General features: G+C 43.9%; 1 non-coding gene across 1 annotated transcript; it reads right to left on the reverse strand.

Annotated features, from left to right (window-relative positions):
• Positions 1-22,208: 22,208 nt before the first annotated feature.
• Positions 22,209-22,283, reverse strand: Trnas-uga. The gene has a single exon. It is a non-coding gene; the product is annotated as a tRNA-Ser (tRNA).
• Positions 22,284-144,179: the final 121,896 nt, after the last annotated feature.

A 144,179-nucleotide genomic window follows, 5' to 3' on the forward strand; every position in this document is an offset into this window, starting at 1 on the left:
CAAAACCAATTTCCCAATTGAATTAGTTTTAGGTAAGCAGCCGAGGGGCTAGAATAAAAAAATAATTATGAATTCTTTATTAGTGCTTTTACAGTAATAAATCGGAACGCACAGAAGGTGAAACATAGGTGTCCAAAGACGTAAAGGTAAAAATACACGGAAATTCATTGTGTTTTGCAGAAGACGAGGTTAAACCCAGTTTCAGAACATTGCAAAATATTGTGCTTGAAGAAAGTTGGGTATGGTGCATTTCGGGAAAAGAATCAGCCTGGGTCAGATTGCTCAACGAAGCTGCATTGTCTTGTTCCCTGTGGCGCTGGCAGCGTAGGCCTGCGAGGGCTTTAGACAGCGGTGACTCAACGCACCTCTGCTCCGCGAGCTGCCAATGTGCGGGGGCAAACTGGTTTCTCCGTGACACGTCCACCTGCCTGACTCAAGCTGCGACGGCCTCCAGCACTCGCGAAACACTTTCTAACAGCTCCGGCAAACCCACGAGTCTCTCTACCAACTGCTAATTCTCTCCGCCAATTTTAGCCTGTTTGCAACTCGATATTTGCTGATCAAGCATACACCACACGATCTCACACACAATTATCATGATCACCGTCATTAGCAGCTATCTGACAACTAGATATGGGCCTCCTCCAGACTTATCCATCAACCACATCACTCAGCTATATTTACGTTACTCACTCTTGTTTTCTGATACAAATTTCCCTCCTTCCGTTTGGTCGTAATCCTTGGTTCACCTGTTATCTATTTGTCTGGCTATATTTTTCACCCACATCCATTTCATTTTCCACTTCACTCTGATTCCTGACACATTCCTAGTCTCCCGCCAAGTAATTTCCAACATGCATCTTTCTGTAGATCCTCTGCAACACTAATATTTTCGCATTAAAAATCCATGCCTCCCAGTCGTTAAGACAAACTTGTTAACATAGGAGCTATTTAAAAATAGTGTCACATAGTCCTACAGGAGATGTAACTGTTCCAATGAACCAATCTGCCTTCTTATTCCCATCTGTCTGACGTATACAAGTAGACAGATGCCTCCATCATTGCTGCCTCCCTGTTTACCTTTCCTCTGTTGCTTCACAACCTGGGTTGTGAGTAACTGAATTCAGTTCCCCTTTTTTCCCCTCTCCCCTCCCTGACGAAGGAACAAAGTTCCGAAAGCTAGGATACGTAAATTTTTTGTTCTGTTTTGTGTATCTATCGGCTGTACTGGGCTGAGGTAATGACGTGGGGTTTTATTAGAACCAAAAAAATACAAAAGTTCAAAAAATGTCCGACAGAGAGCTCTCCATCTGATCAGAATAGCAATAATTAGCATAACAAAGTAAGACAAAGCAAAGATCATGTTCTTTACAGGAAATGCTCAATATGTCCGTCATCATTCCTCAACAATAGCGGTAGTCGAGGAATAATGTTGTGAACAGCACTATAAAGCATGTCCGGAGTTATGGTGAGGCATTGGCGTCGGATGTTGTCTTTCAGCATCCCTAGAGAAGTCGGTCGATCACGATACACTTGCGACTTCAGGTAACCCCAAAGCCAATAATCGCACGGACTGAGGTCTGGGGGCCTGGGAGGCCAAGCATGACGGAAGTGGCGGCTAAGCACACAATCATCACCAAACGACGCGCGGAAGAGATCTTTCACGCGTCTAGCAATATGGGATGGTTCTAATAAAAACCCATGTCATTCCAAGCATGTGTGTTAATTTTTACCTCTCTATCTACATTATTCCATGGGTTATTAAGTTTTCAAATTTATACTGACTTTTTGATCACCCGGTACACGACCTGCACGTATAGCGTAAAGTGGAGCGTGCTGGCTTGAGAGACAGAGAGGCGCACCAGACCGAGATCGAATCCGTGGGCTGATACACCGATTTTTAGGGTAATGTCCTACACTCGTTCAAGCAAGTGCTGGGATGGTCTCCAAATTTCACTTCATACACATACACAAACAAATTCCGATAACACAGAACTCAGTTTACGCCGTTCACAGACAGACCGCGGACGCGATTTTCTTTCTTTGTGTCTCTTGACGATTGTGACGTCAGGAAGGGCATCCGGCCACAAAGTTGAACAGAAAAACGATATTTCCCCAATACTCAAAAAGGGGACCTTGTAACAAACAGAATGAACGTAGCGAAAAGAAGGAAAAAGAAGATAATGTGCTTGCTACAAATGGTATAGCTATGCAGGTAAACAACGTCTTCCATCTCATTTCTTCATTCACCTAATAATAATGCACTGCTGCACAGATTTTACAAAGACAAATGAATATGGTTTTCTCGGAGGCCTGCGAACGTTTGACAATTCTGTAAAAGTTGAAATGAAATCACGAATTCAAAAAGCTAACATACTCGTGTGTTACTGTGGTCTCAAGACAATTTTCGTAAGTAAACTGCTTTTTAGGTAATCGAAACGGCAAACACACAAATTATTTGTCGAACCTACATTTCTGAAACATCAACTTTCGTTAAAAAAAAATGTAGCGAACAAATTAAGCTTATTTGGACCCAATATCATGAACTAAGTAAGTATTTGGACTCTAAATAGCCAGTATACAATAGTGATTGGAGAAAAGTACATAATTATTGACAATTTACAACCAGCAGAAAACCAGATGTACTAGCCACAATTAAAGCTGATGACAATGGATACGACATGGCACCAGAACACCACCAAACTGAACCAAATAAAGTAAGGGAAACTTGTTTGTCAGCACAGAGTAAAGTGATTGAACACTGCTAATTCTGCAGTAGAGAGAAATCTTAGCAACAGTACTAAAATGATGCGGAACTCAGTTAAGTGGCCTGAGATAGATGGCGAGCTTTGTTTTTTTTCAGTTCCTCTGTGATGACTTGAAGACTACATTATCCACTCTCAAGCCATAGCATTCGTTCCTGTTGTTTGACAATGGGATGTGTAGTCCGAAACTGGTCACCGCAAATAAAAAGTTTTGAATGCAACTGTGACAGAAACCGAAAAAAAATAAAAGTTATTAATCCAAGTTGCTGGTCATCGCTCCTACATTATGCTGGATAGATTGTGATTTATTCCTGGAAGCGATACTGCATTGACGGCAGAGCATCTGTTGTATGATGCGTGTATCATGGAGCACGGTGGAACAGTGAGTTTTATTTGTCAGCACTCGATTTGATCTTCAGAACGTGACATTCACCAGGCAGGCAGTGTTTCCGCTGGCTGAAGTCAGCAGGGAGAGCCGCATTGTCTGTATGCTAATGTGTGTCCACGTTCAGAGCAGTCCCAGGCGGTCTCGTAAGCGCAAGCACGATTACAACTTGTTCTGTGCCGGGGTACGAGCGGAAATCCGGCATCCAACCAATCTGTGGGAACCAGCATCCACAAAATTCAAGGGCAGCTCACTTCTCCATTAAGCCGCTAATACTTGATTTTTCTTGCTTAAGACGATTCTCACGAAACGCTCTCTCGGACCACTTTTTACTCATCACATTGGAGTCACTGTTATTTTTATCTTTTTCACGGCGTGATACTCGTACGAGTGCTAGAATAATATTCTGTAGCCACTGCTAAAAATGTAAGTCAGTATACGACACTGCAATCATTAATTTGTGAAGCATTAAATAACGTAAACTGTTTCATCTCGATGATGCAAACGTTCAGTGTTCATGTATCAATCTGGTATAGGAAAACCTGGTCCGGAAACGTATCTCTCGAAAATTGCAAGCGTAAATTTTTAAATAAATTGAAAAACCACCGTAAGATGTTTTGTGACATTATTTGTTTAAAAGTATGAAATGAAGTAGTCAGAGAAACATTTGACGCGCCGTTGAATGACGTACGAAATCATGTACAGCAAATGAGGCACATCAAATGTTTCTATAACCTGTTTTATTTCTTACTTTTAGACAAAGCATTTCACAAAACACTTCACTGTTCTGTTTTTCAATTTTTTTCAGGTACTGTAATGAAATGTAATACATTTAAATACGGGTCGGTTTTGTGTTACTCTTATTAAGAGTGTATAGATAGATAGAAAGAAAGCAAAGAACTTTCAGTTTATGCTGTGATTTGATATTTATTTTATTTTTTTCAACATGAAAGAACAGATTCCACAAGTTCTACACCATTGTAACATTGTATGCGCAAACTAGCTATGCTTTTAAGACATGAATGTTTTGACACTTCATTTACTTTCTTACCAGCATCTGTTCGTGAAATATTTCATTTTTCCCTAAAATCTCTACGTTTTGCTTAATTACCCTGGTTACTTTCAAGCAGTTAAAACTTTTTTTGCAAAACTAGACATCGTGCCGATCAAGTTGATACCCCATATATCCATTTCCGAATCTTCATTTGACTTACAAAATTAGGACAAACATCCATTGTGTAATTTTCCCTGGAATCAGTAATTCAGTTGTTATTAATTACCCTGGTTATTTTTAAGAGATTAAATATTTCTTTTCTTTGCAAAAACAGACATATCACTCCGCGCAAATATTCGATTTAAAAAAATAAATTTATGGCTGGGATGCTAACGAAGAATCCGAGTAGAGGAATCTTCGAAATAATCTATCTGGATAACTTTCACCGATGCTAATGAAACCTGACATTCATCTTCAGAACTTTTGTTCAAAATGGCTTCTTCCTAACTTCATGGAAAGATGAGACTGTGTCAAAAGTTCTGTCGTATCCAGTCATATAACCAAGTATTCTTCGAACAATGACACAGGCAGTTGGAATTCTTGTCAGGTGATACTCTTCAAATTCGAGACGTGCGTTGTACACAAGACATTCTCACGCGACCACACAAGAAGAAAAAAATGGTTCAAATGGCTCTGAGCACTATGGGACTCAACTGCTGAGGTCATTAGTCCCCTAGAACTTAGAACTAGTGGAACCTAACTAACCTAAGGACATCACAAACATCCATGCCCGAGGCAGGATTCGAACCTGTGACCGTAGCGGTCCTGCGGTTCCAGACTGCAGCGCCTCTAACCGCACGGCCACTTCGGCCGGCACACAAGAAGAAATCAAGTGAAGTTGCATCAGGTGAACTAGCTTCCCGTGTAACACAACCTTTTCCTCCCCGCCTGCCAGGGCATGTCTGGCACCGGCGTTCACGAGCAGAATATACAAAGCGAACGTGAGCACGACAAATGTATCAATTTTCGATTGGCAATCTTGCTGTGAAATTAACAGCCAAGAGGAGGTTACGGAATGTACCTTTCGATCTCATTCAAACTTACACGATTTCAAATCAGTGCGTAGACATCAACTTCTTAAAGCGGTACGATGCAGTTCTCAGAAAACCGGAAAAGTTACCTACAAAACATTTCTGACTAGCTAACGTAAAATGATTTTTCTGTTAAAAATTATGATTTAGTATATATTTGTTAAGAAATATATTATTGAAATAAAAATAAAAATAAAGAGAAAATAATTTATACTAGAGAGATTTGAACCATTGACATTACGATAAGGAGACTATAGTTTTGCACTACGAATTTAGCCATCGACAATTACGTTGATTAATTGGAAATGTTTCCTTCTCAGTGCTCAGTGTGGATTAAAAGTGTAAATGAGGAATTTGGATATGTACAATTAGTCCGTTGACGATGATAAAAATTCCATTTTGGAATAATTTCTTTTTTCTGGACAACTTTCACAAATGCTACATTTACAATAGCTGTACATAGTGGTGTCCCCCAGCTTCCATACAGGCTTAACATCTTCGCGTGAAGGCCCGTCGTATTTCTTTGGTCAACCTTGGTAGTGTTAAAATAAAACCGCAGACAGTGACATTTCTTGACGGGTGTCTTGTATACGAGACTATTCACAAGAATCTCATACGAGGAAGTAAGTGGGGTTCAAAAATGGTTCAAATGGCTCTGAGCACTATGGGACTTAACTTCTGAGGTCATCAGTCCCCTAGAACTTAGAACTACTTAAACCTAACTAACCTAAGGGCATCACACACATCCATGCCCGAGGCAGGATTCGAACCTGCGACCGTAGCGTTTAGTAAGTGGGGTCCAATCAAGTGAACGACATTAATTTATCCATATTAAAGGTAGTCGAGATCTTTGCCTGTGGACTGAATTTCTTAAAGAGTTCAACAAGTAGACAAATTTTTTGTATTACTTTATTTACGCCAAGATATGTTTCGGAATTTCGCTCAAGTCTAACTTGCGTGATACGTTTACACCTTGTCAGTATAAAGTTTTTCGACTGCATTTTCAATGCTAGAGTTGCTTATTCTGCAATTTTATGTCTCGTTTTTCCGCCTTTGTATATATATGTATAGCACAGACACTTTTACATTGCGTGATTCAGTGATTCCGCGCAGCCCGTTATAAGCGTTATGCTGATGAAGATCTAAACATACAGGGTGACAATTATTGGCCTATATGAAATCAAATCGTCAAAACTTCTGAAAGATTTGCGTTACAACGTTCAAACTGTAGCTTTGGCCGCGGGGCACGATGCGAATTAGTATGCGCATGCGCATCAGCTTAGCAACGAAGCCCGCTTTCATTTGGATCGGTTCGTAGATAAGCAAAATTGGCGCATTTGGGGGACCGAGAATCCGCATTTCGTGATCGAGAAGTATCTTCATCCTCCACGAGTGACTGTGTTGTGCAGTGCCCAGTCAAGGAATAATCGGTGTGATATTCCTTGATGGCACGATCACTACCGAACGGTACGTGAAGGCTTTGGAATATGTTTTCATCCCCATTATTCAGAAATGGTTTTCGGGCTATTGCTGTACACCTTGTCTTTAATACAGCCACGCAAAAAGGTGTTGCATGTGCTCAGATACAGAGAATATGGCGACCAATCGAGGCTTATGCCTGTGGCCTCTGTGTGCCCCAGAGCCAGAATGCGGTACCCAGAGTGCTCCTCCAGGAAATCAAACACTCTTGTGCTTCGACGAGGCGGAGCTTCGTCTTGCATGAATCACATCTTGTCGACTACACACACAGTAAATCAAGTTATTACACCATATCAATAATGAACCTTAGATTCCCATATTCCGCTGGTTTCGTACATCCTTTCGCTCGCCGGCCGCTGTGACCGAGCGGTTCTAGGCGCTTCAGTCCGGAACCGCGCTGCTGCTACGGTCAGAGGTTCGAATCCTGCCTCGGGCATGGATGTGTGTGATGTCCTTAGGTTAGTTAGGTTTAAGTAGACCTAAGTTCTAGGGGACTGATGACCTCAGATGTTAAGTCCCATAGTGCCTAGAGCCATTTGAACAATTTTGTCGTTTTCGGATGAATGTTGCCTGTCTCATACTGACGTATTTGCAGTTCTTCACCATCTCTGAAACGTTTGTATCGTCATCACAGAAATATTCTATAAACCGGAAATGGCTGCACAGTTCACGACGGAGAGTACTTCAATGGTGATATCGTCTTCCCTCTTCCATTCAGGATCGCAACGAAGCAAACTCGACCTTCTGCAACATTTGTATTCCTTATCTTTACGATCTACACATAAAATATCCTGCGTGACCTTAAATTTACCCTGCAGTTCCTCACGTGTGAAGCGTCTGCTTGCTCGCGGCGGCTTATCACATATCGGATCTGTCAGTATCTTCGTAACTTTCTCGTATTGATTAAACAGACAGGTAGGAATGCGAGGAGCACAATTGTGAGTTCCGGGCAGTGAGCAAAAAACAAACGTAAGTAGAACTCCGTGTGTTGTCCTCTCACTGTAGGTGAGGAGGAGGAGATTAATGTTTAACTTCCCGTCGATATTGAGGTCATTAGAGACGGATCGCAAGCTCAGATTAGGGAAGAATGGTAAAGGAAAGCGCCCGTGCTCTTTCAAGGGAACCATCGCGGCATTTTCCCTAAACGATTGAGGTAAATCACGGAGAGGGTAAATCACGATGGCTGGACCCGGGTTTGAACCGTCGCCCTCCCGAGTGAGAGTTCAGTGTGTTAACCACTGAGCTACCTCGCTCAGTCTCGCTGTAGGCGTGATAACGTACGAACACTGCTTTACTCAACATTTTTCTCTCATAATTTATGCTGCTCGTCTATCCAAAACTTGACATACGTAACAAATGGCAGCATATTTCCCAAATATAATGTCAGAAAAATTAAAGAACAAGGTAAAACTTAATCAAATGACAACTGGCGTACAGCAGTATCCGGAAACGTAATTACATAAGTTCGGAAATGTAACTTATACATTAAAAAAATAGTCACAAAAAATGTCGGCCAAAACTACAGTTCAAAAGTTAAATGTAACCGATTGCCCCCACAATTTCTTAGTATTAACATGACATTCTTTGAGGTGGTTCAGGAGCTGAATAATTGTCAGTGGCCTACATCTCTCAGAAAGAACTCCACAAATGTGAAGTCCTTGGGATTGCTGACACGCAGAAATTCTTCTTCCCATATAAGCTCTGGGGGATTAACTCATGGAGACTGCGGAGACTTTCAGGATGCTTGCAGAAGACTATTGAGTAAGCTCATAGAATCAGACTCTTCGAGTGTTTGGGTTCGTCACTTGTGCAACTGAAAACTGCTGCGCGTTTTTCTACACGTGATGTGTTTCTCTTTTTAGTCACGAAGCAATACCCATGAACTGAAATTACATTACGCTCACGAACATCTATCATGTCCATTAAAAGTAAAGCAGCAACTAATCTAGCCTTAAAAAATATAAAAAGGAAGTAAACTTAACCTACCAAATGAACAGTACAACATATAAGACTTTTAGAATGGAGACAGCTCGTAAAACCATTTAATTAAGAAAACACGCTGCATCTGTACTCACGATTTATCAATATTTCCTGTATTTACTCCTTTAGTTTCCTTGTTCGTCTGCTATAATAAACGATCACTAGTTGCCCACTGCATATTATGTTGGTATTCGGACGTAACTCTTATATACACTGCTGTACTAAGCGACTGGCGATACACTCTGTTCTTTTTTGAGATTCCTGTGTGTGTGTGTGTGTGTGTGTGTGTGTGTGTGTGTGTGTGTGCCTGTGTTTTCATTTCACCACGTTTGCAAGCAATTTTACCAATGACCCAGTACTAAAATTTATCTGCTAATTTAATTTATTTTTGTTATGTTTTAAATGAGATAGTGTTACTGTGGTGTTAACAAGCTTCTGTTGCTTTTGCTGTTCCATCTGATAGTAGTCACATCCATTTCCATGTTCGCGGGTGTACTAGTTTGCTCTGTAACTTGTTTAGCAAATGCAGAATGAGATGTTCCCTACTTTTATATCCAAATTTAAAATCTGAGACAGCCGAAATTGTGCACCGATTTTAAAACGTACCTCCTCGCGAAAGAACAATCAGGACAAAATAAGGGATTATTTTGCGTAATAAGTACATTTGTCTCTTAGTACGTGGATCTGCGTAGGAAAGGAAAAGAAGAGTTGTCACGGATAATAGAAAGTACCTCTGGTGGGCCGTTGAAGTCGACACTAAGTTATATACATATTAACGCTGACTGTAGGAGACATTTTCAGATGCCAATTCTTTTAAAAAGGAAGTTGATTCTTAGTTTTATATAGTCGTATAGAGTGGAGCTGTTGATGAAACTACCGCCGATATGTATACTGGACGTGATGAAAGCTCAAAAAGTAGTAAGAATCCTTTGTAAGTAGGCTATTTAGGTTTTCTTATTTGTAACGCCACGTAGCGCTCTGTATGAAAATCACTGGCTGTGCTATGTGCAGTCTGTGGCTAGTTTGCATTGTTGTCTGCCATTGTAGTGTAGGGCAGTTGGATGTTAACAGCGCGTAGCGTCGCGCAGTTCGAGGTGAGCCGCCAGCAGTGGTGGATGGGGGGAGAGAAATGGCGGAGTTTTGAAATTTGTAAGACTGGATGTCATGAACTGCTATATATATTATGACTTTTGAACACTATTAAGGTAAATACATTGTTTGTTCTCTATCAAAATATTTCATTTGCTAACTATGCCTATCAGTAGTTAGTGCCTTCAGTAGTTTGAATCTTTTATTTAGCTGGCAGTAGTGGCGCTCGCTGTATTGCAGTAGTTCGAGTAACGAAGATTTTTGGTGAGGTAAGTGATTTGTGAAAGGTATAGGTTAATGTTAGTCAGGGCCATTCTTTTGTTGGGATTTTTGAAAGTCAGATTGCGTTGCGCTAAAAATATTGTGTGTCAGTTTAGTGTTGATCAGAATAGGTAGAGAGCGAAATGTCTGAGTGCGTTCAGTTCTGCTCAGCTGTTTGAAAATCAAATAATGTAAGAGGTTTATCAGCACAGTAATTAATTAATTTTTCTAAGGGGACGTTTCACCTTCACACAGTAAAAGTAAAACTTTGTTCTACTATAATTTCAAAAAAAAGCTACTCATATATATACCGCAAATTGTAGAAAAAATATAATATAAAATAAAAAATCGGCACTCGATATTGCCTTTTTGATATCGATATATCGGGGGAAAAATCCGATATGTGATGTAACTGAACGACAGACCTATCGGACACCTTTTATTGAGCCACTTACATACAGTTACCATTGTTAACAACGTTATCGCCAAGAGTGAACGTGCATCGTTTTCCTTCCAATTCTTCCTCTAAGGGGGGTAGGCAGGCTGCTAGCTTGTTGATGTACAGAATGTTTAATAATAAATCAGTACTTAAATAATAAAACTGGCAGTATATTTATAATGTGCAGCTGATATTTTTATACGCATGTCCGTCGATATTTTTTCCGTCGATATATCAATATTTCGAAGCTTATTAGGTATATATCTAAGGCCGATAATGATATTTTCTTAAGTATCGATATATCGGATTCTGGAAATTTTTAAAAATCTCAACAGTACAGAGAACTTAGAAAGCATCCTCAGGAAATACGATTTCCTTATTAGTTGATGATCACAGTCTTCGACTTTTCACGTATCATTGCTCTACGTCTACATCTACTTGATTACTCTGCTATTCACAATAAAGTGCACCACCTTCAAGCTGTCTCTCTACCGTTCCACTCTCGAACGGCGCGCAGGAAAAACGAGGGCTTAAATTTTTCTGAGCGAGCCTTGATTTCTCTTATTTTATCGTGATGATAATTTCTCCCTATGTAGGCGGGTTCCAACAGAATATTTTCGCAATCGGAGGATGAAACTAGTGATTGAAATTTCAACGAAAAACGCCTTTGTTTGAATGATTGCCACTCCAATTCACGTATCATATCTGTTGCACCATCTCCCCTTCTTGGCGATAATACATAACGAACTGCCCTTCTTTGTACTTTTTCGATGTCATCCGTCAGCCCCATGTGATGCGGATCCCGCACCGCACAGCAATACTCCAGAACATGGCGGACAAGCGTGCTGTAAGCAGTCTCTTTACTAGACCTGTTGCACCTTCTAAAGTGTTCTGCCAATGAGTCACAGTATTTGCTTGGCTCTTCCAACATAATTATCTATGTGATCGTTCCAATTTAGGGTATTTGTGATTGTAATGCTTAAGTATTTAGTTGAATTTACAGTATTCAGATTTGTGTGACGTATCACGTAATCGAAATTTAGCGGATTTCTTTTAGTACTCATGTGAATAGCTCCACAATTTTCTTTATTCAGGGTCAATTGCCACTTTTCGCACCTTACACGTATCTTATCTAAATCATTTTGCAATTCGTTTTGGTCATCTGATGACTTTACAAGACGGTAAATGACAGCATCATCTGCAAACAATCTAAGACGGCTACTGAGATTGTCTCCTATATCGTTAATAAAATCAGGAACAATAGAGGGCCTATAATACCTCCTTGAGGAACGACGGATATTATTTCTGTTTTACTCGATGACTTTCCGTCTACTACTACGAACTGTGACCTTCCTGACAGGAAATCACGAATCCAGTCGCACAACTGAGGCGATATTCCATAGGCACGCAGTTTGGTTAATTGATGCTTGTGAGAAACGGTGTCGAAAGCCTTCTGGAAATCTAAAAATATGGAATCAATTTGACATCTTCTGTCGATAGCACTCATTACTTCATGAGTATAAAGAGCTAGTTGTGTTCCGCAAGAACAATATTTTCTGAATCCGTACTGATTACGTGTCAATAAATCGTTTTCTTCGAGGTACTTCATAATGTTCGAATACAGTATATGTTCCAAAACCCTACTGCACATCGACGTTAGTGATGTTCCTGATTAGTGAAATAGGCTTATAATTCAACGGATTACTCCTACTTCCCTTTTCGGGTATTGGTGTGACTTGAGCAATTTTCCAGTCTTTAAGTACGGGTCTTTCTGCGAGCGAGCGGTTGTATATAACTGCTAAATATGGAGCTATTGTATGAGCACACTCTGAGAGGAACCTGACTGGTATACAATCTGGACCGGAAGCCTTGCTTCTATTAAGTGATTTAAGTTGCTTTGCGACACCGAGAATATCTATTTCTATGTTTCTCATCTTGGCATTTGTTCTTGATTGGAATTCGGGAATATTTACTTCGTCTTCTCTGGTGAAGGAGTTTCGAAAAATCGTGGTTAATCACTCTGCTTTAGTTGTTATCGCGCAGTGAAGGTATTGGTAGCGTCTTGCCACTGGGTTGCTTTATGTATAACTAGAATCTCTTTGAGTTTTCTGCCAGATTTCGAGACAGAGTTTCGTTGTGGAAATTATTGAAAGCATCTCGCATTGAAGTACGCGCTATATTTCGAACTTCTGCGAAACTTTGCCAGTCTTGGGGATTTTGCGTTCTTTTAAATTTGGCATGCTTTTTTCGCTGCTTCTGCAACAGCGATCTGACCCATTTTGTGTACCATGGGGGATCAGTACCATCACTTATTAATTTATGTGGTATATATCTCTCAACTGCTGTCGATACTATCTCTTTGAAATAATTCCACAACTTTTCTTCGCTTCCATGATCAGATCGGAAGGAGTGCAGACTGTCTCTTAAAAAGGCGTTAAGAGCATTTGTATTAGCTTTTTTAAATAGATATACTTTGCGTTTCTTTTTGATGGTTGTAGGAGTTACGGTATTCAGCCTAGCAGCTACTGCCTTGTGGTCGCTAATCCCTGTATTCGTCACGATACCCACTATTTGTCCAGGATTATTCGTTACTAAGAGGTCAAGTATGCTTTCGCAACCATTTACTCTTCGAGTGGGCTGATGAACTAATTGTTCAAAATAATTTTCTTATAAAGCATTCAGTACCATTTCCGATGACGTTTTATGCATTCCACCGGCTTTAAACGTATAATTTTTCCAACATATCCAGTGCAGATTAAAGTCACCACCGACTATAATTGTATGAGTGGGTGTATGAGTGGGATACCTGTAAGAAATGTGACTTCTCATTTCTTTGAACTGTTCAGGAACTATACCTTCTGAGTCGGGGGCTCGGTAAAACAACCCAATTAATAGTTTAGTCCGATTGTTAAGTGTAATCTGTACCCATACTATTTCACAGGAACTATCTACTTCAATTTCATTACAAGGCAAACTACTTCTGACAGCAATAAATACTCCACCACCAACTGCATTTCATCTACCTATAACTATTTGAGCTTCAGTGTTTCCTATTAGGGCTTGGAGCTCTGGTTCCTTCCCAACACAACTACGACAATTTACAACTACAATACCGATCGTTTCTACAACTATCTTCGGCGGGTCAGGGATTTTCTCTGCCTCGTGATGGCTGGGTGTTGTGTGCTGTCAGGTTAGTTAGGTTTAAGTAGTTCTAAGTTCTAGGGGACTGATGACCATAGCTGTTAAGTCCCATAGTGCTCAGAGCCATTACAACTACCTTACTGTGTTTTTCCAGCTCCCTTTTAGACGGACGCCCTTTCTGTGGTTCCCCGAGGCCCTCTAACCTAAAAAACCCACCAATCCCTTCCACACAGCCCTCGCTACCCATTGTCTGCTCTACATTAAAGTGAATATTGTTAACAAACGTAGCCTCTACAGTAACGGTTGTAGCTTCAAGAGCCTTCAGCGTGGTAGGAATCAGCGTTAACATTCTTGGGAATATGTGCCCTTCCATCGTATACGTCACCCATCCCTCTTGTACCAAGAATACTCTCCGCTGTATTCCAGATATGGAGTTCGCGGAGAGCGTCAGTGCGTGGGTGCTTGCATGCATTTGTGTAAGTATGTGTGTGTGTGTGTGTGTGTGTGTGTGTGTGTGTGTGTGTGTGTGTGTGTGTTTGTGCGCCTGCTCATTACTCTCTCGACCACAAAAAGAGTACTTGGCGAGGAGTCTCATCACCTTTCCCATCTGCTGAGTTACAGTTATGACGAAACGTTCAGTTATTTCCGGTCTTGTCATACGCTTCCCGCTTAAGGGGTTACTCACTCCACCTACAGAAAGAGGCGTTTAGCGTACTGCCATTCTGCACAACATTCCAAGTCGTGACGCACAGCTGTCTTACCGAACAATATTCCATTCTATAGAGGAAAAACATGTGAAAGTTTCAAAACCTTTTACCGTGAGCTCACCGACTATTTTGGTCTCAACAACGGTTACAAACAGCGAATTAGTGCAGTGGTTAAAACGGTGGCTTCGCGTTCGGAAGAATGGCGGTTCAAATCCCCATCTAGCCATTTAGATTTATGTTTCCTGGGATAGTTCCTTTGAATAAAGACACGTCTGATATTTGTCACATCCTTCTCGAAACCGACCACACCACACCCTCCTTTCATGACGACTTCATCGATGACTGGACGTTAAACCCTGCATGTTGCCTGTTCAGTTTATCTTTGCAATATTTTTCCACTTCGTACTATGTTCCGCATCGATTAGTCAAGCCAAGCTCTTCTACCTATCTCTTTTCATCTTCATTGGTGTGTTTGGCCTATTTGTTCTAGGGTCGATGCGAACTGGTTCGAAGTGCTAGAATGCTGGAGATATTGCGTGAGATTTTCATAATTACTTGCCGTAGTGAATAACAGGCAATGTGTTCGCTACTTCATTCGCCTGTACTAAATATTTGCAGAGTTGTTTTTAATTCATTCCGCGTACCGAACTTTCAGTGATATATAACGCGAAACGGTATCCTTGGACGCGATGGACTGCTCACTTTATGTGTAACGGAAGATGATCACAGGGTCCAGTAATATCTTTGCAGTCCGTTATGTACATCTACATCTACACTCCGCAAGCCACCCAACGGTGTGTGGCGGAGGGCACTTAACGTTCCACTGTCATTACCTCCCTTTCCTGTTCAAGTCGCGTATGGTTCGCGGGAAGAACGACTGCCGTAAAGCCTCCGTGCGCGCTCGAATCACTCTAATTTTACATTCGTAATCTCCACGGGAGGTATAAGTAGGGGGAAGCAATATATTCGATACCTCATCCAGAAACGCACCCTCTCGAAACCTGGACAGCAAGCTACACCGCGATGCAGAGCGCCTTTCTTGCAGAGTCTGCCACTTGAGTTTGATAAACACCTCCGTAACGCTATCACGCTTACCAAATAACCCTGTGACGAAACGCGCCGCTCTTCTTTGGATCTTCTCTATCTCCTCCGTCAACCCGATCTGGTACGGATCCCACACTGATGAGCAATACTCAAGTGTTTTGTAAGCCACCTCCTTTGTTGATGGACTACATTTTCTAAGGACTCTCCCAATGAATCTCAACCTGACACCCGCCTTACCAACAATTAATTTTATATTATCATTCCACTTCAAGTCGTTCCGCATGCATACTCCCAGATATTTTACAGAAGTAACTGCTACCAGTGTTTGTTCCGCTATATATAATCATACAATAAAGGATCCTTCTTTCTATGTATCCGCAATACATTACATTTGTCTATGTTAAGGGTCAGTTGCCACTCCCTGCACCAAGTGCCTATCCGCTGCAGATCTTCCTGCATTTCGCTACAATTTTCTAATGCTGCAACTCCTCTGTATACTACAGCATCATCCGCGAAAAGCCGCATGGAACTTCCGACACTATCTACTAGGTCATTTATATATATTGTGAAAAGCAATGGTCCCATAACACTCTCCTGTGGCACGCCAGAGGTTACTTTAACGTCTGTAGACGTCTCTCCATTGAGAACAACATGCTGTGTTCTGTTTGCTAAAAACTCTTCAATCCAGCCACACAGCTGGTCTGATATTCCGTACGCTCTTACTTTGTTTATTAGGCGACAGTGCGGAACTGTATCGAACGCCTTCCGGAAGTCAAGGAAAATGGCATCTACCTGGGAGCCTGTATCTAATATTTTCTGAGTCTCATGAACAAATAAAGCGAGTTGGGTCTCACACGATTGCTGTTTCCGGAATCCATGTTGATTCCTACAGAGTAGATTTTGGGTTTTCAGAAACGACATGATACTCGAGCAAAAAACATGTTCTAAAATTCTACAACAGATCGACGTCAGAGATATAGGTCTATAGTTTTGCGCATCTGCTCGACGACCCTTCTTGAAGACTGGGACTACCTGTGCTCTTTTCCAATCATTTGGAACCTTCCGTTCCTCTAGAGACTTGCGGTACACGGCGGTTAGAAGAGGGGAAGTTCTTTCGCGTACTCTATGTAGAATCGAATTGGTATCCCTTCAGGTCCAGTGGACTTTCCTCTGTTGAGTGATTTCAGTTGCTTTTCTATTCCTTGGACACTTATTTCAATGTCAGCCATTTTTTCGTTCCTGCGGTGACTTAGAGAAGGAACTGCAGTGTGGTCTTTCTCTGTGAAACAGCTTTGGAAAAAGGTGTTTCGTATTTCAGCTTTACGCGTGTCATCCTTTGTTTCAATGCCATTATCATCCCAGAGTGTTTGGATATGCTGTTTCGATCCACTTACTGATTTAATGTAAGACCAGAACTTCCTAGGATTTTCTGTCAAGTCGGTACATAGAATTTTACTTTCGAATTCACTGAATGCTTCACGCATAGCCCTCCTTACATTAACTTTGACATCGTTTAGCTTCTATTTGTCTGAGAGGTTTTGGCTGCGTTTGAACTTGCAGTGAAGCTCTCTTTGCTTTCGCAGTAGTTTCCTAATTTTGTTGTTGAACCACGGTGGGTTTTTCCCGTCCCTCACAGTTTTACTCGGCACGTACCTGTCTAAAACGCATTTCACGATTGCCTTGAACTTTTTCCATAAACACTCAACATTGTCAGTGTCGGAACAGAAATTTTCATTTTGATCTGTTAGGTAGTCTGAAATCTGCCTCCTATTACTCTTACTAAACAGATAATCCTTCCTCCCTTTTTTTTATAATCCTATTTACTTTCATATTCAGGGATGCTGCAACGGCCTTATGATCACTGATTCCCTGTTCTGCGCTTACAGAGTCGAAAAGTTCGGGTCTGTTTGTTATCAGTAGGTCCAAGACGTTATCTCCATGAGTCGGTGCTCTGTTTAATTGCTGGAGGTAATTTTCGGACAGTGCACTCAGTATAATGTCACTCGATGCTCTGTCCCTACCACCAGTCCTAAACACCTAAGTGTATATCTGGTAAATTGAAATCTCCACCTAAGACTATAACATGCTGATAAAATTTTTGTGAAATGTATTCCAGATTTTCTCTCAGTTTTCTGCCACTAATGCTGCTGAGTCGGGAAGTCGGTAAAAGGAGACAATTGTTAACCTAGCTCGGTTGTTGAGTGTAACCTCCATGTCTTGAGGACATGTAATTTCGAGAATACTACTACATATTACTTACACTGAGAACACATGTTGTCTGACTGATCTGTATGCATTGTTTTGAGATCACAAACTGAAACTTCCTCGCAGATTAAAATTGTGTGTCGGACTAGTCATTGGGGCTCAGCTCGAAGCGGAACTCATCACTCAAGACAATTCCACTTTATTCAATGAGGTTCCAGGCGGAAGACTTGTCTGGAGATGCCCCAGACTAGGGTGGAATACAACCTAACTGTAGCCCGCCACATGCCCCGACAGCCGGGAGTGATGGTCTAGGATGCCGCTGCTTTTCGTACTAGGACCACTTTGGCTGTCATACGCAGCACCCTTACTGCCTAGCAGTGCGTCGACGATATTTGACGCCCCGTTTTTTGCCCTTCACGGCAAGGTGTCCGAGGCTTACAGTTCAGCAAGATAATGGCCCCCCACACATGGTGAGAGTTTCTACTACCTGTCTTCGTGCGCGCCAAACCCTACCTTGGCCAACAAGATCTCCGGATTCCTTCCCAATTGAGAACTTCTGAAGCATTATGGGCGGGGCCCTCCAACCAGCTCGGGTATTTCACGGTCTATCACACCAATTAGACAGAATTTGGTACGAAATCCGTCAGCGGCAAATCCAGCATCTCACTCAGTCAATACCAAGCCGAATAAGACCTTGCATGGGCCATCCCATTATTGATTTGCTCAGTTTGTGGAGCTAATTTTTCTTGAATAAATCATCCAATTTTTCAGAAATTGTAGTCATTTCTTTGTCTGCACATGTACATCGCATCTACCGATTCCGTCCCATTCGGATAATTCCTAGTTTTTTTGTCTCGGAATGTATTTTTCATACGAGTTCGCCTTAAATAATTGTATAGAATATGCAGACATCATGTCTAGACAGATGACCTATATTTTCTCTGATAAATGTATTGTATGTAATAGGTACCTACTTTATGCGATACTCTAGAATATTTGGTGATCAATAAACATAGTTTTTAATTTTATTTTGTTTGACATTGCTTTTCGATGTTTCACTCCTCTTCTTCCACAAAGTTAATGTGTGTTCTTCTCTATCCCCTCCTCCCATCGTCTTCGACCTCAGATACAGAATACGCTCTTCCATTCACACACGTTTCAGTGCACAGCCCTGTTTAAAACATATTACAGTGAAGAGCCAAGGAAACTGGTACACCTGTGTGTTGCGCCCCCGTGAGCACGCAGAAGTGCCGCAACACGACGTTGCATGGACTCGACTAATGTCTGAAGTAGTGCTGGAGAGAATTGACACCATGAATCTTGCAGGACTGTCCATAAATTCGTAAGAGTACGATAAGGTGGAGAGCTCCTCTGAACAGCACGCTGCAAGGCATCGTAGATATGCTCAATAATGTTCATGTCTGGGGAGTTTGGTGGCCAGCGGAAGTGTTTAAACTCAGAAGAGTGTTCCTGGAGCCACTCTGAAGCAATTCTGGTCGTGTGGGGATCCGGACAAGGATTTCCATACGCAGTTTACTTTTCTCCTGGAACCCTCTAAAAGCCGGCCGCGGTGGCCGATCGGTTCTAGGCTCTTCAGTCCGGAACCACGCTTCTGTTACGGTCGGAGGTTCGAATCCTGCCTCGGGCATGGATGTGTGTGATGTCCTTAGGTTAGTTAGGTTTAAGTAGTTCTAAGTCTAGGGGACTGATGACCTCAGATGTTAAGTCCCATAGAGTTCAGATCCATTTGAACCATTTAGAACATTCTAAAATCTCCAATCTTTTTCGGTATACAGGAGAAAAATAAACTCCAGATGGAAACCCATGACCGAAACCGACGCAACAGAGCTTCGCATTCATAGGAGACAAGACATGTCTACGCAGCAGCTAGCTCCATCTTCGTCACTGATGGTCATGGAAATCAGTCGCGATTACTGAATAACAAACAGCATTGCCAGACGTTCCGCCTACAATCCATCAGCGTACAGAGTCATGTTTGCTGCCAAAGGCCTAGAGGCAGGCGCCGACACCTATATCTTCGATGTTCTGCAGTGTCCTTGGATAAGGTTTCTCGCCCTGCGCTTCTGTCCTCAGTTTGTTCCTCAAGACACACTCTACAACCTCTCGAAGTTTGTCACCATGGTTTTGCAGCACCCTGTAGCGCTATAGATAGAGAGATGTTGAATGAAACGCGTTTGGCTGTGAAGAGAGCAATGCGTGGTGCCTTCAGCGACTACCGTAGTAGTATATGATCTGTCATAAAATCCAAAGAAATTCTGTTCATATGTAAAGGCTGTTAGTGGCGCTAAAGTTAGTGTTCAGTCCCTAGTGAATGAGACAGGAATTGAAACTGAGGGCAATAGAGATGTTTAGCTCCTTTTTCACATTTTCATTTACAAAGGAAAACTCAGGAGGACTGCCACAATTTAATACTCGTACCATTGAAAATATGAGTGAAATAAGTATTAGTGTCAGTGGTGTTGAGGAACAGCTGAAATCGTTAAATTTAACAAAGCTCCGGGGCCCTATGAAATTCCTGACAGATTCTATACTGAATTTGTGGCTAAGTCTGCCCCTCTTCTATAATTTATCGTAGATTCCTCGAACAAAAAACGGTGCCCAGTTCCTGGAAAAAAGCGCAGGTCACACTCGTCTACGAGAAGGGTAGAAGAAATGATCCACAAAACTACCGTTCAATATCCTTGATATGAATGTGTTGCAGAATCTTAGAACATGTTTTGAGTTCAAACATAATGAGATATCTGAACAGAATTACTTCCTCCATACCAATCAGCATGGATTCCGAAAATCGAACTCGCACTTTTCTCACATAACATACTGAAAATCTTGGATCATAGCAGTTACGTAAATGCAGTATTTCTTGATTTCTGACAAGCATTTGAAACTACGTCTTAATTTTTATCATTTAAACACTGACTTACGGAATTTTCCCTCACAAAGACAACTCAAGCTTAACCTGTTAATTTATTACTCATAATATACAAGTCCAACGTAATCTGACTGCTATGTAGTGACAACATGACTTCCAATAATTGACACAAAAGAATGGCCCTGAACTGCAAGAAATCCTAACAATAATAAAAATGCAGAAAAATACGAAATTAAAGAAATATAAAACTACTTTTTTTTTGTAAGTCACTTACCTCACAGAAATCTTCATAGCACGAGCTACAGCAATTGAAGCAAGCAGCAACTAAGGCCATCTAAATAAAAAGATTCTAACTACTATAGACTAACTACTGGGAGACGTATGGTTAGCAAAAGAAAGATTCTGTTGATGAGCAAACAAAGTTTTTAGAAAATTTTGCCTTATTCTTGTTACATCCAATTCCAAAGATTATGTAGTTGTCAATAATTCCACCACCCAAGCATTACCAACAACATCCATCCTCATTTTACATTTCCTTGCGTCTCACTTTACAATGCATGTTCTACCAACACAGAGTCTTCACTAAGAGAAAAAATTGTCCCTATACTTCTCCATCCACTCGCTAACTACTACTCCGTCCAACCACAGAATCTCTTGCCGAGGGCGCAGAGTGCTGCCAGCGATATTAACACTGTCTATAGCGCTGCCTACATACAAACAGGCTACTTACACATTTGACTCGGTACCATACCTACGCGTATTGTCAAAAGTTCGGCCATATGGGGTATCAAGTGAAATTTGTGACTGGATTGAGGACTTTTTGGTTGGGAGGACGCATAATGTTATCTTTGATGCAGAATCATCGTCAGATGTAGAAGTGACATCAGGTGTGCCCTAGGGAAATGTGTTGGGCCCCTTGCTGTTTATGTTTAATATTATTGACCTCGCACACAATGTTAATAGTACCTCAGACTTTCTGCAGAGTATGCAGCTATCTGTAATGAAAGATTCTGCGTAAATAGTCAGTCAGATCTTGGTAAGGTTTCAAAAAGTGGTGTAAAGATTGGCATCTAGCTTTAAATATTCAAAAATGTAAAACTGTGCATTTCACAAAACAAAAAAAACGTAGCGTCCTATGACTAAAATATCAGTGAGTCACTGTGGGAATGGGGCAACTCGTAGAAATACCTGGGTGTACTGCTTTGTAGCTATATGAAATGGATGTTTCCAGAAAGAGATATTCACTCTGCACCGGAGTGTGTGCTGATATGAAACTTCCTGGCAGATTAAAATTGTGTGCCGGAACGAGACTCGAACTCGGGACCGGATGTGATATGGAATGATCACATAGGCTCAGTCGTGGGTAAAGCATGTGGTAGATTTCGGTTTATTGGTAGAATACTGGGGAAGTGCACTCTGTCTAGAAAGGAGATTGCTTACAAATCACTCGTGGGGTCGGTTCTAGAATATTGCACAAGTGTGTGGGACCCATACCTAGCAGGACTAACAGGGGAATCTGAACACATATAGAGGAAGACAACACGTCACAGTACCTCATTTCCTACCTTCCAAACTTTACAGAAGCTCTCCTGCGAACCTTGCAGAACTAGCACTCCTGAAAGAAAGGATATTGCGGAGACATGGCTTAGCCACAGCGGGGGGGATGTTTCCAGAATGAGATTTTCACTCTGCAGCGGAGTGTGCGCTGATATGAAACTTCCTGGCAGATTAAAACTGTGTGCCCGACCGAGACTCGAACTCGGGACCTTTGCCTTTCACGGGCAAGTGCTCTACCAACTGAGCTACCGAAGCACGACTCACGCCCGGTACTCACAGCTTCACTTCTGCCAGTACTTTACAGAAGCTCTCCTGCGAACCTTGCAGAACTTCTGGAAACATCCCCCAGGCTGTGGCTAAGCCATGTCTCCGCAATATTCTTTCTTTCAGCAGTGCTACTTCTGCAAGGTTCGCAGGAGAGCTTCTGTAAAGTTTGGAAGGTAGGAGACGAGCTACTGGCAGAAGTAAAGCTGTGAGTACCGGGCGTGAGTCGTGCTTCGGTAGCTCAGTTGGTAGAGCACTTGCCCGCGAAAGGCAAAGGTCCCGAGTTCGAGTCTCGGTCGGGCACACAGTTTTAATCTGCCAGGAAGTTTCATATCAGTGCACACTCCGCTGCAGAGTGAAAATCTCATTCTGAACACGTCACAGGTTTGTTTCATCAGTGGGAAAGTGTCGCAGAGATATTGAATGAACTGATCTGGCAGACTCTTGAAGATAGACGAAAATTGTCCCGTGAGAATCTATTAAGGAAGTTAACAAAGTTAATGATAATGCTGTGAATGTACTAGAATCCCCTATATATCTCTCACATAGTGGTCGTGAGGAAAAGATTAGAATAATCGCAGCACGAGGAGAGGCACTCAGACATTCTACCTGTACTCCGTACGTGTATGGATAGGGCAGAAACCCTAATAGCTGGTACAATGGGACGTACCCTCTGTCATGCACTTCATAATGGTTTTAAGAGTATATATGTAGATGTAGTGATGCAGCTTTAACGGGTTACCTGTAGGCTGCTCTTTAGGTCCCATACTGTGTGGTTGGATTCGTATATGGATGTAGCAGCCCTTCCGTTGAGGAGTGTATATTTAAATGAAGCTGAATTGTGGCAGTAAGAGCTGAGACCATTAGGTCGGAGCCTACCGCTAGGTAAACAAGCCTTGCGTGGGCCGCCACGGGCACAGTACGGACCCCTCAGCTGGGCGGAAGCGGCCGCACGTCCCCTAATAAAAACCCCTGCTCCAGCACTGGTGCTTTGCGGCCCGCGGGCTCCAGCCTTTTGTTGTGGCGTCGACAATGGAGGGCGCTGGCGCTCCAGCGGCCAGCTAATTGGTCGCGGGCACAACACGCAGCGAGCGGTCAGCAAGCACGGCCGCCGTTGCTCTGCACGCCACTGCCGCGCCTCGCTCTCGGCGCTGCAGTCGGACATCCGTCCTGTGGGCCACACGGCTTCTCTGTACACGCACTATACATACGTACATGTTCTTAATAGCGTGTTGGTTCAATTTTTAAACGCAGTTCATCAACTACTCTGTGTGTCAAGGAATCGTCAAGTCCTTGTTAGGTCTCCAAAAGCATGTAGCACCGTATGTCGAAGTGCTCTGGTAGCAAAGTAAAATTTTACGTTTATTTAGGTTAATGAACAGGATACAGGAATACAGTTTCCTTGTGAACTTGATAGGAATTTAACAGCCAAATTTAAATTAAAGGCTTATTAGTGCTTGACCATGGTTTCCACAAAAATAAAATTGTCTTCTTCAGAAGGACCCTGCACTTATCGAACAAATTATTACAAAATAGTTACAAATGTCGACCACCCGCCAGGGTAACCGAGAGTGCTAACGCGCTGCTTCCTGGACTGGGATAGGCCCGTCGGCCCCGGATCGAATCCGCCTGGCGGACTAACGATGACGGCCGGTGTGCCGGCCAGCCTCCATTTGGTTTTTAGGCGGTTTTCCACATCCTGCTAGGTGAATAGCGGGCTGGTCCCCACGTTCCGCCTCAGTTACACGACTTGCAGACATATGAAACACGTTCGCACTATTCCTTGGCTTACACTAGATGCAGAAAGCTGGGGTACATTGATTCCGTCCCAGGGGGTGCGGGGTGGCGACAGGAATGGCATCCGGCCACCCCTTAAAATTAACATGCCACATCCGTTTAACCATAACAGCGGATGCTGCCAGTCGGGATTTATGCTTGGAAAGAGAGAGAGAGAGAGACGAGTGTCGACCAGAGAAGGAACCAAATTCGGTAAACAATGATTACAAAAATTTTTGGAAGAGCATATTCACTGGTAAAATCACTCATTGACATAAACGGATGTCGAAGCCATAAGGCTCTTGTGTACTACAATGTGCATGTCACCAACAAATATCAAAAGTTAAAATGCGTAATGGAAGCTAGTAACCCAATACTGTAGGTAATTTTCGTAAAACTTTAAAATCAAATACACGTGACACTGGCATTTAGTATGTCACATTCAGGGCATGTGATACGTGCCGACTGATTACGACGTGCAGGCACTGGCGATACGAGAGCTATGGCAGGTGGCACTTATGCGCGAACGAGGATGTAAGTGGCCGCTCTGAGCAGCCAATGTCTGATTCAGAAAACGAAATGTTTAATGGCTAAAATTAAAACATAATAAAACTATTGAAAAGAGGTAAAAGTTTGGGGGGGAGGGGGCTTTGCAGTCATATGGCAGGTGAGGAGCAAGCAAGACTCAGATAAACTATGCTCGGTGCTAATTATTTGCATATGAGTGCATAAAGCATTACGAGAAGAATTTGTAAATAAATACGCGAACGTACCAAATAATAGTACATGATACCAATGCGCTTCGTAAAACATGTTAATATAATGTAACAAATGCATAATACGTAGAGTCGTATTAATCAGCACGTAACTAACATGAAAGAAAAGATACTTATGAAAGAGAATGCAACAGATTAAAAAAACAGCCAAAAAGGCGGGTAGGTAATTATGACGTAGGAAGCAAACAAGTGGCGAAAGTGGACGTGAATGACACTAAATACACAAATTAAAATAGGATGGAAGTAGAATTTTGAGGAGAGCAAAGCACCTTATGTCATTTTTATTGCTGTATCTGTTTTTCCTAACTTTCAACGATCAGCTCCAGCTTGCAAGTAGACTTCTACCTGAAACTTTAGGCCGCCACTTCCATTCCTGACAGCATCGCAACACTCTTGCCATACTCGTAATTAGCGTTAACGCATTGCATTCCTTTAACAAACCGGATTAGTGTTCAGCACTCTCGGATGTGCTGAGGAACGGCGAAGTCAAGGGGCAACAACAATAGCATCATTCACAGTTCAAACAAATACAAGACTATATGTAATAAAACATGTAGCAAAATGTGACAAATAATTAAACCACTGTAGTTTATTGCGTCAGTGAGGTGACAGTGACGAATAATTGCAAGAAAATCTTACTACAATTCTTTGGATTATTTCTCACAAATGGTGGAAAATTCTTCTTGAAAATCAAAATTATTGACAGCTGTGTCTTAATGAATTCAAGAAATCCAAAAGCAAACAAAATTCAGAATCTTAAAAATTTTGGTTTAAATCAGATACTAGCTGCATCAACAAATGAATAGTTTAACTCTTAAGAAACATGTCAATGAAGTGTATTAGTAAAAATACATGATTGAAGTTAACAACATTGAATAAGATACAACAATAGCAGAATATTTTAGCAAACTTCTCAGTTGGCCAAGGCTCAGAAAACTGAGGAGCCGACAGCACCAGCCACTGGGGGCTAAAAGTTCTGAAGAAGGCTTTAACATAAGCCGAAACCGGTCAATAAACAAATATCATTGCGATCTCGTCTGTTGATTTTAACCAAAATACACCACCATGTCGCTGAACTCCGTGGACATTGTTGAACAATTGCATACCGGTTAATACACAAAGCAATACCTCTTTCGAAGGCGGCCAAAAGTGGGGCGTGATAGTAAAATGACCAGGCTCGACTATAAGGCCTAATTCTACAGAAGGCGTTGTAAGATTTGTCAGTAGCCACAATGAAACTGACTTAGATATTAATACCAAAAAATTCAAGAGAGAATTTCATGACAACCCAAACAGTGATTGGCTTAGAGAAATGGTCTAAATATTTTGCCAAATAGCACCAAAATAATAGTTAGAGCTTGGGCCAATTTTCGGGGAACTGTTACTACTAATAAGCAATTAGAATAATTTGGTCTGCAATTAATGGCTGACGGAGTACGTCGAAAAAGTTCAAAGAAGGACAGCACTTTTGTACTATCGCGAAATATGGGGGAGAGTGCCACTGAAATGATAGGGGATTTGGGTTGGACATTATTAAAAGAGAGGCGTTTTTCTTTGCGAAGGAAATCAGAGCTCGTACGGAAAGATATAGGTGTTCGTTCTTCCCGCCCTCTATACAAGATTGGAATAATAGAGAATTGTGAAGGTGGTTCGATAAGCCTTCTGCCAGGCACTTAAATGCGATTTGCAGAATATCCATGTAGATGTAGGTGGGCTATTCTTTAGGCGTTAATCACTCACACGGGTCCTACTGTTGAACGCTGAAAAGAAGCATCTAACTCCCTTTGTATCTCTGTCTGTGGTAAATAAGGTGAATCCTCATCAGCAAGTTATCTAACTTCTAGTTCACTCGTATTAGTCAATCCTGGCAGTTCTGGTGCAAACTTCCGATTTTTTGCTCTCAAAGCGTCCCAAAACCGTGGATTCCCACTCCATTTTCTAGATAGCATCTGTTGTATCCGACACTTTTCGCAGGATACACATCATTCAACGTTTTGTTCACAATAGTGCCTCCTTGTTAAGAACAACGTTCCTTCTAATTTCACTTCTAGGTTATAAAAGTGGTCACGGCTGGAGGTCTTACGCCACAGGATCTGTTATCTATGTTTGCCTGCAATGCTTTGGGTACCCAAAGCGGCATTACAAAAGACGTGGTCTGGGAGTCATTGCCCTGCGCGCCCAGTCGTTTGTTTTGGTAAGTGTAAGGGCGCTGATGATCTCGTCGTTGAGCGCCCTTAAGATCCAAAGACACACACACACACACACACACACACACACACACACACCCTGTGCACCTCCTGGCTCTCCCTTCCGAGAAATGCTCCGAGGGAGATGATCTAAGTGAGTGTAAGAGATACGAATCCGAATGAGAATAATTGAAGCATGTCAGCTGGGTTAAGTACCACATTTCTCACGGTCGATTAATTATCCTGACCAGATGGGTCATCACATTATCATTTTACATACATTACGGGACTGTTGCCGAAAAAACGATCGCGTAACGCTGTTGTCAACTGTCTATTCGTCAGAGCCAGTCTAACAATCTTAGTATCTTCTCGTGGTATAGCCATTCTCGAAGAAACGATTCCTACTCTTCTTGCCACATTATTGTCCCGAGTCTGCCTCATCATATTTTGGACGATGTGACAGTATGATATGCCCATGTATCTCATGCCAATGATTCGACATCTCTCAAAGCCCGGAAAAAGACGAGAAGTCATGCACGTCCTCGGGTACACTGTGTTGCACCCTCGTATTGGAAAATTCCAGTAACGTTAGACATATCCCACAACCATCAAGTACTCAGACCATTCTTCATAGATAGGAGCGGCTTTTTTCTGTACCGAAAATATGCTCATATAAGGATGAAATTTTAATCACTATGTCTCACAAGAATGGAAATACTGGAATATTAGTTTGGTAACGTTTGGTTAAGATGTTCACGCTGTAACATTTTCTATTTCCATCAACAAGAACAAACGCGGAACAGCCTGTCGTGGCAGCAACTGCTTACCCCTCACCTGATGCAGCTGAATAGCCAAGTGCCTAAGCCCTTGCGCGAACTGCTTGTTATGTGAAGAAGTACGCACGTCGATCAACCGTCAGCGTGGAATCAGCCGTAAGCTGGCTTTTCAAGTGCAACAAAAATGAGTCACCAACGTTTGATGTGCAAAGACCCAGATCACGGTCAACACATTCGAGTGGCGCCAGTACGTCATTAAAAATTAAAGTAGTTTTTAGCTTTCTATTACCACTAGGCTCTCCTATTGGTCGATAAGTACCATTCGACTGCTACTTGAAGTCTGCCCTACGAAACACCGCCTATCTGTCCGTTGATGTTTTCGCCAGGTACCACATCAAACACGTGAAAAACTGAGAATAGAACGATTTTCAAAACGAACTGGTTTGTTTCGTATATTTAATTGCAGTAAAGGTTGTGCGTTCACAAATGCCTGTATCACTTTCTTTTATGCAATTAGAAAATTGCTGAAATACAAGTGAGATATTTACTGTGACCGGAATGAAACTTTCACTCTGCAGCGGAGTGTGCGCAGATATGAAACTTCCTGGCAGTTTTAAACTGTGTACCGGACCAAGTTTCGAACTGGAGACCTTCGCCATTCGTAGTCAGGTGCTCTGCCATCTGATCTACCCAAACCCAAGTTCGAGTCTCGGTCCGGCACACAATTTTACTGTGCCAGGAAGTTTCATATCAGCGCACATTTCGCTAGAGAGCGAAAATTTCGTTCTGGAAACATCCCGCACGCTGTCTAAGCCATGTCTTCGCAATATCATTTCTTCCAGGACTGCTAATTCTGCAAGGTCTGCTGGAGAGCTTTTGTGAAGTTAGGAAGGTAAGAGGCGAGGTACTTACGGAGGTAAGGCTGTGGGGAGAGGTCGTGAGTCGTGCTTGGGTAGCTCAGACTGTGGAGCAGTTGCCCGCGACAGGCGAAAGTCCGGAGTTCGAGTCTCGGTCCGGCACACATTTTTAATCTTATTTATTGTGAGCTGGGTAAACATTTAATTTGTTGTTGTTAGACTCGCAAACAATATATTAGGATGCAAGACATTCATATTATAACATCTGAGCAATCACGGCAGCTAAATAATGGAGTTTACACTAACAGAGGCACGGTACACTCTACCTACATTCCATGTCATGCCCACCTTGTCTGAAGGCTGCCGAACTAATACACCAGTATTTTTGTACCTGCTGGTTACATCGATGACATTTTCCGTCCTATATCAGTTCGTTTTCAATACTTACAGCACAGAAAAAAAAATAATGGCGTGTGACGAGGGCCTCCCGTCGGGTAGACCGTTCGCCTGGTGCAAGTCGTTCGATTTGATGCCACTTCGGCGACTTGCGCGTCGATGGGAATGAAATGATGATGATTAGGACAACACAACACCCAGTCCTTGAGCGGAGAAAATCTCCGACCCAGCCGGGAATCGAACCCGGGCCCTTAGTATTGACAGGGCCGCGCTGACCACTCAGCTATCGGGGGCAGACAGAAAAAAAAATGGTGTTACTACAAATAAATGATGAGTGAATATGAAGATTATTGGATGTGAATGACGTTCCTGGAGCTTTTCAAGTGGAGACTCCAACACATCAGTCAGAAGTAGAACGAAAGTTCAGATATTTAATATCCGTTATGTGACGTATATTTTACAAAAGCTGAAACTGTTGACAGTATTGTGAACGTAAAATAAGTTATTCTGAGTTCACTTGTCCGTACAGAAACTGTTGTAGAACAATCGACTAGGAATACAAAACTGCCATCAGATAAACAGTATACAGGTACAAGCAGCGAATGTAGCTCTACAAATATCGAAATTTTAATGATCTTTACTATGCCCGTTCAAAAATGTCATGCACAGTTGATCACAGTCCAAGGTTCCCTTGGCTGTATTTTAATTAGGCCCTTTTTGCCTGACTACTCATTATGTTTTCGGCACTTCAGTCACTCATATTTTCACCACTTTCGGCTTTCGCTATGGCGGCATCATCATCTGCAAACAGGCAATCGGAATCTTGAAGTTGTGATGCCGCCAGCCGCCCTCGCCACCAGTTCACTTTGACACCCACCATGCTGCATCGTACACTGTAGCGTATCGAGGCTCTTCCATTCTTTGTTTACCATGCGCCGCCTTTTGTTTTTAAGGAGATCAGGAAATCAGGCAGAAGTTAGCGCTACGTTTACGCTGCGTTGAGCGCTGAATCCCCTGAGAATATACTGCCGCCGCGTGGCGTGAGAAAAAGAGCGAGAGAGAGAAAGAGAGAGCAAAAAGTGTGTGTGTGTGTGTGTGTGTGTGTGTAAGAGAGAGTCGCCGCAAGGAGCACAAAACACACACACACACACACACACACACACACACACACACACACTCACGGGCAGCATGCGAGAGAATCCCCGGAGGTAGAGGGGTACACTAACCCTCCGCAGCAAGGGGGAAGGGAGTGAGGTAGAGATGGGGCGTTCGTGCAGAAAGTAGTCGAATGCTGACGGTGGGGGGAGGGGGGGTATGAAGTTATGACGGAAACAGCGCTGCGTGGCGCTGCAGGCGTATCGTGACGTCACCGCCGGCTGCCCGGGGATCGACACTAACCAAGATGGATGGCGGAGCGAGAGATGAAGACGGTGGCGCGGCCTCTCCAGGCCGACATAAATCACACGTGTGCCCGAGGACTGGACCGCCGGCAGGAGAGCCGCTCTACACACACACACACATACATACATACACAATGCGGCACTCCTAAGCTGCGCGACCAACAGCCGGGATCACGGGGGCTTGAGGTCGAGCTCCGCCGGAGGCACTGCTGTTTGTGTCGTGTGCGAGAATATCGCCCGTGAGCCGCCACTGAAAGCGCTGGTTCGTCGCCGCAGGCGAACAGTGGAAGGGGCGCTACGTTGCAAACACGAAAAGAGCGGGATCAGACTGCATCACACGAACTGTGTCAGTAGCATGGGGCAGTAGTGACCGCGAAACTATAACAAACATTCCGTGCGCCGCAAGTACACCCTCACCGACTCGCTGCAGCATATGGCACTGTATGGAACAAGGATTAATACGTAAGTTAATTCATGTTATTCGCTGTCGTGTGATTGCAAGACTGCTTAGCAATAGAATACTCCAAGTTATCATTGGGGATACATGGAGCAAGCAAATAAAACTAAATAAATGGACTTCCTCAAGGCTCCGTGTTAGTTCCTCTGCTCCTGAGTGTGTACACTACTGGCCATTAAAATTGCTTGGATGGCGTGTACAGGTGCAACTGCCCATGCAGTTTCAACACGATACTACAGTTCATCAAGAGTAGTGATTGGCGTATTGTGACGAGCCAGTTACTCGGCCACCATTGACCAGACGTTTTCAATTGGTGACACATCTGGAGAATGTGCTGGCCAGGGCAGCAGTCGAACATTTTCTGTATCCAAAAAGGCCCGTACAGGACCTGCAACATGCGGTCGTGCGCTATCCTGCTGAAATGTAGGGTTTCGCAGGGATCGCCGGCCAGTGTGGCCGTGCGGTTCTAGGCGCTTCAGTCCGAAACCGCGTGACCGCTACGGTCGCAGGTTCAAATCCTCGGGCATGGATGTGTGTGATGTCCTTAGGTTAGTTAGGTTTAATTAGTTCTAAGTTCTAGGCGACTGGTGACCTCAGAAGTTAAGTCGCATAGTGCTCAGAGCCAATTTTTTTTTCACAGGGATCGAATGGAAGGTCGAGCCACGGGTCGTAACACATCTGAAATGTAGCGTCCACTGTTCAAAGTGCCGTCAATGCGAACAAGAGGTGACCGAGACGTGTAACCAGTGGCACCCCATACCATCACGCATGTTGATACACCAGTATGGCGATGACGAATACACGCTTCCAATGTGCATTCACCGCGATGTCGCCAAACAAGGATGCGACCATCATGATGCTGTAAACAGAACCTGGATTCATCCGAAAAAATTACGTTTTGCCATTCGTGCACCCAGGTTCGTGGTTGAGTACACCATCGCAGGCGCTCCCGTCTGAGATGCAGCGTCAAGGGTAACCGCAGCCATGGTCTCCGAGCTGCTGCAAACGTCGTCGAACTGTTCTTGCAGATGGTTGCTGTCTTACAAACGTCCTCATCTGTTCACTCAGGGATCGAGACATGGCTGCACGATCCGTTACAGCCATGCGGATAAGATACCTGTCATCTCGACTGCTAGTGATACGAGGCCGTTGGGATCCAGCACGGCGTTCCGTATTACCCTCCTGAACCCACCGATTCCATATTCTGGTAACAGTCATTGGATCTCGACCAACGCGAGCAGCAATGTAGCAATACGATAAACCGCAATCGCAATACGCTACAATCCGACGTTTATCAAAGTCGGAAACGTGATTGTACGCATTTCTTCTCCTAGCACGAGGCATCACAACAACGTTTCACCAGGCAACGCCGGTCAACTGCTGTTTGTGTATGAGAAATCGGTTGGAAACTTTCCTCATGTCAGCACGTTGTAGGTGTCGCCACCGTCGCCAACCTTGTGTGAATGCTCTGAAAAGCTAATCATTTTCATATCACAGCATCTTCTGCCTGTCGGTTAAATTTCGCGTCTGTAGCACGTCATCCTCGTGGTGTAGCAATTTTAATGGCCAGTAGTGTAATTTGCATTTCGGATGATAGATTCATATTGTCCACAAATTTTCGAATAGTTTGGTATACGGCGTCGGTCGCTCCCAATAACATTCCGAAAGTCGATGAAATGAATCAAGAATTAAATGGTATCAAACTAATTTTCCCTGGCTGTTGTCTCGTGGGGGCGGGGAAATTTTCCGAACGTTGGTTATTTATAGTTGATGATTTGCGAAATGGCGAGTAGCCAAAGAGGTTTCTCGAGAAGTTACTCTGAATCCCTGGCCATGGCTTCCTCGCGGCGCAGGGACGGTAGTCCATTCCGCACTCTTCCAAAGGTCACCCTGTTGATCACGGGCGCCGCTTGCCGTCGGCGGACGCATGATGATGCGCAGTGCCCTCTGTAAGAAAAACTGACGAGAGAGGGCCTCTCGTCCTCTACATCTACATCTACATCTACATGGATACTCTACAAATCACATTTAAGTTCCTGGCAGAGGTTTCAGCGAACCACCTTCACAATTCTCTATTATTCCAATCTCGTATAGCGTGCTGAAAGAAAGAACAGCCATATCTTTCCGTACGAGCTCTGATTTCCCTTATTTTATCGTGGTGATCGTTCCTACCTATGTAGGTTGGCGTCAAGAAAATATTTTCACATCCGGAGGAGAAAGTTGGTGAGGAATTTCGTGATTACTCCACAAATAAAAACGCCTTTGTTTTAATTATGTCCCTCCCAAATCTTGTATTATTTCCGTGACACTCTCTCCCCTATTTCGCGATAATACAAAACGTGCTGCCCTTTTTTGAACTTTTTCGATGTACTCCGCCAATCCTATCTGGTAAGGATCCCACACCGCGCAGCAGTATTCTAAAAGAGAACGGACAAGCTTAGTGTAGGCTGTCTCCTGAATAGAATTGTTGTATTTTCTAAGTGTCCTGCCAATAAAACGCAGTCTTTGTTTAGCCTTCCCCACAACATTTTCTGCGTGTTCCTTCCAACTGAGGTTGTTCGTAAATTGTATTTCCGAGGTGTTTTATTGAATTTACGGCCTTTAGATTTGACTTATTTATTGTGTTACCGAAGTTTAATGGACTCCTTTTAGCACTCATGTGGATGACCTCAGACTTTTCGTTATTTTCGCATGATACAGATATCTTTTGTAAATCGTTTTGCAATTTGTTTTGACCTTATGATGACTTTACTAGTCGATGAACGACAGCGTCATCTGCGGTTCTAGGCGCTTCAGTCCGGAACCGGGCTGCTGCTACAGTCCCAGGTCCGCATCCTGCCTCGGGCAGGGATGTGTGTGATGTCCTTAGGTTAGTTAGGTTTAAATAGGTCTATGTCTAGGGGACTTATGATCTCAGATGTTAAGTCCCATAGTGCTCAGAGCCATTTTTGAACAGCGTCATCTGCAAACAACCTAAGACAGCTGCTCACATTGGCTCTCAGATCGTTTATATAGATAGATAAGGAACAGCAAAGGGCCTATAACACTACCTTTGGGAACGCCAGAAATCACATCGGTTTCACTCGATGTCTTTCCTTCAGTTACTGCGAACTGTGACCCCTCTAACAAGAAATCACGAATCCAGTCACATAACTGAGACGATATTCCATAAGGAAGCAATTTCACTACAAGCCGATTGTGTGGTACAGCGTCAAAAGGCTTCCGGAAATCCAGAAACACGGAAGTAATTTGAAATCCCATGTCAATAGCACTCAACACTTCATGCGAATAAAGAGCTAGTTGTGTTTCACAAGAACGATATTTCCTGAATCCGTGTTCACTGTGTGTCAGCAGACCTTTTTCTTCGAGGTAATTCATGCTGTTCGAACACAATATATGTTCCAAAATCCTGCTGCATATAGTCCTTAATGATAGGGATCTGTAATTTAGTGGATTATTCCTACCACCTTTCTTTAATATTGGTGTGACCTGTGCAACTTTCCAGTCTTTGGGTTTGTCGAGCGAACAGTTGTATACGATTCTTAAGTATGGAGCTATTGCATCAGCATACTCCGAAAGGAACCTAATTGGTATACAGTCTGGACCAGAACACTTACTTTTATTAAGGGATTTAAGTTCCTTCATTACTCCGAGGATATCTACTTCCGCGTTACTCATTTTGGCAGCTGTTCTTGATTCGAATTCTGGAATATTTACTATGGAAGGGGAGCAGTGTTTTCTAAGGAACATCCTTGCCAGTCGGCGCTCAGAAGATCTGTAGTCTAGCTAACCTGAATTTTTATTCAGATTAGCTGGACTACAGATCTTCGCTAAAAGGAAAAGTCGCTACGAAGTTACATCTTCTTACTTCTTCTTCAGAGAAAGCCTTCTTCTTACTTTTTCTTCCTAGAGGGACTTGAACGGAAGCCTTTTTGCCACAGTGAGTCTTCGCTACGCTGGGTTGCGATGTCGCCAGAGTGGGTGCATCGAGAATTGTTGCTAAGATTGTAGCGTATATTAATTCGCTATGTGATTGTAAAATGACACGTTGTACGAGAATATGATTTATCATGCAGAATGATCCATTGGCCATAAAACTAACTAACTAAATCAGTAGCGAGCAGTATTTATGCAGAGACGAAGACTTTACATAGGACAGGCTAGGGTAGAGAGGTGCATCTTCAGACTGAAGACCAAAACAACAATACTGATCTCGTCATATTTGATTTCATGTCTCTACTCGAGGTGGTGTTCGGTCACAGCTGATTTTATTCATTGTTTTTGTCCTGTGTGGTACTGATATTCCTTGCACTACTGCTGCAACGGCCGGCCGCGGTGGCCTAGCGGTTCTAAGCGCGCAGTCCGGAACCGCGCGACTGCTACGGTCGCAGGTTCGAATCCTGCCTCGGGCATGGATGTGTGTGATGTCCTTAGGTTAGTTAGTTTAAGTAGTTCTAAGTTCTAGGGGACTGATGACCACAGATGTTAAGTCCCATTGTGCTCAGAGCCATTTGAACCATTTGAGCCACTGCTGCAACGTCTTAATAATCTATCCTACTTGAGTCATACCACATGTGGTGCGGTACATACCCGAATTTCGAAGACCCGGGTCGTCTTTAACGTTAGAAGGAAGATCTTTTTGTCTTTGTTCATTGCAGCTAAATTTACTGGATGTCATGTTTACGTAGGAAATACCGGTCTTTTCCAAGATTTGAGCAGCATAAGACTGATAAATAATTCTTGGCTTCTGTTTATCTTTCTCACTCTTGATCTCTTCCTGGGACGTTGTGATTTTGAATTGCAACGCTCGCCCAGTTGCTCGATCTGAGTACACATTCTTTCAGTACATTTTTTATAGCTGTTGTGATCGTACTGCGAGAGACTGTCTGGCAGCTAACTTTATGAAGCAGAGTCTTCAGCATGGAATTTTCTTGTAACATTTGATGATGACTCTTGGCATGGAGGTAGTTCCGTGTGCAAGTGTTTTCTACAGGGCGACAATTATTGCACTATGTGAAAAAACATAAATTAATTACAAACTACGGCGTGCACACACATTATTCAACACGTAAACGTCACTAGGTTATGACATATTCGACATGCCTGCCATCATTGGCGATGAGATGTGGCACAGAAGAATAGCGAAATTCTGTATGACCGGCTGAAGTGTCGGTACATCGACGCTGTCGATGACCTCCTGAATGGCTGTTTTCAGCTCAGCGACGGTTTTGGGGTTATTGCTGTACACCTTGTCTTTAATATAGCCCCACAAAAAGGAGTCGCATGTGTTCAGATCCGGAGAATATGGCGGCCAATCGAGGCCGGTGCCAGTGGCCTCTGGGTACCCCAGAGCCGGAATGCGGTCCCCAAAGTGCTCCTCAAGGACATCAGACACTCTTGTGCTTCGATGGAGTCGAGCTCCGTCTTGCATGAACCACATCTTGTCGAAATCAGGGTCAGTCTGGATAATGGCGATGACATCATCTTCCAAAACCTTCACGTGTCATTCGGTAGTCACCGTGCCATCAAGGAATATCACAGCGATTATTCTGTAACTGGACATTGCACACCACACAGTCACCCGTTGAGTGTGAAGAAACTTCTCGATCGCGAAATGCGGATTCTCAGTCCCTCAAATGCGCCAATCTTACTTACTGACGAAACTATCCAAATGAAATTGGGGTCGTCGCTAAACCAAAGCATGCATGCGAATCCTAATTCCCATCACGCCCCGCGGCCAACCGTGCAGTTTGAATGTTTAACGCAAACCGTTCAGAAGTTATGACGATTTTATTTCACATATTTCAGTAACTGTTACCCTGTATACACTCTGTGACCCAGGATTTCGTCGGCCATTCTCTTAAGCAACATGTCGAGGAAAGATTAACTGTCCATGATGTTCAACTTCCATCTTGAAATTTATATTAGGTCGGATGGAGTTCAAATGTTGCAGGAACTCATTTCTTTACTTCTTTGTGTCAATAGATAGACGTTATATTGAACCTTTTGGTCCTTGTGACGTACAATCTTCAGTAAAAGCAGACCTGATTTGTGCGGCGCTTTACAGTAGGTCTGTAAAGAAATATTAACCATCGATTTTAATATCCTTAGCACGTGATTTGCACTTTATACAACATTCGATTTGTGTAAATAATAACTTATTTATTTATTGCGGTTGGTAAAAAAGGTTTAGGGTTTAATGCCCCGTCGAAGACAATACTAATGAGTATGGCTTAGAATAGAGGGTTATATGGCCGTTACTGTTTACAATATAAGTAAATGATCTATTGGACAACGTCGAGAGCTGTTCGGAAACGATGCTATTGCCTATAGCTGTGGTCGTCACAAGATGCCCTAGTCAAGTATTCACGCGGCTCCAGGTACTCAGCCGTATCTTATACACTGAAGACACAAGAAATTGGCAAGCTCTGCCTATTATCATGTAAGGCCCCCGCGAGCGCTCAGAAGTGCCACAACAAGAGGTGGCATGGACTCGACTAATGTCTGAAATAAAGCTGGAGGGAACTGACACCACGGATAATGCGGGGCTCTCCAGAAATCCGTAAGAGTACGAGTGGGTGGAGATCTCTTCTGAATAGCAAGTTGCAAGGCATCCCAGATATGCTAAATAATGTTCATGTCTGGGTAGTTTGGTGGCTAGCGGAAAGGTTTAGCATTGTCCTGCTGAAATTGCCGAAGTTCGTGGGAATCCACAATGGACATGAATGGATGCAGGTGATCAGACAGGATGCTTACGTACGTGTCACCTGTCAGAGTCGTATCTAGACGTGTGAGGGGTCCTATATCACTCCAACTACACACGCCCCACACCGTTACAGAGCTTCCACCAGCCTGAACAGTCCCCTGCTGACATGCAGGTTCCGTCGATTAATGAGGTTGTCTCCATACCCGTACAAGCCCATCCGCTCGATATAATTTGAAACTAGACTCGTCTGACCAGGCAACGTCTTTCCAGTCATCAACAGTCCAATCTGTGTTGACGGACCCAGGCGAGGCATAAAGCTCTGTGTCGTGCAGTCATCAAGGGTACTCGAGTGGGCCTTCGGCTCCGAAAGCCCGTATCAATTATGTTTCGTTCAATGGTTCGCAAGCTGACACCTTTTGATGGTCCAGCACTGAAATCTGCAGCAATTTCGGAAAGGGTTGCACTTCTGTCACGTTGAAAGATTCTCTTTAGTCAATGTCAGCCCCGTTCTTGCAGTATCTTTTCCAGCCGCAGAGATGTCGGAGATTTGATGTTTTAACGGATTCCTGATATTCACGGTACACTCGTGAAACGGTCGTACGGGAAAATATCCACTTCATCCCTACCTCGGAGATGATGTGTCCCATCGCTTGTGTGCCGACTATAACACCACTTTCAAACTCACTTCATTCTTGATAACCTGCCATTGTAGCAACAGTAACCGATCTAATAACAGCACCTGACAGTTGTAATCTTATACATAGGCGTTGCCGACCGCAGCGCCGTATTCTGCCTGTTTACACATCTCTGTATTTGAATACGCATGCCTATACAAGTTTCTTTGGCGCTTCAGTGTAATGACACATATTTAGCAGCCGAATCTGGAAACGTCAGCTAACGTTAAGAGCTTCTTAATTGTGTAGCTTTCCTGCTCAGTAACAAACAAAACTACAAACACAGCAATATTTTTAGGTGTGCTCAGTTTTAACTGAGTCGCCCGTGACCTAAGTAACGTTAGCCGCTTACCTCAGGGACGAAGTTGAGCGCAGGAGCAGATTGGTCGTTGCCGGGAGATGGGTCGTGTTAGGGGGAATGTTTTGTTGTTTGTCGTCCACTGCTGACAACTCAAGGGCGTGTGTGTCTCGTACCGATCAGCTGCTATGGCATAAACTTCAAAAGGTAGTAACACGGATTTGTGAATGCGCACTACAACGATGGTCATATTTAAATACGGTACATATTTGTAGCAAAGGATATGAAATCACAGTAAGACTGTTCTAATACAATGTAAAGAGTAGAAGAACAATGACATCAAATCGTTTAGTAAATATTTATGGCCGTGTCTCATACTGATTAATGCATTTAAATATAAGTACAGTTACTGTTATTAACCTTAAATGTAAGCGTCTCTTTTATGTCGGGTGCAGATGGCGTGCAATCCGCCTTTACTTATGATACTGCGAGGTGCCGGGCTAGCAGTGTATTTAACACTAAATTCTTCTAGAATCTTCACATGGAAATGATGCTCTAAGCCCCCCCCCCCCCCTTTTCTAACTCCGACTTCTGCTGTTGCACATGGATTAAGAAGAAACGCGAACTGAATGTAATCGACCTTGCAAGTGGAGTAAAAAAAGTTTGGCACCTGCAATAATTGATTAGATAAAGGAAAGTTTCATTAACATAGTGAGAAATGAATGGGTTGTTCTACCGATTAACAGAGTGAAAGTTCTGTCCAAAATGACAATTTGATGTATTATGACTGAACTCAAAATAGTAAACAAAACACATGAAACATTTACAATACATCAAAATTGGATACTCACATAAATGCTGTGACGGTGAGGTTGTCCATAAACTAGATTGTGACATTTATGACCAAGTGGTGTGTGGAGCCAATTCCTTGCAACTCAAATCTTAAGAGAAACACCCAGCCAACCCAACATTAATTGCTACTAAGTAGAGAGAACTCAGGCAATGAACATCCAAGACAGAACCACGTAACAAAAGATGGGAACAGGCGCGCTCTGCTGAGCTCTGATTATCACAGTGCAAATTCCATAATCTGCCGGTGCTGTGGACATACATTACCAAGCTGTCTTCTTAACTGCAAGGACACGATCTGGCGTACCGGAAGCGATGGCTGGTTGCTTCAACGTCCCGTCGTGGTGATGATAATGTCGCAAGTATAGCCCGAAACAAATTGTCCTGATCTGGTTGTTCCAGACTAAAGACTTCCTATCAACAATACAAATGCGCCTCTGAGGGAGACGAAGAAGGCTCGCCACACAATCACTGATGGTACAGTGACTGATTTTAACAAGCGAAGTCACACAGTAACTCCGATACAGTCAACTTTAGCCAAAACTGCTCAAGACGGACAACATAGGCCACTTGTACGCCGAACGCTCAATTGCCAACTGTACTCGGAAAGTTATGTTGAAGTCGAAACTTCACCAACTTCGTCAAACAGTTACAATTAAATGAAAGTATATTAGACAGCCAATGGAAGGCAGACTGTCCAGAGCAGCGAGAACTCAGTCTTGTAACCTACCCCGGCCGAAAGGCGAGAGCCGACTACCTCAAGAGCACCCATACAAACCGAACACCGAACATTCCCACCCCCACGACAGTGGCCGTGGTTAAATGTTCCAATCACCAACTCGAAAAACCGGCGGAAAATTCCACTCTATTGCCGAAGCACTACCATTCCACCAATGGAGATTCTTGGCGCCAATTTCTGTGCCGATTTTGGTACGTCACGGAGCTATGACCTGAGCAAGCCAATCACAGTTACGATTTTGCAGAAAACGCGCGAATTTGCCTGCCATGACTGCCTGGGAACACAAGTCATTCCCACGCCTCGCTGTTAGCCCGCCAGAAAGTGCTTTCTCTAAGTTTCTGCGAAGTAACGGAATCTCTAGCCCAGCCGCTCCTTCAGGCCCCTGTGGGTGTGTCGCTCCCGCTCTTACGACAATGTCGGCGTCTGGAAAGCATCCATTCGACTCCCTCACACCCGTCAGCTTAACCCTTTCAAGCTCAGCAGAACCCGCCTGTCACTGGACCACCCGGGTGACGAGAGACGCTGCGTGGGAAGTCCGCGTGTGAAGGAATAGCAACTTTTCACCGCATGCAATTAGAGAGGAAAATCGAATTACTCAGAGTAAGATAGAAATATGAGAGGGGGCTCATGTCACCTCTCAATGCCATCAATAGCATGCTTGTCGAGTGAGTGCAATGCTCGTTACGCATCGATGAAGCAATTGACCACAACATCTGCGTTTGAACTGGAACTGAATGATCAGAGGATTTTATTTGGGGCACTGGGGGTCGATGTTGCTTCACGTCCATGGCTGTAAACCTGAAATTTGCCCCACACACGACTCCTCGGTTGTGCTAAGAAGGAAACAAAACTGGCAGTCAGACTATTTTTCTAGATCTCCTGGCTATTCGAGAAGTGCATAACCGAGAGGAAATAATGTAATCTTATGTAACGTGATCCAATACTGAAATGTACTTGAATGCCATACGCTAAATAAATAAATTGGGGCACCAAATATAGCATTCCCCCGAATAAATAATATAAGTTTTTGACTATTACCCCCTTCGTTACCACTTTGCTATTGCATTGTAACGGAACACCAATGAGACAGAAAGATTAGAAACGCAGATAAAATAGTATATTTATATTTAGAGGGTCATCTAACAAGTGTCAGTTGTGGGACAATACTTTGATTCTGAGATTCAAGTCAAATCTGAGTTTCATAAATCTTCCATTGAGTCTAAAATCTTGACACATACCTGATTAAAATGACAGAGAATTAGTTTCCAATGGAATGAACAGAGTCTCGTCAGACTGACCGACAAAATGTGTTCCAACCCAACGAGCACAAAGTTACCTAAGATAAACACAAAGTTCTCTAGCAGCTCAATTTAATCAAGAATACGAAATACAGTAGCAGTGCTTGTGCGATTAAGAGGTGTAATGCAGTGTTCCCTCGGACATGCAAACATATCCGGAGTAAAATTGCATCATACTTCTTAATAACAGAGGCACTACTATTTTTAGTTTATTCGTCAACACCATGACCTCGACTCTCAATAAAAATATGTCCTTCCCGGACGGGAATATAACTAATATACGATTGCAGCTTGTGACACATGGACGACGACATGCGGAAGTTTGGTTTGGCCGTGATTCATGCTCGGCGCTTTCGTAAAGCGAGAAATCCGGGTTCGAGTCCCGGTCGGGCACAAATTTTCATTGTCGTCATTCCAATACACAGCTGAAGGTGATTAATATGCGCAGCTACGAATACATTTCCTGTATTAATCAAAAATGTCCCGCTAACGCTTTGGGGAAACAACTCATGTACGTGGAAGACTGCTGGGGAAACGTCACTAGCTTTCCTAATCTGTGCAGCTCGCAAATGCAATGTAAACGAGTCCACGATCCACGAAACAGTACAATTCATGAGGCAATACAAGTTGTGTAGCAAATCCCGCAATCTGTGAGCTGCTCGGTAAGTGGATAGCGCTAATTCGAAATGCGACGGTTGCTCCAGGCTCCACGCCGTGCCGGTTGCGACCGGATAACGATCGCTCAAACTGGCATCATCAAGCGGTCCACTCAACGCCAGGACCAGACGTCTCTTTCCCTCCAGGGCAGGATCGCAAGTGTCCGAAAATAATCGTCCTCTACAGGTAACTCCTCACTTTTTAGAAAACTCGTAGTGGAAGGGATGACTTAATGCTACTACCAACTTAACCAGCAAAATGTCGCTTTATTTACATGATTACAAGGGAACACTCCAGGAATTCTTAGCTTACAGAACGCGTCTTAATATGCAAGAGCTTGGTACTTGCTGCTACTAGGCCCATGCCACGCTTTGGTCGAACTCTTCATGCTTAATTAGGGTGACGAGCAAGATTCATCTGATTGAGTAACAAAATCTCACAGTGTCCGAACAGAGCCGCACCAGGCTGTTCTTCGATCTGCGTACTAGGTGAATTTTTCACACTCAGTGGTACACTATGGACATGCAGTGGCTTAGTGGCAGACTGGCTTCAAAGGAGAAAGCCGCATTTACCGACAAAGCACGGAGCGGAGCCTTACTGAGACGAACTTCCGGAAACTGCAGTGCTCTGGGGACCGACGTTTCATCTCTAGCTCCTCTGTGCCTGACCTCCTGGGGTCAGGCCAGACCACAGGACCAATACCTGAGCCCGCTTGTATCTAACAAGGAAGTGTGAAGCCTTCTTCCTGAGTTGGTAAGCCATCTACCCTTCTCAAAAATAATCCAGAGATAAGCAAATGGTTCAAATGGCTCTGAGCACTATGGGACTTAACATCTGAAGTCATCAGTCCCCTAGAACTTAGAACTACTTAAACCTAAGGACATCACACACATCCATGCCCGAGGCAGGAATCGAACCTGCGACCGTAGCGGTCACACTGTTCCAGACTGAAGCCCCTAGAACCTCTCGGCCACACCGGTCGGCAGAGATAAGCAAATAAAATAAAATAAAATAAAAATGAAATATTACACAGCAATATGTGACTGTCATTTCATGCTGTGTTGTCGTGGTCATCAGTCCAAAGACTGGTTTGATGCAACTCTCCATACAACTCTATCCTATGCAAGCCTCTTCATCTCCAGCTAACTACTGCAACTTACATCTTCCTGAATCTGTTTACTAAAAAAATGGTTCAAATGGCTCTGAGCACTATGGGACTCAACTGCTGAGGTCATTAGTCCCCTAGAACTTAGAACTAGTTAAACCTAACTAACCTAAGGACATCACAAACATCCATGCCCGAGGCAGGATTCGAACCTGCGACCGTAGCGGTCTTGCGGTTCCAGACTGCAGCGCCTTTAACCGCACGGCCACTCCGGCCGGCTGAATCTGTTTACTGTATTCATCTCTTATCTCCCTCTTCTATCCCCCCCCCCCCCATGCTTCCCTCCAGTACTAAATTGGCAATCCCTTGCTGCCTCAGAATGTGTCCAAGCGATCCCTTCTTATATACCTCCGCATTAGTTACGTAATCTACCCATGTAACCTTTAGCATCCTTCCGTAGCACCACATTTCAGATACATCTTCTTGTCTAGGCTGTTTGTCTTCCATATTTCACTCCCATATATGGCTACACTCCATCCAAGTATTTTCAAAAAGGACTTCCTGATACTTAAATCTATACTCCATGTTAACAAATTTCCCTTCTTCAGAAACGCTTTCCTTGCCATAGCCAGTCTACTTTTTATATCCTCTCTATTTTGACCAACATCAGATATTTTGCTCCCCAAATAGCAGAAGTCATCTACTACTTTAAGTGTCTCATTTCCTAATCTAATTCCCCCAGAATCGCCAGATTTAATTAGATTCCATTCCATTATCCTCGTATTGCTTTTGTTGATATTCGTCTTATATCCTCCTTTCAAGACACTGTCTGTTTCGTTCAGCTGCCCTTCCAAGTCCTTCGCTGTCTCTGACAGAATTACAATGTCATCGGCTAACCCAACGTTTTTGTTTCTTCTCCCCGGATTTTAATTCCGACTCTAAATTTTTCTTTTATTTCCTTTATTGCTTGGTCAATATGCAGATAGTATAGCATCGGGGATAGGCTACAACCTTGTCTCACTCCCTTCTCAATCACTGCTTCCCTTTCGTGCCTCTCGACTCTCATTACCGCAATCTGGTTTCTGTACAAATTGTAAATAGCCTTTCGCTCCCTATATTTTACCCCTGCCACCTTTAGAATTTGAAAGAGAGTATTCCAGTTAACATTGTCAAAAGCTTGCTCCAAGTCTACAAATGCAAGAAACGTAGGTTTGCCTTTTCTTAATCTATCTTCTAAGATAAGTCGTAGGGTCAGTATTGCCTCGCGTGTTCCAACATTTCTGTGGAATCCAAACTGATCTTCCCCGAGGTTGGCGTCTACCAGTTTTTCCATTCGTCTGTAAATAAATCGCGTTAGTATTTTGCAGCTGTGACTTATTAAACTGATAGTTCGGTAATTTTCACATCTGTCAACACCTGCTTTCTTTGGGATTGGAATTATTATATTCTTCTTCCAGTCTGAGGGTATTTCGCCTGTCTCACACATCTTGCTCACTAGATGGTATAGTTTTGTCATGGCTGGCTCTCCCAAGCTATCAGTAGCTCTAGTGGAATGTTGTCTACTACCGAGTCCTTTTTACGACTTAGGTCTTTCAGTGCTCTGTCAAATTCTTCACGCAGTATCTTATTTCCCATCTCATCTTCATCCACGTCCTCTTCCATGTCCATAATATTGCCCTGAATTACATCTCCCTTGTACAGACACTCTGTGTACTTGTTCCACCTTTCTGCTTTCCCTTCTTTGCTTAGTACTGGGTTTCCATCTGAGCTCTTGATATTCGTACAGGTAGTTTTTTTCACCAAAGATCTCTTTAATTTTCCTGTAGGCAGCACCTGTCTTACCCCTAGTGATTATGCTTCTGGATCCTTACATTTTTTCTCTAGCCATTCCTGCTTAGCTGTTTTGCACGTCTTGTCGATCTTATTTTTTAGACGTTTGTATTCCCTTTCACGTTCTTCATTTATTGCATTTTTATATTTTCTCCTTTCATCGATTAAATTCAGTATCTCTTGTGTTACCCAATGGTTTCTACTATCGCTCGTCTTTTTACCTACTTGATTCTCTGTTGCCTTCACTATTTCATCTCTCAAAGCTACCCATTCTTCTTCTACTGTATTCCTTTCTTGTCCGTCGTTCCCTAATGCTCCCTCTGAAACTCTCTACAACATCTGGTTCTTTCAATTTATCCAGCTCCCACCTCATTAAACTCTTGCCTTTTTGCAGTTTCTTCAGTTTTTATCTGAAGTTCATAATCAGTAAATTGTGGTCAGAGTCCACATCTGCCCTGGGAATGTATTACAATTTAAAATCTGGTTCCGAAATCTCTGTCGTCTGAAACCTTCCAGTGTCTCCAGGTCCCATCATGTATACAATCTTCTTTCATGATTCTTAAACTGTTAGCTGTGATTGAATTATGCTCTGTGCAAAATTCTACCAGGAGGTTTCCTCTTTCATTCTTTTCTCCCGGTCTATACCCACCTACCACTTTCCCTTCTCTTCCTTCTCCCACTGTCGAATTCCAATCCCCCAAGACTATTACATTTTCGTCTCCCTTAACTATCTTAATAATTTCTTTTATCTCATCATACATTTCCTCTGTCTCCTCCTCATCTGCGGAGCTAGTTATAAATCAATTAATCATCCGCTCACGCACACGCAACACAAAACCTTTGGGGTTGCTGAGGGTAGCTGCCCTCTGAAACAGAGAACAGTCCACACGAAGTGTTACGAATCTTGTGGATTTTTAACGATCAGTACATGTGACCGACAGCCAACGTATCACTCCCTTACTGTAGCTAGTCTGTTGGGGGCGCATAACATACCAGTTTATATAGGTTATCAAATAATATAAGATCGATACATATGCGGCCCGAGATGCCGCCCCGCATTGTCAGTATTGACAAAAAAAGTCTGACCACCACTGGTCTATAGGAAAGTTCCAACACCAGAAGAATGTTGCGAAGCGCAGGAATACCTGCAGAGGATCGATGATTGATCCAGGGACTGGCAGCTGACCTGAGCGTAAATAAATGTATACGTGGTGTGTCTAGAAAGTTCGGTGAATGGTGTCAAATCTGAACGGCAACTTGGCGCATGTGTGCGTGCATGCACATGTGTGTTCAGAGACTTGAGGAGAATCGATACACGGCATGAACGACATGTGACTGGCTGTGTAAACAGATTGCGACCAGTTGAACGTAGTCAGTGTGGGAGGAAGTGTCATAGCGCAATACAGTAACGTGTAAACATCAAGTTGTGCTACTAATTGGGGAAGACTGCAACGGAGACATGTGGAATGTTGGTGCAGGTGAACGGGAGGGAAGCCGTGAGCAGAAAATGTATTTACGAATGGTTTAAACGCTTCCGTGAAGGGAAGGAAACAGCTGAGGATGAGCCACGTTCAGGTCGGCCATCGACATGCAGAACCCCAGAACAGATCGAGAAAGTGCGACAAATGTTGGCACAAGATCGGCTACGGACTCTCAGATTGACTGCGTCGAATTGGCCATTAGCGAGATCACGGTGCACACCATCGTTCGCGATGATTTGGGCAAGCGGAAGATCCGCTCCCAATTTGTGTCGCACAAGCACACAGACTAGCAGGAAGCAAAACGGATGGAAACTGCTGGTGATTTCACTTCCACGTGTGACCAGGATCCATTGCTTCAGAACACCATCATCACGAGCCGGCCGATCCACATGTAAACAGGATCACGAGCCGGCCGTTGTGGCCGAGCGGTTCTAGGCGCTACAGTCTGGAACCGCGAGACCGCTACGGTCGCAGGCTGCCTCAGGCATGGATGTATTTGATGTCGTTAGGTTAGTTAGGTTTAAGTAGTTCTAAGTTCTAGGGGACTGATGACCTCGGAAGTCCCATAGCGCTCAGAGCCACTTGAACCATCGTCACGGGGGATGAGACCTGTTGCTACCAGTTCGATCCGGAATCAAAACGGCAATCGATGTCATGGTGCATGGTGTTCACCGTCTTCCCCGCGACCAAAAAACAGCCGTTTGCAACAATCCAAGGTGAAAACAGCGTTGATCGCCTTCTTCGACAACAAAGGCGTCATCCACAAGGAATTTGTTCCTGCAGGTTAAACTATTAATGCTGCATTTTACCTGTCCGTTGTGAACTTATTGCTACAGCGTATCCGGCGGGTTCGGCCAGAGTTGCACAGGAATGGAAAATTGATGCTGATCCACAACAATGCCCCTGCACGCTGCGCAATCCGTGTGTGCCAATTCCTGGCGCAGAAGATGCTAACTGCTCTGGAAAACCCTCCGTACTCCCCTGATCTGGCACCTGCGGACCTGTTCCCGTTTGTCCGCTTGAAGGCGGCCATGAAAGGTGAATGTTGTGCGGACGTGAATGCCATCAAAGATCGTGTGACAGTCGTTCTTCGATCGATACCACAGGAGGCCTTTGCTGATAGTTTCCAGAAGCTGTACGAACGTTGCCAAAATTGTGTTGTAGCGGGTGTCTTTTCAGACACATCACGCATATGCAGACTGAAGAGACGAATCCAAGTCTCCTGCTCACTTTTTTTCCCGTTGCATTTTTTCGGGGCGGACGACCCGTGACACCCGTTCAAGTTCATCATTGACCATTCACTCAGTTTTATTTATTTATTTTTATTAGAGAGGGGAGTTCACCTTTTGACGGAACACACTGAGCTACCGTGCCGGCACTCACCGGCCAGATGCGCTAACCAGTACGCCAGCCTGGCACAGTAGATTTGCACAACTTTACGGTGTATCCTAATGCGCCTCTTTCCTCAAGCCAAAGTCGCATTCACGTTTCAGTCCACCTGCTGATTCGCCTAAACGCGAAGAGCATTGCAGAGATTCTCCAACTGTATTCGAATAACGCCTCAGCATCGACCGAAACCGGGGATCCTGCGTGAAATTTTGAATCTGCATGGTTCCAGAGAAATGTAACGTATTGTGCCTAAACAGGCGAAGAGACGTGTTGCTGTCCGATTACGCTATTGGTGAAAAATCGTTGGAAACAATAACAACCATAAGAATATCCCTGTGTAAGCGTCCGTAGCGAGCTAATATGGAATGACCAGAAAAAAAATAAAGCGCAATAAAAGGAGATACCAAGTGGGTTTTCATTCGAAGAATGTTAAGGAAATGTAGCTCATCCAAGAAAGACCTGTCTTACAAAACTCTTGTATGACCGTTTCTCGAGTATTGATCAAAAGAATCGGACTCTTAACCGACTGGATTAATAGGAGAGACGGAGATGATCCGAAGGGGAGCATCAGGTTTTGTCACGAGATTGTCTAGTAAGCGCGAGAGCCTTAAGGAAATGGTCAACAAACTCCAGTGACAGACGCTAGAAGAGACACGTTGTGTATCACTAAAAAATAAATTTGTCTGAAAGTCCGACAGCGTTTATTCCAAGAACAGCCGGGCAGTGGGTCACGGGGGCTATTCGTTTATTAAGGTACGATCGCTCGCAAAATGGAAACTACGGTAATCCGACGAAGCTTCGCACACATGTGTCGGTCAGTGCCTCTAGTACGCCCGCCAATCCCATCGCTTCGCTCTTTTTTAGCTCTGAGGACACACACGCAGGCAAAGATGACTGGAAAATAGTGTCTCTCGTCAAGTATGAGCGCCTGCTGAAAGATTTCGCCAGATTTTATGCATGCCACTAAACGTAACTGCCACACATTTCCATCTTCATGAAAATTTGTGGATGCACACTGCAGGGGCAATAAAGATACTCCTACAGTGTTTTCAATGGGAAGTGTCTGATCACCCATCATACAGCCCAGCTAGCTTCTTCTGAGTTTTATCTCCGCTCACGTGAAGCGATGGCTATGAAGATAAACATTTTGGCACAGACAACGAGCTGTCTAGTATAATGAGGGTATAGGGAAGCTGGTATAACGCTACGACAAATGTCTAAGGTGGAGTGACTACTACGTAGAGAGGTAGCTATTAGATAAGTGTTACAGATAAAACATTTTTGATTTTCAATGTGGTTTCCATTCTCCGACGGACCAGACAATAATAAACATGCAGAGCTAGTAGTTCCGCCCACATTCGTCTCTCGAAATGACCGCGGCGAGAAAATCAATAGTTAGAGCTCATTCGAAAATTAATTGACAATCATTCTTCCGAATGTAAGAGAGTAAAATAAAATAATAGTGATACCATAAATACTTGCGGAGTATACAGGGTGGTCCATTGATAGTGACCGGGCCAAATATCTCATGAAATAAGCATCAAACGAAAAAACTACAAAGAACGAAACTCGTCTAGCTTGAAGGGGGAAACCAGATGGCGCTATGGTTGGCCCGCTAGATGGCGCTGCCATAAGTCAAATTGATATCAACCGCGTTTTTTAAAACAGGATCCCCCATTTTTTATTACATATTCGTGTAGTACGTAAAGAAATTTGAATGTTTTAGTTGGACCACATTTTTCGCTTTGTGATCGATGGCGCTGTAATAGTCACAAACGTATAAGTACGTGGTATCACGTAACATTCCACCAGTGCGGACGGTATTTGCTTCGTGATACATTACCCGTGTTAAAATGGACCGTTTACCAATTGCGGAAAAGGTCGATAACGTGTTGATGTATGGCTATTGTGATCGAAATGCCCAACGGGCGTGAGCTATGTATGCTGCTCGGTATCCTGGACAACATCATCCAAGTGTCCAGATCGTTCGCCGGATAGTTACGTTATTTAAGGAAACAGGAAGTGTTCAGCCACATGTGAAACGTCAACCACGACCTGCAACAAATGATGATGCCCAAGTAGGTGTTTTAGCTGCTGTCGCGGCTAATCCGCGCATCAGTAGCAGACAAATTGCGCGAGAATCGGGAATCTCAAAAACGTCGGTGTTGAGAATGCTACATCAACATCGATTGCACCCGCACCATATTTCTATGCACCAGGAATTGCATGGGGACGACTTTGAACGTCGTGTACAGTTCTGCCGCTGGGCACAAGAGAAATTACGTGACGATGACAGGTTTTCTGCACGCGTTCTATTTAGCGACGTAGCGTCATTCACCAACAGCTGTAACGTAAACCGGCATAATGCGCACTATTGGGCAACGGAAAATCCACGATGGCTGCGACAAGTGGAACATCAGCGACCTTGGTGGGTTAATGTAGTGCAGCATTATGGGAGAAAGGACAATTGGCCCCCATTTTATCGATGGCAATCTAAATGGTGCAATGTATGCTGATTTCCTAAGTAATGTTCTACCGATGTTACTACAAGATGTTTCACTGGATGACAGAATGGTGATGTACTTCCAACATGATGGATGTTCGGCACATAGCTCGCGTGCGGTTGAAGCGGTATTGAATAGCATATTTCATGACAGGTGGATTGGTCGTCGAAGCACCATACAATGGCCCGCACGTTCGCCGGATCTGACGTGATTTCTTTCTGTGGGGAAAGTTGGAGGATATTTGCCATCGTGACCCACCGACAACGCCTGAGAACATGCGTCAGCGTATGTCAATGCAAGTGCGAACATTACGGAAGGCGAACTACTCGCTGTTGAGAGGAATGTCGTTACACGTATTGCCAAATGCATGGAGGTTGACGGACATCATTTTGAGCATTTATTGCATTAATGTGGTATTTACAGGTAATCACGCTGTATCAGCATGCGTTCTCAGAAACGATAAGTCATAAAGGTACATGTATCACTTTGGAGTAACCGGGATAAAATGTCCAAACGTGCCTACGCTCTGTATTTTAATTTAAAAAACCTACCTGTTACCAACTGTTCGTCTAAAATTGTGAGCCATATGTTTGTGACTATTACAGTGCCATCTATCACAAAGCGAAGAAAGTGATCCAACTAGAACATTTATATTTCATTACGTACTACACGAATATGTAATAAAAAAATGGGGGTTCCTATTTTTAAAAAACGCAGTTGATATCCGTTTGATCTATGGCAGCGCCATCTAGCGGGCCAACCATAGCGCCACCTGGTTTCCCCCTTCAAGCTAGTCAAGTTTCGTTCTTTGTAGTTTTTTCGTTTGACGCTTATTTCGTGAGATCTTTGGCCCGGTCACGATCAATGAAAAAAAAACATTTTTTAAAGAATCGGATTGACTTAAAACTTTAACCTTCCATATTTTCTTAATGTTCACACAAAAAGCAGCAAGTTTTATTTTAGGCTCTAAAATACGGTAGGGGCAACATCTTGAAAATCCTGAGTCTTCTCCGGATGTATATTAATATCAAAGACATAATTTTATGTTTACAATACCGCCGCTCACAATAGATATGCGCTCACCATGTGATTTTTGTCACCGTAGTGATGGTCGTTTATCTACAGGCAGTGATACCTGATCTTGGTTCCATTTTTCGATAGATCGTGATTTATTACTCGCTGCAAGCGATGCGCCTCCATGTTTTGGAAGTGTGGAGTAGCAAATAAACGACCGACGTTTTAGAGAGCAGATGAATTTTTTTCCCGCGTGTAACTGTCGGATTAGAATTGTCAGTGCAGTAATTAAACCGCGTTGCTGCAGGCAGATCGCACACTCTTTGTAGCTAGAGCAGCGATACACGCTCCGCCGGAGGGGCTGCGTCATGTTTCGCTACAACGCTAGCTGCGCACTGCTGGTAGTTCACCGTCTCGCCGCCAGGATCGCTGTCGACCAGGCGATCCGACCTTCCGGCGAGCGGAGCCGAGGTTAGCCGAACGGCAGCGGCACGTCTGTACGGCTCAGACCGGTTTTGCCACAGAGGGCAGTCGCGCGTGGGCTGCCAGTGCGTTTAGTGAGGAGGGCGTACAAGCGAACTTCAGTCACGCGTCAAACTCCTCCGCGTAAACGTTGGCCGCCCGTTGTTGGTGTCCTCAAACTACCGTCGCAGGTGTTCAGCCACTGATTGATAGTGGATTGTGCTGCTCGTACAGTTCTGCAGAGCTCGATAGCAAATGCTGCGAGAAATGCCTGCTTGGTTTACGGGGCGTCGCTGGAACTAGTCTTATAAGTTTCTTCTGTTTACCCGATCTTTTATCTAAAATATGTGACTGAGAAGTGCGTAATATTGCTACACTGACCCCAGAATATTATCACGAGGCAAATTACCGGCTCTTCCCTCTGTCTACATAACGCTAAACATCGCCTGTTCATTGAATCACATGCGGGCTGCCACTAAAGAGGTGTGAAACGTGTGCTGACTAAGCTGTGCTAATAATGGTTTAATATCAGTTCTTGAAACGTATCAGTGTACCGTGACGTCTGAGAAACCTCATACTGATTCATCACTGTTGATAGACACTGGTTTGTGTGTGAATGTTATTTCATAAGCAGCGAGCTACACCTGAGCTGTTTTCAAGTTGCATGTATATCAAAGTTTGTTAGACATAACTCCTCGCTACACATGGTGATTTCAAAGTGCTCCAGTGTTACAAGCGTTGCCTATGAAAATAAAAATTGTTTTGTTTGAACTACTATAGTGGTACAGATAAATGTCCGTTTCAGATATGGTAGTGTGACGCTGGATGAACAAAAAACACCCTGCAGAGTTGCGTGTGTGTGGGAAATAACGTGTTGCTTTATAGAATTACTTGCCAACCGTGGAACGAGCTGTTACATAACTTTGTTGCTGGTTGTTTTTTTCCTGACAGCGAAGAAAAACAAGACGTCAGTAGCAGCGTCCCACTTTGCTTTGCGGACATTATTCGGCACTGCTGTGCGTTAAGCACTCCGAAGAGTCCTGCGTGTAACAGACGCGGCCACGCTACCCGACTTTCATACAGACTGCTTGCAGACACCGTTCAGCTCGAAAAAACCGGCTCTGGATTCAGTGGCTGTGCGGTAAATAAGTCAACGTCGCTGCGCACACGGCAGGAGAGCAGAATAAAGTCTTCTCCCCCCCTCCTGTGCTTTTGTCGACGCTCACGTGGCGAGGGGTTGGCAGTTCGGCGCAAAACTGGTTTCCCGCACGCTAAAGAGCTGTGTATTTCGTGCTTTTAGTAGCAAGAACTTGGTTGCATTTCGCCAGAACTTGAGTGAGATTGGTGGGAAGGTTTTTCTCCGCTTCATGTCAGGAGAATAATTTTCGCTTGCACTACTGAGAAGAAGTGGTAATGGTCGTGTCTGCAAGAATCTGTTGTAGTGAGGAGTCTTCGTGAGTTATTTATTTGTGTTGTCGACGAGATACAGAGCCACGAGTATAGCGTGTGTCAGTGAAGTTATCCAACATCGTCTCTGCCAGCGGGCAAAATGCATTCACCTGCATGCAAAATGCATTCACCTGCATGTGGGCGTGTCTTGGCGCTGTTCGCCTGCCTGACGTCTTGTTTCATCGTAGCCGACGCCGCATCCTATTCCAGAACGTCTGAAGGTGAGTGCCTGTTTTTTTTTCTCCTCTTTCTTTCACCATCCCTTTCAATTTCCTCCATTTCTCCCCCATCCTCCGCCTGACTGTTTTGAGACCGGCGTCCAAAACTGTAGCACCGCCTCCGCCACCTGTTGTATACGTGGCCGAGCGCAGCTGCTGCGTCCGGCGTTGCCGTGAGATAAACGCAAAGAGTCGGCTGGATTCCCGACGACCCGCGGACTTTATCCAAACCAGCGCCGAACAGAAAGAAGGCTTACTAGTCTTCGCCTCGTCGTAGGAAGGTGGCTAATAGTAACACACAAAATACGTGCCCAGTAATTTGATCATCATTTCGTAGATGGCTCAAATGAAGCAAGAATTTTTTGTAAACTTTATTTTGAACCTCGTGGACAATGCGCATCTTAAGGTTTGTGCTTGCGATGTCACGCCTTAGTGAGAAACGTATCAATTTGTTTGTACACGTACCGTACTTTCTAGTTGTAAGTGAAAATAAGGCTGCGTTTTAGCCATTTACGAAACTGATTCTTTCATTAATCACAATACACATATTTTGAATTTAGTGCTCGGGTTTACTCAAAAGTTCGCCTATCAAGTAATAGTGATTCACCAGCAGAAAATATTAAATCGTATTAGTGAAATAATGTAGTCTGTCCATACCTGTAAATTAAATTATAACTGAGACGGTCGAACATTTTAAGGCTCCATAGTCTTCCCCCACGTAAGCGAGGGTCCCAGCAATACAAAAAAAAAAAAATTAATAATTTTCAGAAAATTGACCTTTATCATCATAGTACGCAACGAATACAGGAATAAATTGGAAAAAAGTAAACGATCAATTGCTTTAAGGTGCTTGTTTCACTTCGGAATATAATCTTAACATTGTTCACAGAATTAACCTTTTATTATCGTAGTAAGCAACGAATACAAAAAGAAATTGACAAAATGTAAACATCCAATGTTTTAATGTAGTGGTTTCACTATGGAACCACTCTTACATACAGTTTTCAACTACACATCACTTCATGAGATACACTTGAAAGCAGTTTCTCTTTTTTCCTATCACAATCCCACATCTGGAAACTTCATTGACTGATAATGACTAAAACAAATTATACTCCTAAATGACAAGCAACAATGGGCCTAACATTTAATAAATTTATATCAAAAGTACATACAGCTCGACTGGTTTCGTTTCAAAACCACTCGTAACAGCTCTACTACAAACTCAAATTTACGTTACAATAACTTGACGTATACTTACTGTCATTGTCAATAATCTCCTCAAAACGATCATCATACAAAAAGCACAACACACAGCCTCCTACAATCACTATCTCAGCGCTGACTGACACTTTGAACTCTGTGACTGCTGCAACGCACTACATTCGTAGAAGTGCCTCAGCGTACCACTAGATGGTCTGTCTTGCACTAGCATCGATAGTTTACGGCGAAAGGCACTGGTACTTAAAAAAAGTGATTTCATGCAAAAGCCAGTGGTATTCAAAGGGCTAAGTTGTGAACAGTAGAAGCAATTTTTATTTCTACTTTTATTTGCTTGCTAATATTGTTCTCAAATTATACGTGTTTCCAAAGTTCAATTTTCGCAACAGCGTAAAAGTGTTGTGAGCTTGCTGTAAACAGGTGTCTATATCATGTTTAAAGAACGTACATCAAATATTTTCCTTACATTCAGTCTATGCTCAGTAGTATCTGGCCAGTACACGTCTTCATGTGTGACACTTAATTCTTTCATCCTCCATATGATAAATAGCAAGCAGACTTAATTTTTGAGGACCTATTTGTTTGAAAAGGTCTGTAACATGTGCGTTCAAGTTACCTGTATTCACATGTGCAGATATGTGAACATTCAGTCGTACATTTTTTTTCTTCCCGTCGTGCCGTGGCGTTTTTTGGTGGTGTTACATTATTCTTTGTCCGTTAATGGACCGTATTTTGTCGAAGCTGACAGGTGATCTACTTGCGAAAGATGAGTCAATGGTTTTCATTAATATTTCATGTAGCATACCTTCTGTTAGTAATCCCTGTTAAGCTTTATTATAATTATATCGTCAGCAAGGAGACTTGGCTTTATAGTGATGAAGTTGGGTAGTCAATAGTATAACTTGAATAGACCTAGTATCCAATACCGTGGAACGCGGGGCTGATTAGAACACGTGTTGGAAATGATTCGCCAAGAAAAGTACCTTAACTGTCAAACATATTTTCTGTTTCCTGTCAGTTCTCACCAGTTTGTGCACCACAGTACATTGATATTGTTTTTAACATAAAACATGTGTTGTTCTAGTTCTGATTTTCATTTGTGAAGCTAATATATTTCGTGTATCATGCGTTGCGGGAAGTGATTCTCATTATTCAGCTGGGTTCAGTACACTTTAACTTGTTAATCGTGATTGTTTGCGTTCCAGAATCGTTCTGGTAATTTAACTGTAATGCAAGTTCCACAAAATATTAATATCAGCATACAACCACAAGCAAGGCTTAAGTCTTTTATTTGAGTCACCAAAAGCTATTTCGATTTTGGATAATCCTTTTTCATATCGCTACTACGGTATTTCTTTTGGATCCCATTTTATTTTGTTCTTTCATTTTGTCAAGCACCGGCATATAAACTTCTGTTCCTTAAATAAATAAAAAAAATGTAGTGAAAACCAGGAATGGTTTCCCACCTGTTAGTGCATCAGTTCAGAGTATCACTCACGTGGTGTATGTTGCTGGGCGCACAGGTCGTATATTATGCGCAATGCAGTGTGATGCATGTCTAGTAAGAGGTGATTGTGAAGTTCGCCTATAAATTATGTAACATTCCGCCCACCTATTTCTTGGTCGTGAATCGCAGATTTATCGCGTCACCAACGTATTTTGTTACGGTCTTATTCTTTACAGATACCATGACCCGGATGCCTGCAACATTGTTTTACAGTTTTTCGATTTGAATTTTTTTTAATAGCGTGTAGTGGCCAGATAATGAAAATAGTACGCGGAACCTCACAATGAAAAACTGTTAAATCACATGTGATTGTGCATCAAAGTATATTCTGGAAAGCATCATTCAAAATGTAAGTCTCTGTGGAACATACACCAAGTAATTGAGTCATCAGAGTGGTTGGTAACAAGTGCAATGGTATTTTTCCAGAGGATTCCTTACCTTACAACGAAGTCCTTCTTGCATGTTCAATAGGGAAAAAATGTTGATCTAAGCGCATCACACCACTAAACAACCACAGAACGAGTTCTCCACAAAAGGCGTGCAGCCGATATCCGAAGATGGTGTATTTTAAATAATAGATTTAACCTTACTTATGAATCGTCGCTCTTTCTAAATTATAATCCCATTACTTTTATTACAACTACAGTTGCCTAATACATATGTCCTTGATAACACATATAAAAAATCATCCAAAATTATCCTCTCTGTCGAATCTTTCCTTATTGGTACAGAAAAATCTCAAAGTAACTGTAACTGTGGAATTTTTAATGTCCATTAGGTAGGTGAGTACGACTTTTTTAATAACAAACCAGAAAATGGAATATAAAGACGCAGACCGCCAATAGAACATACATGATATCTTACCACGGAATATTATTGTTTGTGCCTCGCAGAGAGCTTGTCTCTTTAAACTGAAGGTGCTCGTTTCCAAAACATGCAATTACGTAATGATCACAGCTTCTAAAGAATAGAAATTCAGTATCATGCAAAGGGGTACCGGTATCGAGAATCGTTATCCTCGTATACCGACTAGGAAAGGACACAATTGAGTTTGGTACCCTTCAGATGGTGAGTGGTACTTGACAAGTGGAAATGTGGTTCAAAATGGCTCTGAGCACTATGCGACTTAACTTCTGAGGTCATCAGTCGCCTAGAACTTAGAACTAATTAAACCTAACTAACCTAAGGACATCACACACATCCATGCCCGAGGCAGGATTCGAACCTGCGACCGTAGCGGTCACGCGGTTCCAGACTGAAGCGCCTTTAACCGCACGGCCACATCGGCCGGCGTGGAAATGTGAATTTATGAAACTACATGCTCACTTATTTCTGTACTTACAGTACTGCAAACCGGGTATACTTTGACCGCCGTGGTTACGTTGATGATTCAGACACAAAAAGCTTTACAGTCCTCTGCTGCCGCTAAGAAGGGGACCCTTCATACTGTAAATCACTGATTTTGATATGCTTCAAATATGTTGTAGAGGCACTGAGTTCCAGGCTATCCGGTTTTTTAGCGACGGGCCTTGATTTTTGAGAAAATCGATTTTGAAGTTCATTGCGTACTTTGTATACCCGTAACATTACATATGTTTTGAGCAAGTCAGCGTAGGGCAGCGGTAAAGGTTCACGACTACCACGCTGGAGGTACCGTGTTCGAATCCTGCTCAAGTACTTTTTTTTTCAAAATCGGCCCAATTTTTCAATTTTATTTCAAAGAATATCAAGAAACAGTGTTACGGTGTGTGAAATTATAAATGCTCCCGACTTGATGAAAGACAATAGAGAGATCGCTTCTAGGGAAGATTCGATAAAATTACATTCGCTATTCCTACATCAATTCAGCGCACCTAATTTTGAAAGCATGATTAGATACGCATGGTTCGCATCGAAATTAGCGGATGAAAGAAAAATCTTTTCGAAAGCAAATGAATTGTGTTTCCCAGTATCGCTCATGAAGAAACCGTGCGCCTGCAAGACAGTTGCTTTCATAAAATGCTCGTGGTGCTGCGAAAATTTGTGCTTCGATTGTTTCTACGATAAATATCACCCACAATATTGTTCTAGCACATCAAGCAATGTGTACGATGAAAAATAAGATTTTTGTAGTATTGTATGAAAGAAAAAATTAATAACCGAATGTGTCTTTATAATTTCGCACACCTTACACTGTGTGTTGATATTCTTTGAAATAAAATTGAAAAATACGGTCAATTTTGAAAAAAAATACACGAGCAGGATTCGAACACAGTACCTCCAGCGCGGTAGCCGTAAACCTTTACTGCTGCGCTGTCTTGACTTGCTCGGGATATGAGTAATGTTACGGGTATATAAAGCGCGCAATGAACTTCAAAATCGATTTTCTCAAAAACCAAGACCCGGATAGTCAGGTACTTAGGGTAAGTGCCTCCACAACATAACAGAAGCGCATCAAAATCCGTGATTTACAGTATGGAGGTTCCCTTTGTCAGTTTGGTGTTTATATAACATACTGTTTGGTCGTAAAGTTCCATCAATATCCGCTAGATGGCGCCATGTAGTGCCGATTTTCTGGCACAAAAGTTGGCGAACGTATTCCTACTTATAATCGAATGCGAAAAAGTGTATTAAAATCTGGTTGTGGAAAAACCATCGGTATCATTTATCTGCAAAGCCATCGGTCTTTCCATCTATATCATGTATGTTACTCGGTTAATTCTCAAAACAGACCACTGATTAGCTGTTGTTTTGCTCGCATGTATATATCTGCCACTATATTTCGCTGTTTGGGGGTTACTTCGACCACTGGTGATTGTTGCCCCAGGACTACAGATACACAATTTATAGAACAGTGTTGATGTCCGTGACAGCGTGGAACTAAGGAATATTAACATTAACCATTGGTATATAGACGAAGGCTCATTTCTGATTGTTAATGTACCTACAGTTAAGAAAAAACAAATGTCAGTCATATATTGCTAAAATTGCAAGCTGTTGGTTCAGGCAAGTGATTCAGGTATAGCTTATAATGTTAAATATCTCGGGAAACAAGGAATGAAATTTGTTTGGCCACAAGCGCCAGATATTGACTCAATAAATGAAGAATGGATAACATTAGTTCAACTCCACCGGATGAGGATTTAGACTTAAGACAGATTAAATTTAAGATATTGTGCTCAGTTAAATTTGGAGCTGTATGTGTAGTACTCTGTCCTCGTACCTTTTATTATATTTGTTATTTTGATAATGGGTAGCATTTATGTACTTTTTGTGAGATTTTGTAAAGCATTTACGAAAATTTTAGATCGGTGTATATATGGTCAAAATTTCATTGCGTTTTTGAAATATTGGCCACAAATGGAATGGTAGCTGGCAGTTGTGGTGGAAATACAGTATATACCGTTCAATACATTCCTAAATCCACGCTAACTTTGACAATCTAAAAGTTTTTCCATTACTTCCTGTGCATTTAGAAAATGTACTAATTAGAACGTAATCCTTTGTTCACTAAAATAAATTCCACTAAAAGTCATGATAATCACATTTTAATCTGAAAATCGGTCCAAGTATGCGCAGTTTACGGCAGTAAGAAATGTTTCCTGTATTTATAAGGTAATAACTAGGCTCTGCTTACGATGTATTACATCACATATTCGTGTCTGTTTTATTAATATTTTCACTTTTGGCGCAAACAGATGAAAAGAATAAAAACAGTATGCGTGATCATTAGAACATAGTACTATCTGGCCAATAGACAACGCAATTACTTTTCACATTTCGCAGTATTTACGGAGCAAGAGCAGACAGCAACGACAAAGTTTCGCTTGTTTACATTAGCAATCATTTGCTAGAACTTTGCTGCAAGCACCACTTTAAACATATCAAAACGTTTTAAAAGCACACGTCCCAGACGTCATAAAAGTAAAAGTTTGGTTTGACACTAGGAATATGCGAGAATACCTACGTTTTTGACACCTCAGCATGCTTGTCATTGAACGATGACATTTCCACAATATCACGTCGCAAATAACGTGCAAAGCATCGTCAAAACTGTGAGCTGATGAAAGCAGATAGATTCGGATCGTAACTGCTACCAAAACAAACGCGAAGAATTAGTTGCCACAATTGGTATTAGGCCTACCACATTCGTGTCGTAGAAAGATCTACAAGGAGGGGCGTCTTTTTAACATCTCGTAGTATTGTATCACTTGTACCGAATGAGTATCAGCCACAAACTAATCTGTGGAATGTATTGCACAGTTACCTAGGTTTTTTTTTCGCTTCAGATGAATAATAGTTTACACAAATTACTTTGATGAGTTTCTCAATTTATGTGACGCATAAGTAATAGTAATTATTCCGATCTAAAAGGTGTCATACTTATTTTTCTGGCAGATTACGAGTAAATGCGTCGGCTTTCACCTGCGTAACAGCGTTTGTGACTGCTGTCTTTATTGTTGTTAGAATTATCTCCGGCAGATTACTTTAGTAGGTCACGATGACCGTTACTAACACAGCCTGCCATCGAATGTTATGGAATTGTTTCACGTTCTCAGTAATGTTTAATTTTGAAGTCGTTTTAGTGCTCTCTAAACTCTAGAACATTTGGCATATGACGCCGTTTCTCTTATGACGCGTATTAAATAAAATAAAAAAAACCTTTTTCTACATTCCATAGCCACCAACGCCAATTTTTATAGGAATACGCCGCCATTTGACTGTGTTTATTTTTCTTGTGTACAGTCTAGATTTCGGCTTAAAAAGCAGTAATATGCAGTCAAATGGCGGTGTATTCTTTCAAAAAATACTGTATGATTGTGGCTCAGCACCAAGGAAAACATTGTTTGCCGACAATATTGTATAATTTTTGTCATTACTGAGAAGATGTTTACGTACTCTATTGCTGAAGCGTCGGCGAGATCAACAAGTGTCAGTTAGGAATGTTACTTTATCGAATCAAATAATGAGTAAAATACGTATCGATCTCGAGAAGTTCCGTTCACAAGTTCATTTTTACAGCCAAAACAGGAATTTTCTCAGCGTACATTTCGGGAAGGGAAATATTACTCCGAAGTACATGAAGCTGTATAGAGCTTGCGTAATATTTTGTCAGTGATGCTATAGTAATACTGAGTTTCGTGCTTTAGTGTTATTTCCCGCATTGTATCTGTTTTATTTGTGCATCCGTACGAGAAAACTACTCATAGCTCCATTTCCTGCTTCTCCACGACGCATCGTAATCTCATAGCACTTGCTTCTAAAGATGTACAATTTGACGCATAGTTGCAGCGATAGTAACTGAGGTCAGGGTTATCATGAAAGTGACGTTCAGTGTAGAACTTGGAACTGCAAGAAAAGGTTCGGAGATTTCATGTTCTCAGTTACGCAACTCGTAAGTTGTTTTTTACTGGTAGTTGAATACTTCACAGTTCGACACTGCAAATAATTTTCCCATCAAGGTAAAACTGGGCGCCTGGACGAGACTCGAACTCGGAACCATTTCTCTGTTATTTGGAAGGAAGGAGATGAGGTTCTGGTGGAAGTAAAGCTGTAAATACGGGTCGTGAGTTGTGCTTGGGTGGCGCAGTTGGTGAGCATTTGCCAGCAAAATGCAAAGTTTTCGAGTTCGAGCCTCGGTCCAGCACTCAGTTTTAATCTGCCAGGAAGTTTCATTATCAGCGCACACTGCGCTACGGAGTGAAAAATTCGTTCTGGAATTTTCCCATCAGTTTTTCCTAGGATTTAAAACCTGCGCAAAGTTACATTAGTGAAATGTACATCCTGGCTTTATGTTTGAGACTCGTATTGGAATGACGTTGCTTTTCAGAAATACGAAAAAAATTTGCCTCCTGTGCTGACGAGGTGATGACTGTTCGCACATGTTAATCATCTCGCAGAACGTACGGGCACAGTGTGTGCAGCAAACAACCTCTAGTGAATAACGAATAATTTACACCTTCTCAACAGATTCAAGATTAGTCTTTAAACTTTATTGGAGCGTTACAAGAAGCGTGGTCGAGCTTGTTTTAGGAAACGAGTTTTCGCCGGCCTTCGAGCTCTCTGCCTCTAGTTTGAGACTCCTACTTGTTGATCTTAGAGGGGTTGTTATTCAGACGCGCCCAGCTGAGCTCAGGGTGTTTTTATTTCCACGTATTTCTTACTGTCCTGCGGCGATTGTTTTAAGGGCAAAGAACGAAGCAACCGTCGGACGAAGTGGAATCCGCCGACGGAAACAAAGTTTCGCCAGTAGATGTTTACCTGCAGAAGCTCAGTAAAGAAAGTAAGTCTGTTGCTGATGACCTTTGCTCTACAGCCCAAGAGTGAAGGAAAAACTGCAGAATAATTTGAAAAGTTTCTGAGTGCGTGGGGTTTTCCGTATCCTCTGTTTCCTCCCGCGTATTTCCCGAAGCATTTCATTAAAACAGATCCTCTACTTTCGTGAGCAATATTCAGCTTCCCTTACCTTTAGAAGATGCAATATCTCCTTGCTGCAAAAACACTTAATAAAATATGATGACTGTATTAGAGAAAAAGAAAAGTCTTGTCTTCCTTTTCATACTGACGTTACACGTAACCTGCTTACGTGTAACATGGTCTAAATAACGCATTTCTCCCTCGGAAACTGTATAGTAAATCCGGAAGTAGTGAAATACTAGTAACACAAAAATTTTAAGTAGTTATGTTAGATATTTATGAGAGTTACAAAATACCTTAAGTCGTAAAGGAATGATGATACTGCAAGGTACAAGGGATACCAGAAGTACACTATGTAATCGAAAGTATCTAGACACCCCCAAAAACGTTTTTCATATTAGGTCCATTGTGCTGCTACCTACTGCCAGGTACTCCATATCCGCTAACTCACAATCAGTAGTCATTAGACATCCTGAGAGAGCAGAATGGAGCGCTGCGCGGAGCTCACGATCTTCGAACGTGGTAAAGTGATTGGGTGTCACTTCTGTCATACGTCTGTAAGCGAGATTTCCACACTCCTAAACATCCCCAGGTCCACTGTTTCCTATGTGATAGTGAAGTGGAAACGTGAAGGAACACGTACAGCACAAAAGCGTACAGGCCGACTTCGTCTGTTGACTGACAGAGACCGCCGACAGTTGATGAGGGTCGTAATTTGTAATAGGCAGACATCTATCCAGACCATCACACAGGAATTTCAAACTGCTTCAGGATCCAGTGCAAGTACTATGACAGTTAGATGGGAGGTGAGAAAACTCGGATTTCATGATCAAGCGGCTGCTCATAATCCACTCATCACGCCGGTAAATGCCAAATGACACCTCGCTTGGTGTAAGTAGCGTAAACATTGGACGATTGAACCGTGGAAAAACGTTGTGTGGAGTGACGAATCACGGTACACAATGTGGCGATCCGATGGCAGGGTATGCGTATGGCGAATTCCTGGTGAACGTTATCCACCAGCGTATGTAGTGCCAAGAGTAAACTTCGGAGGCGATGGTTTTATGGCGTGGTCGTGTTTTTCATGGAGGAGGCTTGCACCCCTTGTTGTCTTGCGCGGCACTATCACAGCACAGGCCTACATTGGTGTTTTAAGCACCTTCTTGCTTCCCGCTGTTGAAGAAAATTTCGGGGATGGAGATTGCATCTTTCATATGGTCGAGGATCTGTTCATAATGCACGGCCTGTGGCGGAGTGGTTACACGACAATAACATCGCTCTGTAATGGACTGGCCTGCACTGAGTCGTGGCGTGAATCGTATAGAACACCTTTGGGAAGTTTTGTAACGCCGTCTTCGTGCCAGGCCTCACCGACCGACATCGATACTTCTCCTCAGCGCAGCACTCGGTGAAGAATGGGCTGGCATTCCCCAAGAAATCTTCCAGTACCTGATTGAACGTATGCCTGCGAGAGTGGAAGCTGTCATCAAGGCTAAGGGTGGGTCAACAACATACTGAATTCCAGCATTACCGATGGAGGGCGCCACGAAATTGTAAGCCATTTTCAGCTAGGTGTCCGGGTACTTTTGATCACATAGTGTATTTAGCAGGTACTGGTTGACGCGTACCATTTACTTTTTTTTTCGACGAAAGAGAGATTGGGACACCAGCTCCAATGGTGGTTGGAATGATTGTCTCGATGCTCATGGCGATTATACCTGATTGGCATAACGATTATGGACTGTACGACCTCGGAACGGTAACCTTTTGATCGCCCGTTATATTTCGTCACCAAGAACGGTCTACTACATATGCTAACCCATGCCAGCGATTCCCGTTAAATTAGGCTTCTTGATCTTTGGCCGGAATATTGCAGCTCTTCTTTATTTACACATATTCATGAGTAATGAATTACTGGACTCTTCACAGCCCGAACGTTTCGTCCCCGGCTGTGAACGGCATCTTCTTTAAGCGAAATTTAGCCACTGCCGACTATAGTTGTGGTTACGTCTGGCGTTTCACAGTGAAAGCCTGCTTAAAACGATATTTCTTACACATTCCTCTTCAACAGTTACAATTGTTGGTGTGTTCAGCAGTGTCGCCCTTCTGTACTCTCTAACGTAGTATCTGCTGGATTATAGTAAGCATCGATTATGTTTGACCTCTGCCTAAGACAGTATTACTTTTCAGGGCACATATTGGTTGAAAGCACCGATGATGACTGTTAACCAATTGGAATGGATTTGCGAAAGTGAATAAATAAAACATGATTTTGCGACTGGTTGCTGCATATGTGGTAATTTTACGGTTTACGGTCGCTCCACGACTTGGATACCACGTGGAACCTACCATGCACCTCGTATATCGGTTGTAAATGACGATAGTAATAAAAATTGCCCAGGTAGGGTAAACTTAGCACACAAGAGTTTCGTACAAACTTAATCATGTGTGTAGACAGTTCATTCATTCCGGATAGCGAGAATATTGACCATTTTTGCATGTTATCGACATTGATATTGGCAAGATATCATTCCTAGGGATTCCAAGATTTTCGAGGGCGATAGAGTCCTTGTCAAGCGTTCACTGCGTTAATCAAAACTACGTTTACGTGCACATGTTAAGTGCACAAATATGATAACTGCGAACCTCGGAATCTCGGTAACGGATAATTATATCGTAGAAAGTTCTTACGTTCCCCAAGATCGTCATGTTAAGGACATATGGTAAAATTTCGACGGTTTGCTGTGGATGGAATTTATAGATGTGGTCATCCCCACAGTACTTTTCGTACTCAAAAATCATGGTTTTTTGGGGTTTTCTAAGGAACTGTCTGTGAACAAATGATTTTTATAAACTACCTGAAGTCCACCCTAGACCACACTTAATGCGAGAGAAACAACTGATTACTGTGGTATAGCTACAGTATGCTTGTACTGCCGTTAGGTATACAAGTAGTCAGTAGGCAAAGGGGTGTTCAAAACACTTCATCTTTTATCTCTGCGATCATCAGAACACGAGATACGACCCGCATTTTCGCGCGCGTCTTTTTGGAATATACAGTTTACCGTAATAGCAGCTGTATAACGTCGTGCCTCAAGAATGTTCCAGAATAGTCCTCGTTTTTTCTTATTCTGGTAGAGATACTTGAAGCGATTATCTCATCCCTGGTGGTAAGAGAGCTCGTTCTTCCGTTTCCAAGAACTGGGACAGGCGTCTGAGATAAAACCCAAAAACATAATTGACAGGCAGCCACGCGGAGGCGTATGTGAGTGCTGGCGCGTCCCAAGTAAAAACGTCGGCAGACACGGTGTGCGATACGAAAGACCGTGCAGGACCCGGCTGTAAGCACCGGGCAGCACCACGCACGCGAATGCGTGTCGTAGGGCCGTGTTCTAGCCAGCTGTTTTTGTGTGGATAAAGTGGTGGTTAGCTTGGAATGAAGACGACCAGAACCTGTCTCAAATTCCAGGTATAATTTAGTTTCCAAAAAAAAGGAGGCATTTGCTCGAAGATCACAAGTAGATCTCAACTAGCTTTCATTAGAGTCGTAAGGCAGTGGATTACGCATTCTTAGAGGCTAGCAACGTGTGTTAAAAAGACATTCCCGTTCTTATTATTTGAACACAAATCTCAGTTATAAGCTCCGAATACATTGAGAGTTCGGCGCGCAACAGAAGTTTGTAGGTCTGCCGTTCACAAAAGACGACCAATATTATAAGTTCTTGTCTAAAAGCCAAGTCAACTGTAATGCTGCGAGGGATCCAACCAGAGACAGACATAAAATCGCAGCATAGTTCGTGAACAGAATGCTAGCCGGCGCGTATCTGGTAAGCATGCAAGGATGAATACGAAATCGAGTTGTCGCATCGGACACTACTGGATCGGGCCACGTGTTGCGATGTGGCGGAGGAGGGTGACAGCTTATGGAGAGGCGTCTAATGTAATTTCTCTAGAGGCCGCGTCATGTCGTTAAGCAATGAACCAACGTTTCGGACATACTAGTTTGGACCGTAAGTGAAGGACTGATAATAAGTTTTTTTTAATGTTTTTCATCATCATCATTCAACAGTTCCAGTTTCCCGGGTACTGGTAATGAGCCTCTTCCACTTCGTCCTGTCCAGATACACCTGCTCACGGAGAACATCATCCACTGTCCATCCTCTGGTCACTAGACCAGCCTTGATCAAGTCCGTCCATCGGGTTCGAGGTCTTCCTTGAGGTCCTTTTCCCTTCCACTTGCCTTTCCAAATTTATTTTGGCTGTTCTAGTTGACTCCATTCTCATTACATGCCTGTACCATCCAAATCTAGATGCGGCAATTCGATCTAATAGGGATGTCTTTACTCCGGCTTCTTTCCTCACCTCCTCATTCCTCAACTTATCCATCTTGGTCTTCTGGATGGTGGATCTAAGAAATTTCACCTCTGCTGCTTGCAGCCTTTATGATTCTCTTTTTGAGAAGGTGCGTGTTTCAATACAATAGGTCAATATTGGTATGAAATAGCTATTAAACATCATCAGTTTGGCCAGTTTTGGGATCAAGTCATCCCATAAAAGTTGTCTTACTTATTGATAGAATTCAGATCCTTTTTTCATTTCTGACCAAATTATCACCGCAAATTACACTTCCAAGGTAAGGAAATCTGTCCACATACTCTAGTTGGTAGTCTCCTAGTTTTACACTTGCCCGTTGTCCATCTCTGTTGACTGCCATCACCACTGTCTTGGTTTTGCTGATGTTGTGGTTATATTTCTGAAACTGAGATTTCCATTCACCAAGTCTGATGTGTACTTCCTCTTCAGTTCCACCCCAAATCATGACGTCATCAGCAAAGGCAAATGCCTTCAGTTCACCTGACTTCTTCTTGATTTCCTTCATTATGGTATCTATAACAGTGATGAATAGTAGCGGGGACAGTGCACTTCCTTGCTGAACTCCACTCTTGGTCTCAAACAATGACCATCGTCCTTCCCCAATTTTTTGTCTATACAATAAGAAGAGCATTTCGCAATGCCGTAAAACGTTTCGACCAACCAACAGTCATACTCAATCTGTCAAAAGTCTGCAGACACCTAGTAGTGGAGATCAGTAAGGGCTGTGTCCACCCGTCGCCTTTATAACGGCATGATCTCTGTAATGGATACTTTCAGTGAGGCGTCTGAGTGTCTGCGGGTGAGGTGGGGGGGGGGGGGGAGGGGGGGAGGGGATGATGGCAGTCCGTTCTTCCCCAAAAACCGAAACCAGATAAGGTAGTGATGATGGAGGCTGGGTTCTGGAGCGAAGTCTACTTTCTAACTCATCCCGTAGACGTTCCATTGGATTCACATCCGGGCTATGTTGATGCTGATGTAACCAATCATCATTTCCGAACTGTTCATCTACTGTACGCGGTACACAATGCTGTGAAATGTGTTCGTATAATTCCGCATTTAGCGTTTTCTTTAGCGCAGTGAGGAGACAACTCTTAAACGACGGAAAACACCACCATACCGTAACCCATTCCATACTGTAGTGTTGGCACTGTACTTGATGGCAAGTAACGTTCTCCAGACATTCATCAATCCCTAACACTTCCATTGGGTTGCCGCAGGTTACAACAGGATTCATCACTCGTTTCCAGTCATTCAATGCCCAGTGGAGTGGTTCTTTACATCATCTCCAGTGTCACTTACCACTGACGAATGTGTAGCGCATGAGGAGCTTTTCGACCATTGTACGCCATTATTTTTAACTCCCCACGTAAAGCCACTGTACTAGCTGGACTGATGGTAACAATTTGAAACTCGAAAGCGTTTCCTTTCACTGCCTTTCGTGCGATTCGTACATCCACTCTCCGTAATGTTCGATGGTTCATTTCTTTCAGTACACGAGTTTTGCGTGGTCTTGGTTTAGTTGGTGTTGTTCCTTTGCGTTTTCACTTCTCAGTCACATGACCAACAGTCGATAAGGGCTGCTCTACAACGGTTGAAATGTCCCCTTGTAGATTTGTTACTCAGGTGACATCCAATGGCTAGTGCACTTTCTAGATCACTGAGCTTCTCTCACCAGAAAAGATTTAAACACTGGAGTCATCAACAGGCCGAGGTCGAGATTCTTCAGGCAGACTGAAACCCTCCGTGTATTCATGCAAGTCTGAATTGGCGAATGGAATATGTAACGGTACTTCAGAAGATTTTTTATGGTTCCATCATTAGAGTAATGCGACATAGCCTTCCAACAATGCAAACCCTTTGAAAAAGCATAAATTCTGAAATTTAATAAGTCTTTCGAAACGCTTAAAAATTGTAGGATGTGAGGTCCGCCAGTTGTGCAAAACAGCTTTTTTCTCAATACCCAAACATGTTTCAGCACCACTGTGCGATCATCAGTGGGTTTCCGTTTTCTTTATTCTGTAATGTGAACATTTTTGTTAAATGATTACAAAACTATGTGGATGTTTAGTTCAAACAATAGTTCGTTTCTTTTTGTTAATACCTTTACACTTGGTGTGCATGAATTTTCCAGATCAAAAAATGTTCAAATGTGTGTGAAATCTTATGGGACTTAACTGCTAAGGTCATCAGTCCCTAAGCTTACACACTACTTGACCTAAAGTATCCTAAGGAAAAACACACACACCCATGCCCGAGGGAGGACTCGAACGTCCGCCGGGACCGGCCGCACAGTCCATGACTGCAGCGCCCTAGACCGCTCGGCTAATCCCGCGCGGCTTTTCCGGATCACTTATGTATTATTTACTATATGTACACTTACCAAGTGTAAAGGTATTAAAAAAACAAAAAAAAACGAACTATTGTTTGATCTAAACGTCCACATCATTTTGTAATCATTTAACAAAAATGTTCACATTACAGAATAAATAAAACGGGAATCCACTGATGACGGCACATTGGTTAAAATGGTTCAAATGGCTCCGAGCACTATGGGACTTAACATCTTAAGTCATCAGTCCCCTAGAACTTAAAACTACTTAAACCTAACTAACCTAAAGACATCACACACATCCATGCCCGAGGCAGGATTCGAACCTGCGACCGTAGCGGTCACGCGGTTCCGGACTGCAGCGCCTAGAACCGCACGGCCACCACGGCCGGCTGGCACATTGGTGCTGAAATATGTTTGGGTACTTGAAAAAACGGTGTTTTGCATAGCTGAGGGACCCCATATCCTACAATTTTAACTGCAGACACGGTCAGCACAAGGAGCTGCAAATTCAAATGATGAATATCGCTTAAAAATTGTTTAAGAAGTCATATCACTTTACTCTAACGAATAATTTTGTAGATATCGTGATTATTTGTTATTTATTTAAGATCATCTGTAGATGACCACCGGTTACGGCATTGTGAAATGCTTATGTGACTGTGTCATAGAAAAATACTAAAACATACAAGAAAACCATTATCGCCGTATTTAATGCAAGACCTTTCAGAAAGATTCATCTGACTTTAGAAGTCTATGTCTTCTACATAAATATAGTTGTTTGAAATGAAGTTTAACATACGAGTTGAAATTAAACGTTTACCTCGGCGGCAGTTGTAAGTTGAGCGTTCAGTTCTTTGCCGATAGGGGTGCAACTAGCAATGTGCGCCGTTTCGATATGTCAGCAAAAGGCTTTCTGCGTTCCCGATTTCAAAAGGTACATCTAAGTTAGGGTTGCCTTCCGTCCCGATATATCGGGACCGTGGCCGTGATGGACCTTCTTGTCCCGACACGCCGACAACACCGAATTTTGTCCCGATTTTGCAAAATATCGTTACGGGCTTGGGACAAGTACTGGAGTAACGCCGTGTGTTAGCGCAACATGTAAATGCAGTCTCAGTTAATTTCATTTATTTCAACAAGTTTATGTTGACAAGCGTGTCTCGGAAGAATGTAAGTCGGAACACTCCGTGAGAGGAAGGTGCATTTACTTTCTTAAGGAAAGCGAAGCTCCTGAACGCAAATGCCAACTGCTATAATTATGCAAGTATTTTTTTTTTCTATTCCCGCATACAACGCCACAGTGGAAAGAGTATTTTCGCTGAAGTCGGCCGAGTGGACTGATAATAGAAATCGGCCGCTGCCAGAGACTGTGGACTCCATCTTACAGTACCAGTTTAACTGAAAGCTCACTATCATGGTTTTTTATAAGTACGTTAAAGGGAAAAAAGACTTGCTGAAAAAAGCGAAATCTTTAGAAAAATATGGTGTACCAAATACTTCTGCTGCAACGAGTTTCATGTAATTGTGTTCTAAATAAGAAGTAATTATGCTACATTAACTTTTACTTGATTTCTGAGAGTGTCCAAACGAGGGCCGAGCTAGATATGACAGCCCGAATTTCAATTAAAATGAGCGATGCCATTTTCATCCAGAATACGCATTGCATCGCGGATGGAAACTGCGTTGAGTATCTTCCGCTCACTTAACGACGACGCGTGAAGAGAATTTCCTAAAATGTACTTCCACTTATCAGAAAATAGTTAACGCATTTCTATGGGTGAAACCTAGCTGTAAAGTGTGAAACAGATTTTAAATAGCGGACTTACTAGGCACGTTGTCAATGATGCCAACTATATTATTTTAAAACTTTTACACGTGCTCTTTTACTAGTGTTATAAAATTTTGTATGGAAACGAAATTACTGCAGCCGTGTAGATACTGTGTTGATCAGTATTCTGTGTTGCGTAAATCTTAATGACTGCGATTAGTTGGCATCGGTCCGATTGATGAGAAGTGAATGTGTCACGTTTCAGGTTTATGGGGAAGGTTTAAAGCGACCTGATACTGCAACCATAAACACTGATGGACGGCCACATTTCTACCGGAAACCGCCGTTTTCTATATCTTCAAAATATGCTACGTGCCACATGTGAAAGCATACTGCGTGACTGATGTATTACTCATCGGAAACAGTTTGCTTGAAAAATTACTCAGAAAACACTTTATATTTCGTATCACTTGCTTTCAGTCCACATTCGGGATAACAATCATTAAGTTTCTGTTTTCCAACCATTAATTTTTCTGTTTTCCGCATCGCCCTCCGGCGATTAGTGGATGACGACACTTCTACGAGTGTTTGCTCAAAATGTACATAACGTCGATTTAAAAGCCGTTCCAATTCATTCCATTTGACGTGCATCTGTTGCAGCATTCCATCAAAATCTGTGGGCCATAATTTGAAGCCTCCCCTTTTATGTGGGAGCTTGGGAGATGAGAGGTTGATGATCGATTGTTCCGGACATGAAACTTAAGTGGAAAGGCGTGCGTGGTTTCTGAGCTGAGGGAACAATGAGGGGAAAATTTCGGCCGCTATGTCGTGACTGGGGAACTGCTGTATGTGGCTTGCCGCTGCCTGCCCCCCGACTCAGCCTATGTGTGACGTATGCGTGGGGGGCTGCAGTGTGTGTGTGTGTGTGTGTGTGTGTGTGTGTGTGTGTGTGTGTGTGTTTTGTGACTGGGTGCTTCAATGAAAGCAAGGGAGAGGGTGGGAAAGTAAGTCCAAAGGGTTGCGGAATTGACAGACCCCTTGCAACGGGCGAATCGCCATAAACATTGCCCCTTGCACGTGCTGCCTAGAGGTTCAGAATGTCAAACGCAAAGTTGTCATGCTATATTATCAACAGGGATGCTACTGTATCATCACTACTACTCGACCGACTCACACCGATTGATTTTTCGTAGCGTCGTGATTCGATCAAGGCAATCAGCTGTTATTCAGAGCGCCAGTTCCTCAGGTTTTGGAATCCGCACCAAATATATTATGTGACCACTGCACATATATAGATTCAGAAAGTGTAGCAACCACCACAGTTACTGAAGTAATAACAGAAAACATACAACTTTGTAATATGAGCAGTCACAATCGGGCCGCCCGCTGTGGCCGAGCGGTTCTAGGCGTTTCAGTCCGGAACCTCGCTGCTGCTACGGTCGCAGGCTCGAATCCTGCCTCGGGCATGGATGTGTGTGATGTCCTTAGGTTAGTTACGTTTACGTAGTTCAAATGGCTCTGAGCACTATGGGACTTAACAGCTGAGGTCATCAGTCCCCTAGAACTTAGAACTACTTAAACCTAACCAACCTAAGGACATCACACACATCCATGCCCGAGGCAGGATTCGAACCTGCGACCGTAGCTGTCGCGCGGTTCCAGACTGAAGCGCCTAGAACCGCTCGGTCACTCCGGCCGGCATTCCAGTATACAAATATGTAAACAGGCAGAATACGGCGCTGCGGTCGGCAACGCCTATATAATACAAGTGTCTGGCGCAGTTGCTAGTGCGGTTACTGCTACTACAGTGGCAGGTTACCAAGATTTAAGTGAAGTTGAACGTGGTGTTAAAGTCGGCGCACGAGCGATGGGACACAGCGTCTCCGAGGTAGCGATGAGGGGATTTTTCCATACGTCCACTGCAGGAGTGTATCGCAAATATAAGGAATCCGATAAAACATCAAATGTCCGAAATCGCTGCGACCGGAAAAAGATTCTGCAAGAACGGGACCAACGACGACTGAAGAGAATCGTTCAACGAGACAGAAGTTCAACCCTTCCGCAAATTGCTGCAGGTTTCATTGCCGGACGATCAGCAAGTGTCAGCGTGCGAACCAATTCAACGAAACATCATCGACATCGGCTTTAGGAGCCGAAGTCGTACACGTGTACCCTTGCTGGCTGCAAACAAAGGAAGTAGGTTAACAGTACGCTTGTTCGCCCACTGCTTGAATACTGCTCAGCAGTGTGGGATCCGTACCAGATAGGGTTGATAGAAGAGATAGAGAAGATCCAACGGAGAGCAGCGCGCTTCGTTACAGGATCATTTAGTAATCGCGAAAGCGTTACAGAGATGATAGATAAACTCCAGTGGAAGACTCTGCAGAAGAGACGCTCGGTAGCTCGGTACGGGCTTTTGTTAAAGTTTCGAGAACATACCTTCACCGAAGTATATTGCTCCCTCCTACGTATATCTCGCGAAGAGACCATGAGGAAAAAATCAGAGAGATTAGAGTCCACACAGAAGCATACCGACAATCCTTCTTTCCAAGAACAATACGAGACTGGTATAGAAGGGAGAACCGACAGAGGTACTCAGGGTACCCTCCGCCACACATCGTCAGGTGGCTTGCGGAGTATGGGTGTAGATGTAGATGCACGACACGAAGCTTTACGCCTCGCCTGGGCCCGTAAACACCGACGTTTGACTGTCGATGACTGGAAACGTGTTACTTGGTCTGACGAGTTTCGTATCTAATTGTATCGAGCGGATGAACATATATGGGTATGTAGACAACCTCATAAATCTATGGACCCTGTATATCAACACGAGTCTGTTCAAGCTGGTGGAGGCTCTGTCATGGTGTGGAGCATGTGCAGTTGGAATGATGTGGATCCCTGATAAGTCTAGATACGACTCTGACAGGTGACACGTACGTAAGCATCCTGTCTAATCACCTGCATCCATTCATGTCCATTGTGGATTCCGACTGCCTTGGGCAATTCCAGCAGGGCAATGTAACACCCCACAAGTCCAGAATTGCTGCAGAGCGGCTCCACTCTTCTGAGTTAAAACACTACCGTCGGTCACCAAACTACCCGGACATGAACATTATTAAGCATGAAATGATAATTAAATGGACACCCTAGCTGCAAAGAGGCGTTGATATACTTCATTGGGGAGATGTTGAAAATGTGTGCCCCGACCGGGACTCGAACCCGGTTCAAAATTCAAATGGCTCTGAGCACTATGGGACTTAACTTCCGAGGTCATCAGTCCCCTAGAACTTAGAACTACTTAAACCTAACTAACCTAAGGACATCACACACATACATGCCCGAGGCAGGATTCGAACCTGCGACCGGAGCGGTCTCTCGGTTCCAGACTGTAGCGCCTAGAACCGCACGGCCACTCCGGCTGGCCTCGAACCCGGGATTTCCTGCTTACATGGCAGACGCTTTATCCATCTGAGCCACCGAGAGCACAGAGGAGAGTGCGCCTGCAGGGACTTATCCCTCGAACACTCTCTGTGAGAGCCACATTCGCAACATGTCCAGACCGCTACATTCGTAGTGCGCCTAATAGATGTTTGCCCATCATACTCATTACTCGTGGCAGATTAATCTACCAAGTCCCGTACGAGTTCGGGCATAGCGTGTGCTTTCGCACAAGAAGGTCAATGGCCGGGAAGCAGGAGATCCCGGGTTCGAGTCCCGGTCGGGGCACACATTTTCAACATGTCCCCAATGAAGTATATCAACGTCTCTTTGCAGCTAGGGTGTCCATTTAATTATCATTTCATTCTAGCAAAGCTGCATGGTCACCAACGGTAACTGTTCTTTCGGGAACAGATACTACCGCCATATATAATTATTGAGCGTATCAGGGATGCCTTGCAAGAAATCTCCACCCCATCGTACTCTTACGGATTTATGGACAGCCCTGCAGGATTCATTGGGTCAATTCCCTCCACACATTACTTGAGTCCATGTCACGTCATGTTACGGCACTTCTGCGTACTCGCGGGGGCCCTACACGATACTAGGCAGTGTACCAGTTTCTTTCGCTCTTCAGTGTAACTTTCCGTCCAGAAGCAAAACAAATAAATTCGCCAAGCATTCAACTGCTCTTTTGGTTCTTGGGTTTGGCAAATGTGGTTCCCTGTCATCTGATGTTTATTCTCGATTTTCACTAGTTCTTTATCCTCACCCCTGCACCATTCGCCCCAATGCTCTGCCGTTTATTACTTGTTGACGACTTCCCCTCTTCACGTGGTGACAACGAACTTCGAGGGCCTCTCGTCGTCCTTATCAATGTGACACTACAAATTACCTGTGGCTGCTGCTTTAACGCATCGAAACCAGTCGTTAACAAATTATTACTTAACAGCTGTTTGCGGTTTATTCAAGTCAAGTTTATCATGAATTTTAACGACTGTGACTCAACAATGGTTCAAATGGCTCCAAGCACTGTGAGACTTAGCATCAGAGGTCATCAGTCCCCTACACTTAGAACTACGTAAAGGCCGACCGGAGTGGCCGTGCGGTTCTAGGCGCTACAGTCTGGAGCCGCGAGACCGCTACAGTCGCAGGTTCGAATCCTGCCCCGGGCATGTATGTGTGTGATGTCCTTAGGCTAGTTAGGTTCAAGTAGTTCTAAGTTCTAGGGGACTGATGACCTCGGAAGTTAAGTCCCATAGTCCTCAGAGCCATTTGATTTTTGAACCGGGTTCGAGTCCCGGTCGGGGCACACATTTTCAACATCTCCCCAATGAAGTATATCAACGCCTCTTTGCAGCTAGGGTGTCCATTTAATTATCATTTCATGCTTAATAATGTTCATGTCTGGGTAGTTTGGTGACCGACGGTAGTGTTTTAACTCAGAAGAGTGGAGCCGCTCTGTAGCAATTCTGGACTTGTGGGGTGTTACATTGCCCTGCTGGAATTGCCCAAGGCCGTCGGAATGCACAATGGACATGAATGGATGCAGGTGATTAGACAGGATGCTTACGTACGTGTCACCTGTCAGAGTCGTATCTCGACTTATCAGGGATCCCACGTCATTCCAACTGCACATGCTCCTCACCATGACAGAGCCTCCACCAGCTTGAACAGACTCGTGCTGATATACAGGGTCCATAGATTTATGAGGTTGTCTACATACCCATACACGTTCATCCGCTCGATACAATTAGATACGAAACTCGTCAGACCAAGTAACATGTTTCCAGTCATCGACAGTCCAATGTCGGTGTTGAAGGGCCCAGGCGAGGCGTAAAGCTTTGTGTTGAGCAGTCAACAAGGGTACACGAGTAGGACTTCGGCTCCGAAAGCCGATGTCGATGATGTTTCGTTGAATGGTTCGCACGCTGACACTTGCTGATCGCCCGGCAATGAAACCTGCAGCAATTTGCGGAAGGATTGAACTCCTGTCTCGTTGAACGATTCTCTTCAGTCGTCGTTGGTCCCGTTCTTGCAGGATCTTTTTCCGGTCGCAGCGATTTCGGAGATTTGATGTTTTACCGGATTTCTTATATTAACCATACACTACTGTAGTGGACGTATGGAAAAATCCCCTCATCGCTACCCCGGAGACGTTGTGTCCCATCGCTCGTGCGCCGACTTTAAGACCACGTTCAACTTCACTTAAATCTTGGTAACCTGCCATTGTAGTAGCAGTAACCGCTGTATGTAGCAAGTGCGCCAGACATTTGTCTTATATAGGCGTTGGCGACCGCAGCGCCGTATTCTGCCTGTTTACATATACTCTTGGAAATGGAAAAAAGAACACATTGACACCGGTGTGTCAGACCCACCATACTTGCTCCGGACACTGCGAGAGGGCTGTACAAGCAATGATCACACGCACGGCACAGCGGACACACCAGGAACCGCGGTGAGGGCCGTCGAATGGCGCTAGCTGCGCAGCATTTGTGCACCGCCGCCGTCAGTGTCAGCCAGTTTGCCGTGGCATACGGAGCTCCATCGCAGTCTTTAACACTGGTAGCATGCCGCGACAGCGTGGACGTGAACCGTATGTGCAGTTGACGGACTTTGAGCGAGGGCGTATAGTGGGCATGCGGGAGGCCGGGTGGACGTACCGCCGAATTGCTCAACACGTGGGGCGTGAGGTCTCCACAGTACATCGATGTTGTCGCCAGTGGTCGGCGGAAGGTGCACGTGCCCGTCGACCTGGGACCGGACCGCAGCGACGCACGGATGCACGCCAAGACCGTAGGATCCTACGCAGTGCCGTAGGGGACCGCACCGCCACTTCCCAGCAAATTAGGGACACTGTTGCTCCTGGGGTATCGGCGAGGACCATTCGCAACCGTCTCCATGAATCTGGGCTACGCTCCCGCACACCGTTAGGCCGTCTTCCGCTCACGCCCTAACATCGTGCAGCCCGCCTCCAGTAGTGTCGCGACAGGCGTGAATGGAGGGACGAATGGAGACGTGTCGTCTTCAGCGATGAGAGTCGCTTCTGCCTTGGTGCCAATGATGGTCGTATGCGTGTTTGGCGCCGTGCAGGTGAGCGCCACAATCAGGACTGCATACGACCGAGGCACACAGGGCCAACACCCGGCATCATGGTGTGGGGAGCGATCTCCTACACTGGCCGTGCACCACTGGTGATCGTTGAGGGGACACTGAATAGTGCACGTTACATCCAAACCGTCATCGAACCCATCGTTCTACCATTCCTAGACCGGCAAGGGAACTTGCTGTTCCAACAGGACAATGCACGTCCGCATGTATCCCATGGCACCCAACGTGCTCTAGAAGGTGTAAGTCAACTACCCTGGCCAGCAAGATCTCCGGATCTGTCCCTCATTGAGCATGTTTAGGACTGGATGAAGCGTCGTCTCACGCGGTCTGCACATCCAGCACGAACGCTGGTCCAACTGAGGCGCCAGGTGGAAATGGCATGGCAAGCCGTTCCACAGGACTACATCCAGCATCTCTACGATCGTCTCCATGGGAGAATAGCAGCCTGCATTGCTGCGAAAGGTGGATATACACTGTACTAGTGCCGACATTGTGCATGCTCTGTTGCCTGTGTCTATGTGCCTGTGGTTCTGTCAGTGTGATCATGTGATGTATCTGACCCCAGGAATGTGTCAATAAAGTTTCCCCTTCCTGGGACAATGAATTCACGGTGTTCTTATTTCAATTTCCAGGAGTGTATTTGTGTACTGGAATACGCGTGTTTGCACCGGTTTCTTTGGCGCTTCAGTGTATTACTGAGGGTGGTCGAGATAAATATTATATTTGTGTTGTCTATTCTTACAGACACGTCCGAAGGAACAGGCACCATATACATAGGCCGTCTGCAGGAATTACGCTAAATGCTGCGAGCAGTCAGATTGATTGACAGGGGGCGCTACGGAAGTATTTTGGGACAAGTTTGGAATTCGAAATGGCTCTGAGCACTATGGGACTTAACATCTGAGGTCATCACTGCCCTAGAACGTAGAACTACTTAAACGTAACTAACCTACGGACAGCACAACATTCATGCCCGAGGCAGGATTCGAACCTGCGACCGTAGCAGTCGCGCGGTTCCGGACTGAAGCGCCTAGAACCGCTCGGCCACAGCGACCGGCTTGGAAGTCGAGCTGGACGGGAAGTGTGCTCGGATAGCCGAACGATAAAGCGACTGCTGGCGTAAAGCGGAAAATCTGAGTTTAGTTCCCGGTTCGGCACATAATTTCATTTGTCGGCATTGACTTATTGCAATATCATCACTCAACTTTTGTCGGCATTTCTCTTTCATTGAGATTAAAGGGACAGCCTGCTTACGACTTTTTTTTTTGTTTTCACAGTTTTTACATGTGACTTCATGAACGTAGCCAGTGGTGTAGATGATACCGTTGGAAGGGGCATAAACAGTGAGTGTGTGAGTGAAGGATGTTTGTCATGTATTGGGGACATCGCTCAATAATTGTAAAAAAATGAAGCCAACAATTAAGAAAAAGTTTATAGTAATTGTTCCGCGTGAAGCACGCAAATGGAGGGCTCTTCTTTCCCTCGCATCACGCGCCGACGCACCAGCTGCTTTTACGCGGCACGCTACCGTATCCGGCGCACGGACCCTATTTCGTTGTTTTTTCGTTTCCCGATGTTATCACGGACGGCTGTCGGGCTTCTTACGGACCGCTGGCTGTGGGCTCTCGCCAGCCGTACCTGTTGGACGCCTCGCAAGAAAGGCTGTGGGAAGAGACGCGTGGAGTGCCGGGCGGATAATGAGCGCCGTGTAAATAGGACGTGATGATGCCAGGGTGCTTGCGTCACGAGTCGATACCGTGGGAATGCGGCGCATCTGTGCGGTTTAATTAGTTAATTAACTGCTACGTACTTCGCTGACGGGGTATACGCTGCGAATGCATGTGTTTGTGCAACACTTCGTCGCGTGTAATAACAATTTGATTACTGTCTATACATTTGTGTTACGTTTACTCAATTACATCTCCACCAATGACACAAGGTTATGAAACATGATACAACTTATATAAAACTTTTTTAAAATAACGGTAATATGAGTAATCTAACACCATCGGCCTTCAAAATTGCGATACACTGAAGACGGCATGAAACAAACGTCAACTTGACATCAAAAGTACGACAGATTTGTATAAGCAAATAATTAGTACACTACTGGCCATTAAAATTGCAACACCAAGAAGAAATGCAGATGATAAACGGGTATTCATTGGACAAACATATTACACTAGAACTGACATGAGATTACATTTTCACGCAGTGTGGGTGCATAGATCCTGAGAAATCAGTACCCAGAACAACCACCTCTGGCCGTAATAACAGCCTTGATACGCCTGGGCATTGAGTCAGAGCTTGGATGGCGTGTACAGGTACAACTGCCCATGCAGATTCAACACGATACCATAGTTCATCAATAGTAGTGACTGGCGTATTGTTACGAGGCAGTAGCTCGGTCACCATTGACCAGACGTTTTCAGTTGCTAACAGATCTCGAGAATCTGCTGGCCGGGGCAGCAGTTGAACATTTTCTGTATCCAGAAAGGCCCGTACAGGACCTGCAACATGCGGTCGTGCATTATCCTGCTGAAATGTAGGGTTTCGCAGGGATTGAATGAAGGGTAGAGCCACGGGTCGTATCACATCTCAAATGTAGCGTCCACTGTTCAAAGTGCCGGCAATGCGAACAAGAGGTGACCGAGACGTGTAACCAATGGTACCCTATACCATCACGCCGGGTGATACGCCAGTATGGTGATGACGAATACACGCTTCCAAAGTGCGTTCACCGCGATGTCGCCAAACACGGATGCGGCCATCATGATGCTGTAAACAACACCTGGATTCATCCGAAAAAATGACGTTTTGCCATTCGTGCACCCAGGTTCGTCGTTGAGTACACCATCGCAGGCGCTCCTGTCTGTGATGCAGAGTAAAGTGTAACCGCAGCCATGGTCTCCGAGCTGATAATCCATGCTGCTGCAAACGTCGTCGAACTGTTCGTGCAGATGGTTGTTGTCTTGGAAACGTCCCCATGTGTTGACTCAGGGATCGAGACGTGGCTGCACGATCCGTTACAGCCATGCGGATAAGATGCCTGTTATCTCAACTGCTAGTGATATGAGGCCGTTGGCATCCAGCACGGCGTTCCGTATTGCGCTCCTGAACCCACCGATTCCATATACTGCTAACAGTCAATGGATCTCGACCAGCAGCAATGTCGCGATACGATAAACCGCAATCCCGATTGGCTACAATCGACCTTTATCAAAGTCGGAAACGTGATGGTATGCATTTCTCCTCCTTACACGAGGCATCACAACAACGTTTCACCAGGCAACGCCGGTCAACTACTGTTCGTGTATGAGAAATCGGTTGGAAACTTTCATCATGACAGCACGTTGTAGGTGTCGCCATCGGCGCCAACCTTGTGTGAATGCTCTGAAAAGCTAATCATTTGCATATCACAGCATCTTCTTCCTGTCCGTTAAATTTCGCGTCTGTAGTACGTCATCTTCGTCGTGCAGCAATTTTAATGGCCAGTAGTGTATTTCACAGCAACTATTCCAAAATACACTGAAGTGTCATAGAAACTGGTATAGGCATTGGGTATTCAAATGCAGAGATGTGTAAACAGGCAGAATATGGCGCTGCGGTCGGCAACGCCTATATAACACAAGTGTGTGCTGCAGTTGTTAGATCGGTTATTGCTGCTACAATGGCAGGTTATCAAGATTTAACTAAGTTTGAATGGGAGCGATGGGACACAGCATCTACGAGGTAGCGCGGAAGTGCGGATTTTTCCCGTGCAAATGTGTCGTGACTATCAGGGATGCGGTAAAACATCAAATCTCCGACATCGCTGCGGCCGGAACAAGATTATGCAAGAACGCGACTAACGACGACTGAAGAGAATTGTTCAGCGTGACAGAAGTGCAACTCTTCCGCAAATTTCTGCAGATTTCAATGCTGGGCTACCAACAAGAGTCAGCGTGCGAACCATTGAACGAAACATCATCGATGTGGGCTTTCGGACCGGGTTCAGCAGTGTACCCTTGATGACTGCACTACACAAAGCTTTACGCCTCGCCAGGGCCCGCCAACGCCGACATTGGGGTGTTGATGTCTGGAAACATGTTGCCTGGTCGGACGAGATCCGTTTAAATTGTGTCGAGCGGATGGACATGCACAGGAATTGAGACTACCTCATGATCCCATGGACCCTGCATATCAGCAGGGGACTGTTCAAGCTGGTGGAGGCTCTATAATGGTGTGGGCGTGTGCAGTTGGAGAGCCCCTGATACGTCTAGATACGACACTGACAGGTGACACGTACGTAAGCATCTTGGCTGATCGCCTGCATCCATTCATGTTCATTGAGCATTCCGACGGAGGTTAGCAACTCCAGCAGGATATTGCGACACCCCACACGTCCAAAATATCTACAGAGTGGCTTCGGGAACACTCTTCTGATTTTAAACAGTTCTGCTGGCCACCTAATTCCCCAGACTTGAACAACGTGCTGTTCAGAAGAGATCTCCACCCCCTCGTACTCTTATGGATTTATGGACAGCCCTGCAGGATTCATGGTGTCAGTTACCTCCAGCACTACTTCAGACATTAGTCGAGTCCATGCCACGTCGTGTTGCGGCACATCTACGTGCTTGCGGGGGCCCTACCGATATTAGGCAGGTGTACCAGTTTTCTTTGGCTCTTCAGTTTATGACCTATGACACGTCGAATAAAAAGAGCTCACATCACTTTCATTAATTGGCAAAAATAAGCTAGAAACATTACAAAGTGTACCCTACACATTATTAAATGTATTATTACTGCGATACTATATTCTTCTTCATCTTGCGTTACGGCCTCTGTAGGACCACGGGGAGCATCTTCGTGGACTGCATTTTCCTCCTTTTCTCCCAGAACCTCTTCATTCTTTCTCTTCTTCTCTCCCGCTCTTCTTCCGAGATCTTCAGTTTCCGTTTCTCCTGTCGGCTCCACTGGTGACACTCTAATCTTTTCCTGTATTCTTCTCTGTCATTGATCTCCGGCATATTTGTCTGTGTACATTTGTTCCTCGAATGTTCCTTTCCTTCGACCTGGATGATCAATTCCAATCAGTCCTTCCGAAGTTCAACAACCCATTTGGTTCCTGTCTTTCCCCTTTCCTCCCTGTTGTTTCCCACACTCTCTTCGTCATTCTGTCCATACTCATCCTAACTACATGTCCAGCACAATAAATAAAATTTCGTTATCCGTCCTGATGTTGCTGTTTTAATGTCCAGCAGTGTTATTCAGAAACTCGGTACGTCGATTGTAAACTCTTGAAATCGCCACTGAAGGTACCTTTGATGTCTAATCACGGAGGAACGCGCCCGAGGGGGCACTGTACGATGTGAGCGTAATTTGAGTGGTAGTCTTCATTGTAGCTGCTTCTGCCGTAAGTACAGTGTGTAGGGGGCATGCCACACCAAGTCTTGCCGCCGCCGCGTCCTAGTAACCTGCTGCCTTTACGTAACAGCTGCGTCCTCCGGTACGCCGTAGTTATTTCATCGGCCACTGCTATTAGAGTTATTCTATAAGCAGGTTCCCATTCTAGTGCATCGGCTACTTAGCTCGGCCAGATAATGGCGGTAGACGGTGTCCGAGAACCGTAATTCGGGTCCGCGCGTATGAGGGCGCAGTTTAAAAACTGATAATTTGCCGCGAGGCGGGCAGGGAGTGCCTTTACCGAGCCCCTCGTTAGCGCTGACCCCCGCTAGCTTATTCAGCAGCCGATTGCGCTGACTCACCTGCTCTAACTGGACAACTTCTGCTTCCAAACTGCTCGCCACCGGAATTTTTGTTACCTCCTTTTTTACTTCCTGTTCTTCTTGTTTGGCGTCATTGACGAACACTTCACTGAAAGTAATGCTTCCCTGCCTGCGACATCTGTGTTGCTCTCGCACATCGAAAGAAATCTCTAATAATAGCGCTACCTTATCAGGTGCGTATCCTGAGCAGGAAATAAACACCATTCTAGACATAAGAACGCTGCATGAAAATTACTCAACCCCAAGCCGGCCGCTGTGACCGAGCGGTTCTAGGCGCTTCAGTCCGGAACCGTGCTGCTGCTGCTACGGTCGCAGGTTCGAATGGCTCTGAGCACAATGAAGCAAATGAATGAAATGACATGAGTGAAATTTGTTCACAAAAGTTAAATCTGTAGATTAGTGGATATGTCGTGACTAATAAAAATGTGTTCAGACTGGTATTCGAAATAAGAGATCTTACTTATCACGAGCAGCCGCCTTAAATCCTGAGCACGCCTCCAGGACGAATCAAAATATTCAGCATATCCTGACCCATTTGTTGTTGAATCTTAGGATGTATTCTGAGCTCGAATGGCCGGCCGGTGTGGCCGAGCGGTTCTAGGCGCTTAAGTCTGGAGCCGCGCGACCGCTACGGTCGGAGGTTCGAATCCTCCCTCGGGCATGGATGTGTGTGATGTCCTTAGGTTAGTTAGGTTTAAGTAGTTCTACGTCTAGGGGACTGATGATCTCAGAAGTTAAGTCCCATAGTGCTCAGAGCCATATGAACCATTTTTTTTTTGATGACCTCAGATGTTAAGCCCCATAATGGTCAGAACCATGTGAACCATTCTGAGCTCAGACGGAATGAGATATCTCTAACAGAATTACCTTCTATATCTCACCCAACATGGGGTCCGGAAAGATCGATCATATGAAACCCAACTCGCACTTTTCTCCCATGACTTACTCGAAGCCACGGAACAAGGCAGTCAGTTTGATGTAGTACTTACCGATTTCCGAGAAGCATGTAACTCAGTACCACATCTACGCTTGTTATCGAAAGTGATGCTATGTTACATCAGCCGAAATTTTTGACTGGATTGAGCGTTTTTTGGTAGGGAGGACATAACTTGTTGTCTTGGATGAAGACCCATAACAGATGATGTAACTTGCTGTTCATCCTATGTATTAATGGACACGCAGACAGTATTAATAATAACCTCAGACTTTTCACATGAACATTGTTATCTATAGCCGCGTGAAAAAATCTGCACAAATACTCAGTTAGATATTAATTTCAAAGTGGTGAAGGGATTGACGACTTGCTATAAAATTTCAAATATGTGAAATTGTACCTTTCACAAAATGAAAAACATATGACTACAGCATCTATGAATCACTGTTGGATTTATTGAACTCATACAATTATGTGGGTGTAACGCTTTGCAGGGATTTGAAATGGAACCATTACATAGTTTCAGTCGTGGCAGACTTAAGTTTTTTTTTTTTTTTGTAGAATCTATAGAAGTACCGTCGTCTAAAAAAAGGAATTGCTTACAGATGACTTGCTCAAATGTGTGCGACCCGTACCAGATAGGACTAATAGGTGAAATTATACATACACAGACATGGACAACAGGAATGATGACAGGTTTGTTCGATCGACGGGAGAGTGTCAGAGAGACGCTGAAAAAAACTGGAATGACGGAAACTTGAAGATAGACGCAAACTATCCCGAGAAAGCGTCCTTACAAAGTTTCAAGAACCAGCGTTAAATGACGACTCTAGGAGTCTACAGCAAGACCCAACGCATTGCTCCCCTAGGTCGTGAGGATAAGATTAATTATAGTGCGCACAGAGCTATTTATTTATACAGTCCTTCCAGCACTCCATGTGTGAAGGGAACTGGAAAAAACTATAGTAACTGGTACAACGAGACTTACACTCTGCCATGCACTTCACAGTATTTCTCAGAGTATTGATGTAGATGCAGATGTTTTCTACCGATTTTTCCGTACAAACTACCATAGATTCTCTCTTCGGGAATAGCACCTGATGAAACGGACATGGCGGAAGGTCATGAGTGACACAGTTGTAGGGGTATGTACTTGTTGCCTTAAATCCATTGAAGAAATATCGTCTTATCCCTCATAGCAACAAACAGACCTAAACTTTTTGAATCAGTCAACGTAGAAGAGGGAATCAGTGATCATAAGGCTGTGATAACATCAATGACAATGGATGTTACAAGTAATGTTTTAAACAGTAGGAAAGTGTTTTGGCATAGCGAGAGTGACCGGACACAAACTGCAGAGTATCTGATAAGTTAACGTCGTATATTCAGAGATGAGAAGGAAGATGCGGAGCACAGATGAATAAAATTAAAAGCATTGTTCAGTACGCCTTAGACAAGTATGTGCCCATTTACAGGAAAGACCCACTGTGGTTTAATACCTGCGTTAGAAAGTTGGTATGAAACCGAAGAGAGCTTCATCACAGATTTAAGCGAAGTCAAAGCCTAGCTGACCAAGGAAAGCTAAACAAAGCTAAAGTTAGCATAAGGAAAGCGATGAGACAAGCGTTCAGTGAATTTGAAAGTAAAATTTTGCTGACACTCATTCTTTCCACGCGCCTATCGTGAATGGAATATGTATGGCGGATAGAGGTTGGGGTACCAGAAGTACCCTCCACCAAACACCGTAAGGTGTCTTGCAGAGTGTATATATAGATGAATTTTTCATTACGTTGCAGTTTCAAAACGTATTTAACATGTATAAGCTCATATCAATTCATTTCATTGGTTTCAACATCGTCGATTCTATTCATTTCATTCCAGGGAATTTCATTCAGTGGCGTTCATGGCAGAGTAATCCACTGTACTATATCAGACCCGTTTCTCCATAACAGGCGACTGAACCTCTGGTTGTAGTGTTTTATTTATAGCAAACACCACAGAAAGCGAAAAGTTCGAGGCGTGATCATGCCTGTACGGTGTAATGGTGAAGCAGAGAAGCAGATCTGGGTTCGAATCTCGCCGGGGAGAAATTTTCATGTGTCATGACATACTCTATTCGAATAGTAACAAATATTTATTTCGATTACGAGAACACCTAATATCCGTTCTAAAAACGGCATCTTCCTTAGTATGCCATCACTGTACCTCAAGCACTACATACACTTTCCTCGTGATTCAAATTGTATTGTGATCGGAAATAAAGCTCTTCCATAATCAAGTTTCGCACTGCCAGAAAGCTAGCTATGGCGTGGATTTTGACATTTAAAATATCTTTACCTCTATTCGACTTATTGATCCATTGTATGCCATGGAATTATTACAAATACTTATCAGAAAAGAAGAAAATATTCCAAGTTTGCTGTTTGTAGTTTGAGGTTCTCGGTCGCGTTCCTATAGCAAAAAAGCCGCAATTTTCGCCTTAGATAGTAGAATTAAGTACCTCAGCAGACTGTAGGGGACACGGTAAAAGACCGAGGAGTACATTATTGCTTAAAGAGAATGAAAGCATGGACTATTAAAACACACACACACACACACACACACACACACACACACACACACACACACACACACACACACACACAGAGAGAGAGAGAGAGAGAGAGAGAGAGAGAGAGAGAGAGAGAGAGATCCTGTTACTATAAAAGCGTCGTTTCCCATCAGAAGTAGAGCTATGCACACAGTGGCCATCGTGTGTTTTTTGCACATCATGTTCGCAGGCCACACTTTCCGCTTTCCGCTCCCCGCATATGCGGTGTGTCAACACGCTACTTCCTTTCGGTTTTCTATCGAGGACTTTTTTTTCTGTGCGGACGGCGCACTCTTGCGCAGAGAACCAAAATATCGAAATGGACCACTGTTCGGTGGCAGTAACAGATGTATTTTATTGTTTTGTAATCAAATATTGTTTAACTGGTCCTTCAGCTACTTGTAACTGCTTTTTTATTTTTACTGTCTGTTTGACGTTCCACTTTTTCATGTTTTTAATTTATCGTCACAGCCGCATTCCACTTAAATATTGTCGGGGAACGACTGCGCACAAAATACTGCTCGAATAAAACATTGGGGAGTTCGCTGTTTAACAGGTCTGCATTTTCCCATCAACTAACACTCTAAATTCCAGCAAGCTCTTGGAGCACAAAAGTTAAGAAATATTTAAAGACAAATCTAACAAGAGTATGTGTTTCATACATGACTAAGAAAATATCTATAGGTATCCATCTTTAACTCATCATATTTGTAGTTTCCCTTTTTTCGTTTTCTGAATCAGCAACCGGCAATCAAGACAAAAAAATCCGTAACGTCCTTCTAAGTTCGTAAAGTAATACTTTCCATAAAGCATAGGAGTAAAAGCACTAATTAACAGATCGTTAAACGTGAAGCACAATGTAGTGTATTATACTAACAGTGTTGGACACAATAAGGAGGTCAGTTCTGTATAGTATCTCATGCCTACACGCTTATGTAATGCCGAATTGCTCGCTACATATCACGAGGTGCGGACTCGCCAGTATAAAAGAGGGGGGGGGGGGGGGCGGCAGTGTGTTGTCAGTAGACAAGCAGTAACAGCAGAATGCTCAATGGCTCAGTGACTTCGAACGTTGACTACTCATTGCATGTCATCTGAGTAACAAATCTAACAACGGAAGTTTCAGCCTTTGTAAAGCTGCCCAAGTCGACTGTTGAAGTTGGGTGAAATTGAAAAGCGAAGGAACAATCACCATAACCATGTATGCTTCATGTTCTTACGGACCGGCGCAATTTACAGTTGCGAAGCGTGGATCTAAAAAATCACGTGACATCAGCAGAAGGAACCACTCGTGAGTTCCTAAGTACAGGGCTATTTTAAATGATGGACCCATTTTCAAAATTTCGTATTTATTCAATCACAAATCTAAAATGAGCTAGCTTTATACCAATGAAAAGAGGAAGTTTCAAAGCTTTTTTCATAATATTTCATATCAATTAAATAAATTTAATAATTTGTAATTAATTAGTTTTTAATAATTATTTAATAATTTGAAATGTGATAAATGTTCGATGTGGCCACCGTTGGCTGTACGCCAAACATCGACGCGGTAGCCAAACTCATCCCTCACACGCGAAAGCATATCCACTGTTACTGATTGCGCGACAGCTGTGATCCGGTTCCGCAGATAGTTCAGATTGGTTGGCAGCGGCGGGACGTAAACAGCTTCCTTTACAAAACCCTATAAGAAATAAATGATGATTAATCGAAACCCTCAGCTGCTGACAGGTGTTGCTGATATACCTCAATGGGGACAGCTGAAAATGTGTGCCCCGACGGGGACTCAAACCCGGGGTCTCCTGCTTACATGGCAGACGCTCTAGCCATCTGAGTCACCGAGGACACAGGTGAATAGCGCGACTGCAGGGACTTATCCCTTGCACGCTTCGTAATGTTCCTAATCGATATTTGCCCATACACTCATTACTCGTGCCAACTAAGGTGACAATTCCCATAAGAGTTCGGGCAACCTGTGCGCACTCGCACAGACGAAGGTCAATGGCCGGATAGCCTTTAACTATACAGGGTGGTCCATTGATAATGACCGGGCCGAATATCTCACGAAATAAGCATCAAACGAAAAAACTACAAAGAACGAAACTCGTCTAGCTTGAAGGGGAAACCAGATGGCGCTATGGTTGGCCCGCTAGGTGGCACTGCCATAGGTCAAACGGATATCAGCTGCGTTTTTTTTTAGATAGGAACCCCCATTTTTTTATTACATATTCGTGTATAACGTAAAGAAATATGAATGTTTTAGTTGGACCACTTTTTTCGCTTTGTGACAGAGGTGTTGTAATAGTCACAAACATATGGCTCACAATTTTAGACAAACAGTTGGTAACAGGTAGGTTTTTTAAATTAAAATACAGAACGTAGGTACGTTTGAACATTTTATTTCGGTTGTTCCAATGTGATACATGTACCTTTGTGAACTTATCATTTCTGAGAACGCATGCTGTTACAGCGTGATTACCTGTAAATACCACATTAATGCAGTAAATGCTCAAAATTATGTTCGTCAACCTCAATGCATTTGGCAATACGTGTAACGACATTCCTCTCAACAGCGAGTAGTTCGCCTTCCGTAATGTTAGCACATGCATTGACAATGCGCTGACGCATGTTGTCAGGCGTTGTCGGTGGATCACGATAGCAAATATCCGTCAACTTTCCCCACAGAAAGAAATCCGGGGACGTTAAATCCGGTGAACTTGGGGGCCATGGTATGGTGCTTCGACGACCAATCCACCTGTCATGAAATACGCTATTCAGTACCGCTTCAGCCGCACGCGAGCTATGTGCCGAACACCTTCCGTCAAAGGTACACTGAATGTTGATCATTTGGCGTTACGGTTAAATTCTGGCTACGGGCAAATCGCCAGTACAACTTTTAGGAATTCATTTTTACTTTTAAGGTTTTCAGTCGAATTGCCCTATGGAGTGTTTCACGCAAGAACTCTCGCTTTGGACATTTCCCCCACTTGCTTTGCTTGTGGGGATGGGAGACAGTGGTGGCCAGGGGCAGTGGAGAGCCGCGTGCGTTGCCTAGCGACAGGGGCACGTGCTCGCAGCCGTGAGCCGCCGGCTCTGCCCGGCGTCACGTAGCGGCGTGCGCGCTCACGCGCGTGCGTGTGTGTGTGTGTGTGTGTGTGTGTGTGTGTGTGTGTGTGTGTGTGGAGACGAGCTTTCTGGCGGGTGCTGGGCCAGATAAGCCAGCGCGCACGTGCCGCAGGTGCCGGCTTAGAGCTCCAGCTGCCACTCTCTGTCCAAGCGCGCTGCGCTTTCCTGAGCCAATCTCGCTCCGGGTGCCTTCACTGACCACAGCCGTCTCGTCAAAGTCGCTCACGTCCTTCCCAGCACGCGCGTACAGTTCAGATTCTTTTCTCTCCTACAGCCGGACGTCTGTCTGAACGCGCAAGCGTTTTTTTCTTCTTCTCCTCTCCATCAGTCATCTGACTTGTTTGAAGCGGCCCGCCACGAACTCCTCTCATGTGGTGCCAACCTCTTCATCTCATAGTAGCACTTGCAGCCTATGCCCTCAATTATTTGTTGGATGTATTCCATCCTCTGTCTTCCTGTACAGTTTTTGCCCTCTACAGCTCCCTCTAGTGCCATGGGAGTCATTCCATGATGTCTGTCCCTTCTCCTTGTCAGTGTTTCCCATATATTCTTTTCAAATGGCTCTGAGCACTATGGGACTTAACATCTGAGGTGATCAGTCCCCTAGAACTTAGAACTACTTAAACCTAACTCACCTAAGGACATCACACACAACCATGCCCGAGGCGGGATGCGAACCTGCGACCGTAGCAGTAGCACGGTTCCGGACTGCAGCGCCTAGAACCGCGTGGCCACCGCGGTCGGCGCGATATTCCTTTCCTCTCCGATTCTGCACAGAACCTCCTCATTCCTTATCTTTTCAGTCCACCTAATTTTCAACGTTCGGCTGCAGTACCACGTTTCAAAGCTTCCACTCTCTTCTGTTCCAGTTTCCCCACAGTCCAAGTTTCACTACCATACAACGCTGTGCTCCAAACGTACATTCTCAGAAATTTCTTTCTCAAAGTAAGTCCTATGTTTGACACTAGTAGACTTCTTGTGGCCAGGAATGCCCCTTTTGCCAATGCTAGTCTGCGTTTGATGTCGTCCTTGCTCCGTTCGTCATTGATTATTTTACCGCTTAGGTAGTAGAATTCCTTAGCTTCATCTACTTTGTGACCGTCATTTTGTATCCCGCCTGGAAGGGGTAGGAGCAGGAGCAGGAAAAATACGTCGGTACTGCACGTAAGTAAAAGTGGTTTACTGGAGGCTGAATATAAATACAGAGGCATACATAACTTGTACAGATGAGCACAGTCTCAAGCTGAAGCTAAGTGTCCCGGCCGTCTGCTCTTGATCAAATGGGCAAAAGCTGTAGCGGTGCTCGTAGATCTGCACAGCACCGACCAGAGGGCGCTGTCGTCGGTGTCTGTCGTAATGCCATCCTAATAACTTTAATCCGCCGTGGCCTCATTGCTATCGATACCATACATCAAACCTGATGTTAATTTTCTCACTCTTCTCATTTCAGCAACTTCTCATTATTTCCGTCTTTCTTCAATTTACTCTCCATCCATATTCTGTACTCATTAGACTGTTCATTCCATAAGCGCTTCATGTAATTCTTCTTAACTTTTACTGAAGATTGCAGTGTCATCAGCGGATCGTATCGTTAATATCCTTTCACCTTGAATTTTAATTCTACTTCTGAAACTTTGTTTTATTTCCATCGTTGCTTCTTCAGCGTGCAGATTGAACAGGGGCGAAAGATTACTTCTCTGTCTTACACCCTTTTTAATCCGAGCACTTCGTTCTTGGTCATCTACTCTTATTATTCCCTCTTGGCTCTCGTACATATTGTATATTACCCGTCATTCCCTATAGCTTATCCGTATTTTTTTTCAGAATTTCGAACATCTTGCACCATTTTACATTGTCTAACGCTTTTTCAGGTTTTGGCTTTTCTTTATTCTTGCTTCCATTATCATAAGCAACGTAAGAATTGGCTCTGTACTGACTCTACCTTCCCTCAAGCCAAACCAATCGTCATCTAACGCATCTTCAAGTTGCTTTTCCATTCTTCTGTATATTATTCTTGTCAGCAACCAGGATGCATGCGTTAATAAGCTGATCGACAACTCTCGCACTTGTCATCTCTTGTAGCCTTAGGAATTAGTTAGTCGTTCTGTTGCTACTTCCTCCAGTGATTTTAGAAGTTCGCAGCTACTTATATTTCTCTTTCCAACTCCTGTGAATGCCTTTTTCATAGATGTTCATTCCTTTTCAGCTGTACTGCCTACTGAGCTATCCTTATTGCTGTATCTATAGTGTTACAGAACTGCAAGCGTATCTCGCTATTTCGTAGTACTTCCGTATCACACTTCTTTGTGTATTGATTCTTCCTGACTAAACGTCTAAACTTCAGCCTACTCTTCACCACTACTACATTGTGATCTGAGTCTATATCTGCTCCTGGGTACGCCTTACAATCCAGTATCTGATTCCGGGATCTGTGTCTGACCGTGACGTAATCTAATTGAAATCTTCTCGTATCACCTGGTCTTTCCCAAGTATACCTCCTCCTCTTGCGATTCTTGAACAGTGTATTCGCTATTACGAGCTGAAATCTATTACAGAACTCAGTCTTTCTCCTCTCTCATTCCGTATCCCAAGCCCATATTCTCCTGTAACCTTTTCTTGTACTCCTTTCCCTGCAACTGCATTCCAGTCCCCCATAACTATTAGATTTTCACCTCCCTTTACATACTGTATTACCCTTTCACTGTCTTCATTTACTTTCTCTATCTCTTCATTTTCAACTTGCGACGTCGACATGTATTGCTGAACTATCGTTGTCGGTGTTGGTTTGCTGTTCTCGCTCCCCGCGCACGGGGTCCCGGGTTCGACTCCCGGCGGGCTCAGGGATTTTCTCTACCTCGAGATGACTAGGTGTTGTGTGTCTTTCATAATCATTTGCTCGCAAGTCACCGAAGTGGCGTCAAATAAAAAGGACTTGCAATACTGCGGCCGAACTCCCCCCGCATGGGGCCTCCCGGCCAACAATGCCATACGATCATTTTTTGCTGTCGATTGTGATAAGAACAGCCATATCACTGAACTGTTCACAGTAACACACTCTCTGCACTACCATGCTATTCGTAACGAAACCTACTCCTGTTATACTGTTTTCTGCAGCTGCTGTTGATTTTACCCTGTACTCATCAGAGCAGAAATCCTTGTCTTCTTTCCATTTACTTCACTAACCCCTACTATATCTAGACTGAGCGTTTGCATTTCACTTTTAAGATTTTCTAGTTTCCTTAACACGTTCAAGCTTATTACTTTCCACGCCCTGCGCGGGATTAGCCGACCCGTCTGAGGCGCTGCAGTCATGGACTGTGCGGCTGGTCCCGGCGGAGGTTCGAGTCCTCCCTCGGGGATGGGTGTGTGTGTGTGTTTATCCTAAGGATAATTTAGGTTAAGTAGTGTGTAAGCTTAGGGACTGATGACCTTAGCAGTTAAGTCTCATAAGATTTCACACATTCCACGCCCTGACTCATAGAACGATATCTTTTCATTGGTTATCCAATCTGTTTCTCATGGTGACCTCCCCTCTGTCACTCTCTTCCCGGTGATCCGAATGACAGGGGGGGGGGGGGGGGGGAATCATTTGCTAATGGAAAAATCATGACACTTCTTCACTTACAGGCCACATGTCCTGTGGATGCACATTATGCGTCCTTAACGAAGTGGTTTCCATTCCTCCTGCCGTTGATCATTGCTGATTCTTCCGCCTTTTGGGGAGTTTCGCATCTCAAGTACAAGAGAGTGCCCTGAACCTCTGTCTGCTTCTCCGACCTCATTGCCAAGACCGTTGGGTGAATTCATATGCCGGGAGTCTTCGACTGCCAGTGCTGATTATTATTCAGAGTTTAAGTGGTGGCGGGTTTCGAACCCTGGACCGAGGACCTCTTGATTACTAATCAAATACGCCACCCCTAGACTGTAGAATTCTACGTAACTGTTACCCCCTCTAAATCAAGCCAAACAGTGTAAAGCAGCCAGGGCAGATGATCCCAACAATATGCAGAATACACTGCCTCATTAATAGCATGTACATTCAACTCGTTTCGAATGTCTTCATTCTTCATTAACTCTCTTTTTCTGCAGCCATTTACTCTCCTCAAGAGCCTCATCTCTGCAGCTTGTATTTTGCTGTCATCTTTCATTTCATTTTTCACCTTTCAGTTTCATACAGCAGTAATCTTTTAACCATCTCATATATACATATATAAAGCAGAGTGTAAGTGGGTATGCCTGCAATCTCCTCCGAAACCCATCAGTCGATTTCAGTCAAATTTGGCACAGAAACAGTGGGCCTCATGAGTGTCACCACTGTAGGATTTATATGGGAAAAACATGTTTTTCCAGTCTCTTGGCTTACAGTCTGCACTGCGTGATAGGCATGGTGTGTGGAAACAGTAGGGTCTGCGAAATCAAATTGTTTTGCATTGCAGCCTACATCTCAGGGGCAAGAAACTCGTTTTTACTGGTCCTGACATCTAGGCTACCTTGTATGAAGGGCATGTTGTGGGAGTAGTATTGGCCTGCTTTGGTGAACAGTATCGCATAGGGTGTATGTGTTGATGAGCATGTCTGGGGACAGGCTGAAATGGATAGAGGAGAGGATGGACAGAGTGAGGGAGAGAAAGAAATGGACATAGGGATGGAAGGAAGGGGATGTGGATGAGACAGGTGGAAGATGTAAAGGGCTAGTGGGCAGTTGGAAAAGAAAGAAGGGGAGGCAGAGATGGAAAGAGGAAGAAGGATATGATCAGATGAGGAAATAGTCAGATAGAAAGGGTGGAGGAAATGGACAAAGAGAGAGGGAGGAAGAGCTAAAAGAGATGGAGAAAAAGAGTGGAGTGGAGGAGATAGAGTTGGGAAAATGAGATGGACAGGTAGAGAGAAGAAGAGATGGACCTAGAGAGGAAGTAGCTTCAGTATATGCGTCAAACACATACACAGACAAAGCTGTGAGGAACAGGCTAGTAGTTTTCTAAAATTTAATTTTTGTTTGTTTCCAAGTTTTGTAGTTAAGTGCTTGCTGTTTATTGTTCCACATATTACTTGAAATTTGAGAATTTTTTCATCTATACCATAACTCGTGTTGTAGGCTAAATATTTAAAATGTGACACCTGTTCAATTACTTGGTTGTCAATTATTGTTTCTGCCTGTATTGTGAATTTACCTTGAAGGCCATAACTTTCGTACTATGTAATGAAATATTTAGATTGTGCCCCTTACTTCTTTAGTTTAGTCAGTGTTCTGTCAACTGGAGGCTGTCGTCACTTTATTGTATTATTATTTTTTTCCTGCAAATAGCAATGCATTTAGATTAGTTTTTGTATCAGATTCAATATCTGGATAAATGTATGATTTCCAGTCTCTAAGGACATTGTCAATATAAGTGTTGAAAAAAACTGGATGAAACGGCACACCTCTGTCTCACTCCCTGATTGATTTTTTTATACTATTTGTCGTTTTCTTGTGTCATTACTATTTTTGTTTCAAGACTTAATGTTTCGATTGCCCTTACGACGTGTCATTCATTATTACCTGCAATTTATTTCAGTCAACCAGATCGAAAACTATTTCAAAATCTGTAAAAGAGATATGGGTTTCAAGATTAAGTTTTCTCAGCTTCTTCAGCTTAGTATAACAATGCATGTTGTTCTTTACTCTGCTGTGTCCTTTGTCTCTATCCATTGACAAGATTGCATATGTTGCATATTTTCGTGAAACCTTAGTAGTGGAAGCTAATTTGTTACTTTCTTTTTTTCAGGTAAGTTGAACGTCGTCTTTGCGCTGGCTGTCATAATGACAGTAAGTACCATTTTGAAATTCTAATTGAGGGAATTAGCTAATAAGTAACATTGCTACACACAATACGCACGTTGCACTATAGTTCGATAATTTTTCTTTCTGCTCACACGTTGTGTGTGAAGTGTTCCATTTCGTCAGAACTAATAGGCAGGGTTAAAACGTTTTGAGTGCTTTACTCTTGAGTATTTCTGTAGCACAGTTTTTACCAATAAGCAATTGCAGTGTGGAGATTTTTGCAAAGCAGTTGTCCCATACTTTGCGAAACTATGCTCCTGGTAGCAGACACTTCCAGTAAGCAGCCCAAAAGTTGCTCGTAACTTTATACCCAGTACACAGCTCAACTAACCAGCCTACATATATACGAGTATACTGACCCTTATCCCGTACATGTTAAGCAGCTGATCGTGTACAAAATTAGTGGTCGTAACTCTGCAAAGGTATGTAATATTTAGAGAACTGAGAACAACATCGAAGTGGCGGGTTAGTAGCCAGAAACACACGACATCATAAATTACAGACGCTATCAATGCTTCCCAATAAAATTACTGATCGAAATAATTTGGCAAGTCGTGATCAGGATAATGCATTTCCATAATCAACACTAAACAAACATCCATCTTATGGAAATTATGCTGTTCCTTTTTATTTACTATTTCTTGAGGATCATTACTTTTAGGGTAATATTTTGTAATGCAATCAGATTCAGATGCTGAAACGAATGGTTAAATCCATTTACTGTTACTGAAATAGTAAGCTCTTAATAAATCACAATAAATACAGGAATTTTAAATTAAACCAGTAACCCATCGCTAAATATCGGCTGCAAGGTTATTCTACGCGTGTTATGGGAAACCTATATTTGTAAACTAAAATCAGAACTTCCGGTTTGGCGTCGGCGTCGTTTCCCACTGCGAAATGCAGATGTCATGTCATCATATATAACATTTGTCATCTACGCGATCAAGCTCAATGGACCGTGCGCTGCTTTGAGAGATTGCCACCACTTCAGCTTGTCTTTAGCTCCTTTCTGCCATCTGAAGGTCTTTGGACACGCAGTCACTCCATCGAGTTCTAGATCTTCCTACAGGCCTTCTGCCGGTTGGCTTGCTATTGAGTGTGGTTTTCGGCCATCGGTTGACCTGCATTCCAGCAACATGCCCTGCTCACTGGAGTCGTCGTGGCTATAAAGCCACGATGTACGGCTCTTTGTAAATATCATACAACTCTGTAATGTTACGAATCCTCCATTTTTCACTCTCATTATCGTAAACTGGTTCAAAAATCTTCCGAAGAACTTTCCTTTCAAATATAATCAGTCTGTCCAGATCTTGCTTCGTTGTACTCCAGGTGGCACATCCATATAGTACTACCGGCTGTAGGAGTGTTCTGTAGATGTTTATTTTGAAATGTCTTGACAACCTTCTGGTTTTGAGGAGAGCATTAAGGCCGTGGTAATGCAGATGTAGTGTTTACATATCTGAAAATATTTAGAAAAACATGTGTGCGCTTTTTGAGTGTTGTGACTAGCCTTCCATGAGTTTCTAGTTCACTCATTGCTTTACTTTTTTGTATTCACGTTTGGTGCGTAGCTTCAAATATCATTGCGCAGTGCGCGATTTGCTGCTAAAAAATAATCGCCAGCTCTAGTATTTGAATGCAGCGCTGTTGCAGGGCAGTAATCACCTGATTGTGGACGTTAAAGGAAATAGATGCTGAGCAAGGAAGCGCTTAAATATGTTTCCTGACGCGTGGTGCTGAGTATAATAGGAAAGAAGCGCTAAAGTAAGACCGGCATTAGAAATAATTACAATTCATAGAAAATATGTATATCTGGAAATAACACTTCAGTATGAAGATATCAGATTTCCAAAAATATATGGCTGTTACAACACAAGGAAGAGGGAATATGGGACGACAGATGGTGACATGGACAAATCCATGAACGTTGCTTAGGAACACAACCACTGACAAATACACGCATCAAAAACAGTTTTGCTTCACCCAGCTTGCCAGAACTCCTGAAGAAAGACGTTGACTGAGGATATTTTACCACAGATACAGTCCCTTTGACTGTTCAGAGACGTCACTAAATCCGCCCAAATATGTAAACAACTATGCATGAGCGGCGCCTATTAGACGGAGAAGGTCCGACAGCCGATCAGTTCCAGTAATTCCACCAGGGAGGAGGTGCACGGCTCGTGTTGTCTGTAGTTCAGCCTTGCCTAGACGGTCAATATCGCAGTTCGATCGCGTCCGCATTGTTACTTTGTGCCAGGAAGGGCTCTCAGAGTGAGCCAAAGTGATGTTGTTCGGACATGAGGAGATACAGACGGGAACTCGCTCAGGCTGCCCAAAGGCTACTACTGCAGTGGATGGCCGCTACCTGTGGATTATGGCTCGGAGGAACTATGACAGCAACGCCACCATGTTGAAAAAGCTTTTCGTGCAGCCACATTACGTCGTGTTACGACTCAAACTGTGCGCAATAGGCTGCATTATGCGCAACTTCACTCCGAACGACCATCGCGAGGTCCATCTTTGCAACCACGACACCATGCAGCGCGGTACAGATGGGCCCAACAACATGTCGAGTGGACCGCTCAGGATTGGCATCACGTTCTCTTCACCGATGAGTGTCACATATGCCTTCAACCAGACAATCGTCGGAGACGTGTTTGGAGGCAACCCGGTGAGGCTGAACGCCTTAGACACACTGTCCAGCGAATGCAGCAAGGTGGAGGTTCCCTGAGGTCATAGAAGACGCCGTAACGGTTGCACGATACGTGAGTGCCACCCTCCGACCGATAGTGCAACCATATCGGCAGCATATTGGCGAGGCATTCGTTTTCATTGACGACAATTCGCGGCCCCATCGTGCACAGCTTGTGAATGACTTCGATCAGGATAACGACGTCGCTCGACTAGAGTGGCCAGCATTCTCCAGGCATGAACCCTATCGAACATGCCTGGAGTGGATTGAAAAGGGCTGTTTATGGACGACGCGACCCACCAACCACTCTCCGGGATCTACGCTGAATTGCCGTTGAGGAGTAGGACAGTCTGAACCAACAGTGCCTTGATGAACTTGGGCCACGACGAATACAGGCATGCATGAATGCAAGAGGACGTGCTACTGGGTATTAGAGGTACCGGTGTGTACAGCAATCTGGACCACCACCTCTGAAGGTCTCGCTGTGTGGTGGTACAACATGCAATGTGTGGTTTTCATGAGAAGTAAGAAGGTCCATCTTTGCAACCACGACACCATGCAGCGCGGTACAGATGGGCCCAACAACATGCAATGTGTGGTTTTCATGAGCAGTAAGAAGGACGGAAATGATGTCTGTGTTGATCTCTATTCCAATTTTCTGTACAGGTTCCGGAACTCTCGGAACCGAGATGATGCAAAACTTTTTTTGATGTGTGTACTTATAGCAAACTTTACTTTTACATCATAGCCGGTTTCGGGCTATCATGCTCATCTTCAGGTGCCAACTTTTTGGAATTACAATAATGCAATGTCATAATGAAGACCACCTCCACAGTGAACCGTAACTTCTTGCTGAGTGACACGGTTTTTTCTCCTCCTTCAGCTACCTGTCGTTGGGGGCAAACCGCATTTGGAGCAATGGTCACGCTGACGTCACGCCATGTGACGTCCAACGTTCTGTACACGACTGAGAGACCACTGGCAACGTGCTCACGCACTTTCATTCGTCTCCACCAGGTAGTTAATACGAGGGTGGTTCAATAAGTAACACAAAATATTTTTTCCCCTGAAACCAGGGTGGTTTTATTCAGGATACCAATACACCATGTTATTGGACACTCTTTAGGCTACAACACCCTTAATTTCAACATAATCCCCGTTCAATGCGACGGCCTTACACCACCTTAATGGAAGGGCATTTATGCCCGCATGATAAGACTCTACGGGTCGATGTTGGTGCCAACTTCTGGTTGCATAAACAGCCTCCCCATTATCCACGTATTGCTTCCCGTGGAGTCCATCCTTAATTGGGCCATACAGGTGGAAATCGGAAGATGCGAGATCTAGGCTGGAGTTTTGTGAGCTCGTCTCGGGTACGCTGATTTGTGTGAGGCCTTGTGTTGTCATGGAGATGGAGAAGTTCGTTTGCATTTTTGTGGCGACGAACACGCTGAAGTCGTTTCTCCAATTTCCTGAGGGTAGCACAATACACTTCAGCACTGATGTTTGCATCAAACAGAATAATCTCTTCAGAGCTCCAGAAGACTGTCGGCATGGTTTTAGCTGGTGAGGGTACCGCTTTGAACTTTTTCTTTGGAGGAGAGGCGATGTGTCGGCGGTAGCCCCTGGATTGCCGCTTTGTTTCCGGTCCGAAATGATGAACCTATGTTTCATAACCTGTGGCTATATTCGACAAAAAATTGTCACGATCAGCCTCATAAAGCTCAAGCTAACCTGCACAGATAGTCCTTCGTTGCTCTGTTGCGCGGCGCGGAACCCAGGCCGGCCGGGGTGGCCGAGGGGTTCTAGGCGCTACGGACTGGAACCGCGCGACGCTACGGTCGCAGGTTCGATTCCTGCCTCGGGCACGGATGTGTGTGATGTCCTTAGGTTGGTCAGGTTTAAGTAGTTCTAAGTTCTAGGGGACTGATGACCTCAGAAGTTAAGTCCCATAGTGCTCAGAGCCATTTGAACCATTTGAGGAACCCAGTGGGCACAACACCTTTGTGTACCAGAAATGGTGGGCGAGTGTCCAGTTGAGCATCGAGCTGTTGGAGTGTGATCCATTATCACCTAGAGAGAAAGTGTTCTCACTTTCCAGCATGGCAGGAGTCACAACGGGAGCGGCCAGCCGGCACGCGGGACGTCAGAGAAGTTTGGGCGACCTTTTGCGATGATTACAGACGCCTCACCCAGCAACTCAACGTGCTTTTTCTCACTGCCAGGTCTCCTAAGACATTCTGCAAGCGACTAGGAATATGGGTAATGCTGTGGTTTTATGCCAAAAGCAACTCAATGACAGATCTGCTTGGAACGCACCTACGTGACAGAGGCCATTTTAAGGCCATGTTAGCGCTGCCATCTATTGGAACTTGATCAAACTACAGGGTGAAAAGTATTTAAACAGACAAACTCTGGGAGGTTGTAGGGGACATCAAAACAAATATTTTTTCCTAATGTCATTTTTTCCTATGTGGATTATTTAATCCGGTAGAGGAAGATTTCTCTGGCGGCAAATTAATTAAACCAACAAACACTTTTCCATTTTTTTATGACCACGAGACAACACATTAACACAACCCAATTCCAATTACAGTAGATTTTCAAAGATGCCTCCATTGACACGTAAACAAAGGTTACACCGTCGGATCATGTTCTGTCTGACACGGGCAAAAACCCCAGGAGTATCCTGAATTGTTCTGCTGCTGTTACTATCCGGGCAACCAGATCCTCTTCTGATGCAACAGGAGTTGCTAAACAAGGTTGCGCATCTGTCCCCACACAAAAAAGTCCAGAGGGGACATATCTGGGGAACGAGCAGGCCATGGTACAGGACCACCTATGCTAATCCACGTTTCTGGGAATGGTCGGTCCAGGAATCGAAGCACACGACCACTGAAATGTGCCGGCGTCCCGTCATGTTGGAACCACATGCGTTGTTTTGCAGGGAGCGGGACGTCTTCCAGCAATTCTGGCAATGCTCTGGCGAGAAAATTGTAGCAGTGCCTGCCATTTAATGGCCTAGATAGCAGATACGGCCCAATTAAACAGTCCCCGAGAACAATGACCCACACATTAACGAAGAACCGCACTTGATGAGCGTTAGTAACTGTGGATGTGGGTTATCCTAACTCCAAACATGCGAATTGTGCATGTTGAAGACTTCATCACGCCCGAACGTTGCTTCCTCGGTAAACAACACAAAGGATGGAAATCACGCTGTTCCAGTTACCACTGCGAAAACCGTGCTCTGGGTGGATAATCAGCTGGTTCCAGGTTGTGGACACGCTGTAAGTGAAATGGACGTAACAACTGCTCTCGAAGAACTATTCTTACATTCGTCTGGTTCGTCCCTATGTTACGTGCAATTGCACGAGTGTTGATTGAAGGATCCCGCTCCACGTGCTGCAAGACAGCTTCCTCAAATTGCAACGTTCTTACCGTGCGACGGCGCCCCTGTCCAGGTAATCTGCTAAATGACCCGGTCTCACGCAGACGTTGGTACACAGCAGCAAAGGTCGTATGATGCGGGATACGGCGATTACGATACTGTTGTTGATAAACCCGCTGTGCAGCTCGTCCGTTGTGGTGCGCTACGTAGTACGCACTAACCATATCAGTGTATTCACGCCAAGTGTATCGCTCCATTAGAGACAATGCACTACTACACTGGTGGACAGCAGTTGCCTACAACTGAAGATCGTAATACGCCCTCTAACAACTGAAGATCGTAATACGGCCTCCATCGGTTTAAATAAGCCTCATAGGAAAAAATGACATTTGGGAAAAATATTTATTTTTATGTCCCTACAACCTCCCAGAGTTTGTCGGTTAAATACTTTTCACACTGTATAGGGGCTGATTCCACGATGTCTCACAGTAAATTCCTCATTTTTTTTCAAACCCTTATTGTCTGCGAAAAAAAATGTGTTGCAATACTTATTTTAATATATTTTGTGTTAAGCCTTCAACGTAAGGTTACATTTCTTAATGAAAAATGCTGAAGTACAAATTTTTGTTGCCGCTGGAAGCCGTTAGATAGGCAAACCGTAAGTAGGTTTGAGTGACTGTTTTAGCCGTTTAGTCAAATAGATGCAGCAGTGCTTTCTGAAATGATTTTCTCGGTCGACGTTTCTTATGACGGCAACTAAAATGAGCGGTAGCGATGATACCGGATGCTGCAGTAATTTCCAGCTGCCGCGGTTTGACCACACGCACGACGCGGGCTGTTGATTTTCACTCGGGCTCCCTTTACGAGCGCGCACGCGCTTGCGTGTCGGTAATGCGTATTTGCACGGTGCGTTATGGCCCGAGGTCGTAATTCGTCTCGCGAAATATCGTGTTTTCCCGCGGCCGGCGGACAGCCGAGTGCGGCTCGCCTCGGTTCCGACCGCACAGCTGGAGAGCGGCGTCCGCAAACGTGAAGGGCTCGGGAGAGCTGTCCCGTCCTAATGATAACAATAATTAGGGATGCGCAATTAAGTGGTGGGGCCGAAAATTGGCGTCCGCGGGCGGCCACTGAAATGTGATAACGCTAATTAGGTGCCAACCGGCGAGGCCGCGTGTTTGTGCGCGCGAGTTGACACAACTCCGGCTAAGTGTTTGTCCAGAGGAAGCGCCACGGCCGGCAGGGAATTGGAAATGCCGGGCGGCGGTGCACACGTTCTGATGTGTCTTGGGTGGAGACTCACTGACAGATGTAAATAAATGTCCCTTTAGGCGTGCACCAGAGAAGGGCAGACTCACGTATGGGCGAAATTGAAGTAAGCATCCATCGCGTAGAGAAGCAACTGGAAGTCCTGGAAGTAAGTCGCCAGGTCCGGATGGAATCCCAGTTCGGTTTTACAAAGAGTATTCTACGGCATTGGCCCCTTACCGAGCTTGCATTTATCGTGAATCTCTCTCCCAGCGCAATGTCCCAAGCGACAAGAAAAAAGTGTAAGTGACTCCTGTATATATAATGGTAAAAGAACGGTCCCGTGTAGTAACAAATATCCCAAACTTCGATTTGCTGCAGAATCCTTGAACACGTTCTCACTTCGAATATACTAGAGTAAGTCAATTTGTTGTTGTTGTTGTTGTTGTCTTCAGTCCTGAGACTGGTTTGATGCAGCTCTCCATGCTACTCTATCCTGTGCAAGCTTCTTCACCTCCCAGTACTTACTGCAGCCTACATCCTTCTGAATCTGCTTAGTGTATTCATCTCTTGGTCTCCCTCTGTGATTTTTACGCTCCACGCTGTTCTCCAATGCTAAAATTGCGATTCCTTGATGCCTCAGAATATGTCGTATGAACCAATCCCTTCTTCTAGTCAAGTTGTGCCACAAATTTTTCTTCTCTCCAATTCTATTCAATACCTCTTCATTAGGTGTGTGATCTACCAATCTAATCTTCAGCATTCTTCTGTAGCACCACATTTCGAAAGCTTCTATTCTCTTCTTGTCCAAGCTATTTATCGTCCATGTTTCACTTCCATACATGGCTACACTCCATACAAATACTTTCAGAAACGACTTCCTGACACTTAAATCTATACTCGATGTTAACAAATTTCTCTTCTTCAGAAACGCTTTCCTTGCCATTGCCAGTCTACATTTTATATCATCTCTACTTCTACCATCATCAGTTATTTTGCTCCCCAAATAGCAAAACTCCTTTACTACTTTGTCTCATTTCCTAATCTAATTCCCTCAGCATCACCCGACTTAATTCGACTACATTCCATTATCCTCGTTTTGCTTTTGTTGATGTTCATATTATATTCTCCTTTCAAGACACTGTCCATTCCGTTCAACTGCTCTTCCAAGTCCTTTGCTGTCTGTAAGTCAATTATTATCCGCAAAGTAGTTATAAAGTTTTATTGTAATCAAATAGGAAACATACTAGAACATCATTTTTCGACATAGTCTCCTTGCGTTTTAACGCACTTGGTCCATCGTTGCACGGTCTTCCTGATGCCCTCATAAAAGGTTTCCGGTTGAGCTGCGAGGCAGGAATCCACCGCTTCTTTCACTGCTTCGTCCTAGGCGAATCGACGGCCCCTGAGTGGACCAAACAAGTGATAGTCAGAAAGAGCAAGATCGGGACTATATGGAGGATCATTCAGTACTTCAAATTGGAGTTTCTGGAGCGCTTCAGCAGTGTGGGCAGCAGTATGCGGACGGACATTGTTGTGCTACAATACACCACCTTTTGACAGCAATCCTCTGCGTTCGCTTCGAATTGCAGGTTTTAGCTTGGCAGTAAGCATCTCACTGTAACGTACACTGTTTATTGTTGGCCCCCTTTCCCCATAATGTTCCAGTACTGGACCTTGTGCTTCCCAAAAAAACGTAAGCAACAGTTTGGATGTTTCTGTTCCATACTCTGCCGTTTACTCTCCGGCTCGTAATGATGGATCCATGTTTCGTCACCAGTAATAATCCTGTCTAAGAAGTTATCCCCTTCGTTACCATAGCAATCCAAATGTTTTTTTGCAGATGTCCAGGCGCGTTTGTTTATGCAACTGTGTGAGTTGTTTTGGGACCCATCTTGCAAAAACTTTATGAAACCCAAATCAGTTGTGGATGATTTCGTAAGCGGAACCGTGACTAATTTGCAGACGATGTGCCACTTCGTCAATAGTTAATCGTCTGTCTGAGGGAATGATTTCACGTGAACGCTCAATGGTTTCTTCATTTGTGGCGGTAAACGGTCGTCCGGTTCCTTCATCGTGTGTAACGCTTATGCGACCATTTCGGAATTTCTCAATCCATTCGTAGACACTCCGTTGTGTCAAAACACTGTTCCTGTACTGTACCGAAAGTCTTCGATGAATTTCGGCCCCTGATACGCCTTCCGACCACAAAAAAACGGGTCACTGAACGTTGCTCTTCGTTGGTGCAAATAGACAGCGGAGCAGCCATGATTAACAGCACGGCAGCGATAACGAAACTGACCTAGCAGCTTGAAAATTGCAAAGATATAACAACAAATAAACAAAGCATGCCTCATCAACGTAAAACGACAGTACTACCAAAATAAACAACAATATAACTAAATAGCGGATAATAACTTTTCTTGAGACTGATAGACTTAGGTCCAAGAATCAGCATGGCTTTAGAAAGGATCGCTCATGGGAAACTCAGCTTGCCCTTTTCTCGCATGATATACTGTGAACTATGGATGAAGGGCGACACTCAGATTCCATATTTCTAGATTTCCGGAAAGCATTTGACACGTTGCTATATTGCACGCTGAGGTACGGGCTTATGGAACAAGTTCATACACATGTGAGTGGCTCGAATACTTCTTAAGTAACAGGATCCAGTATTTGTCGTTGACGGCGAATGTTCATTAGAGACAAGCGTGCCGTCAGAAGGGCCACAGGGAAATGTGATAGGACCACGGTTCTGCTCCGCTGTCTATTTGCACCAAAGAAGAGCAAAGTTCAGTGATCCATTTTTTGTGGTCGGAAGGCGTGTCAGGGGCCGAAATTCATCGAAGACTTTCGGTACAGTACAGGAACAGTACAGGACCACGGTTGTTCTCCATATACATAAATGAGTTGGCGGACGAGGAGGACAGCAATGTGCAGTTGTTTGCTGATCATGCTGTGGTGTACGCTAAGATATTAAAGTTGAGTGACTCTAGGAAGATACAGGACGACTTAGACAAAAATTCTGGTTGATGTGACGAATGGCAGCTAGCTCGAAAAGTGGAGAAATGTGTTAATGCGATGAGTATAAAGAACAAACCTGTAATATTCGGTTACGGTGTCACTAGTGTCGTGCTTGACACAGTCATGTCGTTTAAATATCTGGGAGTAATGCTGCAAAGAGATATGAAATGATTGGAAAAGAGCACAGATAGTCCCAGTCTTCAAGAAGGGTCGTCGAGCAGATGCGCAAAACTATAGACCTATATCTCTTACGTCGATCTCTTGTAGAATTTTAGAACATGTTTTTTGCTCGCGTATCATGTCATTTCTGGAAACCCAGAATCTACTATGTGGGAATCAACATGGATTCCGGAAACAGCGATCGTGTGAGACCCAACTCGCCTTATTTGTTCATGAGACCCAGAAAATATTAGATACTGGCTCCCAGGTAGATGCTATTTTTCTTGACTTCCGGAAGGCGTTCGATACAGTTCCGCACTGTCGCCTGATAAACAAAGTAAGAGCCTACGGAATATCAGACCAGCTGTGTGGCTGGATTGAAGAGTTTTTAGCAAACAGAACACAGCATGTTGTTATCAATGGAGAGACGTCTACAGACGTTAAAGTAACCTCTGGCGTCCCACAGGGGAGTGTTATGGGACCATTGCTTTTCACAATATATATAAATGACTTAGTAGATAGTGTCGGAAGTTCCATGCGGCTTTTCGCGGATGATGCTGTAGTATACAGAGAAGTTGCTGCATTAGAAAATTGTAGCGAAATGCAGGAAGATCTGCAGCGGATAGGCACTTGGTGCAGGGAGTGGCAACTGACCCTTAACATAGACAAATGTAATGTATTGCGAATACATAGAAAGAAGGATCCTTTATTGTATCATTATATGATAGCGGAACAAACACTGGTAGCAGTTACTTCTGTAAAATATCTGGGAGTATGCGTACGGAACGATTTGAAGTGGAATGATCATATAAAACTAATTGTTGGTAAGGCGGGTACCAGGTTGAGATTCATTGGGAGAGTGCTTAGAAAATGTAGTCCATCAACAAAGGAGGTGGCTTACAAAACACTCGTTCGACCTATACTTGAGTATTGCTCATCAGTGTGGGATCCGTACCAGGTCGGGTTGACGGAGGAGATAGAGAAGATCCAAAGAAGAGCGGCGCGTTTCGTCACTGGGTTATTTGGTAACCGTGATAGCGTTACGGAGATGTTTAATAAACTCAAGTGGCAGACTCTGCAAGAGAGGCGCTCTGCATCGCGGTGTAGCTTGCTCGCCAGGTTTCGAGAGGGTGCGTTTCTGGATGAGGTATCGAATATATTGCTTCCCCCTACTTATACTTCCCGAGGAGATCACGAATGTAAAATTAGAGAGATTAGAGCGCGCACGGAGGCTTTCAGACAGTCGTTCTTCCCGCGAACCATACGCGACTGGAACAGGAAAGGGAGGTAATGACAGTGGCACGTAAAGTGCCCTCCGCCACACACCGTTGGGTGGCTTGCGGAGTATCAATGTAGATGTAGATGTAGATGTGTGGTGCGACCTATTCTTGAATACTGCTCGAGCGTTTGGGATCCACACCAGCTCGGATTGAAGGAAGACATCGAAGAATTCAGAGATAGGCTGCTAGATTTATTACAGGTAGTTTGGAACATACTATCGAGAAAATTTAGAGAGCGGCATTTGAACGTGACTGCTGAACGATTCTACTGCTGCCAAAATTCATCGCGCGTTAGGACCACGAAGATAAGATTCGAGAAATTAGAGTTATACCGACTCATAGAGACAGTCGTGTTTCCTCACACACAGAAAGTGATGAGTAACCATCACGGTAATCTTGCATTTACATGCGACAGATTGCATAATATCTTCTTTATTATCTTTGGCGCAACCCCATGTGTTTTGTTATCTGCTTTGCAGATAATGCCTTCCGTAAAAGAGACGTTGCATATACTTAGTTCCGTTACTGGCCAAGCACATTGAAAATGCATCAGCGCTTGTTGTCACACAGAAAACTTCATAATATGATCATCAAGATAAATCTTTCGTCTATTCGCGACACAACGTGCGAGGGCTTTCAATAAGAAATTCAGGTTGCGGCAGCGTTTATAGTAGGATATTAAAAACACACCATCAGAGAGTAAGTGTAATTTATTTATTGCCTCTTATGCCAATTAATAGTTAAAGGTACGCCATTTACTAATGTGTAAGTCTATGTCCATTGCGTGGATTACGTTTCGAATATGACTCCTGTCAAATGATGCCTCCTCTGCACAACACATTCATCTAGGGTGGCGTTGGAGCTTTTCATAACTCGGCGTAACGTATTCCCTGGGACATTGCCGACGGCAATTCTGATGCGATCCTTCAACTCAGGAATGGTGGCACAACGTGTTCAGGTAGCTCGAAAGGAAAAAGTCTGCACATGAAAGGTCGGGTGAGCGATGTGGCCAGGAAATGTCACCAAAACGGGAAATTACTCTACCGGGAAATGTCTGTCGCAAGAGATCCATGCAAATCCTGGCCACCATCCCCGAGTTGAAGGGTCGCATCAGAACTGCCCTTGGCAATGTCCCAGGGAATACGTTACGCCGAGTTACGGAAAGCTTCCAACGCCGCCTAGATGAATGTGTGCATCATTTGACAGGAGTCATATTCAAAAAGTAATCCACGCAATGGATAATGACTTACACATTAGTAAATGGCATACCTTTAAGTATTAATTGGCATCAGAGATAATAAGTAAATTACAGTTACTGCCTGATGGTGTGTTTTTAATATCCTAATATGAACGCTGCCGCACCCTGTACGACACTTGTTTTCTGAAATCAATGGTTTTATTCAAGATATCAATACACCGTCTTTTTCCACACTCTTTTGGCTACAAAACCCTATTTTTCATCATGATCTCCATTCAACGCGGCGGCCTTACGTCAGCTTACTGGGTGCCCGCGTTATACCACCGTACTGGTCGACGCCGGAGCCAACGTCTTGTTCCATAAACAACCTACTCATCACCCACGTACTGCTTCCGGGCGGAGTGCACCTTTCATTGCGCCAAACAGGTGGAAGTCAGAAGGTGCAAGATGCGGGCTGTAGGGTCGCTGGTGCAAGTTGTTCGAAATTCTGAAAAAAGTAGGGGTAAGCTATACGGAGAGACGGGTCATACACAATATGTACAACAACCAAGAGGGAATAATAAGAGTGGACGATCAAGAACGAAGTGCTCGTATTAAGAAGGGTGTAAGACAAAGCTGTAGCCTTTCGCCCCTACTCTTCAATCTGTACATCGAGGAAGCAATGATGGAAATAAAAGAAAGGTTCAGGAGTGGAATTAAAATACAAGGTGAAAGGATATCAATGATACGATTCGCTGATGACATTGCTATCCTGAGTGAAAGTGAAGAAGAATTAAATGGTCTGCTGAACGGAATGAACAGTCTGAGTACAAAGTATGGTTTGGGAGTAAATCGGAGAAAGACGAGGGTAATGAGAAGTAGTAGAAATGAGAACAGCGAGAAACTTGACATCAGGATTGATGGTCACGAAGTCAATGAAGTTAAGGAATTCTGCTACCTAGGCAGTAAAATAACCAATGACGGACGGAGCAAGGAGGACATCAAAAGCAGACTCGCTATGGCAAAAAAGGCATTTCTGGCCAAGAGAAGTCTACTAATATCAAATACCGGCCTTAATTTGAGGAAGAAATTTCTGAGGATGTACGTCTGGAGTACAGCATTGTATGGTAGTGACACATGGACTGTGGGAAAACCGGAACAGAAGAGACTCGAAGCATTTGAGATGTGGTGCTATAGACGAATGTTGAAAATTAGGTGGACTGATAAGGTAAGGAATGAGGAGGTTCTACGCAGAATCGGAGAGGAAAGGAATATGTGGAAAACACTGATAAGGAGAAGGGACAGGATGATAGGACATCTGCTAAGACATGAGGGAATGACTTCCATGGTACTAGAGGGAGCTGTAGAGGGCAAAAACTGTAGAGGAAGACAGAGATTGGAATACGTCAAGCAAATAATTGAGGACGTAGGTTGCAAGTGCTACTCTGAGATGAAGAGGTTAGCACAGGAAAGGAATTCGTGGCGGGCCGCATCAAACCAGTCAGTAGACTGATGACAAAAAAAAAAAAAAAAAAGGGGGGGGGGGGGTGGGTCGCTGAGAAAGAACAGTCCAATGAAGTTTTGGTGAGCTTCTCTCGGAGGGGCAGATTCGTGTGAGGCCTGTGTTGTCATGAAGAAGGAGAAGTTCGTCTGCATTTTTGTGGCAACGAACACGCTGAAGTCGTTTCTTCAATTTCCTGAGTGTAGCACTTCAGAGCTGATCGTTGCACCGTGAGGGAATGTATCAAACAGAATAACCCCTTCAGAGTTAAAGAAGACCGTCGCCATGATTTCACTGGCTGAGGGTGCGACTTTAAACTCCTCCTTCGGACGAGAGGTGATGTGGCGTCACCCCATGGATTGCCTCTTTGTTTTCCGGTTCGAAGTGATGAACCGATGATTCATAGCCTGTGGCTGTATTCAAAAAGTCGTAACGATCAGCCTCATAACGCTCAAGAAATTCCCCACAGATGGTCCTTCGTTGTTGTTTATGGTCTTCTGATAAGCGGCGAGGAACCCAGCGGGAAGGCAGCTTTGTGTACCCTAACTGACGGACGAGTGTGTCAGCACCAGCAACGGAGACGTCCAGTTGAGCACCGAGATGTTTGATTGTGGTGCGTCGATCACCTCGAATAAGAGTGTCCGCACGTTCCATCACTGCAGGAGTCAGAGCTGTGTGCGGCCGACCGGCACGCCTTAGCCAACGACTCACCGTGCTGTTGTTCGCTGCCAGGTCTTCGTAAACAGTCTTGAAGCGCCTATGCATATCTTCGATTCTCTGGTTTTGCGCCGAAAGAAACTCGATGACAGCTCTCTCCTGGGAACGCACTTCCTTTATAGACACCATTTTGAAGGCTACTTACGGCACCGTCACCCATCGGAACATCATGAAACTATAGGAGAAGCGGGAGTATTCCACTATGTCCCATAACAAATTTAGCATTTCTTTCAACCGAAATAGGACGAGGACAAAAAGTGTTTCATTACTTACTGAACGTCCCTCGTACATCACATTGTTCTTTGCCACAAAAGTCAGAAGCACTGAATTCTATCACTGCATAGAGGAAGAGATTGATATTGCTCATTCTCATCAATAAATTATTCACCCTTAGTGACTTCCAAAAAGCCGGCCGCTGTTGCCGAGCGGTTCTAGGCGCTTCAGTCCGGAACCGCGCTGCTACTACGGTCGCAGGCTCGATTCATGCCTCGGGCATGGTTGTGGGTGATATCCTTAGGTTAGTTAGGTTTAAGTAGTTCTAAGTTCTCGGAGACTGATGACCTCAGACGTTAAGGTCCGTCGTGCTTAGAGTCATTTGAACCACTTTTTGACTTCCAAAAGCCATTTCGCACTATCATCTTTCCATACTCGCAATCCACCTCCAGTCTTCATCAAAACCAAAACCGAGCGAAAGGGACACGCTTCCTTGTACACGTTGGGGCAAGTAATCTGTTCTTATATATATATATATATATATATATATATATATATTGTAAGGAGCATGCATTGCCGGCGATGGGCGAGGCATGGCAGAGTCTCTGACCAGAGAGCAGTATGTAGTTAGTTGTTGCTTGTCGTGAGTCGGCAGTAGTAGTCGGTAGTAGTCTGGTGTAGTGTGCGGGAGTCGGCATGCGTCGGCTGTGTGCTCTGCTCGCGACTCTGGTCAGGACTCTGGAGGATGAGTATTGTTGTAGAAGGTAAAGAAGCAGCCTTGCGTATATTTAATAATGTATGTTAATTGTGATTTAATTTGTTCAAAAAAATGCCCCAATAATAATTTTTATAATATAAAGCAACTCTTTTAAAGAAAAGCATTCATTTTAATTTAAAGAATATTTAAAATGCATGATCATTCCTTCCAATAATTAAAAAAAATATACGCCAGCATTGCACGAAGCTGTGTCGAAAAATATCTAATTAAGAGCAGATATAATTGCAGTTTTTATTGAGGTAAGAATTTTTTGCTTTTTTATTCAGAATACAGGGCCGAAGGGCAGCGCTGCTGTCCTCTTAAAATTTATCAGGTTACTAAACTTTTTTATTATTTTGGTGTTTAGCAATTTTTCTGTTTCGAACTTGACATTGAATGAGAAAAGAATTTTGTGGGAACATTAAATGTGAATGCATTTTTGCACACAGACTATAAATGGGAGCCAATTTTGTTCAGAGGTTACAATATTAAAAAAAATTCATTTAATTATAATTCTGTGGGAGGTTACACGTGGTTCATAACTATATTTTTTGTGGGGAGGTTACTCTTGGCACATTTTCATTTTTCATTTTCATATTTTGTGGGGAGCTTACAATATATATATATATACACCTGTTAGCTTGTGGTACCTTAGGCTCAAAATCGGTTCCATATAATGAAACGTGTTGGACTACTGACGACAGTATACAGGGCGAAAAAATGGTTCAAATGGCTCTGAGCACTATGGGACTCAACAGCTGAGGTCATAAGTCCCCTAGAACCTAGAACTACTTAAACCTAACTAACCTAAGGACATCACACACATCCATGCCCGAGGCAGGATTCGAACCTGCGACCGTAGTGGTCGCGCAGTTCCAGACTAGAGCGCCTAGAACCGCTCGACCACACCGGCCGGCCTACAGGGGGAAACAAAAGTAGCAAAAACAGTGTGTCCGATGTCGTCCGACTTTGTATTAAAAGCGGAATACCGGTATACCGGAAAACGTAAATGATGTATCAGTGTACGATCAGAAGCAGCAGGTATTAAAATCTTGCCAAGATACAGGTGTGATGGCAGAAGGTAATAGACGGCTGCGTGTGGTGCAGGAGAATGGGTAAGTGGGCTGTGCTGAACTCTTGCTCTGACGTAACCCCGTTTCTCTCTCTGTATAATCATTTTTCCCTCACTGAGGCTCGTTACGCTAGTTTAAAAATTGATCCACCCACCGTCATGTACTCACGGTCATGTTTCATAAACAGCTGCTTTGCTATTCGAAAATTGCAGCTATCAATCATGAATTTGTGGTAACAACTCATTCTTCGACTACAGGAGTCATTAGTGCCGTATGAATTTGAAAGTACTGTACGGCTGAAGCAACGATAGACGCTAAAATCCGTTGGCGTCATGCACTTTTGGCAGCTGCTGGAATATATCATTATTTGCTTTAAGGTAAGATAAATGTTTCACTCTTGTAAAGTCTTAGTCATACATATGCAGCTTATACAATGGTACCATGAATCTAATTTCAGCAGAAACAAGAAAGCAGTGTGGAAACCGACAATGTTTTTGTTATTAAAAGAAGGATAAGTTACGAACGTTCCATTCAAAAATAATTATGCAACAAAACTCCCTGACAACCTAGTGTCCTCTGCGCCAATAAACGCAACTGGCATTAGCTGCTGCTAAGCTGTGAGATTCATTATGAGGTGACAATGTGCATGTACATAAAAAATGAACGTTACGAAAAATTTTATAGTCTTTAATCCGGAATAATGTGAATTTAATTCCGAAGCAAATGTATTCGCTTAACTTCGACAAAGATACGTGGTCAGTCATTTATAAACACCCAAACAAAATGTTTATACTCTTCTTTTATATACTACTTCTGGTGTTGTTGATAACAACATATATCATTCAGTTCCTTTAACGGATTATTCAGTACCACGTAAAACATACTTGCTGCCAAAGGTTTATATATAATTTTGCACTCACATTAAGAGGTAAATCGTTTATAGAATACAAAAATCGTCTATCGTATATTAAATTAATACCTCTTCGTGAAATCTTTCCAGACTTCAGGGAATATATACCCTTCCCACGATTTACATATGACGTTCAGATGCGTATTATTGCGCCGGTTCCTAGACCGATAAAATCTGCAATAAATGCACTGAAATAGCACATTAAGAAAACTTGACGGCCCAACTCACTGTTGAAACTCCCGCAACTTATGCTTTCAGAGCACTTCATGAGTTAATTTATATACAAAAAAGACACAGGCATGTGGACTTGTACCCATTTAGTAGTCTGATAAACCACTATTTGTAACAAATCGCGTAGCTCTATCTACCCTAGTTTCTGAATATGACATATGACTTCAACAGAAATTAGCGTAATTTTCAGACGTTTTCATATAAGCTAGGTTTATAAACAGTCTCCTTCATCATTCTCAATTGCTGGGAGATATCCTACTGAATTAAATCGTCGTTGCAAATGTGATCTCGCAGGTTTCCTTGGCGTGATTTAAATTATGTGGTTCCGAGCGTTCATACCCGTTGCCGCGAAAGAGATCCACACGAAGGGTGCCCCTCTAGAGGGCAACCACAGAACTAAACATCAACAGACTACGGTACTGATCATCTGCAAACAACCTAAGACGGCTGCTCAGATTGTCTCCTAAACCGTATATATAGATAAGGAACAGCACAGAACCTATAACACTACCTTGAGGAACGCCAGGAATCACTTCTGTTTTACTCGATGAGTTTCCGTCAGTTACTTCGAACTGTGACTACTGTGACAGGAAATTACGAATACAGTTACATAACTGAGATGATATTCCGTAAGCACGCAATTTCGCTACACGTCGCTTGTGTGGTACAGTGTACAAAACCTTCTGGAAATCTAGAAATACGGAGTCAATTTGAAATCCTTGGTTGTAGCACTCACGCTTCGTGTGTGTAACGAGTTAACTGTGTTTCACAAGAACGATGTTTTCTAATCCCGTCTTGATTGTGTATCAATAGATTCGTTCTCTTCGAGGTAATTCATAATGTTCGAACACGTTATATGTTCCAAAAGCCTGCTGCATATCGATGTTAATGATATGGGCTTGTAATTTAGTGGATTACTCCTACTAGCTTATTTGAATATTGGTGTGACCTGTACAACTTTCCGGTTTTACGGTAGGATCTTTCGTCGAGCGAGCGGTTGTATATGATTGTTAAGTATGGCGCTATTGCATCAGCATACTCTGAAAGGAACCTAATTGGTATACAGTCTGTACCACAAGACTTCCTTTTAGTAGGTGATTAAGTTGCTTCGTTATTCCGATGATATATACAGGGCTATTACAAATGATTGAAGCGATTTCATAAATTCACTGTAGCTTCATTCATTGACATATCGTCACGACACGCTACAGATACGTAGAAAAACTCATAAAGTTTTGTTCGGCTGAAGCCGCACTTCAGGTTTCTGCCGCCAGAGCGCTCGAGAGCGCAGTGAGACAAAATGGCGACAGGAGCCGAGAAAGCGTATGTCGTGCTTGAAATACACTCACATCAGTCAGTCATAACAGTGCAACGACACTTCAGGACGAAGTTCAACAAAGATCCACCAACTGCTAACTCCATTCGGCGATGGTATGCGCAGTTTAAAGCTTCTGGATGCCTCTGTAAGGGGAAATCAGTGGGTCGGCCTGCAGTGAGCGAAGACACGGTTGAACGCGTGCGGGCAAGTTTCACGCATAGCCCGCGGAAGTCGACGAATAAAGCAAGCAGGGACTTAACCCCATGCGATTTCTTTCTGTGGGGTTATGTGAAAGATTCAGTGTTTAAACCTCCTCTACCAAGAAACGTGCCAAAACTGCGAGCTCGCATCAACGATGCTTTCGAAATCATTGATGGGGACATGCTGCGCTGAGTGTGGGAGGAACTTGATTATCGGCTTGATGTCTGCCGAATCACTAAAGGGGCACATATCGAACATTTGTGAATGCCTAAAAACACTTTTTGAGTTTTTGTATGTGTGTGCAAAGCATTGTGAAAATATCTCAAAAAATAAAGTTATTGTAGAGCTTTGAAATCGCTTCAATCATTTGTAATAACCCTGTACTTGTAAGTTACTCATGTTGGCAGCTGTTGTTGAGTCGAATTCTGGAATATTTACTTCGTCTTCTTGGTTGAAGGAATTTCGAAAGGCGGTGCTTAGTAAATCTTCTTTGGCAGCGCTGTCGTCTATAGTATTTCCATTGCTATCGGCATTGATTATATCTTGTCGCTAGCATACTTTACATACGACTGGAATCTCTTTGTATTTTCTGCCAGGTTTCGAGACTAAGTTTCATTGTGAAAACTATTATAAGCATCTTGTACTGAAATCCGCGCTAAATTTCAAGCTTGTGTGAAAGATCGCCAATCTTGGAATACTACTGTGGGATCTGGGATCCTTATCAGATAGTATTAACGCAGTACATCGAGACAGTTCAAAGAACAGCAGCACGTTTTGTATTATTGCGAAGTAGGGGAGAGAGTGTCACTGACATGATGCAGGATTTGGGCTGGAAATCATTAAAACAAAGGCGTTTTTCGTTGCGGAGGAATCTTCTCGCATAATTTTAATCACCAAAATTTCTCTCCGAATGCGAAAATATTTGCTGAACCCGACTCACATAGGGAGAAACGATCATCATAATAAAATAAGCGAAACTAGAGTTCGCATGGGAAGATATAGGTGTTCGTTTTTTCCGCGCATTGTTCGAGGTTGGAATAACAGAGAATTATTGTGAAGGTGGTTCGATTAACCCTCTGCCAGGCACTTAAGTGTGATTTGCAGAGTATCCATGTAGATGTAGACATCAAAAGAAAGCGCGTAGTACATTGTACGTGATAATTTTTAAGAGAGACGGCTGCGCAATGTCGTGATAGCTAAAATCAGATGCGAAAACATAGTGTTTTTCAGCAGTTTTTCGGCCGTTTTAGAAAGGAACCACTTATTGTAGTTCCGTGTTCTGTTTCGGTACTTGTGCGAGATGTGCGCCCGCCGCTGCAGAACAGAGTTCGGAGCAAATAATTGCTAGTTTTGATCAATTAATGATCATTTTCAAATGTAATTAATCTCTAGTTCTGAAACATCAGTTTTTTTGTAAAAGGATCCATTTATAAGGCTGTAAAAGAAGAGTAACTCGGTATCAGACCTGTAACAGCATTCGGTGGTAACCAGCATGTTACGGATATGGGTGTAGATATGGGTATGCTGGATACTATTGAATGTTGTATAGCGGTTTCCCAACATCATTCTTTCCGTGGAACGTTCGCGAATGGAACAGGAAAGAGATGAGGTGCGAGCAGGACAGAGCGTAGGCTCAACCGCAGAACGTAAGGTGGCTTGCGTAGTGTAGATGTCAACTGTAGAGTTTATGACCGATTTCTTTTCCAAAAAAAGTTTTGGAGCTTCACAATTCGTGTTGTATCATATCTGAAGATCAACATTAATTCATCGAAATTAGTAATTATCTGTAACAATTTGCTTTTGAGACTGTTAAAAGAAATACTGTTAAAAAAGGTAAATAAATAAAATGAAAAGAAAGTGTATATCTGGCAGTCTACTTTAGCTCTGGAATGTCTATTTCCAAAACAAAAGCTCCATATTTCTTGTGTACCGTGAGGGACTGTCATACCGTTGATTATCATCACAATCTTCACTTAAATGCACGGCGCGTTTTCTTTTTTCGTGACTGTGACGTCGTTATCCCACGTATCTCTAAGTGACCAACACCGTACTTTCATCTGTCGTTGCTGTTTTGGGACATCCATCGCTTGCGTCTCCGTCAAAGCAAAAACCAGTGCGTTATTGGCAGATGTTTTTATCGGTAGAAACCCGCTGACATATACAGGGCGAAATCGTGATGATAATACACGCTCCCAAGGATGTGGGAAAAGGGTAAATGTATCAATTTGAGATAAGGAACACTGCTGCAGAAACGTCCTACTCGAAAGTTATAAGCGATTCCCCCGCCCCCCCCCTCCCCCCCTGATCTCTGACAGTGGAATACATGCACTGGTACTGCTGGTATTAAGATAGTAGGGTAAGCAGCTTTGAAATGGTAATGAGAATCAGAAATAGAAAAAAAAGTCTGGCAAACGTCGGTTGTGAAATGCACACCTTTAAGAACTATGAGCATTTGCGCAGCAGAAGAGGTGGGTTTTACGATAAGGAAGATGAACAAGTACCCACAGCTATTAAGCTATGAATTTTAGTGCCCGTGGTTTACTCGATACTTTCTTGTTGTTTTGGTCTATCCTTCCATCTCAAAAGCTGCCTACCCTACTAATTAGCAACAGCAGTCAGGATTGAGAAAAACTCGAGTATTAAAAAAAACAGTTGGTAAAACGGGTTTTTATAGGTTTTTTAATATTTTTTTCGTATGACGATTAAATAGTTCAATTTAAATTGCTGTGATTAACTGCTTCAAAATGCTAGCCCATTCTTGCAACTACTTTATTAGTACCTCTTTTCTTGCCAAGCCAGCACTGCGTCCATTGAGTATATCTTCTCCACCTGCCGACCGGAGTGGCCGTGCGGTTCTCGGCGCTTCAGTCTGGAACCGAGCGACCGCTACGGTCGCAGGTTCGAATCCTGCCTCGGGCATGGATGTGTGTGATGTCCTTAGGTTAGTTAGGTTTAATTAGTTCTAAGTTCTAGGCGACTGATGACCTCAGAAGTTAAGTCGCATAGTACTGAGAGCCATTTTTTCTTCTGCACCTACGGACTTGTTTGGGCAAAATTAAGAAATAATTTTGGAGAAGAGAGTCTAGAGAAATTAGCAAAGATCAGTAAATTTCTCTTTGCTTCCAAAAACTAGCAAATTTTATGTCACGATTCGACCTTAGTTAGTTTTCTTCTGTAAATGTAAATGTTATTTAGCTGTGTTTCTTATATTGCAAGAAAAGTTAAAACACAGTATTAATAAAATCAGTTCTTATGGCAGCAAATAGTTACCTTCACTAAATGTAACGACTTAGGGATAACTATGTAACACTTTAGATATTAATTGCATTTTCATAACAAAGTATAGTTGGGTATTGTTTTTTTTGGCTGGATTTTTAAAGTTTCTTAACGGCGTGATTTTTTTGTCGCGTTAAAATATAACAACTGTGACAATAGTACCAGTACAAGTATTCCACTGTCAGATGTGTCAGAACGAGTTTCGCTTATAATTTTGGGGTCGGTCGTTCCCGATCAAGAGTCCTTTACCTCAGATTGATACATTTACTCTTTTCCTCATCTCAAAGTTTGTAACATCTCGGAATCATATAAGAGCTAGTTTAGGCACGTGAACAGTTATTTAGAGCACGCACGTCTGATCTGTATGAGGCAGGTGCGCAGCGATGCAGAGCGGCCACTGGAAGCACTTGTAGTGTAGCGGGCTGGTCCGGTTTCCGGCTGGGCTCCTTAGCCCGTAATGGGGCGAACCGCGCTGCCGATGGGAGCCGCCCGTAATTGCCCTCATCTCGCCCCCTGGTGGCTGGAGGACTCCTCCGCCTCCACTAGAGCGGCCGGCGGTCAGCGCCGGTCAAGTGACCCACCGGAGCACTCCCCGCTTCCCACAGATCGCCTCCGCTCAAATTGGGACCATATCAGTCGCCAGCCAGCGCCTACTGGATTAGAGCAGTTCCGAGCCATCTGCCACCGAACAGTTCGTCGTCATATACAGAGGACACTTAACGCTGCTCAGGGCGTTGTGCATTTCCTATTCTACACTACTGCCCATTAAAATTGCCACACCAAGAAGAAATGCAAATGATAAACGGGTATTCATTGGACAAATATATTATACTAGAACTGACATGTGATTACATTTTCAAACAATTTGGCTGCATAGATCCTGAGAAATTAGTACCCAGAACAACCACCTCTGGCCGTAATAACGGCCTTGATACGCCTGGGCATTGAGGCAAACAGAACTTGGATGGCTTGTACAGGTACAGCTGCCAATGCAGCTTCAACACGATACCACAGTTCATCAAGATTAGTGACTGGCGTATGTGAGGAGCAAGTTGCTCGGCCACCATTGACCAGACGTTTTCAATTGGTGAGAAATCTGGAGAATGTGCTGGCCAGGGCAGCAGTCGAACATTTCCTGTATCCAGAAGGGCCCATACAGGACCTGCAACATGTGGTCGTGCATTATCCTGCTGAAATGTAGGGTTTCGCAGGGATCGAATGAAGGTTAGAGCCACGGGTCGTAACACATCTGAAATGTAACGTCCACTGTTCAAAGTGCCGTCAGTGCTAATAAGAGGTGACCGAGACGTGTAACAGATGGCACCCCATAGCATCACGCCGCGTGATACGCCTGTATGGCGACGACGAATACACGCTTCCAATGTGCGTTCACCGCGATGACGCCAAACACGGATGCAACCATCATGATGCTGTAAACAGAACCTGGATTCATCCGAAAAAATGACGTTTTGCCATTCGTGCACCCAGGTTCGTCGTTGAGTACACCATCGCAGGCGCTCCTGTCTGTGATGCAGCGTCAACGGTAACCGCAGCCATGGTCTCCGAGCTGATAGTGCATGCTGCTGCAAACGTCGTCGAACTGTTTAGTGCAGATGATTGTTGTCTTGCAAACGTCCCCATCTGTTGACTCAGGGATCGAGACGTTGCTGCACGATCTGTTACAGCCATGCGGATAAGATGCCTGTCATCTCGACTGCTAGTGATACGAGGCCGTTGGGATGCAGCACGGCGTTCCGTATTACTCTCCTGAACCCACCAATTCCATATTCTGCTAACAGTCATTGGATCTCGACCAACGCGAGCAGCAATGTCGTGATACGATAAACCGCAACCGCAATAGGCTACAATCCGACCTTTATCAAAGTCGGAAACGAGATGGTACGCATTTCTCCTCCTTACACGAGGCGTCACAACAACGTTTCACCAGGCAACGCCGGTCAACTGCTGTTTGTGTATGATAAATCGGTTGGAAACTTTCCTCATGACAGCACGTTGTAGGTGTCGCCACCGGCGCCAACCTTGTGTGAATGCTAGACATTTGCATATCGCAGCATCTTCTTCCTGTCGGTTAAATTTCGCGTCTGTGGAACGTCATCTCGTGGTGTAGCAGTTTTAATGGCCAGTAGTGTACTTGAAGGGTACCCGTGGTCGAGGGGTAGCGTCTTTGATTCATAATCAAAACGTCTTCGGTCCCTGGTTCGATCCACGCCACTGCCTAAATTTTGATAAATAATCAGCATTGGCGGCCGAACACTTCCGGCATAAGAAGTCAGCCTCATTCTGCCAACGGCCTTGCCAAAGAGGGCGGAGGAGCTGATAGAGGTTCAGGGCACTCTCTTGTCCTAGGGGTGGGAAATTGGCCCTAAAGACGGAAGAATCAGCAATGATCAACGACATGAGGATGCAGAAGGCAATGGAAACCACTGCATTAAAGACACGTAACGTGTATCCACGGGTCATATGGCCTGTAATTGAAGAAGTGTCATGATGATGTCTCCATTGGCAAAAGATTCCGGAATAGTCCCCCATTCGGATCTCCGGGAGGGGACTGCCAAGGGTGAGGTTGCCATGAGAAAAAGATTGAATAATCTACGAAAGGATAACGTTCTACGAGTCGGGGCGTGGAATGTCAGAAGCTTGAACGTGGTAGGGAAACTAGAAAATCTGAAAAGGGAAATGCAAAGGCTCAATCTAGATATAGTAGGGGTCAGTGAAGTGAAGTGGAAGGAAGACAAGGATTTCTGGTCAGATGAGTATCGGGTAATATCAACAGCAGCAGAAAATGGTGTAACAGGTGTAGGATTCGTTATGAATAGGAAGGTAGGGCAGAGGATGTGTTACTGTGAACAGTTCAGTGACCGGGTTGTTCTAATCAGAATCGACAGCAGACCAACACCGACAACGATAGTTCAGGTATACATGCCGACGTCGCAGGCTGAAGATAAACAGATAGAGAAAGTGTATGAGAATATTGAAAGGGTAATGCAGTATGTAAAGGGGGACGAAAATCTAATAGTCATGGGCGACTGGAATGCAGTTGTAGGGTAAGGAGCAGAAGAAAAGGTTACAGGTGAATAATGGGCTTGGGACAAGGAATGAAAGAGGAGAAATACTAATTGAGTTCTGTAACAAGTTTCAGCTAGTAATAGCGAATACCCTGTTCAAGAATCACAAGAGGAGGAGGTATACTTGGAAAAGGCCGGGAGATACGGGAAGATTTCAGTTATATTACATCATGGTCAGACAGAGATTCCGAAATCAGATACTGGATTGTAAGGCGTACCCAGGAGCAGATATAGACTCAGATCACAATATAGTAGTGATGAAGAGTAGGCTGAAGTTCAAGACATTAGTCAGGAAGAATCAATACGCAAAGGAGTGGGATACGGAAGTACTAAGGAATGACGAGATACGTTTGAAGTTCTCTAACGCTATAGATACAGCAATAAGGAATAGCGCAGTAGGCAGTACAGTTGAAGTGGAATGGACATCTCTAAAAAGGGCCATCACAGAAGTTGGGAAGGGAAACATAGGTACAAAGAAGGTAGCTGCGAAGAAACCATGGGTAACAGAAGAAATACTTCAGTTGATTGATGAAAGGAGGAAGTACAAACATGTTCCGAGAAAATCAGGAATACAGAAATACAAGTCGCTGAGGAATGAAATAAATAGGAAGTGCAGGGAAGCTAAGACGAAATGGGAGCAGGAAAAATGTGAAGACATCGAAAAAGATATGATTGTCGGAAGAACAGACTCAGCATACAGGAAAGTCAAAACAACCTTTGGTGACATTAAAAGCAACGGTGGTAACATTAAGAGTACAAGGGGAATTCCACTGTTAAATGCAGAGGAGAGAGCAGATAGGTGGAAAGAATACATTGAAAGCCTCTATCAGGGTGAAGATTTGTCTGATATGATAGAAGAAGAAACAGGAGTCGAGTTAGAAGAGATAGGGGATCCAGTATTAGAATCGGAATTTAAAAGAGCTTTGGAGGACTTACGGTCAAATAAGGCAGAAGGGATAGATAACATTCCATCAGAATTTCTAAAATCATTGGGGGAAGTGGCAACAAAACGACTATTCACGTTGGTGTGTAGAATACATGAGTCTGGCGATATACCATCTGACTTTCGGAAAAGCATCATCCACACAATTCCGAAGACGGCAAGAGCTGACAAGCGCGAGAATTATCGGACAATCAGCTTAACAGCTCATGCATCGAAGCTGCTTACAAGAATAATATACAGAAGAATGGAAAGGAAGATTGAGAATGCGCTAGGTGACGATCAGTTTGGCTTTAGGAAAAGTAAAGGGACGAGAGAGACAATTCTGACGTTACGGCTAATAATGGAAGCAAGGCTAAAGAAAAATCAAGACACTTTCATAGGATTTGTCGACCTGGAAAAAGCGTTCGACAATATAAAATGGTGCAAGCTGTTCGAGATTCTGAAAAAAGTAGGGGTAAGCTATAGGGAGAGACGGGTCATATACAATATGTACAACAACCAAGAGGGAATAATAAGAGTGGACGATCAAGAACGAAGTGCTCGTATTAAGAAGGGTGTAAGACAAGGCTGTAGCCTTTCGCCCCTACTCTTCAATCTGTACATCGAGGAAGCAATGATGGAAATAAAAGAAAGGTTCAGGAGTGGAATTAAAATACAAGGTGAAAGGATATCAATGATACGATTCGCTGATGACATTGCTATCCTGAGGTCACGAAGTCAATGAAGTTAAGGAATTCTGCTACCTAGGCAGTAAAATAACCAATGACGGACGGAGCAAGGAGGACATCAAAAGCAGACTCGTTATGGCAAAAAAGGCATTTCTGGCCTAGAGAAGTCTACTAATATCAAATACCGGCCTTAATTTGAGGAAGAAATTTCTGAGGATGTACGTCTGGAGTACAGCATTGTATGGTAGTGAAACATGGACTGTGGGAAAACCGGAACAGAAGAGAATCGAAGCATTTGAGATGTGGTGCTATAGACGAATGTTGAAAATTAGGTGGACCGATAAGGTAAGGAATGAGGAGGTTCTACGCAGAATCGGAGAGGAAAGGAATATGTGGAAAACACTGATAAGGAGAAGGGTCCGGATGATAGGACATCTGCTAAGACATTAGGGAATGACTTCCATGGTACTAGAGGGAGCTGTAGAGGGCAAAAACTGTAGAGGAAGACAGAGATTGGAATACGTCAAGCAAATAATTGAGGACGTAGGTTGCAAGTGCTGCTCTGAGATGAAGAGGTTAGCACAGGAAAGGAATGTGTGGCGGGCCGCATCAAACCAGTCAGTAGACTGATGACAAAAAAAAAGTGTACTTGACGTACAGTATCTGATCAAAAGTATCCGGACACTTATTAGAGGACGTTAATATGGGAGGCATGAAATTAATTGGAAATTGTGGTATCTTTCTGACATTTATTGTGTATGGTATGAAGATTTTATCTTTTGATGACACATGAAAATTTTCGCAAGACCTGAGCTCGAACCCAAATTCCCCACTTGTCCCAAGCAGCCTTCTTAACAACTGCGGCTATTTGACCAGAATTTGGATATGTCATATGGTCTACGACCCCATCGCTCCTTTCTTTACGTGGATTCCCGCTTCAAGTGGACAAACGTATTCAGCATTAGTATTACAATCGTCGTAATGCCCGTGAAATTAACCATGATGGATGTTGTTTGTGGGGTGCGACTTTGTTGTAAGGTTTTTATGAGGTAATGTATACTGCAACTGTCATTTGTTTAATATTTTACTAGCACGAAACGTTTTGGCAGCATGTCGCCAACATCAGGTGCATTTTCATTTGCTTTTACATTGTAATAAAAAAGAAGTGAGCTTAGTTTCCTTTGTTGTGTGTGCCATTGAGGTTATATGTCGAAAAGGATGCATTGTTGTTGATAATTTCGTTGTGTGGCAAAAGAGTCTTTACAGTGATGTAAACAAATGGTTGTGAAAGTTGATGTACTTGTTACGTGGTCTGTGTGCCAGACAATAAACCTCACTGGCACACACAACAAAGGAAACTAAGCTCACTTCATTTTTATTACAATGTAAAAGTAGCTGTAAAAGCACCTGATGATGGAGACATGCTGCCAAAACCCTTCGTCTTAGTAAAATATTAGTAGTAACAAATGACAGTTGCAGTATACGTTACCTCATAAAAACCTTACAACAATGTCGCATCCCTCAAACAACATCCATATAAATTTAAGACCGTCGATTTGCGCATCGAGGCTTTTTTTGTTTTTTGTTTTTACAAGCATCGACGTGTATTATGACGATCGGAATACTAACGATGAATACGTTTGTCCACTTGAAGCTCTGTAGCGGGAATCCAAGCTCCGTGTGGAGTCTTTTTGATTTTATCTTCATGGCCTTCTCAAGGAATTTTCGTGGAAGGTTTACTCTCCTGGGAAAGTACGCTCCTGGAATGTAAACAGTAAACGACAGCACGATGCAGAATGCCGCTATATTGCAGCGTCTGCAACTGCATTTGGATGAGAATCTCTGTCACGTTATCGCGCTTGCAGAATGTGTTGAGAAACGCGTTGCGCTGCTTCGCATCTCTTCCATTTCCTCCTTTAATCCTGTCTGGTACTAATCTAGCTACGGCTTCCCTTGCTTGGTAGACTACAGTATATACATATACATTAACTTTATGGAACTTTTGTCGTTATCCACTAGGCTTTTTACATTCCCGGTATTCGGAGAATAAGTGCTGGTACTGCGATTATTGGTACCTTAATATGTACCTACTTCAGTGTGTTGGCTGTTTTTCCTCTGTTTCTAACAGTCTTCCTGCGAAAACATCTCATGAGTTACTACCTGATGTTTCCTGCATGGTCGTAACTGCACCTCGATGTGGACTACGCCTGTCAGTACAGGCTAATCGTTTTGTGTCCACAAGTCGTCACCTGACCTGCTGTCTAGGAACACATACATCGAGGTGACAAAAGGTATGGGATAGCGATATGCAAATATAGAGATGGCTGTAGTATCGCGTTTTTTTTTTTTTTTTTTGTCATCAGTCTACTGACTGGTTTGATGCGGCCCGCCACGAATTCCTTTCCTGTGCTAACCTCTTCATCTCAGAGTAGCACTTGCAACCTACGTCCTCATTTATTTGCTTGACGTATTCCAATCTCTGTCTTCCTCTACAGTTTTTGCCCTCTACAGCTCCCTCTAGTACCATGGAAGTCATTCCCTCATGTCTTAGCAGATGTCCTATCATCCTGTCCCTTCTCCTTATCAGTGTTTTCCACATATTCCTTTCCCTTTCTGCGTAGAACCTCCTCATTCCTTACCTTATCAGTCCACCTAATTTTCAACATTCGTCTATAGCACCACATCTCAAAAGCTTCGATTCTCTTCTGTTCCGGTTTTCCCACAGTCCATGTGTCACTACCATACAATGCTGTACTCCAGGCGTACATCCTCAGAAATTTCTTCCTCAAATTAAGGCCGGTATTTGATATTAGTAGACTTCTCTTGACCTGAAATGCCTTTTTTGCCATAGCGAGTCTGCTTTTGATGTCCTCCTTGCTCCGTCCGTCATTGGTTATTTTACTGCCTAGGTAGCAGAATTCCTTAACTTCATTGACTTCGTGACCATCAATCCTGATGTTAAGTTTCTCGCGGTTCTCATTTCTACTACTTCTCATTACCTTCGTCTTTCTCCGATTTATTCTCAAACCATACTGTATACTCATTAGACTCTTCATTCCGTTCAGCAGATCATTTAATTATTCTTCACGTTCACTCAGGATAGCAATGTCATCGGCGAATCGTATCATTGATATCCTTTCACCTTGTATTTTAATTCCACCCCTGAACCTTTCTTCTATTTACATCATTGCTTCCTCGATGTACAGATTGAAGAGTAGGGTCGAAAGGCTACAGCCTTGTCTTAAACCTTTCTTAATACGAGCACTTCGTTCTTTATCGTCCACTCTTATTATTCCCTCTTGGTTGTTGTACATATTGTGTATGACCCGTCTCTCCCTATAGATTACCCCTAATTTTTTCAGAATCTCGAACAGCTTGCACCATTTTATATTGTCGAACGCTTTTTCCAGGTCGATAAATCCTATGAAAGTGTCTTGATTTTTCTTTAGCCTTGCTTCCATTATTAGCCGTAACGTCAGAATTGTCTCTCTCGTCCCTTTACTTTTCCTAAAGCCAAACTGATCGTCACGTAGCGCATTCTCAATTTTCTTTTCCATTCTTCTGTATATTATTCTTGTAAGCAGCTTCGATACATGAGCTGTTGCTGATTGTGCGATAATTCTCGCACTTGTCAGCTCTTGCCGTCTTCGGAATTGTGTGGATGATGCTTTTCCGAAAGTCAGATGGTATATCGCCAGACTCATATGTTCTACACACCAACGTGAATAGTCGTTTTGTTGCCACTTCCCCCAATGATTTTAGAAATTCTGATGGAATGTTATCTATCCCTTCTGCCTTATTTGACCGTGAGTCCTCCAAAGCTCTTTTAAATTCCGATTCTAATACTGGATCCCCTATCTCTTCTAAATCGACTCCTGTTTCTTCTTCTACCACATCAGACAAATCTTCACCCTGATAGAGGCTTTCAATGTATTCTTTCAACCTATCTGCTCTCTCCTCTGCATTTAACAGTGGAATTCCCCTTGCACTCTTAATGTTACCACCGTTGCTTTTAATGTCACCAAAGGTTGTTTTGACTTTCCTGTATGCTGAGTCTGTTCTTCCGACAATCATATCTTTTTCGATGTCTTCACATTTTTCCTGCAGCCATTTCGTCTTAGCTTCCCTGCACTTCCTATTTATTTCATTCCTCAGCGACTTGTATTTCTGTATTCCTGATTTTCCCGGAACTTGTTTGTACTTCCTCGCGTACCCAAGGTATAAAAGGGACAGTACATTGGCGAAACGGTCATTTGTACTCAGGTGATTCATGTGGATGGGTTTCTGACGTGATTATGGCCGCACGACGGGACCAACAGACTTTGAACGCGAAACTCGGGACATTCCGTTTCGGAAATCGTTAGGGAATTCAACATTCCAAGATCAACAGTTCTAAGAGTGTGTCGAGGACACGAAATTTCAGGCATTACGCCTCACCACAGACAACGCAGTGGCCGACGGTCCTCACATAAACGTCCGAGAGCAGCGTCGTTTGCGTAGAGTTGTCAGCGCTAACAGACTGACGCAAGACTGCGTGGCATAACCGCAGAAATCAATGTGTACGAACGTATCCCTTAGGACAGTGCGGCGAAATTTGGCGTTAATGAGCGATAGCAGCAGACGAGTGACGCGAGTGCATTTGGTAACGGCACGACATCGCTTCTCCTGGAGTCATGACCATAGAGGTTGGACTCTAGACGACTGGGAAACCGTGGCCTGGTCTGATGAGTCCCAATTTCAGTTGGTAAGAGGTGATGGTAGGGTTCGAGTGTAACGTAGATCCCACTAGGCCATGGACCCAAGTTGTCAACAAGGCACTGTGCATGCTGACATAGTAATGGTGTGGGATGTGTTTACGTGGATTGGACTGCATTCTGCCGGCCTGAGTGGCCGGGCGGTTCTAGGCGTTGCAGTCTGGAAGCGAGCGACCGCTACAGTCGCAGGTTCGAATCCTGCCTCGGGCATGGATGTGTGTGATGTCTTTAGGTTGGTTAGGTTTAAGTAGTGCTAAGTTCTAGGTAACTGATGACCTCAGCAGTTAAGTCACATAGTGCTCAGAGCCATTTTTGGCTGCATTCTCTGGTCGAACCGAAACGATCATTGACTGGAAATGGTTATAATTGTCACCCTGAGACATGTCTCTTTTTTTTGTATCTACGATAATGATCGAAGCAGACGAAATCAATTAAAATTTGTGCTGCGGCCGAGACTCTTTCTTTCTTTTCCTTTTTGTTCGGTATTGTTCGTTGAGTTTGGTCTGGGCGGACGTCACAAGACATCCGTTCAAGTTGGTGGTTGATTCCTTTACTATGTTTTTGTATTACAGAGGGGGAGCTGCCCTCTGACCGAACACGCTGAGCTACCGCGCCGGCCGCGGTGGTCTCGCGGTTCTAGGCGCGCAGTCCGGAACCGCGCGACTGCTACGGTCGCAGGTTCGAATCCTGCCTCGGGCATAGATGTGTGTGATGTCCTTAGGTTAGTTAGGTTTAAGTAGTTCTAAGTTCTAGGGGACTGATGACCACAGCTGTTAAGTCCCATAGTGCTCAGAGCCATTTGAACCATTTTTTTGAGCTACCGTGCCGGCTGAAGCCGGGTCTTCTTGCTTGCTAGGCAGAAACTGCCCTGCCCAACACAAACTTCAATTCATTTTTCCCTTACATATTGTCACTACTGCCAGGGCTCTCCGATATTGGCAAGCACCCCAGCATTGGACGTAATGTGACGTACCATTGGTGGTCTTATCATTATCGTAGATAAAAAAAAGAGACTTAAATGTCTCAGGGAAACATTTAATTATGAGATCTATAAGATCACCAATGGTACAAGGAGTCTGATTACGTCCAATGCTTGCCAATATCGGAGAGCCCTGGCAGTAGTGACAATATGTGAGGGAAAAATGAACAGTAGTTTGTGTTGGGGAGGACACTCAGCTTAGGTAGTTCGTGCAGCAATGTTGGCCATCGTACTGCGGTGGTGTAGTGGTTAGCATTTCCGCCTAACAAGCAAGAACATCCGGGTTCGAGTCCCGGCCGCAGCACAAATTTTAATTCATTTCATCTGCTTCGATCATTATCGTAGGAAATGGTTATGTTCTGCTACTTGGAGACCGTTTGCAGACATTCATGGGCTTCATGTTCCAAAACAACGATGGAATTTTTATGGATGAGAGTGCGCCATGGCACCGAGCCACAATTGTTTGCGATTGGTGTGCAGAACATTCTGGACAATTCGAACGAAAAATTTGGCCATCAACGTCGCCCGGCATGAATCCCATCGAACATTTGTGGGACGTAATCGACAGAGCTTTTCGTGTACTAAATCCTGCACCGACATCACTTTCGCAACTATGGACAGCAAGGCTCAGTATTTCTGCAATTCTTCTAACGATTTGTTGAGTCCACGTCGAATTGATCCTCGCCGATATTAGGAGCTATCCCATAACTTTTATCACCTCAATGTATTTTGATGAGGAACTTCAAAATAATTGAGCGGTTCTGGCGCTACATTCTGGAACCGCGCGACCGCTACGGTCGCAGGTTCGAATCCTGCCTCGGGCATGGATGTGTGTGTTGTCCTTAGGTTAGTTAGGTTTAAGTAGTTCTAAGTTCTAGGGGACTTACGACCTCAGCAGTTGAGTCCCATAGTGCTCAGAGCCATTTTAACCATTTTTCAAAATAATTTTCAGGGTACATACCAAGAAATAAATTAACGCGAGTTACTCTCTGACTACAGACGTCGTGACGCCTTGAATATATTTTCCAGCCGAAATATTGTCTTACTGAGACTCCTACTTACATCTATAACCTGCAATACCGAGGTACACCTCGCTGTATTCCGTCTGAAAACAATTAAGAATTCAACTGCCCACGGTACTCATAGGAAGGAAGCTCACTCGAAGAATCCGTGTATCGAACAGGAAAAACGGGAAAAAGAGCAAAAAAAGTAATCCACTGATTTCGATCACAACTCGGGAAACAAGACGGAACTCATCAAGGTGCGTAACCCACGTAACGGGCTGAGTACACGCGAACAAACCAGCGGAGAGCACACGTAATGGAACGACATATTAATTAGCGGCACCGGCAACAGAGTCCACGGCCCCTTGTATAAACAGGGACGTAAAGTGCAATTAATTCAAAGCTCGTTGTCGGAGTTTGCACGCTGCTTGCGACTTCGCTTCTATAGAGGCTCGAGCACAAAAGCAACTGTCTGGCTTTTCTGTTGGGTTCGCAACAGCCAACCTGAGTCTGCAACAATGATAAACATGAGAGCCAGTACCAGACGCGGGGGAATCTGTGTTCTAAACCACAATTTTGAACAGAGATTTGCAACACGTTTGTTTGTGTAGCCGTTTCATGGAAATGGAAATGTCGTGTGGCTAGACCGTTCGCCTGGTGCAGGTCTTTCGATTTGACGCCACTTCGGCGACCTGCGCGTCGATGGGGATGAAATGATGATGATTAGGACAACACAACACCCAGTCCCTGAGCGGAGAAAATTTCCAGCCGGGAATCGAACCCGGGCCCTTAGGATTGACAGTCTGTCACGCTGACCACTCAGCTACCGGGGCGGACGCCGTTTCATGGAGAAAACGTGTAAATTTGGTTGTATAGTTTTAAACGCGTCTTTCTTGCTGCATTACAATATTTATTTACAATTTACGCCATAATTACTACATGAATAAAAAGTTACTGTTACCGGTTTGCCCTGTCATCATCTACGTCTCCTCTCTTTCAGGTCACCAATTACAGAACGCACAAAGGCTTCACCGCTGAAAAATATATCACTGTTTGCCGATGTTTCGTAAAGAAGTGAAAGTGTAACCTGTGGCCAGATAGGAAACACGCACCTTGACAGAACAGACAAGCAACTATAAGTAACGTTTTATCCACATAGTACTTACAGTGCTAACTGTTCCGAATCTACACGGTCCAGTCACATAGCTGCAACTACTGCCTATGTTCGACGTCAACGTTCAATAACCACTCACAGATGGCAGCACTGGAAGTGGAGGCATATAAACGGCGTCGGTAGGACGCGGAAAAGATTGCAGTCGTTGTCGTAATGCGGTGACGGGGCAATTTATCGGACGCTCGAAAGGTCACGATGATCAGTTTTCAGGCCAAGAGTGAAACCATTTCCGAAACAGCCAAGTCTATAAACTGTTCGCTTGGTGCTATGGTTAAAATATAGCGTGCATGGCAAAATGGCGCTTCCCAAAACCGGCCCCGAGGCAACTGTATTGCACCAAGCACCACGGATGGCAGGGATGAACGACGGTTGCAGAGATGTGTGCTGGCGAACAGACGTGCAGCTCTTGAGCAAATGACGGCCCAGATGAACCTCGGAGCCACCAACAGCGTCTCCTCAATAACCGTTCAGCGAACAGTTTGCGCAAGGTAACTTTTAATATGAGAACATAGTTCAGCAGCCGCGTGGTTTGAGGCGCCTTGTTACGGATTGCGTGGCCCCTCCCAACGGGGATTCGAGTCCTCCCTCGGGCTCGGGTGTATGTGTTGTCCTTAGTATACAGGGCTATTACAAATGATTGAAGCGATTTCATAAATTCACTGTAGCTCCATTCATTGACATATGGTCACGACACACTACAGATACGTAGAAAAACTCATAAAGTTTTGTTCGGCTGAAGCCGCACTTCAGGTTTCTGCCGCCAGAGCGCTCGAGAGCGCAGTGAGACAAAATGGCGACAGGAGCCGAGAAAGCGTATGTCGTGCTTGAAATACACTCACATCAGTCAGTCATAACAGTGCAACGACACTTCAGGACGAAGTTCAACAAAGATCCACCAACTGCTAACTCCATTCGGTGATGGTATGCGCAGTTTAAAGCTTCTGGATGCCTCACGGTTTAAAGTTTACGGCCCCGTTTTCTTCTGCGAAAAAAACGTTACAGGACACGTGTATCTGGACATGCTGGAAAATTGGCGCATGCCACAACTGGAGACCGACAGCGCCGACTTCATCTTTCAACAGGATGGTGCTCCACCGCACTTCCATCATGGCGTTCGGCATTTCTTAAACAGGAGATTGGAAAACCGATGGATCGGTCGTGGTGGAGATCATGGCCTACACGCTCTCCTGACTTAACCCCATGCGATTTCTTTTTGTGGGGTTATGTGAAAGATTCAGTGTTTAAACCTCCTCTACCAAGAGACGTGCGAGCTCGCATCAACGATGCTTTCGAACTCATTGATGGGGACATGCTGCGCCGAGTGTGGGAGGAACTTGATTATCGGCTTGATGTCTCTCGAATCACTAAAGGGGCACATATCGAACATTTGTAAATGCCTAAAAAAACTTTTTGAGTTTTTGTATGTGTGTGCAAAGCATTGTGAAAATATCTCAAATAATAAAGTTATTGTAGAGCTGTGAAATCGCTTCAATCATTTGTAATAACCCTGTAAGTTAGTCTAAGTAGTGCGTAAGAGTAGGGACCGATGACCTCTGCAGTTTGGCCCCTTAGGAATTCACACATATTTGAACATAGTTCTGTACTAGTGACTCCATGACTACGAACATCCTGGCATGACTCTTTTTCAAGCACGTCATTCTGTTCGGAACACTGATTCCAGGCCCATAAACATGCTACTATGCTCCATGCACGTCTCATGTCCTCCCTCCAATCCATCTGGAAAACTTAAGTTAGCATTCCCCCATGATCAATCAGATGTTGAGGAGAATAAGACTTAACCTTCATGCGCTACATTTCTTGGCTCATGATTTGCTTGTAGAAGCATTACATTGTGAGCATGTATTATATTTGGCACCTTCATGCAGCTATCCTCTTTCATTATAAACCCCTACTCTGATTCCTCTAAGTGACCTTTAATTTCTAAATAGATATATTATTTATGTAATAAAGAGACTGAAAAACGGGAAGGTCCCAGGCATAGACATGATATCAGCAGAGTTCATTAAAGAAAGGGGGAGACAAGACATAAGAATGGTTACCCGGATTGATAAAAGAGGCTTGGAGGCCGTAAGAGTGGAAAACTGCTTCTATATGTCACTTATACAAGAAGGAAGGCAAAATGTTGACAAAGAGCTATAGAGAGATATCTCTGCGCCGGCCGCTGTGGCCGAGCGGTTCTAGGCGCTTCAGTCTGGAGCCGCGCTGCTACGGTCGCAGGTTCGAATCCGGCCTCGGGTATGGATGTGTGTGATGTCCTTAGGTTAGTCAGATTTAAGTAGTTCTAAGTCTAGGGGACTGATGACCTCAGAAGTTAAGTTCCATAGTGCTTAGAGCCATTTGAGCTATTTTTGACATATCTCTGCTATGCACGTCCTATGAAATAACATCAAGAACTGTACTGAACGGGTTCGACCCGTACACTGAAGAAATATTAAAAACAGCACAAGCAGGGTTCAGAAAGGGTAAGTCTGAAAAAATATTAAACATAGCACAAGCGGTGTTGAGAAATGGTAAGTCAACAACCGACCAAACTTCACACTAAGACAAAGGACTGGGACTACAACCGGGATATCTTCTGTATGTTTATATACTTCAACAAAGCATTCGACAGCATAGTGAGAGAAGAGATGTCGAGCATAATGGCAGAGCGTGGGATACGGGACAAGCTGATAAAGCTACCAAAAATGTGCGTGATGGAATCAAAGTGTGGAGTGAAAGTACAGGGGGAGCTCTCACAAACTTTTGAGGTAAGACCAGCACTCAAAAACACCCTGAGGAGAGTACACAAGAATGTGCAGGATTCGCCATAGAGAAAAAACATGAATGTTCTGGCGTTCGAGGATGATATTGTGGTGATAGGAAAAAGCATGAAAGACCTGGAGTAAAAGGGAAATGTACTGATAGAGGAAGCTAAGAAAGTAGTTCTATGGAGAAATGAAAATAAAACAAAGTTCTTGGTAGTAGAAAGAAGAGCTCAGTTAGGACCAAACTATCTAACAATCAGGAATATAGCAATACAAATGACAGACACATTCAAGTACCTCAGTGTCAACATCAACCAACAAAACGAGATCTTAACGAGAATTCAAGCGAGAAGAAGATGTCTATGAGTTATATAGAAATGAAATCCCATGCTTCTTGTCAGAGCGTAGGGGAACGATGCGGGAGATCGGCACCGCCATACTAGGCAAGGTCCCAATGGAGGCGATTTGCCTTTGCGTTCCTCCGACCGTAATGGGGATGAATGATGATGATGAAGGCGACACAACAACACCCAGTCATCTCGGGGCAAATGAAAATCTTTGACCCCGCCGGGAATCGAAAGCGAGAACGCTACCGCGAGACCACAAGTGGACTAAGAGCTATATATAACATCATAAGATGTAGGTTACTATCCAGGAAGGCAAAAATAGGAATATTTCGGACGCATCATCAAACCAATAGTGTGCTACGTAAGGAAGAGGTGGTCCGTGACAAAGAGGAAAAAAAAAAGCCTCATCGCATTTGAAAATTAAGTACTGAGGAAAATATGTGGACCAGCGAAAGAAAATGAACACTGGTGAATAGGAAAAACAGAGAACTCTGACAATTTGCACATCATCCGACATCGTAGCGAGTGTGAATAAAAGGGACTCAGGTGGTACGGACGTGTGAGGAGGAGAAGGGAGAACAGGGTAATAAAGGCAGTGATGGATGGGGAAGGCGAAGAAACTACACCTCAAGGACGGCCCAAAACGACATGAAAGAATAATACCATGGGAGACACGCAGATACTGGGTCTGGGAGATGAAGATGCAGCTGACAGGAAGGTGTGGAACGCTGGGATGAGTGAGGACAAGGAGCGGCTGCGGTCGGTGTGGACAGTATAAGAATTATTTTAGTAATATTTTTCATCTCTTTGAGCAATTTATCATACAATCTCATTTTCTGATGGCACAATTCAGTTTCCAGGAATGTAATAAAGACATTCAGTGATCAACCACGCTTAATAAATACCTCCGTCAGCAAAAAAAAAAAAGTTTGGAAACTGTGTTAATAAAAATAGGGTAAAGCTAAGATGGTCCACATAAACATGCGCAACTGCCAGAAATGTTCCTCTTTGGGCCGTTTTTCAACTCGCCGTAACATTTATTTCAATGTTGGTTACGTCGTCAAAGCGTTGACCCATCAAATGAATTTCTGGTAGGTTTGTATCACGACACCACGTCTCGTCAGCCGTGGATCTATTTGTCTTTATTTATTTATTTTTTTTTTTCGGAAGAGATTAACGCGCGTATTGCATTTGAGTCAAGTCGTGGCAGATGTCTATGAGTCGTTGGTTTTGTTCGGTAGTTATGGTGTGCGGGACAGAATTTACACACACTTTTCCCTTCTTCAAAGGGTTGTGCAGAATGTCTTGAACAGCCAGTTGTGATCTGGAGTGGTCAATGGTGTAGTGCCAGTCATGCGACAAGGCACCATAGGCAGTTGGTAAAAGCGTTCGCAGTAACGTCGAATTGTAACTTGTGAACGAAGGAGGCTGAAAATGATTCTCAGATTTAATCGGGAAATTCTCGCAGTGAAGCAACGCTTTTGTACCACAGGCCAGTGTAGCCGAGCGGTTCTAGGCGCTTCAGTCTGGAACCGCGCGACTGCTACAGTCGCAGGTTCGAATTCTGCCTCGGACATGGATGTGTGTGATGTCCTTAGGTTAGCTAGGTTTAAGTAGTTCTAAGTTCTAGGGGACTGATGACTCAGATGTTAAGTCCCATAGCGCTCTGAGCCAACTGAAGCTTTTTTTTATTTTTATTTTTTTTTTTTTACCACGTCTTGAATAAACGAACGCACGCACTATGTTCTTACTACTTAGTAAAGTCGCAGAAATGTTTCGCTGTTCGCGAAGGAGTGCTTCACAGAAGTAGTACAGTACCATATTACAGTACAAACTGAATTTAGTTCCAGCTACCTAGTCTAAAACGAGCCAACTACCAACACAAACTCGTCATTTTATTTGATAGCATGACCTTACAACACGGCGACCGATGTTTTCCTCCAACGAAATCCCCGTTGTATTTTTGGCGTATACTCCGCGTTGGATGCTAACAATTAACGCTCTTCCTGTGTCAGGAACAACCTGTACGTACACCAGTTTTGTCAGACAGCTATCCGCCGCCGTTCCCACTGGGATCCCAGAACGTACGGAAGCCTAGCGCGGGACATCTAATGGTCGGAAATCGGAGTGGGGAGGGGCCACGAGGAATATAATAGCTGTTTCATGCGCGCTTCTGTCCCGTCACGGCAGAGACAGCAATAATGGAAGCGAATTTCGCCGCGAGCTGCAGGTCGGTATCCGTGCTCTGTGCTAGGCGGGGATTTCCGGTGCAGGGCCGCCAACCGCACGGCAGCAAAAACGGCGCGCAGCAGTCCAGCGGCACAAAATATTTATTACCCTCGCTCGGTGAAAACCGGGTCTGCCGCGGGGAAATTAAATATGTCCGGGGGGATGTTTAATGAAAAGCTGGAATCGGAAAGGAAATTTAATGGCTGCCACCGCTTCACCTGCCAGTTAGTAACTCTCTCTCTCTCTCTCTCTCTCTCTCTCTCTCTCTCTCTTTTTTTCCCTTTCCCTCCCTCTCCCTCCCCCGCACTCTCTCCCCCACCCCCCACCCTCCGTCCCCAGCTAGTGTGTTGTGTGCAGTTTCTCTGCATAAACTACAAATTAATAAACGCCAGGAAGCAGTGCTCTTACTCAAGAAAGTACTCTTACTCAAGTGAGAAAGATATAATATTACTCACCATGTCTGATCAGTTGCAAGTTCGCAAGAAGCAATACTTATAATAAAGTGACTCTTTAGCATATCTGAGTAAAATGAAATTGCAGGGAAAATGTTGAGAAGAAAGAAAAACTAACAGCCGCTGCCAGTCGTAAATTAGATTGGAAAATAAATGATTCAAAAGTTCTATTAATCGACAGATTCGCGTTACATTCTGATATAAGCGAGGTGTGTAAGTGAATCTCTGTGTACCTGAAAACTAAAAAATACAGTTTATAGGTAAACTAACATAAAATATAACGCGTAATCACCACAACTTTTACATTCTCCATCAGATCAAAAGTAGCAAGAGGCCTATTAGTGGGCGTTAATGTGGGATGTGTCCATACTTTGCCTTTATAACAGCTTCCCCTGTGCTTTCAACGATGTGTCTATAAGGTATGTGGGGAGATGGCAGCCCATTCTTCCTAAAGACCGGACACCAGGGACGATAGTAACGTTGCAGGCTGGGGGCTGGAGAAAAGTCGACGTTCTAAAACATCCCATAGGTGGTTTATTGAGTTCAAATCGGGACTCCGGGCAGGCCACAGTACATTTCAGATATGTTACTTTCAACAAACCATTGCCTGACATCCTTAGTGGCAGAGTGCATTGTCATGCTATCAGTCGCCGCCTACGAACTGTTCCTCTATTCTACGCAGTATACAGTGTTGCAAAATGAGTTCGTATCCTCCCACATTTAGCGTTTTTTAAAGTGTATTAAGGGGATCACACTCTAACCACGAGAACACCCTATACTGTAACACCACCCATTCCGCACTTCCCTGTTGGCACTACACACGATGGCAAGAAACGTTCTCCAGGTATTCACCAAAGCCAAACCGTTTCATTGGACTTCACGATCGTATTTCACGTGTACAAGTAGGTTAACTTAAGTTTCTCTGAATGACGGTAACGGATCAAGATATCAAGAAACTGTTGAAAGTTGTTCGAAATCGGGATCTTAGGGTTACTCGTAAAAATTTCAGCCATTTTCTGCCCGTAGCCGTCTTTAAATCCGCTGCTCGTATTTGGTACTCAAAAATCATGTGTTTCGCGTTTTCTCAGGAAACGCCCCGGAGCCCTGTGTAAGCCCCTTGAGGCTCATCGTTGCTCACATCTAATGCAAAAAGAAATAACCGATTTTCTCCAGTTGCCTAAGATGGAGGAAGCGTGTAATATTCAAACTTTGGCCCTGTAGTGCGGGATAGTTACAAGTAAGACGATCCTTCTGCTGTGTATACAAATGGTCCCTAGCCCAATGACTACCCAAAACACTTCACGCTTTCTTTATATTACCGATAGAACCGGATGTATGAGCCCCGGGAAAACCTCGTTTCTATCCGCAGCATTTTGGAATATATTACGTAGCGTATAGAAGTTTTCGCTTCTCATATACTCTACCCACATTTTGTTATTTTTACTTGTGGAACTCTTTCACTACTACCAACATTCTTTTACTGATTTTTTTCTTTAATACGATAATTATGTAACTGCATAGTGTGGTGCCCCTTAACATCTGTACATTTGTCTCTAGGTTAGCAGCCTCATAGAACACACAATAGTTACATATGTTAATGATAATTTTATGGTACGTTCTCTGTCACTTCCTTTTCCTTTTATATTGTGCTATTGTATACAGCGTGTTTCCTAAGAGCGTGCAAAAATGTAACGGGACATAGAGGATACTCCATTAAACAATTTGAGGAAGGGAACCTGGGGTCGGAGAAGTCAGCTTAAGGAGATAATAGGAATAAAATCACATTACTGTGTACTTTTTTGTTTAGATAAGTTAACTGCAAATACCATCATTGACACAATGAACGAACTATTTGTACTGTATCTTACAAAATGTTCTGAAACTTGTTCTGAAACTGACTACCATCAATCACAATGTATGCATGACATCGGCGAACAAGATTCTGACGCACCCTGACGTATATCCCTGTTGCGTTTTGGATCTCCTCTTCCAAACCAGCGACCAGGAAATACAGCACTGAGATGGTTGCGGACCTCCACACTGAAGTGAGGCGGTGCACCGTCACGTTGTATCCACATCCCCTCACGAACAGCCAGGGTACGTTCTACAACAACTCAGGTAGAACTCTTTGCATGAACCTCAAGTGCAGGTGGCCATTCAGACATCCAGGTAGAAGATCGTCGTCTACAGTGCCGGTCCATATATTCACAACAAAACGTACTGGATGCTGCGATTCTACTACAGCCTGAAGGTTTTCGTCTTTCCACACATGGCTATTCTTGCTGTTCGAAATATCATCACGATTAAATGAAGCCTCGTCAGTACACAGTACGATCTGGTGGGAATCTGCTGATCAATCCACTGTTGGCGCAACCAGTTTAATCTGGAAGAAAAGTGGTGATCAATCCATTGCTGGAGCAACCACTGGCGCAGTGAGACCATTCGTGCAAAGTCAGTGACAAGAATTACATGGACTCTTGAGTAATGTGGGTATAATTGTTGTTCGTGGAGTACTCGCCACACACAAGTATGTGCAGCGCCCATTTCTCGTGCAATACGACGAGTACTTGTAGTGGGGTCCGCTGGACCTTCCCTTCAAAATCTGGTGAGAGAGTGGTCCTCATGTTGCCAGGTCCCTCATTTCTTCTTTCCAGTGAACCAGTCTCCCGCATCCGTCGGTCGAGAGAAATGAACTCTCATCGTGACGGTTTATGCCTGTTAGGAAATAGTTCGCTGTACAGTCTTTCAGCAGCGAGAGCGTTGTAACGTACTTCACCACACACAAGGTTCATGTCAATGAGTTCTGCGAAACTTTACCGGTACTGCTCCACTGTACTGTAGCGTGCGTCTCTGAATAGCACTGAGTAATGAATAGGCCTTCTCGTTGATTCATAGCACGTTCTGTCATGGGAAAATGTAAATACGATACAACAGAGCGACCTTGTGGGCAAGTAAATTGAACAAAACCTGCATCATTAATTCTTTATAATCAAGTTCGTCGTTTTTGTTTCCTTGCAGGCAATAAAAAATGTACATGTAAATAAACAGCACATTACATGTAAACTTTTATGCACGTTATTTGTAAATAAGCCGAAAACATCAATGTTAGCCAAAGCGGTAGACAAGTTTGCTTTCAAATCTCCGCAAGCTGTCTTATCCGACCGGAGGTCCCCTACTTCATTTGTTCAGTGCGTCCTGTTTCATTTACATTATTTCAATAAAACGGTTTAGATCCCAAGAAAATTTTATATAGTATATACACTGAAGACCCAAGGAAACTGGTGCACCTGTGAGCACTCAGAAGTACCGCAACACGACGTGGCTTGGACACGACTAGTGTCTCTACTAGTGCTGGAGGGAATTGACACCATGAATCCTGCAGAGCTGTCCGTAAATCCGAAAGAGTACGAGGGGATGGAGATCTCTTCTGGACAGCACGTTGCAAACCATTCCAGATATGCTCAATAGTATTCATTTCTGGGGAGTTTGGTAGCCAGCGGAAGTGTTTAAATTCAGAGCAGTGTTCCTGGAGCAACTCTGTAGCAATTCTGGAAGTGTGGGGTGTCGCATTGCCCTGCTAGAATTGCCCAAGCCCATCTAAATGCACAATGGACATGAATGGATGCAGGTGATCAGACATACCGGTACACGTCCATACGCTCGATACAATTTGAAACGAGACTCGTCCGACCAGGCAACATGTTTCCAGTCGTCAACAGTCCAATGTCGGTGTTGACTGGCCCAGGCGAGGCGTAAAACTTTGTGTCGTGCACACATCAATGGTACACGAGTGGGCCTTCGGCTTAGAAAGCCCATATCCATGATGTTTTGTTGAATGGTTCGCACGAAGACACTTATTGATGGGCCAGATGAAAAATCTGCAGCAATTTGCGGAAGGGTTGCACTTCTCTCACGTTGAACCATTCTCTTCAGCCGTCGTTGGTCCTGTTCTTGCAGGTTCTTATTCCGGCGTTGCGATGTTGGAGATTTGGTGTTTTACCGGATTCGTGATATTCACGGTAGACCAGTGAAATGGTCGTACGGGAAAATCCCCACTTAATCGCTGCCTCGGAGATGCAGTGTCCCATCGCTCGTGCGCCGGCTATAACGCCACGTTCAAACTCACTTAAATCTTGATAACCTGCCATTTTAGCAGCAGTAACCGAGCTATCAACTGCGCCAGACACTTGTTGTATTGCGTTTCCGACCGCAACACCATACTCTGCCTGTTTACATACACTGTATGATCAAAAGCATCCGGACACCTGGCTAAAAATGTGTTACAAGTTCGTGGCGCCTGCCATCGGTAATACTGGAATTCAGTATGGTGTTGGCCCACCCTTACTCTTGATGACAGCTTCTACTCTCGCAGGCATACGTTCAGTCAGGTACTGGATGGTTTCTTGGGGAATGGCAGCCCATTCTTCACTGAGTGCTGCACTGAGGGGAAGTATCGATATAGGTCGTTGAGGCCTGGCACGATGTTGGCGTTCCAAAACATCCCAGAGGTGTTCTATAGGATTCAGCTCACGCCTCTGTGCAGGCCAGTCCATTACGTGGATGTTATTGTCGTGTAACTACACCGCCACAGGCCGTGCATTACGAACAGGTGGTCGATCGTGTTGAAACATGAAGTCGCCATCCCCGAATTGCTCTTCAGCAGTGTGAAGCAAGAAGGTGCTTAAAGATCAATGTAGGCCTCTGCTGTGATAGTGCCACGCAAAACAACAAGGGGTTCAAACCCCCTACATGAAAAGCACGACCACATCATAACACCATCGCCGCCGAATTCTACTGTTGGCACTACACTCGCTGGCAGATGAAGTTCACCAGGAATTCGCCATGGCCACACCATGCATCGGATCTCCACATTGTGTACCGTGATTCGTCACTCCACACAACATTTTTCCACTGTGCAATCGTCGAATGTTTACGCTCCTTACACCAAGCGAGGCGTCGTTTGACATTTACCGGCGTGATGTGTGGCTTACGAACAGCCTCTCGACCAAGAAATCCAAGTTTTCTCACCTCCCGCCGAACTTTCATAGTACTTGCAGTGGATCATGATGCAGTTTGGAATTCCTGTGTGATGGTCTGGATAGATGTCTGCCTAATACACATTACGACCCTCTTCCACTGTCGGCGGTCTCTGTCAGTCAGCAGACGAGATCGATCTGTACGCTCTTGTGCTGTACGTGTTCCTTCACGTTTCCACTTCACCATCACATCGGAAACAGTGTACCTAGGGATGTTTAGGAGTGTGGAAATCCTACGTACAGACGTATGACACAAGTGACACCCAATCAGCTGACCACGTTCGAAGTCCGTGAGTTCCGCGGAGCGCCCCATTCCGCTCTCTCGCGATGTCTAATGACTACTGAGGTCGCTGATATGGAGTACCTGGCAGTAGGTGGCAGCCCGATGCACCTAATATGAAAAATGTATGTTTTTGAGGGGTGTCTGGATACTTTTGATCACCTAGTGTATGTATTTGAATAGACATGTCTATACCAGGTTTTTTGGCTTCAGTGTATAAACTTACTTGTGATCTAGACTGTATTATTGAAATAATTTTACGGTAAGGATATTGATTTATAGACGTGCAGCGTGTATGAATCCCGGAGTGTTTGCTATTATCCTCAGACCTCTACGTTTGTACGGGTAAACACGACAGATCTACCACATGTGCTAGGTCTTAAATTCACTTGTAAGCCAAACCGATCCAATGTGTTTTTAGAAGTCAAGCGGATTGAACCATTTCTTCCAGGCTTCCTTTCATTTCATGGTACGCATTGCATGTAGCACACACCAATATATTGAAGTAACTTCATCTCTGCCTAGACTCATTCTCAGTTAAGTGAGAAGAAGACAATATAAAGTTACCTGCACTGGATACCTGCAGCTTTCGCATTCTTAGAAAGCTTTTTATGGGATTCGGAAATAGCTCGTCCTTACAGTTTTACAACGGGAATATCTCCTCTTAGTTCGGAATTGTTCCTGGATAGTGAGAAACAATTTTTTCGCATGTTGGCAACGAGTGTACTGTAATGTTCAACAGGCGTGTTATGGGTTTATAGTAATCAGCCAAATTGCGGGTTGCATTTAGAGTTTTACAAGGCATGCCTTTCTTATCTTCCCGAACGGAAACTTTAAGAGCTGCTAGTCGGAGCGAGCGCCTGATTACCATAATAATGCATTTTCGTGCGTGTAGCCTCGTCTGCAGATCAGAGGAACTTCTAACTTCCTTGGTTTTAAAATGCTCTCAGCAGTAACGTTACTTCCTCCAAAATGAAACTTCCAGTCTAATACTTAGCATGAGCTGTGGTGCTTGTTCCTCCTACGTTTGCCGGCCGCTGTGATCGAGCGGTTCTAGGCGCTTCAGTCCTAAACCACGCTGCTGCTCCGGTCGCAGGTTCGAATCCTACTTCGGGCATGGATGTGTGTGACGTCCTTAGGGTAGTTAGGTTTAAGTAGTTCTAAGTCTAGGGGACTGATGACCTCAGATGTTAAGTCCCTTAATGCTGAGAGCTATTTGAACAATTTGAACTTCTTACGTTAACACTGAATGCCATCTCGAATTTGGATATGTGCTTTTGGGGGCAACGTTCTACCAACAGCGCCAAACCCGCAAATCTCACG

Source organism: Schistocerca piceifrons, chromosome 8 (genome assembly GCF_021461385.2).
Source record: "Schistocerca piceifrons isolate TAMUIC-IGC-003096 chromosome 8, iqSchPice1.1, whole genome shotgun sequence".
Taxonomy (NCBI): Eukaryota; Metazoa; Arthropoda; class Insecta; order Orthoptera; family Acrididae; genus Schistocerca; species Schistocerca piceifrons.